The 110,223-nt window shown below is 40.5% G+C and overlaps 7 protein-coding genes across 12 annotated transcripts; 3 read left to right on the top strand and 4 right to left on the bottom strand.

Moving 5' to 3' along the window:
- The first annotated feature begins 2,743 nt into the window (after window positions 1–2,743).
- On the top strand, window positions 2,744–4,971 carry CALHM4 (calcium homeostasis modulator family member 4). The gene is made up of 2 exons (XM_063331092.1): window positions 2,744–3,301; window positions 4,567–4,971. Exons 1-2 carry the CDS (start codon window positions 2,744–2,746, stop codon window positions 4,969–4,971), a joined length of 963 nt encoding a protein of 320 aa, XP_063187162.1.
- A 3,629-nt stretch (window positions 4,972–8,600) lies between these two features.
- On the top strand, window positions 8,601–19,275 carry RWDD1 (RWD domain containing 1). 3 transcript variants are annotated; one of them, XM_063329742.1, is made up of 8 exons: window positions 8,609–8,762; window positions 9,249–9,391; window positions 10,321–10,386; window positions 11,701–11,754; window positions 12,754–12,897; window positions 13,919–14,051; window positions 15,740–15,802; window positions 17,437–19,275. In XM_063329742.1, exons 3-8 carry the CDS (start codon window positions 10,378–10,380, stop codon window positions 17,547–17,549), a joined length of 516 nt encoding a protein of 171 aa, XP_063185812.1. In that variant the 5' UTR covers window positions 8,609–8,762; window positions 9,249–9,391; window positions 10,321–10,377; the 3' UTR covers window positions 17,550–19,275. The 3 variants fall into 3 exon arrangements, with proteins under 3 accessions (XP_063185810.1, XP_063185812.1, XP_063185811.1); XM_063329740.1 differs by lacking the exon at window positions 9,249–9,391 and having other exon boundaries at window positions 8,601–8,762; window positions 11,624–11,754; XM_063329741.1 differs by lacking the exon at window positions 9,249–9,391 and having other exon boundaries at window positions 8,680–8,762.
- A 3,194-nt stretch (window positions 19,276–22,469) lies between these two features.
- Window positions 22,470–33,426, bottom strand: LOC134513287 (amine sulfotransferase-like). The gene is made up of 7 exons (XM_063329739.1): window positions 33,280–33,426; window positions 30,462–30,631; window positions 28,246–28,454; window positions 26,888–27,014; window positions 25,639–25,733; window positions 24,536–24,716; window positions 22,470–23,743 (listed from the first exon to the last, which is right to left on the bottom strand). The coding sequence occupies exons 2-7, from the start codon at window positions 30,598–30,600 to the stop codon at window positions 23,619–23,621; spliced, it is 876 nt and encodes a 291-aa protein (XP_063185809.1). The 5' UTR covers window positions 30,601–30,631; window positions 33,280–33,426; the 3' UTR covers window positions 22,470–23,618.
- Window positions 33,427–45,256: 11,830 nt separating this feature from the next.
- Window positions 45,257–55,577, bottom strand: ZUP1 (zinc finger containing ubiquitin peptidase 1). The gene is made up of 9 exons (XM_063329737.1): window positions 55,178–55,577; window positions 52,940–53,056; window positions 51,893–52,002; window positions 50,940–51,108; window positions 49,148–49,336; window positions 48,649–48,817; window positions 47,841–47,992; window positions 47,282–47,502; window positions 45,257–46,049 (listed from the first exon to the last, which is right to left on the bottom strand). The coding sequence occupies exons 1-9, from the start codon at window positions 55,425–55,427 to the stop codon at window positions 46,002–46,004; spliced, it is 1,425 nt and encodes a 474-aa protein (XP_063185807.1). The 5' UTR covers window positions 55,428–55,577; the 3' UTR covers window positions 45,257–46,001.
- A 59-nt stretch (window positions 55,578–55,636) lies between these two features.
- Window positions 55,637–77,159, top strand: KPNA5 (karyopherin subunit alpha 5). 2 transcript variants are annotated; one of them, XM_063329735.1, is made up of 14 exons: window positions 55,637–55,796; window positions 57,923–58,056; window positions 60,426–60,527; window positions 60,610–60,709; window positions 61,507–61,601; window positions 62,453–62,584; window positions 63,481–63,569; window positions 64,690–64,789; window positions 66,448–66,611; window positions 67,674–67,752; window positions 68,727–68,852; window positions 69,760–69,887; window positions 71,571–71,749; window positions 73,453–77,159. In XM_063329735.1, exons 1-14 carry the CDS (start codon window positions 55,793–55,795, stop codon window positions 73,638–73,640), a joined length of 1,620 nt encoding a protein of 539 aa, XP_063185805.1. In that variant the 5' UTR covers window positions 55,637–55,792; the 3' UTR covers window positions 73,641–77,159. The 2 variants fall into 2 exon arrangements, with proteins under 2 accessions (XP_063185805.1, XP_063185806.1); XM_063329736.1 differs by lacking the exon at window positions 55,637–55,796 and adding an exon at window positions 58,706–58,819 and having other exon boundaries at window positions 57,919–58,056.
- A 131-nt stretch (window positions 77,160–77,290) lies between these two features.
- FAM162B (family with sequence similarity 162 member B) lies at window positions 77,291–82,653 on the bottom strand. Its single transcript, XM_063329738.1, has 4 exons — window positions 82,427–82,653; window positions 81,915–82,026; window positions 78,315–78,423; window positions 77,291–78,106 (listed from the first exon to the last, which is right to left on the bottom strand). The coding sequence occupies exons 1-4, from the start codon at window positions 82,536–82,538 to the stop codon at window positions 78,008–78,010; spliced, it is 432 nt and encodes a 143-aa protein (XP_063185808.1). The 5' UTR covers window positions 82,539–82,653; the 3' UTR covers window positions 77,291–78,007.
- Window positions 82,654–85,183: 2,530 nt separating this feature from the next.
- Window positions 85,184–99,665, bottom strand: GPRC6A (G protein-coupled receptor class C group 6 member A). 3 transcript variants are annotated; one of them, XM_063331089.1, is made up of 7 exons: window positions 99,538–99,665; window positions 99,218–99,345; window positions 97,323–97,626; window positions 94,603–95,430; window positions 91,504–91,716; window positions 89,883–90,006; window positions 85,184–88,463 (listed from the first exon to the last, which is right to left on the bottom strand). In XM_063331089.1, exons 1-7 carry the CDS (start codon window positions 99,616–99,618, stop codon window positions 87,343–87,345), a joined length of 2,799 nt encoding a protein of 932 aa, XP_063187159.1. In that variant the 5' UTR covers window positions 99,619–99,665; the 3' UTR covers window positions 85,184–87,342. The 3 variants fall into 3 exon arrangements, with proteins under 3 accessions (XP_063187159.1, XP_063187160.1, XP_063187161.1); XM_063331090.1 differs by lacking the exon at window positions 99,538–99,665 and having other exon boundaries at window positions 99,218–99,518; XM_063331091.1 differs by lacking the exon at window positions 99,538–99,665 and having other exon boundaries at window positions 97,323–97,601; window positions 99,218–99,324.
- Between the last annotated feature and the right edge of the window lie 10,558 nt (window positions 99,666–110,223).

The following is a 110,223-nucleotide window of genomic DNA, read 5'->3' as shown; positions in this document are numbered from 1 at the left end:
CATCACTAATAATAATTGAGCTCTTAGAAGAATGAGATGAGTGAGTGAGTTTTGACTAGATCAGTTGGAGGAGGAACTGAAACCAATCTCTCCCTTCTGCCATTGGCTGCTTTATTTCAATAAAAAGCAAACAAGAGAATAAAAACTGTTTGCTTGTGTATGGGAGGATAGGGAAGTGCAATATGTCTTCCAATAACCACGTTTTAAAAGCACATGACAAACCATTCTCAGTTCTTAAAAAAAAAATAAAATAAAATCACTTATTCTTGTAAGTGAGGTTCCTGGCAGTGAATTCAAGCTGACAGAGCCCTGCAAAACAACAGGCAAAACTAGGGCTAAGGTTTGCCCACGTATCCTGTTTGCCTCAGACATCAGCTATAAGCACCTCTTTGCCTCAGAGGCAATCTGGCTGTCACCTCAGGTAGTGGTATTTTGGATTACATTCAATCCTAACTCTTCCTGGGCATCAGATAAAGAGCCTAAATGTCTACTTCAGGACTCCAGGTTCCTCTGCAAAGGCGAGTACCTAAAGGTTTGATGTGCCGCCCAAGCTCTTAATTGGATCCAACTCTGCAATTTGTTCCATAATAGCATGACCCAGCAGGTTTATTTACAGCACAGCATAAAAGCAAATGCCAAAGAAGTGACAATGCAGCAGTACAAAGTTGTTGTATTGATTGTATAAATTGCCTCATTCAACAGCCTTAGGCTGACTATGAATATTTCAGTGTTGTACACCTCTTCAGTTTCACATCTAATGTATTTCTTGAGTAAACAAGTGATGCTTGGGAAAGCCTTCCTCCCTTATAAACAAAGGCAGACATGGGTTCACAAAGAAAGTTCAGCAGCAATCAATAGGAGATTTTAAAATGAACTGAGGCATAATGGAAGACTCTTATAAAACACATCTTCAAAATAATTCTGCAATAGTCTGATGGGTTTATTCCACTGAATTTAAATGAGGTAAATTTTTTCAAAATTATTGAAAATCCTGTGATACTGAAAGAAAATGGAGCTTCAAAATAGCAGTGTTCAGACAGCACAGGGATTTTGTTGTGCTACTAGCCTGCCCAAACAACCAAAAACTTAACAACAGGTTCCAGAAAAGCTCTGGCAAAGTGCTGCTCGATGTTTCAGCATGTTTCTCTATCATTTTTAATTTTGTGCAATGGTGTCACACAGTTTTGAAAGCCAATTACCAGCAAGGACCTCGTTCACAGATTGTGACTGGGGATGAGACAAGCAGGTGTCCACCCCAACAGCGCACTGGAGGAACAAGGTCTTGCCTAGTAAACAGGCATGACGTATAACGTGCCATCCGTGTGTATAACAGCTGTGAGAGCGTCTTTGCCATCCAAGCAGAAACCATGGGTGCTAAAACTACTTTTTGAGCTGAAAGTTATTATTAGCAACCCTCTCTGCAAGGGGAGAGAAGAGGCTGTGCAGTCAGACACTACTATAGCACACAACCAAGTCTATGCATGCTGGAGATGGGAAGCTCTGTAATGGGAAGACAATTTTCCTCATAGACTTCCTGGCTCATTTTTTTTCTATTCTTGGTAAAAATGTTTACATTACAGGCAGTTAGACCTCTCAGAACTTAAATACAACTGCTTGCATATTCAGATGAGCCTGGAGTATGCAATGTACCCAACTACTGAATAGCATGACCAAAGACAAAGTGTGACACGGAGAAAATCATCAGGAGTGAAATGTTTTAAATTAACATGTATTTAAGGTTTGATTTGTGAGAGATGCTGAGAGCCCAGATTATACCTCCCAATATTCAGAAACCAGCTCTGGAAATGTTTAACTGAAAAAATTCTATTTACCTCTGTCCACAGTATGGGATTGACGATACATACAGGAAAGTTTTAAAACTTTGGATCATGAGCATGCTATATAAATGCCAGGTATTATCACGAGCACGTCTGAAGTTGGCTTGACCCTGTGTGAATAGCAGATTACACGTTATCCAAAAAAACCCAACAACTCTTACAAAGGAAACATTCAACATGGTCAGGAAGAGAGACATGCTAGCTTCTTGCCACCTACAGGTGAAACACTAAAATCTTCATGCCTCAGAACAACAACTGACATTAAACATGAACAGAATTGGGATTCCAAACTTTGTGCAACTTATGGAATCTTTCCCGATTTTATTTTAATGTTGAAGCATTTTAAATGCTTCATTTTTTTATAATCAGTCCAATTGACAAGGCTTGCTTTGCTTGCTTTTTTTTTCTCTTTTTTTTTTTTTTTCCCCCCCTAGCCACACGCCATACCTCTGCTAATTACAATTGATTAGGAAACAGCTTGCCAATTAACCCTGACAGGGTAATCATCAGTTTGATAGCATTGCATGTCACCCAAAAGGTAGGGAGAATTTATTGTTACTTTCAGACAATTAGTAAGGGGGTGGCAGAGCTCACAATTGCCTAAAAGCTAAATGTTCCAGAACGGCTGTGATAAATTATTGAATCAATTAAAACACATGACTGGATGTTTGTAAGTATATTTAAAGCTAGCAAACAAGCTTTTAGCTGTTGTGGAGTAGAATCAAAAATTAGTGGAAGGAGAAAGACTAGTGTGTGGGGGAGGTGTTTCTGTTTGTGGATTTCTTTGGGTTTTCTTTAAGCTTTGGGAGTTTTTCTGTTCTACTCTGCCATTAGCATTAGTTAAATATAACTAAAAGCTAATAGTGACTTAAAGCAAAAGCATCTGATAAAGAGTAAGACCTAACATGACTTTGCTTCCAAAGTGGTTTACTTTTCTAAAAGGCAAAGAGGTTATTATTGCTAATGCTATAATTGCAATATTGACAATTGGTGGGCAGCAGCTATTCTCTTTTTTTACATTCAGCTGTCCCTGTCATGTTGGACAGAACCTTATCTATGGGCTGGCTTTCCTAGGAGTTCCTGCACTGATCCTTCTGGTTGTTGGCTATGCCTTGAATAACCAGACTTGGAGGCTGGTTACTGGCAAAAGGTCTCCTCTTCAGAAAGAGACTACGCCAAACCGGTTACTGCATTGCAAACTGATTTGCTTTGTCTTGTGCAGCATCACTGGGAGAGCCCTGGTTGCTCCAATAACGTGGCTAGCAGTCACCCTGATAAATGGCTCCTATTATGTCTGTGCCATGAGTGAGTATGTCTCTGTGCATTATTATGGAGCTGATCCTAATGTTACTGCTAGTGAACGCAGAAGGATACTGGCTGCATTTCCGTGCAGTCAGTTAGTTCCTCCAGAGCTGACCCGGGCAAGAGATGAAGTGATTCTCCTACTCCGATACCAGTCACAAGTGAGTAACTCGTTGCTTCTGTTGCCGGTGGGTCTAATGATGAGAACTAGTGTTAATTCAGCAGGCAGCGTTAGGATAAAACAGGGTCAGTATCTTCTGCCTTGAGTGCCAAATCTCTGTGTTTTGAAGCCTGCCTTGTTCCTGTAAGTGGAAGTGAGCTTTACGTATATGAATTACTATGTGTGGTTGTCCTGTTTGTTACCTGTTACTGGAGGATATATTCTTCCTTGCTCAGTATCTTGAAAAGTACCATCAAGTAAGACAAATGGAAGCTCAAGAGCCAGGGAGCGTATGAAATTTCTTCATTCAAGCATAAGAAATATGTGACTAATGGGCCCAGGCTGCAAGAGCTCTGCATGAACCAAATTAAAATCTTGGGTTTAGATCAGATTCAATTCTAAAAGCTTACATACTGGGTAAATAATAGGGGGAACGTTAAGTTGTCACTTCAGAGAAAATTGTTTTTAAACAGGCTGTAACCTACACTAGGCTTCTCTTCTCACAATAATAGTTGTGGAGGCAAAATCCTTAACAAATTATACAAATTATACAACATAACTTCCTTAAACTTGACAGAAAGAAGCGACTTTGCTACATGGCTACCTCCAGTAGTGTCGTGGTTTAACCCCAGATGGCAGCTAGGACCACGCAGCTGCTCGTGCAGTTCTTCCCCTTCCTCCCCCCCCCAGATAGGGAGAAGAGGCAGCAAAAGAGGGGAAAGGGAAAGGAAAAAAACCCGTGGGTTGATATCAAGACAGTTTAATAGAACAATAACAGAAGAGGAAAAATAATAATAATGATGATACAAGTCACTCTCACCACCTTCCCGAGCAGTTATTGTAGATTCCCCACCCCCTTGGCCAACCCCCAATTATATATTGAGGATGACATCTATTCAATATGGAATATTCCATTAGCCATTCTGTTGTTCTGTCTAGGCTCCTTCTCAGTTTCTACGGGAAGCTAAAAAGAGTCCTTGAAAAGTATAAACATTGCTTAGCAACAACTAAACCAACACACATTACTGACATTCCTTTCACAGCAATCACTAGAAAGACAATTAACTCTTTCCCAGCAGAAACCAGGACAAGTAAGCAGGGACTGGGTTTGATAGCAACAGACCCTTATCAGTGTTATACCTTGTTAACCTTATTCAGGAAAAGTAAGTAAAGATTGTCTTACGGATTTTCTGATGCTCAGAAGTTACCACTGTCAGTATATTCAGCTGCAACAGGTTTGGTTTTTTCTTTTCTTTCTCTTTGAAGGTGGCTGGCTGGCTTCTGATTGCTGTGGTAGTCATCACTGTCTTCCTGTCTTACTGCCTGGCAAGCTGTTTCTCCCCACTCAGCTTTCTACATTTCAGATATTGGAGCAGCTATGTCCATAATGAGCAGGAGCTCTTTGACGAAGCAACAGACCAGCACTCCAGGCTCTATGCCATGCAGCACGTAAGGAAGTTCTTTGGCTTTGTCCCAGGGAGTGAAAATGTAAAGGAAATCCGTATCCCATCTCTCAGAGAGTGGCAAGCTATTTCTGGACTGGCCTTTCTAAAACGAGTGGATGAGGAGCACTACGACTACAGCCTCCTCCATGACTGGGCACTCAAGGAGTCTGTAAATGGAAAATTCCTGAAGACCGATGAAGACCCTGTGATTAGAACGCAGCTCTGAGGGCCCAAGCCAACACCAACACCTTGCAGAAAAGCAGGAATGCATCTAGCTCCACATCAGATCTGAGCTGCTCTGGAACTTTCTGATGCCTTACTACATTGATATAAAAGTACATGAGCAAGTACATCTTGTTAATGTAGTCCTTTACCACACACTTACAGACACCTTTCCTGATGGCATCTGACTCCTGTGCGATGTGATGGTCTACGTCTGGATTAGGGTGGGCTGTTTCAAGCTGCAGCCCTCTGCTTTCTAATAATTGTGCAAAAAGGATGAGTATGTACCAGGAGATAAAGTTATTCCCAAACGCTTTTTCTTTCCTCCCATTAAAAACTTTAAAAATTAACAGCTAGAGTTTGATTGGATCCTATGGGTCAGTCTGTTCTATGCAGAGCAAGAGCAGATGTCCAGCTTTCTCTCAGTGACCCCTAGCAGAAATGCCTTATTTTTCTTCTTCCATATCTTCTATTATGTGACTAAAATATACTAAGCTAACTATAGGCTAAATCTGTGGCTACAGCAGTGCAGAAGAGACATATGGGGAAACTTCACCAACAAAGGCTAAGTCTAGATACAGTGATGAGAGAACTTTCAGTTCTGCTAAAGAGATAACATGCCCACTGAGTGGCACAGGATGGCGGGTGCAACATGTAGCAGCTGCATGAACAAACACTTGTGGAAACTTGAATTCAAAAGTATTCTGTCTGAAAGCAATAGCAACATTAGTCTCCTATTCCTTTTAGAAAAAATGCATAGCATAGTTTTTCCTAATGCTTCCTGTATTGCCTTGCCATGTACACATGTATGTGTGCATGCTACAAAGCCATATGCTAGATTATAGGATCTGCTTTTAATAAATAACCCCAGAGTGTTGATGTGGAAAAATGTAATTATTTAGTACATATTACTAGAAAATGCAGGTGCCAGAAGTAAGATCTCATTAAATGTGTTTTGTCTTGAACATTTAAACTTCTAAACAAAAGCAAGCACTTTAGCAAATGCAAATGATGTATATGCTGAATAACTGGAGAATGAGTGCATGTTTTATACCACTAAACAAATTCTTACAAATTCCCACATATGTATGTCATCTGAATGCTAACCTTTCAGTTAATACAACTGCACTGTTTATATGCGCTCCTTGAGAAGCGAACTATCTCTATTAGTAGATACAAGCTCTAAAAATCTTTGTGGGTTGTTTTGGCTTTTTTATTTAATTAAGATGAACACTATGTGTAATCTGGAATACATGCCACTGATTTGTGTATCTGAAAGTTTTGGGAAAAACCTCCTATGTTGATGCCTGGATCCAAATGACAAAAAAAATAGCTGCTGTTTATTCTGTGTGGGTTCTTTCTACTTCTTCCCTTGTTTTACAGCACCACTACAAAAATGATGCAATATTTGCAGTTAAGAGCTGTCAAATTCTTTTAACTTCTTGCTAAACTAACTTTTAAATCAAACTTTGTTTTCCAATTTTGTCCCAATTACTATTTGTCCTTCTTTTTTTATATATATATATAGTTTATAATTTAAAATACTGAGTGGAAGTACTAGCTATATCTGTCAGTATGAAGTCAGCCCACCACTGTACAAATAAACTATCACCTGCTAGCATACATTAATCTATAATACTAAATACAGCTGTAGCACTATAGGTGATTTATTTCCCTTCACTCCTCTGCTCCCTGAAACACATCATGCATTAGTCGTGAAGGCATAGCTTTCACAAGAATTCATGATTACCGAAAAATCAATGAGTCTGTACTGAACAATTTAACTGTGCCTGCTAAAACCTGAGTCATCTTATCCAAAATCAATTTAGAATTGCAGTTTGCTCACTTGAAGTGAAAATGATTGTCTTTATGGCCACGGTAAAAGTTTTTCTGGAAACTAACTATTAGCTTGTAAAATGCACTTAAGGGAAACGTGCTGGCTGTAAGCCCAGGAAACTGATGCACCTTAAAACTACTCTGTACCAAGTACCCATCAGGGTCTACTGTTGTTTAACCCTCAACAGGTTTAAATCCATTGTTGCAGGTAACCCCCAAGTATGGAGGCTCCCAACATTACTCGCTTTGATGAATCCCAGTCTGCATTTATATAATGAAGCTGCCTATGAGATGGGACTTCTGAAATCACTGCAAACCCTTCCTGAAAAGTCTGCAGGTGCTTTTTTCCATCTGCCTCAAATGAACTTCCAATTTCAGCCTGAAATGGCATTCAGCTGCCTCCATTGCTATTATGCCATCCCTACAGCAACAGTTTTAGGTCCCTTTCGGTTTGCTGATCCCTATAAATTTCCAGTGGAAGATTGACTGAACAGTGAATACCAGCCTGACAGCAAAGCACTTTTTACAGGAACTCTGAAGGCCGCCTCTTTAGATATCTTTATCAATGATCTGGATGAGGGGATTGAGCGCACCCTCAGTAAGTTTGCAGATGACACCAAGCTGGCCGGGAGTGTTGATCTGCTTGAGGGTAGGAAGGCTCTACAGAGGGACCTGGACAGGCTGGATCGATGGGCCAAGGTCAGCTGTATGAGGTTTAATAAGGCCAAGTGCCGGGTCCTGCATTTTGGTCACAACAGCTCCAAGCAATGCTACAGGCTTGGGGAAGAGTGGCTGGAAAGCTGCCCGGCAGAAAAGGACCTGGGGGTGCTGGTGGACGGCCAGCTTAACATGAGCCAGCAGTGTGCCCAGGTGGCCAAGGCGGCCAACAGCATTCTGGCTTGTATCAGGAATAGCGTGGCCAGCAGGAGCAGGGAAGTGATGGTGCCTCAGTACTCGGCACTGGTGAGGCCTCACCTCGAGTCCTGTGTTCAGTTCTGGGCCCCTCTGTACAAGAGGGACATTGAAGTGCTGGAGCGTGTCCAGAGGAGAGCTACCAAGCTGGTGAGGGGTCTGGAGACCAGGTCATATGAGGAGAGGCTGAGGGAGCTGGGCATGTTTAGCTTGGAGAAGAGGAGGCTGAGGGGAGACCTCATTGCCCTCTACAACTACCTGAAAGGAGCTTGTAGAGAGGTGGGTGTTGGCCTCTTCTCCCAGATGAATAACGACAGGACCAGAGGAAATGGTCTGAAGTTGCGGCAGGGGAGGTTTAGGTTAGATATTAGGAGGAATCACTTTACTGAAAGAGTGGTCAGGCACTGGAACAGCCTGCCCAGGGAGGTGGTTGAGTCACCATCCCTAGAGGTGTTTAAGAAATGTCTCTGCAGGTGGGAAGTCAGGAGTCTCGGGAACAGAGGCTGACTACCTCACCTATTCACAACACGGCTATTTCCAGGCTGGGGGGAGAAGCCAGAGATCTGGTGTAGATGATGACGACGGGGGTTTTCTCTCACGTCTGGTACTGGCGGGTAAACACAGCAAGTATTTTCTGCCCAGAGCTGAACGCCAAGCAGTAAGTACTAGCATTAAGTGACCAGAGAGCACCGCGGTTGGCCACTCTTTGCGACGGCAGCCGAAAATCATTAAGGCTAATTACTTGTCCCCTCACAACCTCGCTCTACCTCACGCTGGCCCGCCAGCACCAATGTGGCCACGCACGTTATGGCCGTGCGCTCTTCCTCCCTCTTCAGCCCAAAGGCATCCACCGCCGATCGGGGTGCCAGGCATGCCTAGCCGATGGCGGATGGGGAGCGCGCAGGCGCGGAGCAGGGCGGGCGGCCCATGGCCCTTGGTGGCGGCGGGTCGTGGTGGTGGTGGTGGCGGCGGCGATGACCGACTACAGCGAGGAGCAGCGGAACGAGCTGGAGGCCCTGGAGTCCATCTACCCGGACTCCTTCACGGGTGAGCGGCGGTGGGGCCCGCCGGTGTGAGGGAAGAGGGGGAGGCCCCGCCGGGGCCTGGGCCGCCCGGGCTCCTTCGGGCCTCTCCTTCGGGTTCGTTGGTTTTGGTCATTTTTTTTTCTTGATTTTCCCTCAGGGAAGGCTGTGATGGCCGGTGGGCTGCTGTACCAGGGCGTGAAACACCGCCCAAGACGGCGTTTCACGCCCTGGTACAGCAGCCCAGCGTGGGCTCCCATCCATCCCTGTATCCCAGCTGTGGGCTGCTTAAAGGCAATCTTTAATTCCCAGGTGCGGCGTGTTATTTCGCTAAAGCTTTCATATGGTGGATGTCTTGGTTCATCAGATTTCCAGGAATTCCTAGTTACCATCAAACAATGAAGCGTATTTACTGTACTGGCTGATCCAAGGTGACTTGTGGTGCTCAGTAGCCAAAGAATTTTAATGGTAAAAAAAAAAATATAAATGTGCATTTTCTCTTTCCTGACAGCATGGTATCTACTCTGCCTGAAGTTCCACAGTATCTTACAGATCCCACAGTATCAACTGAAGTTGGCAGCAACTTCATCGCAAAGACATTTGCCCATTGTTTTAATCTGAACATCTTTTAGGCTCTTCAGTTTTATGTTAAAGGTATATGAATTGATCTCTGGTAGCTAGGGATGCTGTATCACTGATACTGATATAGAATTAATATACTTTCATGCAGCCTCTGTTGCTTACTCTGAGTTATTGTTCATTCGCATAATGCTCTTACGCTCAAAAGGAGGAAAAAAGACTATAGTAGAACCTTAGCAATTGGGCAAAATTCAGTTAATACTGTTAGAGCGTATGTACTAATTGGGTATAGGTTATAACCGTGATACAGTGCAGTCTTTATTTGAGGATATGGTCTGTAACCCACAATTGTGCAATGAAGTTTCTAGTCAGTGAAACTTTAGATCACAGGGCTTGCATTTTGTACGTGTCTATAGAGGCGCTTGTTGTCTGTCTTCTAGCTGCCTTGTTCATGCAATTTCATTCTAGTACGTTACTTGGGTAGTACGTTTTTGAAGGAAAGCACTGTGTATTCCTTTTTTCTCTTTTAAAGAAGCATTTGTTATTTTAAGCTGTCCTAAATATAGAAATAGGTGCAGACATCCTGTAAAAATAGTCCAGGGTCAAGAGTGCGCTGGATGCTCGTCACACATACCTAGCGCAATAAAGCAAATTAGCTTTGGGAGCTTTCTGTGTGCATTTAGTGTGCTAACATAAGTCATTTGATGGTAGGTAGGTTTGCACTTTTTGGAAAAGTGAAACTTCCGATCGAGAAAACTTCCCAGAAGAGAAACTTTTTGGTATTGTTGATGTTATATGCTCTCATTCAAAGCACTCTCCAAACATATATGGAAAATAGCTGTTCATTGAAAAGGTTTGTATTAATAGGCTAAAAAAGTCCTTAGCACTGTATCTAGAGCATCCTTGCTTCATTAGTTCTTGAGAAGTTCACTTTTAATGACATGGAGAAGTAGTTGTCTGCTTTAAGGAACATCTGTTTGTCTTTTTTTTTTTTCTTTGAACAGTATTGTCAGAAAAGCCAACGACTTTCACGATCACTGTGACATCTGAAGCAGGAGAAAATGATGAAAGTAAGTGGATCATGTCTTAAACTTATATAGAAGGAGTTTCTGTGTTAGCCTAATTCTATCGCCAACAACTATGTATACTTCCACTTAAGTCCTCTGAGGAGCCTGATCCAGCAAACATTCCTCAGAAAATGTAGTTGAAGGATTCTGGTGCTCTGTGTTTAATTTACAGAAATGTTGCACTCTCACCGTGGCTACTTTCTGACACGCTGAATCTCATATGCTTTGCAGTGTAGCTTCAAAAAGAATGGATTGTTACCGTCCCTGTAGTAGCTTGCAGCCATGTTGTGAGGTGTGTTTTTTCTAGCAACCGTATATATATACCAGCCACATGGGAGAGTTGAATCTCTGTATTGTGAATATGGAGCCCTTAAGGAAAGTTCCAGAACAAAGAGCTGTGGGTCCAAGTCCCTTTGTATTTGTTGGATACCAGTGGTTGAATGGCCTTGTTGTAAGAAAGCCTTGCTCCAAGTAAGTTTGAGAGCTGCTGTTCTAGGTTACTGTATCAGAAGGAAGAAACTGCTGCCGTCTCCTTCGGTTTTAAAGGAGCAAGTCCTGCTCCGAGCTGGTGTCTGTGTTGAAGAGACTGCTGGGATGCCGGAACTGTGAGCCTTGAGGAACAGAAGGAAGGCTTCTCCCTGGTATTCTGGCAGGATGCATGAAGGGATCTCAATTCATTTTTGCCTTGTTTCCATGTTATCCTAGCTCTGGATGGCTTCAGGTGGAGTGCGTTCTCCTTAGGTGGTTTTCTGCTTATTAACTTGCACGGGACGTTTTGTCCTTTTCATCTGATTTATGTGGAGCCCTGGTACCCAACACAGAGGTTGATACTCCAGACAGGCACACAGAATTTAATGCATTAGTATGCTGAGATTCTAGATCTTTTGTTAGGGTGCTTCCTCATTTTCTCCAGCTTTAAGTGGGATATGAGGGAAAAGAGATTACTGCTCTAGTAGCCACCATACCACAGAAGGTTTTCCAGTCTTTCCAAAGACCTTTCAGACATTAATAGCCCATAATAGTTTCTGTAAGGGTAAACTGCATTATCTTAATTTTTCAGAACTCTTGCATTATATTTAAATCTGTTCGTGTAGTTTTACTATCTGTGTAAGATGACTGTTCCTTTGAGACAAGATTTTTTTATATTTTAAAACATTTAGGCTACTAATGCAATCAAAAAGTACACAATTAAAGTTTTATAAAGTTATCACCATAAGAATATGTGGTTTTTATCTTGTAGCTGTCCAAACAACCCTTAAATTTACCTATAGAGAAAAATATCCTGATGAAACTCCACTTTATGAAATTGTCTCACAGGAGAATCTTGACGATAATGATGTTACGGACATAATAAAGCTACTAGAACAACAGGTAAGGAAAATGAAATAAATCAGCTTGATATCACTTTTTAGTGATATTTCACGTTTTAGCCAGAATTTCTCTCTCAAGTCAGTTGTTTTCTGAGGTATGTGCTACTGATTTGAAACATACTCCATACAGCAGAGACTAACTTTGAGGTTTGAGTTTGGTAAATGACATTATTGAGGTAAATTATGTTAATGAGGTAAAATACAGGACTAGTTTAGGGTGCAAAGGTCCAATAAAGAAATGGAAGTGCTGTAGGGCTTCCCCTCTGGCTTAGGGTGAATTTGTTTAACTCATATGTAGTATTTGTGGAAATACATCACTTCAATTTTACTAGGAAAGATTAAAAAATGCTACATTGATTCTTGATTCTTTTCAATAACACAACTATTTGTGGGGGGAGGTGGAATATCTCTTCAGCCTTTGGGATCAGTGAGAGTGCATTGTAAAGGAATGAGAAGGAAACACTTTGATTTCAGGAATTCTTGACGAGTCCTCCCTGTCTTAAAATTGACGTAATATGTTCAGTAGACATTCTTTCTTTTCGGTTTACTTCGTATAACCTTCCTTCCGTCAACTGATGTTTTTTGGTTTTCCTGGGAAGCTGTCCCACTTCAAAGGGGTGTGTAATGAGATTAAGAAATATGCTGTTTCAGGAGAAAGAGGTTCTGAGTGACTGTTGTCTCTTAAGATTTATGATACTCAAATCTTGGTAGTTGTGTTCCTACTGAAGGTTTTGTTTTATTCATGAAAATGCCTTTTTGATGTCTATAGTATGTTGAAAACCTGAAGACAGAGATTATCATTGGTGTTTGCTGCACAACCATTTAACTGGAATAACTGGCTAGTTGACTTGAATTTTACAGTGGGCTTTTGAGACTGGTGCAGAGTGCCTCGGCTGTGTTATCTGCATTTGCACGTAATGCTTTTAAAACATGTTTATGCATTCATCTGCTGAAGGTTTGCGGTTCTCCTTCTATTTGAGGTTGCCTTCTTTTGTTGTAGGCAGAAGAAAATTTAGGAATGGTAATGATCTTCACTCTAGTCTCAGCAGTACAGGAGAAATTAAATGAAATAGTGGATCAAATAAAAACACGAAGAGAAGAGGAAAAGAAACAGAAAGAAAGAGAAGCAGAAGAAGAAGAGAAAGTATGTAAAATAATCTTTTCAACTAAAAATTTCGTGCTTTTTTAAATGTGTGGGGTTGATGCAGGAGCAATTCTCGGTTGCACTGGGAGAGGAACTTCTATCCCAAAGTTGATATAATTAAAACTTAAGGACTAGAAGATTCTTTAGTGCACTAATTTTATTTTTTCCCCTCGTTTTCTAAAGCAGTCTCTCCAGATATGTACTGCACGTTTGCCATCCCTTCTAGCATTACTCCCTAAGGCAGGGGCAGAGATTTTTCTGAAATAAAATCTAAGTTGCTATAGCCAGTTTCTTGTTTGAAGAGGAAAGAGGTGATGGGGAGCAAAAAGGGCTAGAATATGGCATGCTACACAATGGCTGCGTGTTCTGAGAAAGTCCCTCTTCTTTCATAGACTGAGTGGGTAGGGTGGAAGCAGTGAGGCCAGTCTTCAAGACCTGCATTGTCCTTCCTGAACGTGTCCGTTCAACCAGCCACTGTGGAATAGCTTTTCCATTCGTGGAATGTGCTGTGAAAAGTGTAAATACTGGGTCTTCACTTTTCCTCAGAAATAGCTAGAGGGTGGTTAGACTTGGCGGGTTCATTATTTCTGAAAATGGCAGAAAAATAGCTGGAAAAAAATAATCCTTTTTTCTGTCTCAACAAGGTAGAAGGGTTAGTGTATTTTAATGGAAAATATTTCAGTGTAGATTGCACTCAGGAGTTTATAAGAAGTGCTGCCTACTTACAGATAACTTGTGTCAGTGGTGTGTTGCTAACTATTGCACTGTAGGTCCAAAAGTAGTATGCAGGGGTTTTCCATATGAATTTTCACCTTGGTACAGCTCTCTGAAGGGAGAGTCCCATGACAGAAAACAGTAAGAAAGTGTTATTTGTATATTCTCAGGGCTAGGATTAATTTATTGGAGTACTTCACAGCAAGCAGTGCTTCTGGAATGTTGTAATTTAAATAATTAAGAGAATGCTCATCTTCACTCATAGCTTTGCCAGTTGTGTTTGCAGCCTTGTTTTCTGTTCTTGCAGCAACGTTTTCATGGCACTCCTGTTACCATTGAGAATTTCCTAAATTGGAAAGCGAAGTTTGATGCAGAACTCCTAGAAATAAAAAGGAAAAAAATGAAAGAAGAAGAACAAGCGGGCAAAAATAAATTAAGCGGTATGATTTAAAACTGGTCCTGAAGTTTTTACAGTGTTACCAGATTATAATGACAAGCCTAAAAGTAATTTTTACACTGAAAGATGCTTATGTTGGATGAAATACAAAGCTAATAGATTTGAGACTTCTACTGAAATCATTAAGGTTCCAAAACTGCGTGTTTAAGATTCTCGAGTTTTGTGCCAGACAGTATGCGCCTTGGAGCTGCTGCTGACAAGCATTGTTCTGGCAGAAATAGTTGTGGTTTGTTAAGCAACAAAAAGAATCTACATCAGGCAGTTCATTGATTTGGCCTTTACTGCGCTGGATTGTACCGTGACTTCAGGTTACTCAAGCACATGTAGGTGTTTGGGATGCTGTTGCTGGACCAAAGGAATATAGAGGCTGGCTGCTGCATATAACAAGCTTACGATGACTAGTGAGAATGCTCTGATATTTTGGAGAAAAGCTTGGCATAGCAGTGGTCTTGGGCTCTGTGTTTTGCAGATCACAGTTTGTCCAGCACAAAGCAAACTCTGTATCCAGTGGGCAAAATGTGGAGGAAATTACTTTTCTTATGAGAGTTTTTACCTTATGTAGGTAAGAATTAAATCTTTGTCATCCTCCTCTACAGTGTCCATGGCTTAGCTTTGGACTGGTTCTCCTGTGGTTTTGGATGTACTTCTGAGCTGATTACTTGAGAAAGCACAACCAATGTTGTCTTGTCTTCTCTTCTTGATTCTGAAGGCTTTTGAAACTTCTGTCTAGTTTTGATGAAATTTGACAGAGGGATGGAAATTTTAATGGTAGTAAGTTTCATGGAGAGCTGTACAGGGCAGAGGACACACTTGATTCCCCTCAGAAAGGAATGCTTTTTGGAATCTGCAAAGTTGAGATAGTAGAAATCAGGCTTCTAGTTTTCCTGTTCTTAAAATTATTGTTAGCATGCTGTGTCTGTTTTTCTCTATGCAAGTCTAGTTTATAGAAGCTCCTCTTTACAAAACTAAAAACAGGCTTGCTCTCAGGTGTCATGAGTGTAACCTCAATAGAAGTAAAAGGTGTCTTCAAATGTTTTGCTACGAACACTAAGCGCTTGTTTTGGTGGAAACTTGCATAAGCAATGCAAATGTCGATAAGAAGGTGGGTACTTCATGTGGAAAGAGTCCTGAGCTTGTCTTCCCCTGCCTCCTAATTAGAAAAGCTTCACTTTGCCTTGTGTGATATTTCCTTCATGTATATGCGTGTGTAGGAGCTGGCGATTTGTGTGCAGATCCAAGTTGCTTTTCGAATGGGGAGGATATATGGAAAAAGGTGGAGGAGGCAGCTAACTTCCTTTCCAGTTCCCAGAGAGGATTTCTTGTGGAATGCAAGGAGGACGAAAGCAATAATGACTGAGCAAAGGCTGTGGGGCAGTATGATGTAAATTTTCCCACCTTCTATTATTAAAGCCTTAGTAAAATTAAAGCGACTATAAGAAACAGTGTCCCATATCACATGTAAGAGGAGGGAACCTGTTGGCATGGAAGAATCCTGGATGAACAGTCAAAAAATCAGAATGGGGAACTTCTAGAAATGAGCAGCTAAAAAAAAAAAAGCTCAAATTGATTAATTTGAAAGGCCTAAAATACAGATGCTAACTATTGTTGCCTTAGGTTTATAGCTATTTCAGAATTCTACTTGTTTATATATTATTTTTATTTTATTTCTAGGTAAACAACTGTTTGAAATGGATCACAACCTTGACACGTCTGACATCCAGTTCCTGGAGGAAGGTAAATTTCTGTTTGTTTCCTCAACTGTAAGGCAGTGGCTTAAAATAGGTCATAATTCCTAAGCAAAATCTGTATTATACTTCTGACTTAACATCTTACCCCTCAGTATCACTGGTATGTTGGAAGAACTTTCGAAGAGGTACTGTTTTGCAGATTGAACAGAAGTGATTTAAACTTCTTTCAAAAACAAACAGAACATGTTCAAGATAATAAAGCGTTTTTATTTGCGGTTTTGAGCTTGAGTTGATCTTACTTGAACAGAAGCAAGAGAAGTATTTGGACTGGAAGCAAAACAAAAAACAAGCAAAGCAAAAACAAAAAAAAATCCACAACCAAACCCTGATTTTTCTTTTTTTCTAGTAGCCAACCTTCTTACTTACCCCTGATTTCAGGCACAGATCTTGAAGTTCTGTCTCCTCTCTGGACCTCAACACCAATAGTAAACATCTTGCAGGTTAAATTAAATACTCTTTGCCTCTGTGCAGTCCAGTTCCTCCTCATGTTTTTGTGCAGATTTGTCTGTTGCCTTACTGAAAATATCTGGCCTGAAAATTTTGTAAGTCTGTGCCAAAAGACGTTAAACTTGGAAAGTCTGTTGGAGATAAATCAAATAAATGTACAAGTTACAATTTTAAAAAAGTTGTTTATGAACATCAGTGAATATAAACTTGAAGAAGCAGTAATGGGGAAGTTGTGTTTCTTTTAGTTAGAGGACATAATTTAACCTTGTCTTCCTCCAAAATGCCTGAAGGGAAGACGGGTTGTTGATGGAACATTTGGCTGTCTCAAGAGAGTAACAGACCTCTTAATATGGGCTCTGTGCCCAAACGATTTGGGATTAATGTATTAACTTTTAATCCTGTTGCTGATTAAAATCTCCTGTCCTTATTGCTGTTCACGTTCTGTCATAAATGCAACTTCAATTTAATATTACAATACCGTGTGATAAGTAATACTAATTTTCACAGCTTGAACAGGATATTGGCATTTTGTTTTAGATGGAAATGGTTATAAAGGCTCTTCTCAAATCCATTGAAAGACCAGAACCTTGCTCAGTGGCCAGAAGATGTCGCTATTGATACACACAAATAAAATAGCAGTAGTCCTCAAGTTTTGTCCTTAGCTCAGCATTATCTCTTTCAGAAGAAAATGTGAAGCATGCAAAGCTTCATCCTGCTTTTAAAACTTAAATCTGAGAGCAAATGTATGTACATAGGCATATAAATTGTGTGTAGGGGTATTTTTTTATAAATCCTGTGTGTTTCTGTGGCTGTGATAGTTGTAACTATTCCAGCTGTGTGGTCCTGAGCTCCTACTTTGACAGTACCTGAGAGAAAGAATATTTCCTTCTGGGAACTATAAATGTTAACTTCATTCTCCCAATGGATTCTGAGGTCCTGCATGACATTTCTCTTGACTGGGTTTTGGTATGAGGGGAAAAAAGCTTCACTTTAGCTGTAAAAAGGTAAAATGTGGCATTTTCTTTTTCATATCTATTTGATCTATGAAAAGCCAAGTAAGTTAACAGCTGCCTACATTGAAGAATGAATATGGAAAAACTGTTGTGTATTTTGTTGTTCAGGTACTATTTTCCTATTTTGCATTAATATAAATTATTTTTCTGTTCTTTGCAGCTGGAAACAGCGTGGAGGTTGATGAATCTTTATTCCAAGAAATGGACGATTTAGAGTTGGAGGACGAAGAGGATGACCCTGACTACAACCCTGTTAATTTAGATAGTGATTAGACTTTTTTTGAACTGACTCTGTCATCGGTATGGACATATGTAAGGAGAGAGGGGCAGGTGGGAAAGCCACAGCATCTGTGGTTTTAGTAATGTGTATCAGTTTTCTTTTTTTCCTTTTCTTTTTTTTTCCAAAGAAAAAAAACCAAAATATTTTAAATCCAGGAGAGTGGTCTTCTGATGACTTTCATCATAAATAAATTTACTTCGATATTTCAAACAAAAAATTTGAGGAATATTGATGTCTGAAAATGCTATTCTGTTTTCTCTTATTTTTTTCCTTCCTATTTCTGTAACTCTCCTTTGAAGACAGATGACAACGAGCAAGATGGCAAGATGTTATAGTAAGCACTGAACGCATCTGAAGGCTGAACGGCGGTTCTGCTGTCTTCCACCTAGGATATACATGGGCAGCTTGGTGAATAAAAGGGATCACATACTATGCAGTTATTTTTTATTTTTTTATCTTCTGTGGAATTTTATAACACTTTAGTCAGTTCTGGTGCCCCAACCTATCAGCTGTTGATAGGCAGCACTAGTCACCTTTGAATAAGGCATAAGCTTATTGAAGTTTAATGGAAACCATTTCCATACTACTGGAGTAAAATCTTTTGCTATAGTTGAGGTTAATAGTTTCAAAATGACTAGTTCAAGTCTGTAGGAAAAAATTAGAATGAGATTAAGTCCTCCTAAAAAGTCTGGTTGATTTGTTCAGAAAGGTTTGGGGTTTTTTTTTATTTTGAACTTGTACATCAATGAACTCCAATGGCAAAAAAAACCCCAAAACAACCCACCCAAGGAAAATTAGTTTGCTTTTGGCAACAGACTATGTTGAAACACTATCAGTGGAGCACAGAAGACAGTACCAGGATTTATAGAGTGCTCAGAAGTTTCAGTGTAATGGGTGTTATTTTAGAAGTATCTTGGTGGCAGCCCATAAAAGTTAGCACAACAAACAGTAAAGCTCCACCTCAACTCCCGGATGTTAACCATCCTGCAGAGTTGCTTATGGAGCTAACAGCTTGATGTTAGGCTCCTCCTTCCTTCCCACTTCCAAAAAAAACCACACAACACTGTGAGAACTGCAGTGTTTAAAGATGCTGTGTTTAAGACTGTATCAGCTAGAAGGATGACAGTATGGGTGAGGGTTTCAGAAAACAGCTCTCCAAGAAGAGCACCACAAGGCACCTCAATGATTAAACACTGTGTGCTGAATTTTAAGATGCTGTTAGTAGACTGCCTTAACTGTGCCAGCTTCAAGCTTTGAAGAGGATTGCACTAAAGTATCACAGTTCTTAAAGTTTATAAATTGATTATTCCTGTAATATTTAGAAATTCTGTATTGAAACTGAGAAACTTAATTCCAGAAATAATTTAATGGTGTAAAAGATTCTCATATCGCTTGAGAACATCTGTTTGGGATGATCTTTAACGTGTTTCAGTAGTCTTGTCTTTTTGTATTCAAGATGAATGAGTTTCTAGTAGATAGAAATAAATGTTCAAGTACCCTGTAAATACTTTTAGAAATTAATCATGTGCCTTTGTTCCTACTGCCCTCTATTTGTTCTCTTTAATTTTGGCTACTAAGAACTGTAGACAAGCAGCTAGGTTTCAATGATAGTGTTGTATGTTCCAAAGCAATAAGCAGGATCTGTGTTCCAGCAGAGTTACCAAATATATTAAAATAACATGAGCTAATGTGATAATAAATCTGGCTTTTCCAAAGCTACAGTTGGATTGGAAGCTTCATGAGACACTGAATCCAGCTTCCTGTGGAATTGCTAGGATGCTTTAAAATGCTCTTCATCACTGAACTTAATTTACTTCTGGTATGTTTCAATTCAGCTGCATAAAAAAACTTTTAACTCCTAAGGCTTCTTTCCATTCTCTGCTATGTCTGTGTAAAAATGGCATTTTTTCATAAAAGGAGTGAATTAGTTCTCTAGATCTGGACTGAATCCAAGAACGCTGTGTAGTCTGTGCAAAATGTGGTAATCTGAGAAAATTTTCCAGGTGGGTCACTGACAAGAATCATCTACGGATGAAAAACAGTTTCTTGTTAATGGTATTTGTAGGTCATTGACGTTTTTGAGTCTGCATTCACACTAACCTATTTATTGTTTTTCATGCACAGGATGTGTATCTTAAAAATACTGAAAGGATGTCAAACAAGTTAAAATATGAAAATGTGTTTTCACTGTTACATCTTCTCTTTCAAAGCAGAGGAAATAGTAAGGGTTGAAGTGACAAAAAATTGTGTAAAGTCTGTTCCTCCAAGTCTTTGGAACCAGTTTCAGTGACTCAATCTGAACCTCGGATTTGTTTAGCTCTGTTAGCAATTACCACCTGTGAAATAAAAGGGAATTTGACAGCGAGTAAGCTCGTCTATGTTTGCATGTTTTAGTTTGCTGAAACGGACTGAGAGAAAGTTGGTTTTTTTTTTGGTGGTAGAAGTTTAGGTCAGATGTTTAAATTTTACTTACACACTTTGGATTAGATTGAAGTCTAATTCGTATTAATCTAACAAAATTCCATAAATAAACTTTGATGGAATTCTAGTAATTCAAAGTCATAGTGATAACAACCTTCCTGATATCTTTCTTTTAACTCTCTAAGCCCAAAGCGTACACTCTAAAGCACGTAGGGAGATCATTATGAGTTGCAACACTCCACTATGACCGGAGCTAATTTAGTTTTGATCATTTGATGATCAAAAATTTTGAGTAGTTGGTGTCTGAGCTTTATTAAAATTCAGAGGATGGTGCTGCTGTAGGAGTGCAATCTTGGGCTACAAAGCTTATTCAAATTATGAATGCAATACGATCTGCTTTAAAGCAAAAAAAAAAAACAAAAAACCAACAAACCAACCCTAAAGATGGTATACTTTTTTTTTTTTTTTTTTACTTTTTTTCCCCTGTTTTTATCCCGTTTCTGTTAGGGGTCAGTGTATTTTGGCCAAAAGTGGGGAGCTTGAAGTACAATTCCTGTGGGGAGAAACAACTTCAGTCTTTCTCCTAGGAGACTTATAACCATCAGGCTACCTCCAGGTTTTAAACTGTGGTTGCTGAAATAAATTCAAAGCTTGTTGGAGCAGACCGTAGACTGTAACTGGATCGAAGATGTTGATACCCTAGATCCTGAGAGGAGCTGTCGTGCGAGTCCTCTCTCTCGTGCTGCAAAATCTGACAGGGACTGCAATACTATTACTTTTTTTTTTTTTTTAATTAGTCCTGAAGTGCCTTGTAACTTGGCTCGGAGTAGGAGAGAGAGGCTTTTCAGGTTCAATTCTTCAACATCATTGCATTTATTGCCATTAACTCGATTTTCCATTGCACTGCATGTTAATGAAATCTGGAACTGATAGCGTGAGCTGATACCACTGGGCTGTGGTATACAGCATCGTGTGAGATTTAGGTGGCTTTTATTACTCTGCTGGGACTTCCCGTCATTGGGAAAAGAGTAAAGATCAAAGTCCTGCTTGGAAGCAGGACATGTTCTGTTTGTACTTAGGGCAAATTCAGCAAAAGGCCTGTGTTAGGCTTCTGAGTTTGAACTAGTTTTACCTTTTCTCTGGTAAATATGTACAGGTGGAAAAGGTCACTGGTGCCCTTTGGGGAAGTTCACGCTCAGAGGTTAGGGGATGCAGCGGTTACGTAAGTCACGTAAAGTTGTTTTTTTGAGTTTGTTTTTTTTTTTTTGTAACTTATTTGCTTGGTATCAGGGATGCAAAGTTCCAGAAGGAAAGGCGGTCTGGCTGTACCATTGAAGGACATGGAAACCATCTTGTAGGCTAATTATATGACATCACCTTTGCCTAATTGCAGCTAACAGCATGCTGTGCATGAAGTAATTCTGTCCAGTAAAAAGCAGGTAAAATGCATCAGAAGGCTAAAAGGGGTGAACTGAAAATGAGAAGAGCTGGTGCCTTGGGGCACGCGATGGAAATAAACAAAAAAAAGCCATTATGTGAACTGGAAGGATTTTACAATTTTGAAACATTTTATGAGAAAGCAAAGGTTAGATGCTCTTGTTCAAATCAAAATGATTATTTGAAATGTTTTTGAAATTAGAAGTTACATCCTGCTACGGCTACTTGGTAGGACACTGGTTTAATAGCAACCAAAAGCAGTCACCATAGTTCGATCATGTAGACGTCATAGCAGGAAGCAGGGATGAGGATCCAAAACTTGCCTTCCCCACCAGGGAAGTGCGGTTGGTGTCTGAAAAAAAAGTCAGAACAAAATGTTTCCTCCTCAGATCACGTCCTTTCCTTCTGCCCTCCTGCCTGAGGCTCTGCTGAGAGGGACAGAAGGTTGTTGGAGGGGGGTGGGGAAATGCTGGAGATCCGTCAGAGACTTAACAATGCATACATAGGGAGAGGAGGCACTACAGCTCTAGTTTCTGGGTAGTTTCAATGGATAGAGTTGAAAAATATGGGAGAGTTGGACCTCCCTTTGTAAGCAACATAAAAGGCATTACTGTCTACAAAGGTGAATATATTGCAGACCAGATGTGTGTCAGGAGTGGAGTTGTTGGATTTGCAACTATTTTTTGACTTACTGATAGAAAAACATTTTGAGGTATGTCTCTGTACTTATCTTCTCAGGGGAAGCCCATCGACAAGGCACTGTGTGGAGTTGAATCATGGCCAGGTTAAACCATGATAGTGAGTCAATGAATATATAAGGAAGAACATAGTCGTGGATGGCTGGTCAGTTTTTACATCAGTAGGTCTAACAGATCATCGGGTATGATAGAGTGGACATTCACTTGAAAACCGCTATGACTATGGCTTGTGTTTTTTCTCATGTAATTGAAAATTCCTTGAAATATTGTCAAGTTGTCAGACATGACCTTAAGAACCGTAACAGACAATGCAGTGAAGTGTTTCAGTCAATAGGCCACACCAGAGAATGCAACAAAAATGTCACTTTAATAGCAAATGGTTGAGTATCAGTGTTCACGAAGGAAACAGGAACTCAAGCATATCAAAGGTGAGATATTATCTTGCCCAGGTGGCCAAGAAGGCCAACAGCATCCTGGCCTGTATCAGGAACAGAGTGGTGAGTAGGACTTGGGAAGCGGTAGTCCCCATGTACTCGGCACTGGTGAGGCCCCACCTCAAGTACTGTGTCCAGTTTTGGGCCCCTCACCACAAAAAAACCATTGAGATTCTGGAGTGGGTCCAGAGAAGGGCAACAAAGCTGGTGAGGGGTCTGGAGAACAAGTCTTGTGATGAGCAGCTGAAGGAGCTGGAGTTCTTTAGCCTGTAGAAAAGGAGGCTGAGGGGAGACCATATCACTCTCTACAACTACCTGAAAGGAGGTTGTAGTGAGGTGGGGATTGGTCTCTCCTCCCACGCAACAAGTGATAGGACAAGAGGAAATGGCCTCAAGTACTAGGGGAGGTATAGACTGGATATTAGGAAAAATTATTCACAGAAAGGGTATTCAAGCATTGGAACAGGCTGCCCAGGGAAGTGGCAGAATTGTCATCCCTGGAGGTATTTAAAAGAGGGATACAAGCGTTGCTTAGCAACATGGTTTAGTGATGTTTTTTGTCAGTTAGGTTGATGGTTGGACACGATGATCTGAAAGGTCCCTTCCAACCTAGGCAATTCTATGATTCTAAAGCGTAACCATACCACAGCTGGTCAATCTTACTTCCAGTCTGGACATTGAAGGTTCTACCAAAAAAAAGCCTCATGAAAAAGTAAGATATTTTTCAGAAAGATTTTATCGGCACCAATCTATCCTCACTTGGTTGTCTATGACTCTGGTACTATTATAGCCAATGAAAGTAAAAGCAAACATGAAGAACGTAAGTCGGTTTACTAAGAAAGTTAATTAAACTACCTTGTAAAATTGCAAACAGAAACTGGTGGAATTGAGTAGCTTCCACGGACAACTCAATTTTTGCTGACTGAGTTGTCATTGTTATTATTTCTATAACAGAGCTGAAAGTGGATGTATTTTCTTCTTCCAAAACTTCAGATATGTATTTTCTTCTTCCAGAACTTCAGATATGTCCGCCCAGTATAAACACCAAAAGATGATGAAACTCAAAAGCAGCCTACATTTCATCGTTAATATCCCAGATGAATTTGATGGGCAGGATCTTCATTTTCTCTTTCAGAACTTGATCAAACCTTTCACTCTGTGCCACTGTCATGATGTTTTTCCAGTCTCCAACAGTGCCTGGGGAAAAAAACAGCAGCAAAGGGAGGTGAGAAGCAGAATGTGCACCTCTCTGAAGCCCTCAGCAAACAGTGAGTGCTAGTCTTGGGAAGTATTACCGGCTTCCTCAACATCCCCCTGTTGCTGGGCTGCCAAGTGAGGCTCTGTGTGCTCTTTTGAGGACATGCTTCCAAATCTAGGTGCTGTGAATAAAACACAGCATAGGCCTATAATTCTGACTGCTCGTAAAGTCATTCGATTCATTTGTTCTGGTGTTTTACCAGATTCCTTTGAGATTGAAGAGGAAATCATTAAAAACAACACCTCTTGTTTTTTCTGTCAGTGCTTCACTCTTTAATCCTTGGAGGTTTCCTCCTACACGGAGCGTTAGGACATCTTAGCAATGCCCAGGAGCCCAGGGCAGCCGTGTGTGGGCTTGGAGGGTAGTTGATCAAGAAGGTCTACACTCACCCAATTAAGGTGACTCTTGCCTTAAAAAGTAAGAAACAGTTAAAAAAAAGTATCATCTTACCTCTGGCTTGGTACAACCCTGAAATCTTTTCCTGTATCTGACAGGCCTGTTATAACTTGTGTTACAATCAGTAAAACATTACCTTGTATAATCCTCAGGAAAATATGGTAACATCACTGACGACACAGCAATAAAACTGTTCTTATAAATGTAATTTGCCACTAACTTGAACTCTCCCTCTGAAAATGGGGCGTTCCAGCTGAGACCAGAAACCCTAGGATAATCTCATACCAAGAAGTGTTTGATCGAATGGTTGTTGCATTGGACTGCTTCCACTTTACCTTTTCGTAGAAAACTGCCCTTGTCTTTTGCTACAAGGTCATCTGGCAGGTTCTCATAGTTTGCTCTGGGATCTTTTCTCATGTTCTCAAAGGTAGCCTGTCTCACAACGCTGTCCACTTCCTCTTCGCTCAGCTTCTTGCCTAGGAAGTTGCAGATCTTCAGCACAGCACTTCTGAGATCCTGCAATAATGTTACTTTGAAGAGTATGGATGAAGCAAAAGAACTAAATGCATACAGTAGTGGAATACAGGATAATAAAGGACAAGTATTTGGCTGCAAAACTGACCATCATTTTTATGTGAGCATTGCCTTGCTTGCATCAGTTGAGTACTGGAGAGCAGTGATGCTGTAACTCACGGCAGCACCGTGCCCTTGGAAACAGGGAATTCTGGGTTCTGCTCCCCACGCTGCAAACCCAGTTTGCATCTCGCGTTCACTGCCCTGGCAAAGTCACCCCTGGAATCGCTCCTGTCACTGTGAAGGTCCTCAACCCGTGGCCTTCTTGTCAGTTATCTTGTCCTAGCGAGGGACTCGACCTGAGCAAGCCCAGGCTCCAAAGCCCGAGGAACTGGTGTAGCGGCATGTGATGTGGGCTGCGCTGCCATGGCTGGGGGCCTCTGGGCCTTGCCCACGAAGAGAAGGGCAGCCACCTCAGAGAAACAAGGAGTCGCCCAAAGGCATGGGCAGCCACCAAGCAGGAAACTTCTGGTCAGCAACTTGAGAGCTCGACTCAAGTACTTTAAAGCCCTGCCTCTTCAGCGCTTCTTTCCTTTAGTGGAACTGTCCCCAGGAGCACAACATTCCTGTTGAAGATACTTGCAAAAGTCTTGTTCTGTACTATTTCAGGAAGGGGTTTTTGGGGTGGCAGTGAAGATAACTTCTATCATACTGGAAAGTGTTTTACCTAATCATTGTCTAGCAATTGATAAGACCCTGAACGAATGAGACAAATGACTTCCCCTCTCAGAAGTTCCAATTTGAATCTACTTCCACAACGGATTCAGCACTTTCCAATATAAAGTGTAATTATAAAGAGATATCTGAAAATGCATTCAATATAGTAAGAGAATATTTTGAAATCAGTGATACTAATTGATCTCACCTTTTTCATTTCTTCATAGGTAAGGAAGAGTATATTGAAATCCTCTGCATGACTGTACCAGCCTGCAACGTGATCCAGCCATGAACTGCCAAGGACTTAGCAAGGGAAAGTATTGGGGCGGGGGGTGGTCAGGGAAGAAGAGAGAAAAAAGCTATTAACAGCTAGCAGTAAAACAGTAAAATTATCAGTCATTTAGGTCTTTGAAAAAGTTTTTTTTTAAATAATATTTTTTGACAATTGGAGGGCTGCATGCTCACAGTCTTTGTGAGATAATGTGAGGTTCTGGGAGGTGATTCTACCCCTCTACTCTGCTCTCGTGAGACCCCAGCTGGAATACTGTGTCCAGCTTTGGAGTTCTCAGCACAGGAAGGACATGGACCTGTTGGAGCGGGTCCAGAGGAGGGCCACAAAGATGATCAGGAGCACCTCTCCTATGAGGACAGGCTGAGAGAGTTGGGGTTGTTCAGCCTGGAGAAGAGAAGGCTCCGGGGAGACCTTATAGTGGCCTTCCAGTACCTAAAGGGGGCCTACAGGAAAGCTGGGAAGGGACTCTATCAGGGAGTGGAGCAATAGGATGAGGGGTAACAGTTTTAAACTGAAAGAGGGGAGATTTAGATTAGATATTAGGAAGAAATTCTTTCCTGTGAGGGTGGTGAGACACTGGCACAGCTTGCCCAGGGAAGTTGTGGATGCCCCATCCCTGGCAGTGTTCAAGGCCAGGCTGGATGGGGCTTTGAGCAGCCTGGTCTAGTGGGAGGTGTCCCTGCCCGTGGCAGGGGGGTTGGAACCAGATGATCTTTAACGTCCCTTCCAATCCAATTCTATGACTCTATGAGGCAACTCCCCTTTCGTTTCTAGCAATCGGAACCCAAACTGGCAGCAGCAAAAAACTACTTCTCTGTCTTTGCTGTACAGTGTCTGTTCTTATGGGTTCATCTTCACTAACCAAGTGCAGAAAGTGTTAATAGATTTTCAGTCATAATGGTTGTATTCTGAATTAGCATCCAATGTAGGTAAAATAAGCAGCTTGCATGTTGTTGGGGAGCAGCAAAGCCGTGACTACGCTGCTCTCTTTGGACCAGCTTTCATCAGAAGATGGTGTCAAGCTCTGACAGCCTCTGCAGCTTTGGATTCAGGTTACAGCATGGCTGAGGATTCTGATAATTGGTATTTATTGATATAATTAATCTCTATTCAATCTGAGGTCATGGAATAGGATTTGGGCTCCTTAGCAAAAAAGATATCCTACCTTTGCCAGCTAAAAATCTCTCCATGAAAAGGTTAAAATCTGCTACTTCCTCTACTGCGGACATGTATTTGGAGAAGTGGTAGTAAGAAACCATAACATCCTTAGGGTTCCTGGAAACATAAATAACCTGGAAAACAATAAGGAGACTAGTCTCAGAGATATTAAAGGATTCCATTACCCTGACCATCGGTGCAGTTTTCCATACAGGTCCCACTAAAAATGTGTGACAACAGTTTAAAGGTGACAGTCACGTTAAGGAAATTCTGGATAACGTAGTGCTGCCAATTTGTGTATAGGTGGTGGTATTTCTGTAGTTGCAGTCATGCAGTGCCTGCGGCCGACTCCCTTCATGGGATCCACATTGCAGGCTTCGTTGATGCTGGTGACTTGTGCAAGGCAGGCAGGCTGCAATAACAACACCAGAAAACCATTGGGTTGATTCAGCTTCACTTTTCTGGGTACTTTTTGTCACAGTCATGCTGAAATGAAGAACAGTTTCTTGTAAATCGCAGCTTTGGTGGTGCTGACAGCATCGGTACTCTGAGATCTAAAGTCCTGGCCTGTGGTGCTGGTGCCAGAGGCAGCATGCAGGCAGATTTGGAATGGCGTGTAAGAGGAATGGGCCAGGGTTATTTTGGCTCCTGCTGACTCCTGACCACACGAGAGCTGCTGCCTCAGGCACAGACTGGGCACCACCAGCGAGATGGGCAGCCTCCTGCCTCTCATCTGGCAGCATGTGCCAGCTTCTGCTAAGTTTCTGCTCCTTAGCACTTAGTGGCTAATTAGGGAGAGAAAATAGAGCCTGGCACGTCGCCTTTACGAGGCTACAAAATGTTAGCAGGGAGAGACAGAAGAATCATGCTCTCGGATAGCCTTTCTATACTGAGTAAAATGACTACTTTTGATTCCTTCTTAATTGAAAATTCATCTGATTATCTTTAGCAAAACCAAACGCATTACTTCCAATGCATTTAAAATAAGGATTCCTAAATGCATTGCAGGAATACTCGATAAACTGTACTACTAGTACTGTAATACTCATATTTTCAGTGTGGGAGACTTTTTTCCAGACTTATAACTTCTCTGGAATCAGACGTTTTCACAAGGGGAAAATCGGTGCAAGTCTTTGACCCTGGCAGATGCTCCTGAGAGGCACCACCCCTCCCTCTAGTAGTGTTGGGCCTGAGAGATTTGGCAAAAGGAAACAGAAGAAATGATCTCCCCACATACACAAAGCAAGTGATATTTCTACCGAGACATGGGGAACTGAAAGAGGAAAAAGTTAGGATTTAGAGCAATTCACCAAGGCAAATTGGCATGACTGGTTTTAAGGAAATTGTAAAAATAACGTCACTTACACGTGCTCTTTTGTTTCTCAGGTCTCTTGGAACTAAGTAGTAAGGCAGGTGGGTGGCAAAAACACGAGGCAAAGGAAGATCTGCATAATCCTTATTTTTTACATTGTATTCCAGCCATGGGATTCTCTCCATGGTCTCCATATTTTCTGTTCCATTACGGTGGCCTTCATGAATTATTAAGCTCAAAATGTTCTGAGTCCACACAGTTCCTGAGAAGGAAACCTTTTTATTTGAATGCCGCTTGAGGGTTTTTTTAGAATTAAATATAGGATATTGTTGTAAACAGAGCCTCTGCATAGCTAAAATGAGCTTCACTTTGTGAAGATAAGTACAACCTCACACACTGAAGAGAGCAAACCTTGCCTCATGCCTGCTGAGTGCAGAAGGGAAGCGTATTTTTGTTTTGTCCCTGCAGAAAAGCCATGGCCAGTAACTAAACCTTCAGTTCCTTCACCCAGTATACTCAACTTCCACACAAATTATGTCAGTCCTCACCCTCTTGTGGCAACATGAATTGCTGCATCTCTGTGGGCCACACTTGAGAGAATTCAAATCAATGCAGAAGAGCATTGAGTTACTGCCTAAGGTTACCCTGAACAAGCCCAGAGAAAAGAAGGCATCTGAAACTGAAGCCGTGTTGTGAAGACCCCACCCGAGAAGGAAGGTCTTGGTTCTGGAGATTAGACTGTATGCGTGTTGTAGATGTCAAGGCACTGGGCGAGAAAAAGACAGACCCCTAGGTATTCAGAGGCACAATACCCAGTGATTTCACAGCTCTCCTGACTGCCTTGCTCTGCTTGGCATAATCAACTTGGACAATTTTCCTGTGTAGTGGTAGAGATACAACAGAAGGATTGGACGGTACCTTAGATTGATAACTGTTGGGGAAGAAAGAGGATGGTGGTGCAGGGCAGAGGAAAAGGTGTGAATGAGACAGAGGTGACATTCTGTGTGATTCATAACTCAAAATCATCTTCCAACTCCTTCCTGTCCTAGGGTAGCCCATCACTCTGCAACACGAAACTCCTACTTCCAAAGATGTGCTCATCTCAGTGCCATAATATCTTTACCCCTTACTGCCTTCTCATCCTCCCTCTCTGCCTCGCTTGGGCAGCTCACCCCGCTGCTGTCTGATGACAAGCTAGCATCGCTTGCGCTCCCTGTCCCCTCGCTCTGTTGCCCACGACCCCTCCACAGGCTTCTTGTATCGCATCTACCTTCCCCACAACCACACCTGGTGCTCCGTGCCACTCCTTCTGGGCTTCACTCAAGAATGTCTTTCTGCCTCAGCTATTTCACTGAATACCTGAGGGAACAGTGAATTCCAGCAAGATGTTCAGTGACCCTAGGGAAAGGAGGTATGCTGACAAAACACTGGTTATGTTATCTGAAGGCTGCATCTTGAAGGCTGATGAAGACGACCAAAGGAAAATAGCAGAGGTTCTCAAGAGCACAGACAGAGGAGGATAGCAGAGGCCTTGCAAGTACAAGCACATATTGGTACCAGAGGTGTCAAGGCTTTAGTCATAAATCACTGCTTAATTCATCATCAAGCCATTAATTACTAATCACTAAAGAAATGGAGTCCTGAAAAATGCGTAGACCAGTTTTACAGCACATCAAGGCTTTAGATTTCATGTAAGACAACAGTGAAACCAGGTGGTTGCACAGTTGCATTTGCTTCAGAAATAGGAATGCAGAATTCATCACACCAGTGTCCTATATTGCTACGTAGGTAAATAGTACGTCATCATCCTTGAAAGGAGGTATATATCGTGGACTCACATTTGCTCTGGTCTCCTGCTTGGCTGTAATTTGGAGGCAGCAACCCCCAACCCACCTTCCATGTGAGCCCACAAATCATGCCAGATACCCCACAATCATCTCCAACACTCATGCACCCAGCCCTACCACAACTCTGTGTGTGTTTTGTGAGGCACAGGGGGTCAGTTTGGTTTGCGTGTGTAGCTTGCTCTGAGTACACCTACAAGGCTGAGTCCAAGAACGAGTTAAACCAATTTGGCTGGACACGAGCAGGAACCTTTTCTTTGGCCGTTCAGACCATGGCAATGCAGGGTTTGTGCTTAATGCTACACTGCAAATACTCAGAGACGATCTAGGTCTAGAAGCAAAGCTATCAACCCCAGGTACTTTTGCAGTTCGAGAGCTGAATAAAGGCAGACTTTTCGCCCCTCTAGAAACAATTCCATTCTTACCTGATTTGGGGTAAGTAGTTAGAAATATGTCACTATCTTTGATTTCAAAATCCTCTAGGGAAGCTACGTACTCAGGTGAAGTATTTGCACCAAAATAAAACCCTTTGTATTTAAAAACATATTCTTTTGATGGCTCCATTGTTAATCTGTTGTCCTTATAGGCGAATAACCTGCAATAAGAAAATATGAAGCTATATCTTTTTCTTTGATTGTCATCTCACAGAAACAAACAAACAAACAAACAGAGTCATTCAAACAAAGAATCCGGTGCTGGCATATTTTAACAAAATGCATTTCAGCAAAATTTTGGAAATAATCCACCGAAATTTAAGATCCAGATTTTCATAAGAAGATCACTCAAGATACATTTCTAAACAAAGAAAAAAAAATGTGTAGCAATACCCTTTACTCCTATAGAAGTGTATTCTACTTGCATGCAAAAACTAATGTAACCAAAAGCAATGTATGTAGAAATCATTTGTGAATATTCCTCTATGATCTGAGTGACTGTAGAGTTTTCTTTGGGCTGTCAGCAGCTCTTGATCAGAGCTAGCTTAATTACCAAGCTCTCACTCTGAATGTTGTGACTAAAAACATGTTCAGAATGTCTTTATTACAATTTCTGCCTCCTTCTACTTATTCTCTGTCTCATTACTAATGGTTCTCACAGAGTAAGCATAATCTCTGCAACCTGAAATATGTAAGCATGAACGGGTGTTATTTTCTTAAACAGGCCTACTCGTTTTACGAGACTGTTGTCTTGTGTCTCATTAACACCATTGCCGTATATTTGCCAGAAAAAGACATGAATCACCACTGTTGTGGTAGCTAGGGAAGAGCAAACTGTTGGGGAGATACAGGAGTAAGAGAGAGACTGAAGAGGGAGGCTGCCTCTCGTAGCTGAGCCAGAGCCAAATGGAGCATCTAGGTTTGAAGGTTTTGGTCTGTGTGTCTTCTGCAGTCTTTGAGCTGAACGATACATCCGTGGATTTCAGCGAGATTAACATCCAGGTCGCTCCCTCCCTGCTCTGTAGACGAACTATTCATTAGTACCGTCGGACACTGTACAAGCCTTGGCAGAAATGACATAAGCAAGTTCCCTTCCAGACTCAGATATGACAAGCATTGTCTTATGTGGTTAAAATATGTTTGGAAAGAGAGACTTCCCTATCTGGAATTTTGTCTGGGTTTCAGTCCCCTGCCTTCCCCTTGCAATGGGACCGTTCCCATCCCATCTTGGACTTATGCATTTGCCATTGCTTCACCGTTAGGACATCAGCCTTGCTGCACCGTCGGGATAATCAGCATTGCTGCACTGTTGGGATAATCAGCATTGCTGCACCGTCGGGCTATCACCCTCGCTCAGATTTGTTGAATCAGCCAGTTGCGCGAGACGTGCCAGCCAAGCTGGCTGGTTGGTACGGGCTTCTTGGCGGGGCAGGGGGAGGAGCGCAGCGGCTGCTGCCATGACCGGGGACACCCACTGCCCACCCTGCCCCGGGCAGACGGGGCCGGGTAACCTCCAGGTGCGTCCGCAGGAGAATGCATGGACATCCCTCAGACATGGCAAAGACTATGGCAGGCCCTGACCTAGACAACTGCTTGGGCATGCAGTGCTACCAAGTTTTAACACAAACACGTGGCTTTATTTTACAACAGTATTCAGATTTAACGTCTCATCTTAACTCCTTTGTTTGGTACCATTAGATAACAAAAAAATCCTTGGCTTTGGGAGATGCACAAGCTCAGTTCTACTGCAAAGGCCAGCAGCTGAAGAAATGAGGGCAGATGTGTCACCTGCCTGGGAGTACCGATCCCTGTGCTTGCACTCCACCTCCCTCCACCCGGACCAGCAACGTGGGCCATGGCCAGGGCAGGGAGGGCAGCGATGGACAGTGAGGGGGATGAGGGGAGTGAGGGGAGCCGCCACCTGCATCAAAGCCTGTGAGGTGCTTCAGCCTCACGGCAAAGCCCACGTTTCACGGACTGAAACAACCCCCAGTGAATCAGAGCTCTAAACGGAGAAAACCTCACGTTTAGAAGCCAAGGAATTGGTACACTTCTAAATTCAAGTTGTGATCACAAAGCTGGGGGAGTCCAAAGAAGGCAAAGATATGGAGAATGAGTGAAAAATGTTGCTGATACTGGAGAAAGAGCAGGGAATTTGTGGGAAACAAAAAGGAGACACATTCAATGCACAGTATACAGAAACCTTCTTGATCCTCTTCTGCCAAAACCATGAGTTTTTATATCACTTTGGGACAGAGATTATTGCACTGCTTGTTTCTTACAGATGTACGAATACACCATGAAAAAATATACCATGGAAAAAAAATCCTTGCTCTGTTTCCTGGAAAGCCTGTTCATGCTCTAGTGTACATGACGGGATTAAAAATAAACATTCAGGTGTTCTCGTACCAGCCTTGTACACACATCTCAAAAATCTCTCTCCAAATGCAGACACAAAGGTACCTGCCAGTTAATCGCCTACATCCACAGTGACTGCACACTTTTCCTCTGCTTCGTTAACTGTCTCAGAGCTACGACTCCCATTTCTTTGTTCAGTGATACCGAAAAGCCCATGTGAGGCTCCGGCTTCCACCCCAGCACTGGGATAACCCTGCTCTGGACTGCCGTCCTCCTCTCAAGCATGGACCAGCTCTAGCCCCTTGTTCTCTGCAACTCCTTCTGGCAGCGCATGCCAAAATGGTCTACAAAAGAGATCTACGTATGATTAGTATTATTATTTTACTGAGAGGGTAATACAGCATCATTTAACTCACGGATCTGCCGTTCTAATAACTTCAGGCACACTTACCTCCTCTGCTCTCCGTTCAGTGCCCACGGAGATGTGTGTTACTGCTTCCCAGCTCAGTGGACGTGAGTCGTTCTAGAGCTGTGTGAGCCAACAGGTTTCCTTTTTAACTGAGATGTGAAATGTGAACCTGTGGACACTGTGCTGGTTGGCTTGCTTTCAATATTTGCTTATCTTTAACGCAGAGAGAGATTAGAGAACCAATATAACTCATGAAACAGTGAATGCAGACCAGAAAGATTTTTGAAATTATTTACATGATTTTTTTGATTTCTGTTCCTTCTTTTATTTATCAAGACCAATATTGAGGAAGCTTGCAGGGCAGCAGAAGTGAATAAAATCTTTTGCTTTTCGCTAGTTTGGGGTTTTTTTTCTCAGCTTTCACTGAACTGTTGTCCAAATTGGTTTTTATCTCCAAGCTATGTGTGACAGTAGTCCCAAAGAATCCACTACTCCACTGAAGTGGTTCACCAGACCTGTCCGACCTGGTCTCGGCCGTGAGCCTGGAATGAGCTACTTAGGTTAATCACATGTAAGCGTTCATGTTAAGTTTTCCTGTGAGGTATTTTATAACTGAAATAAAATAATGCCTGAGACTCACTGAAACCTGGACTCCAACAGTATTACAAAGAAGAACGTTTTGTTCCCAAGCTCTGTGTTGTGTTTTGTATAGGATTACTTTTTAACTTGGATCAATTCCCCAGGTAATCCCCGAACTTCGACAACCAATCAGTCAGGTTGGTAAGCATGTGAATGAGCCAGAAAGAGGAGTCGGGCTGAGGTTTATTTCACCACAGAGGAAACCCTTTCGGTGAAAGATTAAGCTTGTTCTGCTTTGCTTTCTGCTGCAATCAGTCACATCTCTAGCATTTTGTAACTGCAATTTCTATTCTAAGTGTTTAATAATGCTGAAAGACAGCATCTGTTGATCCCAAAACTAGATGGGGAGGTGCTCCATGAGATGTTCCAGCCCCTGGCACATCGCTCTGAAGAATACAAAGAGTAACAGCTATGGTCCCACATCAGTTTTGTGAGCTAGCTGGAGAGCCAACAAGGTGTGAGTGAGGGCAAGAAGTGATATTTTCCAGTGAAAAGAAATTGCATGTAAAGCTATTTGGCCTTTGGACAGATAGTGAGTCAGGAAAGCATAACAACCCCAAGGATATTCTAAAACATCAGTTCCCTAAAGTTAGGATTTGTCCTGGCTTGTCAGTAACGCTGAATTGCAGTCTATCTGCTGTTAATTGAACATAGGTGTCACGTATATTAACTTTATTTGGGACAAATAGTCCATTGCAATATTAATAATTAATCTGGGGATCCAAATACCTAGCATATAGAGTAGGTGCAGTTGCACAAAGTTCAATTTGATACTGGGAAAGGAAAAATATGGCTGCTTGTATAATTTAAGCAAAACCAGTGTTCTCAGTGCTATTAACATCTTATGTCCTTCTCTGATTGCTTCCTCTGGTACTTTGCACCAATACGTTTCTGCACATACTAATCATAGTTCTCCTTTCACAGGCATCTACAGTGACAGCAAACTGGTGTAGCTCTGAAGTTCCCTATAGTGACAACAGACAAAGAGAGGTTTCCTGCCTACCTTTTCTGTAAAACTAAAATTTATAGCAAATGCTTAAATTAGGCACATGGAATCCCCCAAATAAGTTTTATTTGTTACCACAAAAATACACTCAACATGTCACAGCAAAAAAGGGCAAACTCAATTAGACCACTTCAGTGCTCGTTTTTGGTATCTGCATAGGAACAGATTGTTACCCATCAACTGAGGGAAAAAAATAATGGTTTGTATGGCATTCCTTTATTTTAGACATGCCTCAGGTATTAGGTAATAACCTATACTAATAACAGATACTATTACATACCAGTATCATCTAGTGTTGACCATTATTGCACAAAATCCATACCAAATATACACGATGCCTGAGTTACTAAGGAAACTCCTCCTAAGTCAGTATTACCTGAGGGCCGCAGTCAGCGTGGGAGAGTGAATGTAGCCATTTCTCATGATTCCCGTGTCTGCTCTCTCCTGCAGGACTGCTCTCACCCGCATACTCTGTCTCCCTCTTTCTTTCAATCCTGTAATTCACAAGTGAATATGTTATACCTGTGTGTCTTGTATCTAAGTTCCCAAGTTCAGCGACCTGGTATGAGGATTTTAGGTTGCCACAAGTATTCTAAATCGCTGTGAAACAGATTTGTCTTTGGGAAATGAGGTATTTGGGCAGTTTTGTTTGTGTATTCCCATTAATGCACAAGAGCAGGATTCCAGCAGAGATGCTTAAACAAGTGCTGTGAATTTGGGAATACATTTTTTCTGTCTTTGAGAGACTATTTTCTCTCTAATACCCATTAGTTTGTGTTTTGTCCCCAAAAGCAGCTAGAAAGAGGGGAGAGTTTGGTGCATTTTACACTGCAGAAAAATGAACAGGGTGAAACTGAGGCCTGAGAAGTTTTGGAAAGAGTTATAGGGATGGTGTCAAAGCCAAACAACCCCAAACGTATATGCTGCACAGTGTGAATAACATGCTTTCACATGAGTCGTATGTGAAAAGGAGATGTTGCCAGGGCAAAGTGTATAGGCAGCCACAAGGAGGATTATACTAATTTTCCTCAGCAAAGGATATGGAATTTGAACCAAATTTGGCGAAACAAATGCTGTTTTTTCTACTATTATGTGTATTATTTGCATGTTTTAATTTTCATGTATCTGTTACTTTTCTTCTTGGAAAGCAAAGAATAATGAACCAGAAATTTCAGTGACTTAGCCATGGGCTACCTGCAAGTGCTTGCTCCTTGGCTCATACGTTCCAGAGGGTATGTCCGTAAATATGAATTTCCATGCTGCTTTCAAACGGATCAAAAAATCCTAGAAAACAAACTAGTTCAGCTAAAAAAAAAAAAAGGGTTTTGATCGCCCTAGTATTTTTCAGTCTTTAGATACAAAGTCATTTTTCCAAAGTTAAGCTCACAGGGAATGGGATGTATCTGGAGGAAAACCTTGGTAAGGGAAGTGTGAGAACCAGGACAGAAGGTAGTCTAGAAAAGATCATTTTTGTGATACCTTTTACTTGATTTTTTACTAGACCCTGACCCCTTGCTTCAGTACATTACTAGTCGATGAACATCAGAGTTCTCAAGAGAGATAAAATGAAGAATAATATCAGGTATTTAAGCAAAGCAGTTTTAACAGTCTGAGCATAGGATTCCTCCATTCTAGTTTCAAAGATAGCATCTTCCTTTTGACTATGAGGATTTGACTAGTGCTGCATTATAAGCCATTTTTCATAGGTTCTGCTTTTACTGGGAGATCAAAATAATCACCAAAATAAAAGATGAGTGATGTTCAAGAGTGTGTAAAATTTTGAATGGAGAATCTGAGGACACAATGCCCATGAAACCAACTGCCAAATGGAAAACAGCTTTTTTTAAAATCCTAATGACTTTTTTTTCAATAATTTTAAACATTAAAATCCACTAGGGTAAGAGGAAAATGAGAGGAATGTTGAAAATTATAAGCATTAAATGTTGTGAAATGTGCTGGGCCAAGGAAATGTGAACGAAACCAATGATATGACAATAAGATCACTTTTGAATTAGGCCTAAAACTCTCATTTAACAAACTCTACCCACGTACTTTGGCTAAAGCTGAGCATTGAACTCTCCATTTCACACACGGAGTGTGGAGCCATCTCCTTGCACTTCCTACCTTACAGTAAAACATGCCTGCAGTGACAGTTATCCATGTATTTAATTTACGTGTGTGTCTATATGCACATTTTAACAGAAATTTTAAAAAGATTTGAAAAGGCCAGGGCTGGAAGAACATGATTTTCTTTCTCTCAGTTGGAGTAAAGACCTCAAATCCTTCCAAGTGCTTTGCATGATCCGTAGCTCAAAAGCATTACAACATCTAAATAGTCTTTCTGTATGCATAGCAAAAATTATCAACCAGCCATCTTACTACTTCTGTCTGGGCTGTTCCCCTCTAAAAATTCTGGTAAGTGAGAAGAAAGCTGCAGTGAAAGCATGGTACGAAATTATATCCCTGTGAGGAAAATTACTGCCTGAAAAGCTCACACAAACGGAAGTTGCAAACTGCAGAGAGTGGAATTCACTCCGTAGCCCTGCTTCTGAGGATAGCAAGGGAAGAGATTGGAAAGATGGCAAAAATTCTTACTTGTTTGCTTGTTCATTGTGTCACTACCCTGTCTTCTCTACAAGCCTCCACCTTCTCAAGAACTTTTTAAAGTGCTGCTGGCTTATGCCGTTGTAATGTTTTTTGCTTAACCCTGCTACACTTTCTCATAGATAAGGTATTTACAAGCACTTGCCTTTTACAGCTCTGCTTTTCTCCCTTTAGCCTGATTCAACTTGCGATTTATCAGACTGACGCTCTTGTTTGCCATTTGAGTAACAACTTCTCAGTCTGTTTGGAAAGACGTCATAGTTCGCCTTGGGATCATTTTTCATGTCTTCAGATGTCATCTGTTCCCACCGCGGTCTCTAATTCATGTTTTAGTCAGATAGATAGATTGTTGTCTTCAGAGCTGTAGATTTTCAACACAGCATCTCTCAGATCCTGCAAAGGAAGGAGTAGGTGGGGGCTGGAGGAGTATACCATGACATACTCCATTATACTCCATTCGAGACCAGGTTTATCAAGGCACCTTGACATTTTACCTCTCAGTGCCAGTTTGAACAAAGTTAAGTGCCAAAAGCTATATTTTGGAAAAAGGAACTCTCTGTGTCTCTGGATTAGAACCAATGAATGGAAAAATCTTTCTTCACTTAATGTGTCTGCCTTGAGACTATTCCTCTCAAAGTGAGGTGATGGGATCACGCTGATTCTGGACTTTAAAATCTTCAGTCTCTTTCTCAAAATTCTACAGACTCTCCAGTTGGTTAAACCACTTGAAGGGACACAGGCTTTTTTTTTTTTTCTGTGGAATTTAAGCCAAGATGCCACGAACTATATTATAGATGGCATAACACAAAAACCCAGATCTGTAATCCCGTGGCCACAAGATTACTCCCCTGTTCATAGGGGAGTGAAAAATATTACCCCATTGTAAACTGCTGAACAAGCAGCCAAGAACAAGGACAAGACTCTGCATGTTTTTCACTGATAAGTCTTGTACGCTGTGATCTCACTTAGAACACGATTTGTCCTAGGTTATCATGTAGCCGACAGCCCAGTTAAAGGTGCAGCTCATTGCCTACATTGCACTCTAAGTTTCAGGTGAAAGGTAAGTGAGAAGAAAGCTGCAGTGAAAGCATGGTACGAAATTATACCCCTGTGAGGAAGATTACTGCCTGAAAAATGCACACAAAAGGAAGTTGCAAACTGTAGAGAGTGGAATTCACTCCATAGCCCTGCTTCTGAGGATAGCAAGGGAAGAGATTGGAAAGACGGCAAAAATCCTTACTCGTTTGCTTGTTTCTTTATTCTGTCACTACCATGCAATTATTTTTATGGATTATAGCTTATTTATTTATTCTTCTGTTACAGATGATTCACGTCTTTTAACAAATATATTCCCTCATCAATACTGCCTAGTTCATGGATGGATCATATCGTGGATCTGAGGATGATACAGCCATAGGTATGACTTCAAATATCCTCTTCCTTGCACACAATGAGATTAAGAACAGGAAGACAATGAATATCACTGCACTTAACATATTGTACCTATTTTTAATTTGCTCACACAACATAGTGTACAAGAGACTGAAATATATGAAACTCGAGTAAATAAGAGCTATTGATCCCATTTGCATAAATTCTGGGTTTTTCAAAGTTTTGGGGAAAAAACAAAGGTGAGCAACAGTACCAAATTAAGAACCAGGTAGTGACATTTGCAGAAAAATTTTCTGTGGTATTTAGATGCAGACTCCTCCTCACGCTCCAACACTTCCACAAGAAGGAGGAGGTTGTGAGATCATTCCTCACCACATCTTGCAACCTACAATCCTCCCTTCTTGTCGGTGCAAAACTGTGGGCATGATGCACCCAGTATGTAGGTACCATTTTACATTTACATAGCTATATGAGTGGCAAACACGAACTCTTTGTGATTTATAGTATGCTGACAAACAACTAAACCCTCTGTCAAAAACAGTTTCTTTATCAGACCATGTTCAAAGGAACAGTTCCTTGAGCTGAAACTTTTATTTGTCCGTTTTATTTTTGTCTTTTTTTCTTTTGGCAGGCCTGGAAGAATGGAAAAGGCACAGGGAAGAAGCAAGGTTTCAAAAGCTCCTAAATCCACCATTCACATGGAGGAGGAGAAGTTTTGCTGGAAACATGTTAAGGACAAGGGCTGATAATGTGTTATCTCTAAACGAGTAAAGAAATAACATTCTCTCCTACCTCCCTGTTCTTTCCTTTCCTGGAGCTAAATGTTAAAGTGCATAGCAAACAAATGAGGTGATGGTCCATGTTATTTAAGATAATCCCCCGCCATAGATTCCTTGCCCTTATTTCCATACCTTCTGTTCTCCATAAAATGTTAAGATCAAAATATTCTGAGCTCACATAGGCTCCTGAAAGAAAATAAAGATCCCTGGAAGGCTATTTTATGATCACATCACTTACTCAGGTGCAACAGTACCTCATAAACACGTATCTTAACAGCTACCTTTGGTTTCTGATTACTAAGTCAAAGTACACAATTAAAGGTAAAACAGTTATAAACTCTTGGAATTCATCTGTGCAGCTGGGAAGTATATTTTGGTCAACTGCAGATCAGCCACGGCCTCACCTATCATCTGAAAAGCACTATGTTGCCAGCCTCTACGACATGGCAAGAGTGACAAAGAACTGAGTTTTCTCCCCGATTCCTCAGTATGCAGAGGTAGCTCTGTACATGGTACATGGAACAGGTCACCAATACATACAATGTCTTCTGCTGTAAAGCATTTGAAAATCCTACTTGATTTAAAGGAGCCTGAAAATAGCCTGAAAACAAGTCCCAGCTGGTGGGACTTGTAGGATCACTTGGCACAGCCCTTGAGACAGCCAAGGCAGGTTTGTATCTAGAGAATACTACTATTTTATGATGTTCCTCTCACTGTTGACTGGGAGGTTGCGCCCTTGTAAAAGATTGAAAAATACACTAATTCTTTAGGAATAAGTTGAATCCGAAACTCAACAGAGGACAGAATTAATTTTTCAATAACTCCTCTGACTTCTTCCTAGCAGAAACTGATGTCCTGGCAAGAGAACATGTAACAATGGAACAACGCTATTTATAAAATCCTCATGGAGGAAGAGGGAAAATAAAACAATCTTTGCTTTTCATGGAAATCTGAGCTCACCCTTGTTGTGGCTTGTGAGAGGGAGCCCATGTGCTCTTGGGATGGCAGCTGCTGTTATGGCCCTGCCTGCTGTTCTCCCGTCTCCTGGGAAGCTGCCATCACATGCTAGAGGCTGAACTCTTCCAACTCTTCCTGCTTTATAGCACCGAGGTGACTCAGGAGGGCAGAGGCATGGGCACTAGGCGCCTTTCCTGGTGAGGCACAGCGTATACAAGCAGAGCAAATCACAACAAGTGGCAGGCAGGTGCTGTTCTTCGTGGTGGGAGAGGTGGGACCTCGATGAACGGTCCTCCCTCCTCCTGTGAAGGGTCTGCTGCAGTGTTCCATTTGACCTCCACAGTAACTCCTTTTTCCCCATCTACAGACACATATTAGGCCTTATCAGAATAGTTCTATTTGGCAAGACAACGAAACCATCCTAGTTTCAGGTCACTTCGTCCCAGTTCCATATCAAAGTGCTCCTATCAGCAGCAGTCTCATTTCAACAAGCTAGAAATATACTTAAAGGTCCTACATATCAGCAAAAGATTCGTCACAGATGCAACTAACCAGCAAAACAAAGTGGTTACCAGTTTAAAAGGGTATACTGAAAACAGGTAAGCGATGAAGAAGTCTATGCATCTGGCTATGCTACTGCATAGGATTGCATCAGGCTAAGCGAGCCCATGGGAAGACCTCTGGCAGTGTTACAGCTGCTTCTGGTTTTAGCTGTGATATGAACATTGTATTATAGTAACAAGGTCCAAAAGAGTTGTCTTCGATCTTTGACAAAATTCGAAGAAGGAATTAGGAAATGAAGCTGCTTGTGCATGTTTGATGGAACAGAATGAGTAGAAATAGACACTAAGGCAAAACAAATAGATGCTCTATGTTTCCTAGTTACTTTTTGTAAAAGAAGCTCCAAAACTGATCATTTGTTAGTCATCTGAAACTGTGACCTTCCAGTTTTTGGTCTTTTAAGTAACAGTCACTACTAAAAAAGAGCAGGGAGGAACAAATTCCAAAGAGTCCACCAACGTAGAGCCATCAATTAATGTACATACCAGTTGATATAAATGTCTTTTACGCGTCTGCAAGAACATGATCAATGTGTTTGGCTTCTTGTCCCTTAAACTGTGAAGCAAATACCCTTTGCCTGTCCAAGTCCCACTTTTTCAGCAGAAGGAAGAGGGAAGTTTGCCTGCACTTTTGAGATTTAGACAGTTTACTTCCTGCTACCTCTTTTCTCCCATTCAGCATGAAGGACCTTTCAGTGACCTATGTGCCATCTTCTATCACCTTCTTAGGATATTCTTCATCGTGCCTAAGACAAATTCCTTCTAAACACCTACAAAACAAGATAATTTTCCTTCTTTAAATCTTCTTCAAATGACCCTGTGCTGTAATATATATGTAAATATATATGTAAATATATATGTATATATATGTACATATATATGTAAAAATACCTGTAAACCACTTGCCAGCAGATGGACAGTCACTGCTGTGATCATTGTCTACCACACCGACTAATTCTGTCTCCTTATTTCTATTTTCTCTGGGACATGGCTATCTCCATTTGTCGTTCGTTGTCTTATTTTTAGATTGTAAATGCATTAATCTTCTGTGTGTGCGCCTGTTAGCATTCTAGATTCGTGAAGGTATTTGGGCTTTTAGGCACTACTTCAGTATAAATTCATGAAGTTTTTTATAATGAATTGATAAGTGAAATGACAGTGGTAAATGTTAATAAAACAATGTGAATTTTGGGACGATCTTCCATCTATCATAATACAGGCAAAACAAATGCATACACCCAACTACGCCGGCCACAGGTGAAAGCAACAACATACACGATAACATTGTGATCTCAAGAGAGAAGAATGAAATTCACTGCCATATGATCCAAAAGAATAATTAGAAATTGTTTTTGTGAGAAAAACCTAGGGGTCACTAAAATCCACATTTTTCACTGGAATCTTCAATTAGGGATATTTCATCTGAAAATGCCTATCTATAAAGCAACGTGAATTAGAATTAAAAACTAGGATTACTAGAATATTACTAGCATACTAGAATTAAATGACGTGATTTTTTCCTTCAAAATAACATTCACATTAAAGTCTCTATAAATTCTTAATATTATAGTATATAAAAAAGTATTTGGGTAAGTCATATATAAGATAAATTGAATATAAATAGACCAAAAAAAAGAATGAAACATTTTGCCCCCCAAAATTTTGAATTTAAGGAGAATTTTGACATTGTTCCCAAGGAGAAATGAACACATTTTCAAAATGATGGTAAAACAATTAACAGCTTCTGACGAACCCAAGTGACAATTTTCATGACAATCACCTGAAGCTTTTCTGAGTTAGTTCACTCCACGTAAAGAATAAACTGCTTCAGCACTCGATGTATGGCAGACTTGGGAGGCCTTTCAGTAATCAGTTTGTGCTTTCCCTTAAGTACACTCGCGGACACTCCTTCACCATTTTTCAGAAAATACAGGTTGCAGCTGAACACAAGCAGCGATGCTCCCAGCAATGGCAAGGCTCTTTGATTTACTTCTGATCACAGAAGTGAACTACTGCTTCTGTTGCCCTCCTGCCTAGGAAGAGAAAAGCGGATCAAAGTCCTTCTTGGAATTTCAGGGACACGCCGTTAGTTTCTTCACCCAAGTGGTTAACCAGATATTCAGGGTCTTGTGAATAGGTCCAAACAGGATCCTGAGGCAACTATCTGCAAAGAAGATAAAAAGTTCAGTTTCTGTGAACCCAGGAGAGTCTGACAAAAAGAGACAATATCCCTTAAGTTGTTTTAGTTAGCATTGAGCCCAAAGGCACTCATTCTCTCTCACAGGGCAAACTTTTGGTAGCGATTCAGGATGCAGATCCTGGGTCTCATTACGGTTATTTAAATGTTCTGTTAACCCACTGATTTCTTTGCCATAGTTTCCCCAAGTTCCCATGTTTGGAAGTGACCCCCTTATCCTGCCCCAGCTACCATTCCCTGAAAAGACTATTGTTTGTTGTGCCACGATTACCTTGGTTGGTCCGACCTTTCACATGGCATTCCTGGGGTGACAAGGATGCAACAAGGTGCAGGGTGACTTTCTGCAACAAGCGAGACACCAGGAACTTGACCTTAATAAACCTGTAATTAGGCCTGTGTTGCTCTGACACTCCTAGAGTACTTGTTACAAAAAACAGTCAAACAAAAAAATCCCACAACAAACCAAAACAAAAACCACACACAACAACATTCGTTGGGATCTTGGCATGAGGTCATGCTTATACAAGGAATCGAGTACCTTAGATAGTTGGTTGCTGCCCAGGTGGTGCCAGCAATCGCTATTGCAAGGGCCCTTCCAGAGTCATCTGCAGCTGGATCAAACGAGACTCCCACTCTTCTGCTCCCTTGGAATCGAGCTGCCCTATGGTGGTTATGGAGGAATCAAACAGCATTCACAAGCTAGTACAAAGAGATATTTCAAATTTGGCACATTACAGCATTTCACTGAAACACCGGCTTCATCCCAGTGGCAGTTTGAACACATAAGTGAAGAGCTGGGGCTGAGCTGCAATTCCTGCTTCTTAGGCTTAATCCTGGGCACAGTGTCACACTGGTAAGGAACATGGTTGATCTGGAATCAGCAGAGCTTTAGCCAGGAACAGACATCCCCAGCCACAGGGGAGGTGAGGGAACAGTGCAGAAGAGACCGAAGTGGATCCGTGAGAGGTCAAACGATTGCATGGCTGCAAAACCTCACATGGCGTAAGAACATGTGCTATTCGGATCAGGGCTAATATGGGAGTTGATGGTCCCTCAATTCCCAGAACTAAATGTTTAACCATTTTACAGGTTGTAGGCCACTTCTACACACCTACTGAAATTAACATATTTGCATAATTCGAATTTTTTTTAGAATCATAGGGTTGGAAGAGACCTCTGGAGACCATCTAGTCCAACCCCCCTGCCAGAGCAGGGTCATCTTAGAGCAGGCTGCACAGGAACACACCCAGGCGGGTTTTGAACGTCTCCAGAGACAGAGACTCCACCACCTCCCTGGGCAGCCTGTTCCAGCGCTCTTTACTTTCACGCACATTTCAGAAAAATTACTGATCTATGGGTTGTAATATCTTTACAGGTTCATGTGTTTCACTGCTTCCAAAAATTACTAGTTCTTATTGCCAGACCATATTAAACATGAGAGAAACAGGTTAATGGTAAGACACCTACATCTAGATAGATGTCAACAGGTAAGAGAGCTAAATTAAAAGGAAGTATCTAAGCTCTACTTACAGTAAATGGATGCTCTGGCACGATTCGGTTGCTTAAGCAAAGGCATCTAGTGCTATCTGCAACACACTCGACCATCCCTCCCAGCCACCAGCTGCCCTGCTAGAGAGTCACAACTCCTACATTCAGCCAAAGCAGCACATCTTAGATATTGCAGGGTGCCTCAAAGGCCCAAGATACTCATTTCAGCAGATAGCTCCAGTCCCTTAAACGACATTAACCCTGCACAATAGGGCCTCTAATCAACAGTCAGTTCAAATGTCCCTTTGAGATACCCCCGAGACCTAGGGGATATACCTTATAGAACATACATAAAAATAGAAATAAAAAAGGATCAAATAAAGATTTTTTAAAAAAAATTAAATTTTATTTATTCATGATACAAAAGAAATATTTCCTTCCTAATCCCAGTGGATTGTCTTGTGCAGCCCCTAAAGCACACGCAACCCACTTTGGACCCCACAGCCAACGCTAACACTGATCCATCTCATAAGCACACATGTTCGTGTTTACAAGGGATACCCCTAGAGAAGCCAGCTAACTGAAAAGAAGTGCAGTAGTAAACTAAGCCCCGGTGGAACACCCAGTATTGTGACATCACTGCACTGTCTCTGTACTTGGCAAATAGTTGCAGGAGAATTTGCTGAGGCATAATAGATATTTGTTGATCAAATCTGGTAAGAAATAGAGCACTGGCCACAGAGGCAGCATAAACATATTTACAGAGGTAAACCATGACCAGGCACTCCAATAAAGAAGTTCCATAGTAACTTTATCCACCACTTATTGACAGTTAACTATGGTGCATAGTTTGCTATGGGATGGTAGGTGTTGCTTGGTAATCTAAGCAACTAAGAAAATACCAAGTTTTCTAGTAAGACAAGGACTGTAATGCTTCAGAGTTACAAACTCATCAGGAGAGCAGTTCTGATTGAAGACTGAAGATCAAAACTACAGGTTTACTCCAGTGTTGTGCTTCTCCACAGCCCGAAGCATTTATGGAGACATGGTTTATGTTTAGAAATTGTTGAGTTAGGGTCACAGTCCAGGACTTTGATGTTTTGCATCCAGCAAATTCCAGAAAGAGGTAATAAAGGCATCCTTTAAGGAATCTTCTCTGATGTTAAGACCCGAGAAGCATGGCAGCGAGCCTAAAAAAAGGTGGAGAGGGGAATGTGAATAGTTCAATGGACAAAACCACCACTTTTAAAGAGCATTTTCCGAATTAGTAGTTTGGTAAGCTTAACAAGTGTAAGGGGTTATAACTCATCTTAATTAAATGGGAGTTTCCAAGACAAAATTCTAAACAACTACTATTTTTAAATATGAATCAAATCTTTGAAGAGGAAGAAAAACCAAAACCAAACAAAACCCCACACACAGATCCCATACAACACACTTCTATTTACTGTGTCCTGAATTTTAAATCTTTTGCCAGTAGGAGGAAGAGAGGATGCCTGTGTTTCACTGATATTTCTGACGTGTTCAGGACCAGAGAATACTTAAGACTATAGCTCATTTCAATACATAGACGTTAAATACAGTTGAGTAGGTGATTCAGTCACCAGTTATTCCACAGTTTAAACCAAAGTCTGTCCTGAAGCTTGAACATGCTAAACAGTGATGATAAGACACCACAGATTCAGAACATGGGTCCTCAGAATCAATTTGTTAGTGCAGGAAAGACAAAGCTTAAGAAACAAAAATTATATCTAACATTCAGCTGAAAACTCCTAAGGTCTTAAAAACTTACAATGCCCAAAGTGAAACGTGGATAGGATTTATAAAAATGCCAACAGCTCAAACATTAAGTTACTCAGAGATGCGTTCTGAATATATGAAGTTCTAAGTACTTTCAGAAAGCAGAATGCACTGTTTCTCGTGTCAAAGCTAAGGAGACATTGGCTGGTTAGGCCTCAGAATCTGTGCGCCTTGTTCTTCAACAATCAAAGGCTGACAGACTCCACACAGCTTTACAAAATTGCAATAAAACCCCCTGAATGTAATTTCAGACTACAAATGCTTTGTAAGTAGCTTATATGCCCACAAGAATTTACTTAGGAGAAAACATTGTAAGAAAACTCTGAGGAAAAAAAAAGCCTAATTTACATGTGCGAACAGCTGCAAGTGTCATAAAAGATGCAGAAGTTGTCAGTTACATCAAGGTGACATGCATTTATGCACAAAACCTTTTTGGTCTTGATATCCTGTGATTACTCAATTCACAGAGAATAAGCAGAAAGTAGCAAGAAGAACAAGGAAAGTGAGGACCTGAAAAAAATTCACCATGCAACCACATATGCATGTGCATTTTGAGTATTAAGGAAGAGACGCAAATTCTCTTAAGTTTTCTTAGACAGAAACTACTTTCCGAAATACTTACAGCTTTCTCTTCCAATGAGAGTATACCATCCACAGCCACTATCTGGTACTGCTTTTCTTTTAAGCTACCCACAAATTTCCGAAGTAGTCTGAGACTAGTACCATCACTGTTTTGTTTCAGCAGTTTCTGCATTTCTTGGGAAGGACACCCCGGGTCAAACAGTAGCAAACATAAGGTTTTATTCTTCTTCTCTTCTATTCCAACAATGGTACGACTATGACCTAATTTTAAAATAGAGTTTCAGTAATTTAAAAACACATAAATCCCACTCTTTGTAGCACACTACTTATTTTCAGATCAAGGAAGATATTACTTGAAACTGAATGAGGTAGTTACAAGTAAAGAGCAGATGTCACAAAGTTGAGATCCAAGTCACACCTAGCTCTTCCATCCAACAAAAATACAAACTTTAGTGTTGCTCTTACTAAATAAAAAAATAACAGGAAATAAAGCCATGCCTTCAATTAAATGCAGAAGGAATGTAAAATGCTGCTCTGAATTGCAGCACATGTGAAGAAAGACAGAGAACAGAATGAAACCAGCTTACTGTGATACTGACCTTGATGTTGCAAGTAGATAGGTGGTTTGGAAGTACACACCACCTTTGCACCACCTTCGTTATCTGTAGAATAATAACGCAAAACCCACTCAAATAAACGAGGGTGTGTACCCATAGGGCCAGTTGGTTTGTGAAAGTCAATGATTTGACACCTACAGAACATTTAGAATGAAAACAACAATAAATTTTCAAGCAGGTTGTTTGTTAAAACAACTTCTTCAACTCAGTCCTTTCGGCCTGCACCAAGCATGTTTTGTAAACACAGCAATTCCAGGCATCAAGTGGTCATTACCACTTTTTTCCTTTTTTTTTTAAATATAGGAATAGGGGACGCATAATTACAAAGCAATGGTATATATACTGTTCAAAACTGCAAGATTTATTCTGTAACAAAGAAACACTGCTCTTCAGTCTAACAAGAACTTGCGACGCTTGCAAAAATTAACGTTTGATTTTTTTGTATAAGTGATACACGTACACTACAGAATCCAATTAACAGCTTTCAGAATTATGTAACTGAGCTGAAATTCAGATTCTTGAGAAGAAACTCCTAAAGAAATGAAGTTTTTAATCAATGTTTGGTTTTATGCATATGTGGCACAATTCTTCACCAAGTCTCAATGATCTAATTAGTTTTTCAATCTGTGTACCTGCACAAGTAGTTATGCAGCTTTGCGCTGTGCAAAATCAGATCTGTTCATAGGTTGCTTAATTTAAAGCCACTAAGGTGGCTTTATCATCACACACTGGCAATTCTGGCCTTTAAATGTACAGCACTTAAAAATAACAACAACAAAGTAATATTTACTTTATCCTGAGACTGGTTAACAGTGAATAAATTTCACATGCTCCTATCCATGCTTTGGAACCATGTAATCTGTTGCTGAAGTGAGATGCCCCATGAGGATCAAAGCCTTCTCTCCAGGCATCTTCAATCATAGACTGAATCTTTGGTATACTAGGAATTAGCATAGTATCTGGAACAGAAAAGGTTTTGAATTATGGTTACAGTTACTGCAATAGCCTATTAATTAAAAATATTCAACTTCTTTTATAAGCAGCAGTTGATGATACAAAGATGCACCAAAAAAACCCTAAAGCTAAAACTTCAACCACATCATGCCTTGCCATTATTCACCCCTCTGATTCTTTCCACAATAAGCTGCAGTGGTATAACAAGCATTTAATAGGTATCATTGACCTAGTAAGCCTTGCTGTGGAAATGAAAAGGTAAAACATCCATCAGTTGTCATCATCAGTTGTCATTCGAGGTATGTGAAACAAGTAAGCAGCGTTTTGTTTAATACCTCTCAAGCAGTCATCATAGGAGCTGTTTTGCAATAGTGAAGAAAGGAGCATCTGGAAATTCCTGTAACCGCAACCCCAGCCTCTGTCGCCCAAAGATGAGTGGAAGTGATCTACTCCTGTTGAAAGCCATACATGCCTCACATCTTTGTTTTCATTCTCATAGTACTTACACAATGCTTCAATGACTCCTAAAAGAAGACCAAACATGAAGACAAAAATTAAGAGTCATTTAGATGTGGTGTTAGGGGATATGGTGTAGGAGAGAACTTTGTAGAGTGGGGTTGATGGTTGGACTCAATGACCCCAAGGGTCTTTTCTAACCTAAATGATTCTATAATTCTATGAAGTTTATCTGTAAAATGAACTACAAAACTTACCAGAAAAAGATTCTTTCCCCAGATACAGATTAAGACAGCTTTTTGTAAAACTTCTAAGTGATTCTACGTTAAGAACCCAAACCACAAAACCAGTGTTCATTGCACCTATTTCATTTCAATGGTCTTTACTTTGATGAATTTATGTGCCATGAAGCTTTCAGAATTTAAGATATTTTTTCACTGCTGCTACACAATGAATATTTTAAATTTAACAGCTTCGACTACATTATAAACTGCACAGGAACTATTACGATGAAACAGGAAAAGTAACATCACCAATAAAGCATTTGTATGCCATTGCCACCTCCAGTACAACATCCCCTTAAAAACATGGCGATACTTATGCATATTATGTAGCCCTTTTATTCCTTCCCCCCTCCCCCCCACCCACCACCTAGTTATTTTTCCTGGAGAAACTAAGACACAGAAAGGAACGGCATAAAATTTGAGCATTACTGTAAATATTTTTTTAAAAAATCCGCTTGCAGCATACTCCAAATCCTTCTTTTTTACATGAAAGAACATGCTTAGGAATGCTCTCTACAATTTGTATATGTAAATTCTCAAAGGCTCTTTATTGACATGCAATTGTGAAGACAATCATTCCACAGCCATGACAGATTATTTTGTGAATTCCTCTCTGAAGTCCAAATCATTACCAAGAATGAAAAACATTAAGTGAATTATTTCCACTCAATATATCTTATAGAAAAAAATTGCATTTCACCTGTCAAGAATCAAGTGGATATTTTGTAAGCCAGAACCACTAACAATAAGCTAAAAGACCTTTGAACTGTGGTCTTGGCAAGTAAAGGCAAGGAAGCCTTTTGAAAGGGACACAGATTGTGCACTGGCACTGTATTTTTGTATCAATTATAAAACATTTCAAAGAAGATGTATCAAGTAGATGTCTACTCCTCCCAGTCCTGTCTTGGACTTTGTAATCAGATGAACACTGTGCTTACCTGGGACCAGCCTATGTGATACTACAACTAACCGAAACATAAGATACAGAGTTACTGTAAATTTTGACAGCTACACTAGGTTAGGAACCAATGACTACTACATAGTAAACAAGCATACACTCAAGGACAACTGACTTGTAATAAGACATTTGCATCTTTTATACATATCATATTTGGACCTTTACCCAGACAACCTGGTTCCAAGGTTCCGTAGAAAAAAAGAAAAATAAAAAAGAAGAAAAAGAATAAAGGTTAGAAACATATCAAGCTTTAATTTTTTTATTACTTTAGGACTAAAATGGTACAGATTGATCTAGACAATAAAGACTAGAATTAGGATGCAGCTAATACTAAAATTTAATTATATGCTTTGTTAAAGACAGGTTTGATCACTACAGGCAAGGTCTAAAAAGTACAGTCTTAGTTGTATATAATTTCAGCATTTTTACCTGAGGTCTTTGTTTTCCCATCATCTATGCCAAAAGCCAAACATTCCATCATGTCAGCTTTTCTCTTGTGATATTCAAAAGGCTGCATCTTTCCTCTGTCAACTTCCTTTTCCATACTCTTTAGGAATTGCTGCTTGTAGCCTCCAGAATTATCCAAGCCATACTGTCTCTGTTAGGGATGGAGTGTGCATGATTTAAATCATGTTCTTTTAAAATTCACATATAGTGATTTCCAGAAGCTGCATATACAAGTAACTTTGAAAAATAATGAACAATGAGACACAAAAACTTCAGATTTATGATATTTTAGAGCTGAAGGCCAAGCTTCACTCCTGAATAGGAATATGGGACTTGGAAAGCCACACCTGGAAGAGCAGGTGCATGCCTCTGCTCCCTCTTGGGCAGACAGCCATTGGCACAGAGGCAGTCCATGGCCAGAAGGTAGGGACAGCGGGAAATGAGCTATGAGGGCTGTTAGATGGGAGGGAGAGGGAAGCAGGACCTAGCAGGGGAGCGGTCACTGAAGCAGGTGATGGTACCCAGGAAGAGGACAGCCAGGATGCTCAGGGCCTTCGGCACTCTGCCAGGGAATATGCTCCAGGCTGTGCTGCAAGGCAGGGCACTGGAGCTGGGTGGAGCACAGTACAAGGCAGCAGGCAGAGGGGCCCAGTGACAGCAGGATGGCATGCACAGGGAGCACCCGGCTCCATCCTGAGGCAGCACCACTCTGCGCAGTAAAGCCAAGTAGCTCAAGGCAGGCATGCCCAGCACCAGTGGGTTGCCGAGAGCATACATTTGCCTGCAACCCACTCCTGTACCACCACCTCAACACAGCCTGTCTGACTGCACAGGTCTGACCTGGTTTGGCCATTCCAGGTCATTACAGTTCCAAGATACTGAGCTTCTAATGGCACAACTGTTCAAAATTTTACCATTCAGAAATATTACTGTACCTGCAGCTTTTTAAATTCTTCTCTCTCTCGCTTCTCCTCTTCTGATCTCTGCCGATTATCTTCTTCAGTTTGGAGCCATTGAGCCAGTTCTAGATCTCTTATGTTTCCACCTACCCAGAAACAACATTCCAGAGACAGAAGACTTGATCAGGAGGTTAACAATGCTTTGATGGATCACTGATTTAATTTTTAAAGATTCTTTTCTAAGCAGACAAGCATAAACACAACCGAGCATTAACTTCAGGAGATGCACCCCATGCTATTTTGAGCTATTAGCAACAAACAGTAAACAGGACTGACTACATTCAGTCTACCAAGACTCAGACTCTTGACTTGGACAAAGTTTATACTGAGTTACAGGACCAATTACTGGCCAAATAATGCATGTACGTCTACTACTAAGAAAACAGCTTTTGTTTACTACATTTCACTTCATTGTTAGCAAGAAGTCCCAGTTTCTTGAGCACCACACAATTATGAGCTTCTAGGATCACTGCCAGCACTCTCATAACAAAGCGAGAAAAGCAAATTTAGAATCAAAGAACTCGATAGGGAATCTCTAGGATTTTATTAGCCATGCTAATAAACAAAATTAATTTTGTTTCCTTTACTTTATTGCTATGACTAACGAATCAGCACAAACACTTAGAGAAAAGAATTGAGGGAAAAAATGAAGTTTTCATAAGTTATAAATTTTCAGCTCATCACACTGGAATTTGAGACTCTAAATTCAGTGTATGCAAGTCTTCTATAGAGCTAGAAAAAATAATATATAATGCAGCTGTCTTCTAAATATTGTTGACTAACATACTACATTCTACATACATACATGCATTTACTTAATAAGGATGCATAGACAAGTATTTCTTTTAGCATGCGTAATTAAGTAGAGCACTTGGGCAAGTGACAGGATTGCTATTAACTATGTTCACTTAATTATGTATGTGTGCAAGAAATAGTTTAAATTTTGTCTGAGATTCTATACTGCAACATGCAAATACTTGTAAATGCTTTCAAGTATTATCAAGCCTGTATGCTTTCATGTACCTTCCGAAAAGCTGTGTTCCTCTAAGTGTAAATCCACATGTTCTTGAAGAATCTGAATGTTTGTACAGGTAAGACTGCACATGGGACATTCATATAGCTGTTCATCATTCCCTATGTCTGAAAAAGAAATGCAGTTTCTTAATTAATGCAATTCCTGGTTTTCATGAGAACCACCCCCCTTAACTGATACACAGCCTAAGATAAATACACAGTAATGAATTTTGTGTTGCCATTGAAACTCCCCAGTGAAAGGCAGCCAATTTTAAACAGCTGTTACTCTCCTCTAACCATTTAAGAATTTGTATCAAAATACCTGACAATTTTAAGACATATTTTCCTTCTTTCTATTAATCAAATTTTGCCCCATTTAACTTATAGATCACAATTTGCTATGGTAATATTTGTATTAAGAAACACTTGGTCTAAAATATCAAACCATTAATGAAAAGATCTGTCCTGCTAACAGAAGAACACTTGCTTACAAAACTTTAATATTTGGGTGGTAACAGAGCAGTTGGTGGGCAGAAAGAATAGTAAATGTGCTGTCATTATTACTTTGTTGGTCTTCCTACATCAGATATTTATCAGATTATCTTATTTATCAGATAAATATTCTTTCTGCAGTTTTGGTATTATTACTGATTTAGTATTATTATTATTTTAGTATTATTATTATTACCATACACAATAGGTAAGGTTCAAAGTGACTTCTGGAGATTATCTAGTCCCTCAAAGCAGGGTCAAGTTAAACAGGTTAAGTTACACAGAGCCTTTTCCAGTCAGTTTTTGAATAACTCCAAGGAAAGGCACTCCACAAGCTTCCCAGACAACTTATTCCAGTGTTTGACCACTTTCACAGTAAAAAACCAAAACCCAAACTGCTCTTGCATTTAAATGGCATTTCCTGTATTTCAGCTTGCACCCACTGCCTGTTGTCCTGTCACTGGGCACCACAGAGAAGAGCCTGACTCCATCTTTACTGAGATTACTTCCACCTTCTGAGTCCCTAGATTTCACTTGCACCTTCCTGTGTTCACAAACATAGAAATGAATATGCTATGTTAGTTGTTTCTGGAAAGCATTTGCCCAAGCTAAAAGCTGGTGACTGGCTGGAGGGAAACTTGATGGTATAATAATCAAAATTCACTGGCAACATTTTGCATAGCACTGCGAACATATAGTTTCTTGAAACACACTACGTACATAAAAAAAAAAAACAAAACACCTTTAATGCAACTATATTTAAAATAGAAAATCGCATACGGGCAAGTAAGTTATTTATTCAAGCTCTGCATTATTTGCACACGTATAAGTAAGATATTATTCATGGCTAAGATCTATTTTGGGTTTTTTTGTTGTTACTGTTTTTAAGAGAAACCTATTTTTAACCACAGGCTATGCAGTGTGGTTAATTATACTGCCACATCCTGCACCCTCACCATCATTTCTTTTTCTTGTCAGTATACATAGCTTGTTACACCAAGAATGCTAGTCTTCTAACAGAATCACCCACTAGCAGAGATGCCATTACTAAGTTTCTGAAATAACTACCAGCGACCTTGGGCAATTAGTCAGAATAAAATTCTGAGCACGCTTAAAATAAATATACAGTATTCAAATAAATAACTGCTTTCCTTACTCAAACTTCATCCCCCAAAATATCCTTGTGGTCTCCAAATAAACATTTAGTAGTTCAGAATACTTTGGTGTTAGATCTTTCCTAAGTTCCTACTTCAAGCTGAAAACTGCCTTTCCCTAACGAGGACTGCAACTGCTCTACAGGACCCTGCCCGAGATGAGACTTCAAGAGGCGAAGTCGAACCTTTGCGACCAAACATAGGCCCATTAGGTAAAAAGCCCCTCCCTATCACAGGAAAGCTTTACGATTTGCTTTCACTGATACGGACGGTGTATTTTGGGCACGCAGAACATTGCCGGTTCGCCTCCGTGAGTGTTTTTAGGCCTTCTCTGGAGAAGATTTTTCCAGCGACGCGCCCATCATCTTCGCTCGCTGTCCCTTTCTAAGTGACCTCCTTCTACCGCCTTCCCTCACCGCCCCCGCTTCGCTCCTACCAGCGGTCTCGGAGCTCTCCATCGGGGATGAAAACAGCCCGCACCGCGCAGCCCGGCCGCGCCCCCCCCCCCCCGGCAAAGCTCACCCGGGCCCGGGGGACCACGGCCACCCACAACCTCGGCGGGGCTCTGCCACGACACGCCCCCCCCCCCGCCCCAGCTCACCTCCGCCCGGGGCGCCCAGCAGCTGCCCGTGCCGCGCCCAGACGTGGGCCTCTAGCTCCCGCCCCGCCGCCTCCCCGCACAGGGGACAGCGGGGAAGCCCTTCGGCCAGCTCGGGGCGGCGGGCGGCCGGCGGCCCCGCCTCGACGTGCCGCCGCATCTCGTCGCAGCAGGGCTGTCGGCCCAGCTGCAGGGGCCGCCGCGCCGCCGGCTCTGAGGAGAGCGCCTTCCCGCAGCCCTCACACACCAACATGGCGGAACCGCCGCCGCTGCCCGCCTCCCCCGGGAAACGAAACCGTCGCGCCACTTCCTAACGGCCGCCGCCAGTGCTCGTTCGTCACATCACGTCACACGTCACGTCACGTCAGCGCTGCCTGCTAGGAAGTGTCGTTTCTTGGCCTAGGGCGCGGGGGGGGAGGTGGTGGTGTGTGTGTGTGCCTGCGCGCGCACAGCCTGCTGGGAACGGAGGGGCCCGGCCAGTGCGGCGCGCGGCGGGGCGGCGGCAGCCATCTTGAACTGCGATCGGGCGCCGGCGCCGCGCTCCGCGGTGGAGCGGAGCGGAGCGGAGCGGGGTTTTCCTCGCTTGAGGGGCGGCGGGCGCCGCGCGGCTGCGCTTCGATGGGTAAGAGCCGGGAGAACGCTGAGAAGCCGGCGGGTAGGGGCAGGGAGGAGCCGTGTCCCCCGTCCGGGGCGGTGTGCGTTGCGGTGCCCCTTGCTGTGACGCTCCCCGGCGCAGGCCGGTCTCCAGCCTGCTCGGCGGCGGCTGGCAGCAGCGGGGCGTTGCCGCGCACGGCAGCTCGGTTCCCCGCCAGGCTGGTGCTGGGACGGGGGTCTTCCCGCGCTGTTCTCCGGCATCTGGTCCCCTCAGCTGGAGGGCAGCCGTCCTCCCGCTTCCCTGCCCTGCGCTGGTGGAGGGGGTTTTTCTGGGGACATAGGTGGAGAGCTTCGGTGGTCCCTCTGTGCGGCCGCCCTGGGTGTCCTCTCAGACAAGGGGACTTGCGGTCTGGCCCGGCCCTGCGCCAGGGTCTCGGCCGGCGCGAAGCCCGCGGGGAGCGTCCGGCCGCCCCCGGCGCTGGCAGGCGGGGGCGTGGCGGGGGTGGCACATCGCGGCGCGGTGTTTAGGGAGCCTTGTGTAGGCAGGGAGAAGAGGGACCACGAGTAGGAGAGGTCTTAGTCTAGGCACAGCAACTGGGCGAGATGCAGGATGTGGTGGGTGGAGGGATTTAGTGTTAAAAAGCGTGTAGTTTCACAGGGCAGAAGCGCAAGCTTCCTTGGATCTAGATGAAGAAGTCATGAAGCCTGAATAGATCAGGGGCTGCCGGTCTTTTTGCCCTTATGATGTCTATACCAAAACTCTTTTGGGGGGGAATGAAGCTATAAATTCATAAGCTTTCCTTTTGAAGACACTTTTGATAAGACCTTTCTCCTAGATGTGTTTCTTTAACTCTTCAAAGAGCTGGCGACCTAAACTGGGTTACTTTGAATGCACGCGTCTCTTGTTGGGTACCTTGCTTGGCCTGACAGTTTTATTGGCACAACTAAATTAGCAAGGCATGAATGATTAAGGAAGTGATGATGTTCTAGGAGTAGTTAAGCCAGTAGTGTTGTAAAAATGATCTTCTTAAATTGTACCTCAGAAGTTACATGACAATTACTAGAAAATTGCTTTAGATGGTGGCACACTTAGCATTGTGGTCCAGAGATGACAGTAGTTTACTAAGGCTCTTATGAAGCAAATGTGTTTGGTTAAAACATGCTGCTGAGTCCTTGGAATGTCTTCTTGATGTCTGCCTAAGTCTTCACACTGTTTTCCTCCCATGGCTTGTGTTTATTGCTCAGCAGTCCTTGGTACTGTTGATATAAAAAAAATAAATAGTTCAAGCATGGAAGTTGATAGAGAATTGTACACAGCTCAAGAGCTGTGGTTTAGATGTTTTCTTGTCATGGAAAAATTCCAGACAAGTGAGAGTTTGTGTAGATTCTTAAATCATATTTTTGACAGTTATTTCTCAGAAGAAGGCTACAGTTTTAGCTTCAAAAACCAGCACCGTGCTCTTAACAACCTTTGTCAGTCAGTCAGTTTGATCATTTCAGTGACAGAATCATGTTTTATCACTTTTATCTTTTCTTAACTGGTATGCCTGAAATGACAGTCAGATTCTAATTCTCTAATCCATCAAAAGAGCTGTTAATTAGAATGAATCAATGATTTTGTTAGTTTAAAATGGAAGAGAGTATGCCTGTCTGGGTGCTACTGATCCTTAATTTGTTTTTCTGCAGTTTTTTCTGCATACAGTTTAGAGGGGAAAAAAAAAAAGAACAAATGCAGTAAGATATTAAACAAAGCAGTAATTACTGCAGGTTTTCTTCTTGTATTTGTCCTTATTTTTTAGTACATTTAATATCTCCTTTATGAGAGGAGGAAGCAAATTCCTTTACTTTCTGACAGAATCAAAATTTAACAACATAATGGGTTTGCTTTTTGTTTCTCAGTTTGCTCACAAGACCCATGATTTCTTTATGCAGCAGCTTATGCCCTTTAATGAAGTATCTGATCCCAGAGATGAACTGTAGTTTCATCTACAGCTTAGAAATGCCCATCTAGGCAAAGATTTCCCTCTGATTTCTACCTTAAAGATTTTTCTTGATGAACTGGGTATTGCAAGCAGCTACAGGAATATATAGCTGCTGCTCTAGTATAAGAGATGTCAAGTTTGCCTTTTGGAGTAATTTTTCTTTTTTTCATAGACAACATGGCGAGCCCGGGTAAAGATAACTTCAGGATGAAAAGCTACAAGAATAATGCACTTAATCCCCAAGAAATGCGCAGGCGAAGAGAGGAGGAAGGGATACAGCTTCGGAAACAGAAAAGGGAAGAACAGGTAAGTATCTTGGTGAGCTGTTAACTGTTGTGCTTGTGAAGCTAAATTCAGATATGTGAAAGGACTTGAGCAGACTCCTCCTGTGGAGCAGAATCCAGAGCACAAGGCTGAATGTCTGTTTTCTCTGAAGTCTTGGGGAGCACCAGGCACCTGTTGATAGGATCATAAAACAAAAAAGTGAACAGAAGCCCTCTTAAGTCACTAGGGCACAGATAGGAGGGACCTGTGTCTTAAATATAATCTTTAGTCTAGGTTTAAACATGTAAGACTGGGCTGAAAGGATACTCTTATTTCCAGTAAGGATTAGAAACCATGCATCCTCTTCCAGAGTTTAGGCCAAAGTTGTACTGTTAGAAGGGAGAAGGGTTGTTTTAATCTTTGAAGCCATATTTCAAATTGCCGAAGAGCTTTTCTACAGTAGCTTAGTAAAGTGGCTGCCAATTAGTGTACCCTGAACTATTGTATATAGCACTTTCAGTCATCTTCATTGAATTTTTAGTGATCAGAGTACACAGAGCATTGTATAATTTCATGGTTTGTGGTAGTTCCTTTTCCCAAAATGCTTAGTAGTTTCTTGCCGGGAAAGTAAGGAATGTGGTTTGTTTTTCTGCTTGGTCTAAAGTGGCTGAATTTGTCTCCCACACCCTAGAGAGTGTCCCAGGCACTGATCTACAGTCTTCTCTGAGGTGGGAGTGCTTACCCTTCTCCTGGGAAAGCGGTGCTACTGCATGGAAAAAGAATTTAAATTAGTTGGGCCAGAGAGGTAAGAGTAAGAAGTAGCATAATGCTGGAGCATTTACCTGTGAATGGGTAACTGCTTTGCAGTTCCTGCCGAAAGTTTTGTTTGTATATTTTGTAGTAAATACTCCCTAGATAAATTATGAAAATAATGGGTGTTTCCTCTCCCATGCTGACTGTTGTAACAATGAGAATACTGTTACGTTTTCCTTGATCTTAATTTGTTGGACTGGTGTTTGGCAGCTGCGCTTGAACTGGGGAGAATAAGTTTATGTAGGGAGATGAGACTGATTTTGCTCCAGAAGAAATTATAACTGGTAGATAAACCGTAATCCTAAACAATAACAGTTTATGCATTTCAACCAAGAGCTTCTGTGTCCTTGTTGAGTGATAGAAAGAATGGCTGATCTTCCAAAAGAGGAATGTTGTTTCTTCTTCCTTTGTGGGTTTAGATGGAATTAAACCTTGTTTACGTCCAGGATTCTGTAGTTGTTTTGTGTCCAGGATTTTGCCCAATCCAGAAGTGTACTGAAGAAGGGAGAGAATGCCTTGTTTGAGGTTCCTGTTTGAGATATGGGTAGCTGTGCACATGGAGTTCTTCTGCAGTGTAAGGCATGTATAGTAGCAGAAATCTACGTGTCTACAGATACCTAGAGGACAAAACCTTCAGGATTTAGTAGGAGGTTTCATTGCTGTGCTTACAGGTGAAATCTTAGGCAATGGGTTGAGAGGCTAAGATTTATTTTTAAAGATACCAACATAATATTCTTAGAATTGTTAAATTACAGTAGTTGTAAGTGTAGTACTGGATTAAAGATAAAAATTTAGGTTTAGTTCCTTGAAGAAAACAGGCTAATGTGAATGTTTTGCTTGCATGCCAGAAAATGAAGAGGCATTCATTAAAGATAGCTTACTAAATAGTACAGTGTAGGTATGTATTTTGAGCACAGGAAGTGTATGTAGGCAATTATAAAGCGATTTTTGGACATAGAGGATGTTTAATGTTATATAAATCGATATATAATTATTGTTATATTGTTAAATTGTTATATAAATATATAAATTCCTCCAACTATATTAAAATAATGCTGCTGTTTTAATCTTTCTGCGATTGTATATGAAATATAGGTGCTGTTTAATTGTCATGCAAAAAAAATATATCTTAGACCTTCTGTTGAAGGGAGGAATGCAGTGTGCTGAAACAAATGTTGGCTCTGTGTTGATGATACTAGCCTATAAACTATAAAAGGAGAAAGTAACTTGTAGAGTACTATTTACTGCTTAAAAATAAATGCTAATTTTGAGGGATAAAAGACTAAAAGTAAAAAGATTTGTATCTTCTTTTTCTTACATGTGGAAAAGTGTATGGATCTTTGCTAATTAAAAAGAACTTCAGTTTTTAAGTGTCTGAAGTGTTGGAGTGCAGTTTATCAAGATACAGATATAGTAGTGTTTTTCTCCTTTATGTTCTTTAAACTTTCACGTAGAATTCCGTTTGCATGGATGAGTAGGAAGGTGAGTAGTTGAAATACTTTGACTGGTATTGGTGAAAGCATTTCTTCAAGTATATGTCATCAGTACCCACTCTATGGTAAGTTCTGATGCCTCCCAAAATTTTCTTCTTTGCTTAGCTGTTTAAACGCCGAAACGTTTCTCTCCCGGGAAATGAAGAATCTATGGTAGAAAGTCCAATTCAGGATCCTGATGTCAGCTCTACCGTACCTATTCCAGAGGTAATTACTTGAGAGAGTGTTTAGAATGTTACCTGTTAATGTGCATGGTACTAGACATAAGAAATCCTTCTTTCATTTTTAGGAAGAAGTTATTACAGTAGATATGGTTCAGATGATTTTCTCAGATGATCCTGATCAGCAACTCACAGCAACTCAGAAATTCAGAAAATTGCTATCTAAAGGTACCTAAATGTGGCCTGATTTTTTTCGTTCCTTCTGCGTTATTGTGAATTTTAGTGATACTCACTTAACCTTTAGTATTGTTTTGCTTTAAAATAGAGCTTGCTGAAACCTCTAGTTCTGTTTATAGAGAAACCATGCCAAATCTCTTCCGACCAAATGGCTAAATACAGAAAGCTTTGTTATTCTCATGTTAAGTCTTTCAGACAAAGTAACAAAAGCAAGGATATTTTGATGGAAGTGTCTAGGACAGTAACTAACTGCACACTAACATTACTTACAGTACTTGTTGCAGTAATTCAATTTCTGTTTCTCATTCTGTAATTGAGGGAGAAAAATTAATGTCTGCCAAAGAACAGTTGTAACTTGTTTTTGTTGAGACTGTAAGACATGCAGTCTTAAATTAATGCCAGTATTTGTATAGCATGATGGGCAAAGGTGTGCTTGCTCATTTAAAATAGTATCTAATCATAATTGCTCTGCCACTGACTTGAACTACTGATTGAGGGAACAGTGTTTTGTAATGTGTTACTAACATGCCAATGGATAATAGTATGTGTTACTATTATTACACATAATAGGGTGTTTACTAAATTGTAGCACTTTATGGAGGTGATCCTGCAGTCTTCTAAAGTCAAAAGTTTAGCTCCTTCATTTGACATTAGCAAATGGCAAAATGAATGGCAAAAATTATGGTGAGAACTGAGAATCATATTCATGTTTTATGTCATATTGAAGGAGTAATTTATTTGTTTTTTTATGTTAGACTTACATAAATATGTTTGTTTTTATTTCCTAGAGCCTAATCCGCCTATAGATGAGGTCATACAAAAACCAGGAGTAGTACAGAGATTTGTGAAATTTCTAGAGAGGAATGAGAATTACACTCTGCAAGTGAGTTTGGCTGGTACTGGCTGGGAGTTTGGAGTGGGATTAGAAACCCCCTAGAAGAGCGTTGGAAAGCATGTGATTTTATTTATTTTTTAAAAATATAAATATATATAACCGAATTTAATTATTTTTAACCACTGAGGCTCTAAATTTTAGTTGGCAGTTTAGTTACCACCAATGAAATTGTGTCTTGACTCTTGTGAATTTCGTAGTAGTCTTTAGGGTTATGTATTCAGCTGATCAAATACTTGGGTGTTGAAAGCAGAATGTATTCAAGAGGGTTTCCAGAATGGTATATGAAGATCATCAGCACTGATGTGTGAGCAAAACCTGTTTTGTTTGTGTTGAGTATATTGTAGTACTTTTTAGTTGAAATCTTAAAAAAGAATAAAAAAAATACAGGAAACTGAAAGGCTTGTGAGAAATCCTTTTAGAAAATCTTTGAAAAATATATAATTAACGATAGGAGTAACTAGTTCTGTCTACTTGTAGCAGCCCATGGAATGACACTTAGGCCTTGTGTGCATTCATACTAGAAGAATTAACTTAATGTAGAGGAAACAGAAGGGATTCATGCTAGTTAATAGAGATTTGAAATCTTCCCTATGATTACTGCTGCAAGCCAAAATCTAAAAATAATTTACATGCTGAAGATTCTTATTAAATGGAGATTTTGTCAAAGTCAATTATTTTATTGTATAGAATGTACAATAATAGTAATAATTGCAATTCAATAGAAAGGGAAAAAAAATTTGGAAAATTAACCTCTGCAACTCTCATGTCAAACTGTTTTTCATGAATTAAAGTTTTATTACTGAGTGGTTTAATGTGGTCTTCTTGGTGCTCTTTAACAGTTTGAAGCAGCTTGGGCTTTGACAAACATAGCATCTGGAACTTTTCTACACACCAAAGTTGTAATTGAAACTGGAGCTGTTCCAATTTTTATTAAGTTGCTTAGTTCAGAACATGAAGATGTACAAGAGCAGGTAACTGTTTTCTTGGGGTATTTTATAACTTAAAATTAATTTATGAATGGGTATTTTTGGGGTGTGTAGTCAGAAGGGTTTTGAGCCCCATTTGCCTACTAGCCCATTGATCTGGCTCCAGGAAGATTAAAATTTGCCTTCAGTGTATTTTTTCTGTCATGTTTTTTTTTTTCCCCCTCTGATTCTTTTAGGTTTCTTTGAACTTGTTTTTTTATTTCGTGTTATTGAGTAATTTGAAGAAAGAACCTAACTTCTATTGTGGCATTTACAGGTGGACAGGAATTGAAACACCATAATAGAAATAATATAGTAGAAAACAATGTGGATTTTTTCCCTAAGTTATCTTGCATCTTTATTTCCTGTATCCTTCTGCTCTTCCATCTTAATATGTTACAGTCTTCACTAACATTTTCCTGAACTTTGGTGGTTTTTGTTTGGTTTGGGGTTTGTTGTTTATGTTTTAAGACAGGCTGTAATTTACTGGCTTTTATTTAGCATGTTTGAAAGTTTGTGTAGTGAAGGTTCATGATTTAAGTTTTTTATTCCTTATACGTTTTTTGCAACTTTGAGACAGTTTTATTAAATCTATTACACATAGTGAGGAAATGTAACTATTGAAAAAAATGCTTGCATCCTTCTTATTGAAAAGCACGTGAATCAACATACTTTCATAGCAGAAGACTATTTCTTTGAAAGGATGACATCAAGTGTAGGTAGTTGACTTTGTGTGAGTTCATAAGAAATGTAATACAGAAATGAGTAGTCTTCTGAAATTTTATATTTGGAATGATACTGCTTTTTTTTATTCTGTAATATTTGCTGTAAAAAAATGTATAGATCTGTAAACATTGATTTACAAGCATGTATAAATTCACTTGAATGCTTTGCTTTTTAAGGCTGTGTGGGCTCTTGGTAATATTGCTGGTGATAACGCAGAATGCAGAGACTTTGTTTTAAACTGTGGAATATTACCACCCCTCTTGGAGTAAGTATTGTAAATTAATACCATAACTGTAGTTGACAGGTATAGATAACTTTAAACTTCAACTTGAAATTCATTTGAAAAGAATATAAGCTTTTTGCTAAATTCAGAATGTTTCTTTTTTTATTATATTGCTATGAATCTAATGTTTTGGATTACCTGAGCTTCATGTGTATCTTTAATTAATTAGTCCATGACTGCAAGTTTTCCAATGTTTACAAAAGGAGTGTCATTTCACAGGTATAAAATTTCTGTATTGTGCAGAATTCTGTGTTGCCAGAGTTCTGGATACATAGGGTGAGAGAGCTGGTTTAATTGACACTTCCAAGTGGCTGGGCAGTAGACTGCTTTCCCCACCTTTGTTGAGTAGCTCTGAGCTCTGGTCTTGCTGTCTATCCATTTACTTGTTGAGTTGAGCTAGAAGAGTAGTGATTATATGAGCTGTGTTCCACCAGAAGATTTCACTTGGAATATCATTCCAGCATTTAATATACACTTACATAAGAGTGTAAGGTACATTCATCACAGAGAAAAAATTTACACAACAGAAATTTTATTCAATTTATTATTGCTTAAAATAATAAAATGCTTTAAAGGAGAATGTGATTGCCTTACTCGAGAATTTAAAGGATTAACAGTTTTAGACATTTTGGTATGTGTTGGAAAGTGAACCTGATTTTTCAGGTGTTTAGTCGATCTCATTTTATTCAGCAAAAGTAGTAAAGCATTAATTTTTTCACAGTTATAACTTTTTATAGAACTATTTTTATTATTAATGGCATTCTCTGACTGTAAACATCAACATTAATTCAAGGGATTTCCTAGCCCCTTCTGAAGACCATCAGAAAAGATTAGTTGAATGATTTGTCATATGAGCAATGGTTTACTTTATATGCATATGCTTGATTTGGGAATGAGATGTCCATGCAAAGTAATCTATTCAGATTCAGTTGATTCTAAGAAAATATTTGCAGCGTGTAAACTATGAAGGTAAATAAATCCTTGGGCACTTGTTTCAATTTCTTTTCCTGATTTGAGGAACTGTTCGTGATAATAAACATAAAAAGACTTACCTTTTAAATAAGAAATGATTATTTTTTTAATTGTTGTCTCACTTTGACAGACTGTTAACAAATTCAAATCGTCTTACAACAACTAGAAATGCAGTTTGGGCTCTCTCAAATCTCTGTAGAGGAAAGAACCCACCTCCAGACTTCAGTAAGGTATAATAAAGTATTCATTTTGAGAAATCAGAAAGCTGAAGATGACTTATGTTTGTAATATGCTATAACAGACAGAATCTTTGAATCTGGAGATGGACTCGATTGTGTCTTTTTAATGTAATCACACAGTCTTGTCCATCTGTCGTATCTACACAAAATCATCTCCTTTGACACACCTATCTGCAATAAAATTAAATTACTTAAAACCCTGAGATCGTAGTTAGTCAGATGCAAATAGTCATTCAATGGCATGAAATGATGGACAAATAATACATTCATCACTAAAACCTTTGGGACTGTATTTTCTCCAGATTTGTTTTAGAGGATGTGAGTTATGATTGAAGTTTTTTAAAAATAATTATTTTTTGATTTTTATTTTACGATTGTGAGTGCATGGTGCAAGAATAAAATTTTGTGAGTTTTCTGCTCTGTCAGATGCAGTTAAATCAGACTATGATGACAGAGGTGATCTGCCTGTATGCTCTCCCCTTCACTTCCTTCTCTCTCCAGTATGTGGTTGTAATGACAGTAAGACTGTAGAGGCTAGTAGGAGTATTAATTCCTTATTTTCAGTATGAAATAAATTTCTGGTAAGGTTAATGATATTAAAAGATGGAACTGAACATTTTGTATTCTGGTAAAAGAGACTGGATTTAAATTACCATTAAAGATAATCTGGAGAGAATTTACATGTCTTGAAGCTTACCTCATGGAGTGGTAATTACTGTCATTGCTCCTTAATAATTCTTGGAGAGATGTTAACAAAAAAGGGGGATTTCTGATGTCAATTAATTGATCACCTTACAATTGCTCTGCCTAAGTTATATCCTTCAGTAGTGTTTTGGTCTGGTAGTAAAAGAACAGCAAGATTTCTTGCTGCTTAAGCACTTTTAACTTCAGTGGAAAAGGATGCCCTGTAGGCAGCTGCAAATAAGAATAGCTCCTTTCTTTTTGCTCTTTGCAATAGCTTCAGTTAGACACATAAAGGAGGCTGAAATTCACAACTGATGCAAGATAAAGAATTAAGTTCTACAAAGAATATGAAATTCCCAAGCTGTACAGCTGAAACCTGTCAGGTTTCAGGTGGTGGTAAAGTGGTCTAGTTCATTTGGCTTTGTATGTGTGGAACTTGTAGGAGATTAAGGTCAGAGGCTACAGTTGCAGTGAGAAACAAAGTCAGCCGTTGCTTGTTAGATTTGGTTCAGTGAACATTGAGTCCTCTGTGAATTACTCTGAGTTTCTTTGGGTAAAGCAATTGTAAATTGGTTATTACAAATAACCACCAGTACTTTATGAAGACAGCCATATAAAAAAAATATTATTACTGTGAAACTATGTTCCCTGAATGATTCAAAAAAGCGTCAGGAATTCATGATTATCTGGTTACCTGTAAAAGCAGATTGTTTTGTTTAAGCTGAACAATTATATATCTAATATAGTATCTCTAAATAAACAATAGAATCAGAATTTATCCGATTTTCCAGTTTGACTTGGATATCTAGTTTAATCAGGAAGTGTTCCACCTAGGTCCTGATTCATTAATGAGCGCGTATGCTTTGGCAGTAAATAGTTTTGCACCTTATGCCTTTGCAGAATGTTGTCTGAAACTTGAAAAATATGAGACACCTAATTCTATGCAATATTTTTCTTTAACCTAGGTTGCTCCTTGCTTAAATGTTTTATCAAGACTGTTATTTAGCAGTGACCCGGATGTATTAGCAGATGCTTGCTGGGCCCTCTCTTACCTTTCAGATGGTCCCAATGATAAAATTCAAGCTGTTATTGATTCTGGAGTGTGTCGAAGATTGGTAGAGCTGCTGATGTAAGTCTTCCCCAAATAAATGTCTTGCAGTACTGTTAATATTAATGAATTCAGATTGACTTGTTTTTTCTCACCTCAAGTCTGAATTTATTTTGTGAGGAGTGATGAATATAAATTCAATCTGAAACCTTTTAAGTTGCTTGCTAGGTTGCTTGGCTCCTGGGATTTTTGCTGAGATTGACAGTGAAAAAAGTTGTGTCCAAAGTATTCCTTTATATTCTTTAAAATTTAATGTAGGATTTAATTTACATGGAGGAATAGAAAGGTGAAGACTGAAGAGCAAAGTTAGTTGAATTTTAAATCAATTTCTCAGCTTTTATTTATTTATGTCACTGTTGTATTTTGTTACCTTTCTATGAGACATAGTTGCAATACAGACAGTTTTTGGACTCACAAAGTCCAGAGACAGGCTTGTGCCACTTTTGAACTGTTCCAGTATATTTCATTTATGGTTCGTCATTTTCCTAGAAAGAGAGCCTAATCCCTGTGTTTACATGGGGACTGCAGAGTAGGTCAGGGATAGTAGTTCTCAGCGCTGACAGCTCAGCACAGTTCCCTGTGAGAAGTTCATTTGTATAGCTGTGCCGAGAGGGTGAAGTTGCTTTGTCTTCCGTAGAAACTTTAGGACAACTGAGTAGACATCTTTCCCCCACACCTCAGGCAGTTGAATATGGGAATATTGGCTTCATGTACTGGCTTCTAGGGTTATTGACTTACAAAAGGGGGACTTCACTTACAAAGCGGGGCTGTTGTGATTTAGTATACAGCTAATAACACCCTTTTTGTTTCTGTGGCTATTGAACGAGGCAGGTTCCAGTATTGTATTCAATAATACCTGAGCTGGTGGACAGATAGATTGCTCTAAATTGTGTTGTTCCATAGGGATGCACTTTCCTTGAATCAGCAATTCAGTTGTGGGCTTGCAGTTGTCAAAATAGGGGGAAAGTATAAGAAGTAGTACAGTGTTTTCTATAACCAAAAATTTAGCACCTGAAGTAAGCTGAAAATGCGAAATTATCCTTTAACACTTGGTAATACTGACTGGTTTAATGTTGTTCTCAGGCATAACGATTACAAGGTGGTATCCCCTGCACTAAGAGCAGTTGGAAATATTGTGACTGGGGATGATATCCAAACACAGGTAAGGCTATTTAAGAAAAATGAACTGGCAGGACAGAATTTTGTAAAAATTGTGACAAAGTACGTGCCCAGTACAGGTAGTTGCATATGTCAGTGAAAGAGGCTCTGTACAAATCTGTATTGGTAATTTGACAGTTTAGGCTGCTATTTTAAACATTAAATTACTGTAAGAATGAACTTTTTTTTTTTTTACAGCTCTGTATGTAGTGGATTGCTTCATTCTTGTGTGGACTGTTGCTTCCCCCCCGCCTCCCCTCCTCCCATCTTTTTTCCCCTCTGTAGTGAGGGTTCAGTTATTTATTACCATTCCCTTTTTTAAGTCTTCAAATGCAGTCAAAGTTTTTACTTGTAAGCAACAGTTAGATGTCATTTATCTGTGAATTTGTATGTGATAGTCTTACTGATGCAATTAGTTCTGAAGATTAATTTTTTAATTTTAGGCAATGGAATTGAGTTTGAAGCAATGCAGGAAATGCTAAGACAAGTCTTGCTTTAAAGAAAATTGTGTCTAAAAGGCTGACAGAAGTAGTGTAAAGGGAAAATAAGGAAATAAGTTAATTACATGATTTGTTGTGAGCTCTGTAGGAGAGGATTTTGCTAAGGAATTAAATAGAAATCATCTGTCTCTTTAAAAACCAAATGAACAAATAACTATACAGATTAGATTTACACTTCTCAGTTATTCTCAGTTATTCAGTTTCTAGCCTTAAGCAGCCTTAATTTAGTCTTACTGTTGCTGGTCTACTGGTCTGAACTTAATTGAGGGCAGATTCTTTCAAATTGTTGGATTGTCTGTTCACACAGTACAGCGTTGAATGCTAATTTTGCAAGATGTTATGTATGAAACTTTGTATAGTATAAATGTGTTGCAAAATCTTCCTTTGAAGTCATCTGTAAAATGCTTTTATATATATGTATAATGCACAAGACAGTATCTATAAATGTATCTAATTTTCAATTCTCACATTATTTTAGGTGATTCTAAACTGCTCTGCATTACCCTGTCTCTTGCACTTGCTTAGTAGTCCCAAGGAATCTATTCGAAAAGAAGCATGCTGGACTGTTTCTAATATTACTGCAGGAAACAGAGCTCAGATTCAGGTAAAGCCTGTATATTTGTTATTTGGTTGGTTTTGTTTTCATTTTACCAGTTCACTTGGTTTTCCATCACAAGGAGAAATAAGTCAATATCAACAGTTGTTATTTTTCCCTGTGGGAGCTTCATCTGCTGGTATATTCTCTTGTAATTTTGTTTTGCATTGCAATATACATGTTAAAGTAATAAGCAATTTTTCTTTCCTAAAAGTTGAAACAAAACATTTTGCACAAATTAGTCAGTGGACTAATTCTATAGATTTGCAAATGTAGAACATTTTGCTTGAATAAAAAACCTGCATGGTGTCATCAATACTAAGTTGTATTCTTGTGGGAACTACTAAATCCTGACTGCTGCTCCAGGTGTCTGGGTTTACTTGAAAAAGGTTCTGGTTGATAGAAATGAGAATTCTGAATCAGAGTACATGTTTCAATACGATTTTTTTTTCCCCCCCCTCTACTTCAATAAAAGGTGAAAGTGCTACTTCTTGATGCCATTTAAAATATATAATATAGTCTCCAATTATAGACATAGTCTTTCCATGGAGACTGCAAACCTGAATAAAATGGACAAAGTGAAGTTTTGTTCTGAGGCTTGATCTCCAGTTCAAAAACTCGGGTTTAGTGCTTATGTCATGTGATTTTTAAGTGGACCTATCCAGTAAGTAGCATTCTGTCCACCAGAGACAGAGAAATCAAAAAAGAAGATACTCTGATGGCTGCTGCAGTGCACTGTTGGAATAGTTCTGAATTTCAGTTTAGAGTTTCTAGTTAGTGTGCTGCCTTCTAACAAAACATTGTTTGCTTTGATATCAGCAGGCATCACTGACTCTTGTAGTGAAGGGTATTAATGTTCTTTGTGTATACTAAATCTTTATTAATGATGGTAAAATATTACAATTTCATCTCTTAGGCTGTTATAGATGCAAATATTTTTCCAATATTGATTGAAATTCTTCAAAAAGCTGAATTTCGCACCAGAAAAGAAGCAGCATGGGCCATAACTAATGCAACATCAGGAGGAACCCCCGAGCAGATTAGGTAAGTTTGTATGTGTTACTAGTTTCTCTGCCTAAGTATCTTCTCTAAGGCATTTGAATATTCTGTGCGTATTTCTAAGGCATTTGAATCTTGAGAAACATAGCAACAAAATCTTAGACGCAACTTTCTTGAAACTGTCTGTACAGGGACAAAGCATGTAAAAAATCAGGAAAACGAGTGAAATATGCGCAGTAGACTTAATAATAAATTGACCGATGCTGCTTTGTTTCAGTGGTATTACACCAAAAGCTTTCACAGGGTTATGTTCCAAAATTGATATTGTATTGTCAAACACAGTTGGAACAGTTAATGAACAGCTTCAGTGTGTAAAAATTGAAAAATTTAGGAGAGTTGTTTAGAAAACCTGTGCAATGGGATTGTATCTTTGTATCTTTGTGGAGAGACTTCAGGAATTTTACTGATTTCTTAATGTATTTTAAACTCACTATCAGTGTTTTTTTAAAGCAGATATCTAAATCACTTTTTCAAAATTCAGTTTGATTAAAATTTTACTGTCAGCAGCTATTTATGTGCTGCAAAGATTGGACTTCTTGAATGATTAGAATAAAATACTCCCCAGTTTCTCTGAATACTGTCAGCATAGTGATCAGTTTGAGTCAGTAGTTGACAAATGGATTTATAAATGACAGAGTATTATTTGGAAGCCAGAACTGAAAGTGATATGATAACTCTTCCAGCACATTTAGGAGATCTGTTGCAGTAAGTCCAGGCTTAGTTATTTAAAATTTAAACTGTGCTGGTTTCCTTATAATCACTAAATGTTATCAGAGGTAAGGAAAGTTGTTTGGTGGTTTTTTGCTATTATTTTGGTTGCTTGCATAATGTAACATCTTAAATTTTAGCTTGTTTTAAATGTATATTAATTCAGGATAGTAAATGTGCGTGTAATGTGATAAACATAGCTTCTTGTCACGAAATACAGATATATTATCTGTGTTTAGTTTTAGCCCTTTTAATGTCCTCAATGTACTACTGTCTAACTGCAGGGTAATTTAAAACCACTAAGTAAACTATATTTAAGCAACCTTTTGATGCGGGCAAACATTACTGTCTTCATTTTACTTACACAGTAGAAACAAGGACACAGGTTCTGACTTCCAAAAGTTCATACACAATTTTTTGCAAAATTGGAAAAAGGAATAGGATATACTCAGAATCCAAATATTTTTTTATATTTACAATTATGTCCTTCCCTTTATAGTAGGTAATGCTAATATCTTAATGGCCTACTAGTGTGGACTATGTTAGCACAGAGCTGTGTCCGATCTTATCTGTCGCTGACGTATTTACTAGATATTTTTGCTACTACGAAATTTCAAGTGCCTGGGAAAAGAAGTTACTGCTAAAACTAACCTTTTCTCTTACATTCAGTTAGACCCATCTGAAGATCACAAGTGAAAAGGAGTTGAAAAGACTACAGATTCCACACTCTAGTTAGGAATATGAACATTAAATTTTCTCATTAGGATAAATTAAAATAGTTATTCAATTTCAGACTGAGCTTATCTTTGTGTTGTTGCATGTTTTAGAAATTTTTCTGTTTCAATCACTTTAGCAAAATTAAGGACCAGTAGTCATAGACTGGCATGTCAGAAAAAATGTGCTGGATTATCAGTCCTTCTTTTTCCTCCCACCCCCTTCTGTGTCTCTGCTGTTACAAAGGTATTTGGTAGCACTGGGTTGTACCAAGCCTCTTTGTGACCTCCTGACTGTGATGGATTCAAAAATAGTACAGGTGGCTTTAAATGGACTTGAAAATATTCTGCGTCTTGGAGAACAAGAGTCTAAGCAAAATGGAATGGGCATTAATCCTTATTGTGCCCTTATAGAGGAAGCATATGGTAAGAAATTACTTCTTGTAAAACTACATACCTGAACTTCCTTATTTCAGGCTGTCAAAACAAAACCATTGCAAACCATTTTGAAATCTGTAGGTAAGTTTAATATAAGAATTACTTCAAGCATAAGTGGGTATTAAAGTAGCATAAATTAAGTAATGTAACATGTTGGGAAAAGGGATTAAATGCAGAAAACCTGTGGATGTTTGTCTGTGGTCAGTTTATGAAATGTTTCTCTAGAGAAACAATCTCGGAAATATTTAACGCACAGGTGTCCTAGTCTATTGAAGCCATGGTTTGCATAAGTTTATCAGCCAATCCTAAATGCAGTTTTATTACTTTAATATATAGTCCTGTCTGGTTCAGTTTCATTACCAACAGGGATGTGAGATCAGAGTTTATTTTACTTATTCCCAAAGTCAGATCACTTTTTAGCATAGTAAATATCAGTAATAGCAAAATCAACTTCAGATCATAAAATTAAATAAGTTTGAATCTAATTTGTTGAAGTATTTTCTCTGTTTCTTAAGATTTGTTTAATTAAACCACATTTTAAAGGCAGAGTATCAAACCTAAAATGACTATTTCTGAAATTTCCTGACTAGATGCTTTTGATTTAACAAAATTAATGTTAAAATGAATATTGCATTATTTATGGAGGGTTATATTTTTGTAGCTCTGACAAAACAAAATTGGCAGACATTTGTGTTTCAGAAACTGCTAATAACAATTCTAGTTGACCACATTATATCCGAATAGATGGTACTAACTTTTCTGTAAAGCAGCCTTTAAATCTGAGTTCCGTGTTACAGGAGTTTCATTTCTAAAATCAAGTGCATACTTGGAGAACTTCCTTAATGTGTAAGAGGAATAAGTACTGAATACTTCAGTGAAATTTATTCTGTTGCAGATTTTGAGTCCTTTCATAATTTCAACTATTGAATGTCAAGGTGGTTTTTTTTTCCTTTACCAGTTAAGTGTAGGCTGCTAAAGCTGTAGAGTATAAGTAGGGGAAACAGCTGATTATATCACCCTCATTGCTTTGGCCTCTTCAGTCACCAGAAGGGTTCATACGAGCTCTTCCTAATCCAACTTAAGTGAAAACTGAATTATCTTAAATACCTAAAAAAGAGTTATGAATCAACTGACCGCCAAACAGTTAATTCTGCAGAGGTTATGTCCTCTCACTTGCAAATGATAAGCCTTTGGAAAGATACTATCTTCAAGTCTTAAAATTAAATTTAAAAAAAAATAACAGACTGTGCCCAGTGATGACTCCATAATAGGGGATAGAATTTAGAGTTAAAGTTTTCCTTTACTGAAGAGTAAAGGAAAAGAAATGGGGATATTGGAAATTGCTACAGCAAACAGTTCTGTGCTATCCTAATTCTACACAAATTCCATTTCTTTGTAGACATCACATATTTCTTTGTAGATACTACAGCCTCCTCCTCCGCCCTAGTTCAGTTGATACCTTTTTAACATAGTTTTAAAATTAGTTTGGACAGCAGAAAACGAAGACTAGCAACATGGATTAGGAAATTAAGAATCGGTGATATCAAATGAATTGAGATGATTTGGGATTGCGTGTTTGTTGTTTTTTTTTTTTTAATCTAAGTACCACTGCTATACTACAAGCTGTTTTGCTTTGAATTCATCACTCATTTAAGCAACTAGATTTTGAAAATGTTTTGTTTTGAATTTAGGACTTGATAAAATTGAATTTCTTCAGAGGCATGAAAACCAAGAGATCTACCAAAAGGCTTTTGAACTCATAGAACATTACTTTGGTGTCGAAGAGGAGGACTCCAGTATTGCACCTCAGGTGGATGAAAGTCAGCAGCAGTTTGTGTTTCAACAGCAGGAGGCTCCAATGGAAGGGTTTCAGCTGTAAACTATTGAAGTGAAGAAAGCATAAAATGTAAACACTTGGGGTTTGGTTTGTTTTTCTTTTTTCCCCAGAGGTCTTTTCTTTATGGCCAAAGTTAGAGGAAACCATTGAATATGTTTTGCAGAAATAGATGAAGCAGCAGCTCATGCACTTTTATATATTGTGTTAGATACAACTGTTCTTTGTTTTGTATTTGTGTTTTTCATTATCTCTTAAGTACAGAAAACAACTGTGAGTAATCATGTCTAAAGCATTACATGTGATTTAACAAGAACTGTTAAGACTTAGTAGGATTTTAGGCAGTGGTTCTGAATTTTTCATGTAGTCTCAAACTGCATATCAGCAATACAGTTACTGACAGTTGCATTTTTGGCAGTAGGCTTGACTTGCCCAGTCTCTATCAAATCTACCTCTTGTATTGAAGCAAAAACGTTGCTTCAGAACTAAGGCATGAAATAAAGATGAGCTTGTAAGAAGCTGAATTGGAATGTGAAAAATATTTATTTAAATTGTGAAACTTTTATGCATTACTTACTTTACAACACACTGTTGGAATTTATTTATAAAATGTATTTAAAGACATAATAGATATACATATATAATGCTAATTACCTAATATGGAATATATGAAAAAGCTTTTTCTGAATTATGTGGGAAGAGGACTATTTCAGAGGTTTTCAAATTGGAATCAGCAGAGAGCTTGCTGGTCGTTTGTTGTTGGCTCTGAAATTAAAGCTGCTAAATGGCATTAAAAGTCAGCCGCAAATACAGTTACTTTGCAGTGGAGGCAGTTGCTGTAGTTACCACAAGAATGCTGCCATTATCAATGACAGAGATGGTGATTTGCACAAATCGCCAAGCACATGCTTTACAGCTGTCTCCTGTCACAATGTGGTAACACTTTAGTTTGAGAAACATTTGCAATGTTCGCCTTTCTAGTACAGTAGCTTCTTAAAAGTTTAGACAGTAGGTGTTATTTTTTTGACCAAATACGCTACCGCCACTCGATTTGTTCTTTAAGTTCACTAACTCTGATTTCTTTTGGTAAGAGAATAGAAATACTGCAGTGAAGAATGAATGGTGAATCACTCCTTTCCAGTTGAAGGAGAAGTTCGTTGTACTGTAAATAGCATTAAGTACGTGGACACCGAAACTAACTAGAAGTTATCGTCATCTAAATATTTAGGCTCTACAATATACAGTGTTTGCTGTTAAACACTAAAAGAAATAGAATTCTGATATTTACACTAACAATTTTGAATACAGAAAAATGTATGTTCTGCTTCGACTTGCATATAAGTAGTGTTTCTGGTCTGTTAGTAGTATATCTCATTTGGAGAAGCTAATACTTTGGGTTACCTCTGAAGTATGATTATTTTTTATTACCTGTACTTAATGTATTAACGTCAAACTCTTGGGTTAAGTGAAATCCTTGACATATGAGAGCATTTCATGCTTCATAAAAAGCTGCAATTTAAATTACAAATTACTTACCCCATGGCACTGTGCTTGTCAGTAAACAAGATTTTAATGCACTGAAAAATACAGGTTAAAGGTGGTATCATTTACAGTACCATTTTATATTTAGAATTTTTTTTACATGCAAGTTAAGATTCTTAGATGTTTCACTTTGATGTTACAGCAATATATACTATATTGTAATTGAATGTGGGACTTGAAGTGGATTTTCTAAGATTAATGGTCAATTTTGACTAAGATGTAACTGGGAGGGAAGAAACCTCTTTTTGAAGTCTTTTTAGTGGAAGATAGAAGTGTAAGAAGTGTATATAGGAGTGCTGTTACTTTATGAACTCTGAATAATGAAGGTATTTTAGCAAATGACACTTTAAACCTAGATTTGTACAGCACAACAGTTTTGAATAGTGTGATAATATTGATTACAGCTGCCAAATTTTCATATAATGTTAGATGATTGTATTTGTGCCCTTTTTACTCTCATAGTTTTAGGTTTTCATATACTGACCTTCCTTCTTTCCCCGCCCACCCCATCTGTTCAAAGTACAGGGTAACAATCATGGAAATCTACCAGGATTACTAGTAAATGCTGAATTTCAATGTAGTTCTAGCGTAAGAAAATTATTCAGGTAACAGGGTATTCCATTGTTTCTAACAATCTTGTTTTGATACCATAACCAGCTGTGCCTGCTTTTTATTTGGAGAACCCTGTAAAAACTGCGTTTATAAGCCTCTCTAATTTAAACCAAATCTGAACTACAAAATATCTTAATTAAAAGACTTGAAAATGAAGAAAAGAGGGGACATTTAAAGTATTATATTTGTTTTGAAAGAATGTCTTCAGTTTTGTGGATATATTATTCTATATGTATGAACAGTTAGTGACTGCACTTTATGCATTTAGATAAACTATATTTCATGCTTCTGGTAACATTTAAATGTAACAGTTTAGAAGGGAACTAAAATTGATGGACTTTAGCTAATGGAAGTCATTATTTAAACTCAACATTTGGTTTACCCTAAAGATGTTACAAAATTATAATGAAAATTCTTCTTTAAAGGATGAACGTCCAGCATGGCCTCTCCTGCGTTATCACTGGGTTTACATCACACTTTATTAAAAGCACGTAAATGAGCAATATAAAACCAGAGATGATGACTTAAGGTCAGCTCTGGTGTGGTCATTTGCAGGTAGGGGTGTGAATATGATGATGTTGCCTAAACAGATGAAACCAGCGTGGAGAAAATCAAACAACAATCACAAAAAGAACTGAGAGAAGAAAATCTCTTTTAAGTTTGGTATTTTATATGGAATCTGAAGTGCCCCATCAGTTACAAAATCTGTTTAAAAATACTGGCTTTTGGGTTTTGGTTATAATTAAAAGGGTACCATTTGTTCTGCTTAAATGTGAATACTAACTAGCTAATTTATGCAACTATGCAAAGCATAAGATTTTTTTTTTCAGTTCCCTACTCTTGATACACTGAATCATATCTAATTTTTTCATCGTTGCACTTTTGTCTGAGGACTGGTTCATACAGCTTTTTCATTTTCTAGTGTTTGTTTTAAACACCATTGCTAGCAGCAATCGGAAAATAGTAATAATGTTGGCACAGAAGTAAGTTAGCTGTAGAACAAGTTTGCAACTGGAAAATATTTATTGTCGGGTCTGTCTTTAAAAATAAAATAAAAAAAAAGATGCACTATTGTCTTTTCTTCACAGTTCTCAGTTGATTTAAATTTATTAAATTGTACAACTGAGGATTTTTGTAATAGGTCTGCCAATTGATATGTGAAGCTTTAACTGTGACCTCAAGAGTTCACTGAAATCTGGACTTGAGAAATTTTAGTTACTTACGGCACAATATCTTCATATAATGTGTGGAAACGAAAATACCTACACTAACTTCAGCTAGTAATAGTGCATCTTTAACTCCAGGCCAAAGGCCCATTACTGTAACAGAACACATATGAGTAGTATGCAATATTATGGAATGTTAAATCTCCAAATACCATACAGAAACCAATAAAACCTATTTTACAGATGTTGATTGTATTTATTTAGTGGTTCAATAAGCGTGGCTTCTTAAACTAGGAAAACACAAACGCCATTTTGAATACGGCAGTGAGGCAAATGAATTCAAACTGGCTGATGTGTGCGCTGTAAAACTATGCACTGGCACCATACAGAAGACTTTGGGGGTTTAAATATGTTTTGTAAATACCTAACCGAACATATACTTGTAGGGTAATCATCGCAGTCCTGTCTTTGCCTGCAGAACTGATCACTTTCGGAATTCCCATGAAGCTTACAAGCACTTGAGAATTTGTGGGATTATCAGGCCGTTTCCCCTCCTCTCACTTCTCCAAACCTTCTCATTGTCCTAATATTCAGGCGGAGTACAGCTTGTCCTTTATGTAGAAGCATAAAAGTGAATTGTATAATGTATTTTTGCAGTTTTCATCCTTTGACTTCACTACTGCCTGGTCTTTGCTGTATTTCACCTTTCATTGAAAAATTCAACTAGTTTTTCCGTAAGGAACTTCTGTGTAACAGCTCAAGATCAAGCCTGAAAGGAAAGTTTCAAGGTAGTGGAAACTTGGCTCCCCCCATACCTGGCATTCTTAGGAAACTACCTCATCTCCTCTGAAAGTAATTACTGCTTTTAATCATGTGCAAAACATTCTAACTAAATTTAATTATATGCAACAAGTACATTCGGTATCCCTCTAACAAAAGAGACCCTCCACTTCTTTCCATGGCCATGTGACTACCCTTGTTGGCTCCAGTCTCAGCAACGCTACAGTTACCCATTTATCAGTGAAATTCACTCATCGCTCTCGGCAACACTTAATTTTGCTCCTACAAGGACGTGCGGCGTTTCGTGTGAAGTTACTTTGCCTTGGACTCGGCCGCTAGCGCGGCCTCTCTCCGCCACCGGGCCTTCTTTGCCAAGTTCCAGCTCGTCAAGGACTCGTGACGCGCAGCAGCCTGCGGACATAACGTGTCTGGTTAAGATCAGCGTAGCAGGAGTGACCGCGCGCCTTGGGGAAAGCCACCCAGTCCTGGGAACAGCCAGCAACTGCTTAACGGAGCATGGGTTGGGTAAAACTAGGGTTTGTTCAGGTTTGTCTGCTTTTCGCAGAATTCCGTCGTTTTTAAGCACGCTCCACGCTAACCGGCTAGCGCTTGCGCTCACCTTCTTGGCGGAGGCGATCACTGCAAAGCAGGCAACAACGGAGAGGCCGATCATGATGTAACAAGCTTTGACTCGAGCTTTGTTTCTTGCCCTGTCCAGCATCTCTGGCCTGCAATTAAAAGTTACTGAATTGAATCGTTAGAAAACTGTGAAGGCTCTCTTCTTCAGAGCGTCGCAGGCATAACGCCACTGTTGAAAAATGAAAACAGAATTAGCTCCTAAAACAAAAGCGCCTTCAGATTGCCATGACTGGTTTTGTACCGCCCAAGAGCTTTGCATTTTCTGACCCTCATCCATTTCCAGTGGAAAAGCAACACGTAGTGAATTTAAATGGATTTTTTTTTTTTTCTAAGCTGGAGAAAAAAAAAATTGCTTGTGCAATAAATATTTGCACTTAAATACTTGAGGTAAATACACCAGAAGTCATACCTTAAGCTCTATTTCAAAATAGTGAAATTGAAGGGATTTTATCTATTAAAGAGATGGAGAAGTGTATGCAGTGTTAACCAGATGTGGTGAAAGCGAGTTCCTCTTACTCAGTTGCTGTCACAGAATCACAGAATGGTTTGGGTTGGAAGGGACCTTAAAGATCACGCAGTTCCAGCCCCCCTGCCATGGGCAGGGACACCTCCCACTAGACCAGGCTGCTCAAAGCCCCATCCAGCCTGGCCTTGAACACCTCCAGGGATGGGGCAGCCACGACTTCTCTGGGCAACCTGTTCCAGTGTCTCACCACCCTCACAGTAAAGAATTTCTTCCTCATATCTAGTCTAAATCTCCTCTCTTTCATTTTAAAACCATTACCCCTCATCCTATCGCTGCACTCCCTGATAGAGTCCCTCCCCATCTCTCCTGTAAGCACCCTACATAAGGTCTCCCTGGAGCCTTCTCTTCTCCAGGCTGAACAGCCCCAACTCTCTCAGCCTGTCCTCACAGGAGAGGAGGGGCACTCCAGCTGTATCTAACCTGTTTAGATGGCGTCCTGTGTACTGTAGGCCAGGGACTTCACATACTGGGTAGGTGATTGAAACAGATTTTGTATTGCTATGAGTTTTTAATTCTCTAGAAAAGCAGCAGCTTTATTTATAAAGTGGGCAGCTGATGTCAGCCTTCTCTGTTACAGGAACACACACCTAAACGACGACAATCTATGTGATTATTTTTGCCAGTCGTCAAAGGCAAAAGTAATGAAACTTCTGCCCCACGTTTGGCAGCAGCTGCTGCAAGAGAAGCGCTGCACGGCCCAGCAGCTCCCTCCGTTCCACTCCCATGTCCGCCCTCCTCCGCTCTGAGCAGCAGCATCAGGCTGCCTGCACCCGAGAACCAGCACAGGCAATCTCCCTATCGCTAAAATTGTCTCAAAACCTTCCACTAAGTCATTTTCTGAGTTAGACATTATACGTGGGAATACTGTTTTTAAGATCTTCGTTATAATGCTGGCTGTACGCTTAATTTCCTTTCATAAATCACATGGGAATGCTTTATATGTATAAACATATATTCATAAGGTACAGAATATAAATACACATTAATACACAGTTATGTTTTTATACGTAATATATATAAGTAAAAAGGATAGCTGCATAAAGAATTGATTTTACGTTGTGAATAAAGATCTTGCGATCATCTCATTCCCCCAGAACACCTTTGGCTTTACTTTAAAGAGGGTGAGCGGCGGGATGGGGCAGAGCTGGAGTTTTTACGGTGGAAGTTGTGCCCGTGGGCGCGCGTACCAAGGCTGAGGGCGGCAGCGCTGCTCCCGAAGGCCTGATGCAAGAGAAGAGGGCAGGTCTGAGGAGCGGCCGTGCCATGTACCCCTGTCCCTGCCAACACACAGAGGCACATGTTGTACCTGACACGTTTCTTGCCAATGGCTGAGAGTGCCAGCCGATGGCTGAGAGTGACAGTGGCTGAGAGTGCTTCTGTCCAATGGCAAACATCATCTTTAAATCAAACCACACATTAGACTGGCACATAAAGTCATTAATCCACTAATCCATTTGTAGCAACAGAAGCAAAACCATAAATGCTATTAGTCTGGCTGATTAGCCTAATCGTATTCCACGATGCACTAATTGAAACTCTTCTGAAGCAGATTTTCACTTTCTTCTTGCTTTCTGACTCTGCTTTAAGGAGAACAGACCTGATTATGTTCCTCCCTAATTGCACATTAGGGCCTTTGCTACTCAACCCTTCATCAAGACGCCGGGTAAACCTCTGCTGAACTCAGTAACAGCTGTGTGGGTTTTTTTAAAAAACAAAACAAAACACACACCACCAACAACAAAACAACAAAAACCAAACCACAACAAGCCAACAACCTTGAATAAGGACTGCAGACTTCACCCTAAATACAAACTATCTTCAGCAGCTAGGTTCTGTTCACAGGTAACAATATCTTGCAAGTTTGGTTGTTTTTTTAAATAGTTAAAGCATTGACACGGTTCAGCTTCAATGTCTCACAATTCATTTCCTCTAGTATGTTACTATTTATGATCTTACAGTTCTAAAAAGACTTTGCCCACCCTGAAAGCCCAAAGTGGTGACACGCGCTTGGCAGGCCAACTACTGCAGAGGAACAAGCCGTGTGTGTGTGTGTCCGTGCGTGCGTGCGTGTATGTGTATGGACTGGCAAACGTCTGTGTCCTTATGAACACCTCCCGATGACTTGAACAGCTTTCAGAGCTTCTGAGACCCATCTGACCCGTTCTCTAGGGGAAGATGGTGGGACTAGCACAGTGCAAGAGAGGTGGGACCCTTTAGAAAGCCGCTGCCCAGCTCAGCAAATGCCAGTCAGGAACCAACAGGAACAGGCGGAGGATGTATCTGTTTCTTGGCAGAACTCTGCACGCTGCTTACACGCAACGTACCACCCCAGACAGGGGCATGCTGTGATGATAAAAAGTAGTGTCCTGCAGAGAGACATCTAACACACTATTGAACATCCTAAGAAAAAGGCAGCAATTTGGCATTAGAGGGGTTTCACATGCTCCATGACCGACTCCCCTGGGAGATGCTAACTTTCAGCAAGCCAGAGAACCACAGAAGCAGTGTGGTTTTGGGTGGGAAGGGACCTTCAAAGATGATCTAGTCCAGTGGGTCAACAAAAACGGGAGGCTAAGGCTATGCCAAGTACCCGGTTTTCCTTGGTGGGGGATGTTTCTCTCATAACCTCCTTCTCTATTTTTCCTCAAATTCTATAATAGATCATAATTTGTTGGATGTAATCATTCAGTGACAGTCACCTCCCTTAGAATGGTTTATGGGAGCTATTAACAGAAGATACTGTTTACCAATGACATCCTTCTCTGATTGCACATTAGGAATAAACAAAATAAACAACCCAGTATATAAATGTAACTGAGGCTGTCTACTCAGATGGATCCAGCTCTTAATCCCAGACTCTGGGGACTCCAGTATGGAACATTTTTTCTTCTTAACCTCTAACCAGGACAGGAAATTCTCTTGCCCTCTAATTTGTTTCCAAGATTTCAGTGATGAAAAACTGGTTCAATCTCTGTGTAAAAGCTTTAGATCGGGATCACGCCACCACTTTCCCTTCAACTCCACATTCCCTTTGGACAAGAGCCGCGCACTTACGGGATCCTGGGAGGAATTTCTTCTTCGGTCTTGAAACGTCCAGTCCAGAGGAGGATTTTTTTGTCAAACTTCGAAGGTTTGTAACTTGCAACCACCTTGTGAGGCTGCTCAGCTTAAAGATGAGGAAAAAACCACTTCGTCAAACCATGCACTAAGAGTCAATGAATGATGGGTAGCGGGGGAAGGGGAAAATCCGTGCCCACCCCTGTCGCTGGAAGAGCAACTCGGGGATCAAACTCCCAGCTCTCCGCTGCGCGCAGTTACCTCCACGCAGCCTCCGCAATACCCCCGCATGCACTGACTGTGCACCGGCGGGTCCGGTTCGACAACCCCCTCACACACACACGCCGCAGCCTGGGGTGTGGGTACCCAAACCGGCACAACAACGCTTGGGACCACCCGAGCCGCCGTGTCCCCCGCGGGCGGCGGTGCGCACCCGGCCCCAGCCCCGCTCCGCCGCCTCGACCCCCCGCCCGCCGCCAAACCTCCCCGCCATCCCCGCAGCCCCTTACCGCGGGGGGTGCCCGGGCTCCGGGGGGGCTCCCCGCCGGCTCCCCGCGGGGCGGGCAGGCGGAGCGGCCCGGCGGACAGGAGCCGCCCCGGGCGGAGGCGCGCCGGCAGCATGGCGAGGAGCGGCGGGACCCTCTGCCTCGGCAGGAGCGGCCCGGTCCCGGTCCCTGTCCCGGTCCCCGTCCCCGTCCCTGTCCCCGTCCCTGTCCCGGTCCCAGCACCGCCCGCCCCGCCGACCCCCTCCGTCGCGCTCGGAGGCGAGGCGGGGCGGGGCGGGGCGGGGCGGGGCGGGGCGGTCGCCGGCCAGCGGCGGGGGATGGTCCTCCCGAGAAGCCATCCTGCCCACCTAGCGCATCTCTGGCCTCGGAACTTCAACGTTCAAGTCAAAATTGGGTCAAAGGAAGAGCCGCCGCGGTTCAGCCGCACGGCTCGGCGCCAGGCGGGCTCAAGTCCCGTAACACCGACCTGCCCGCATCCCTGTTCCTGTCCTTTCACCACTTCCAGAAGGTTCAAACGTACCAACGCTCATCACACGCTTTTCTGTTTGCTTGAGTTGAAAAGCTTTTTTTTTTTTCCCTTTTACATCTTGGACAGAGTAAACTCTTATTAAAAAAAAAAATTCAGTACAAAACATATCCTTGAAAAAAATATTTCAGAAACAGCACAGAATCCGTATTTAGTGAGCAACAGCCCGTGCCAGCATGATCCCAGTGCCAGTGCAACACAGTGTCTCAACAGAACTGTGTCTGATGCACCGAACAACGGAGGATTTTACATCCACCAAGCAGCGCCAGAACGCCTGCAGATGAAGGGAGGAAGCCCCGCTCCCCATGGATGGACCATTGCCCGGCAGCAGCTAAAGCCCTGTGCTTGATGTGACGGCACGGACAAGGAGTCTTGAACCATTTGTAGCCAAAACCTCCAGTTATCTCTTTTCAGGAGCAGAGCCAGAGGTAAGCAGCTTTTTCTGAAAGCAAATTGTTGAGTAAAGGAGATCAGAAATTTGTCACCAAAGTGAGTTCTAGTGTCCTTGATACTAAAAGTTTGGGGTTTTTTTAAATGCTGTTTCGACAACATTTTATTCTGGAAAGATATTCAAAAAAGCACTTTCTTTTCAGTAAGTAGTCCCATGTTGGTATTTTCTTATTCACATGTGTACAGTTTCCATTCCAAAATCATTAATGTAACAAAATATCCTTATAATTGGTAAAACACGAAAGCCATTCCAACTCATTTAAGTCATACCGACTTAAAAAAAAAAATAAAATCTTCCCACATTCTATTTCATAACAAAATTTCTGTTTGCAAACGAGCCATTCCCTAAACAGAAGAACCCAGCTCTCTGAATCAAAGCTCCACACCAACCTTCTCATGTCCTTCTAAAAATAATGAAGAGTATGCACCTCTTTGCACACACACACTCCCCGGCCGGCTCTGCTCTATTTCAGAATGTTGTTGGGGAGATGAAGACACATCAATAGAAATGACCTAAAGGGTGATACTGGGGTTACAGTCTGCCCGTAACCCCTTCGCCTTCACCTTCTTCCTGCTCAAAGAGAGCGGGGTGGTGTCAAGCAGTGCTCCTCATTTCTGGAGACACAGCTGGGAAGGGTAGGAAGAGGCAGCAAAGCTGGGCTGGGCTGCTCGGCATCGCTCGTTAGGAGCAGCATCCCAAACACTGCCATTTGTCGCTAGTCATGCTGGTAACCTGCACATTTTGAGTCATTGTAGCTCCAAGGGCCGTCTGCAGAGCTGCTGGGAGGAAGCCTGGGGCTCACATAAATAGTCCTCGGCACCCGCCAAAGAACTGCTCTAAAGATTATGGGCAGCTGGAAGGCATCTGCAGAGATAGAGCTACTGTAATCTTGAGGGAATTATGCCCTGGAAGAGGGGACTTGAAAAAACTTGGTGGCCTTCATAGTCTTTGTTCTCCCCAGAGATATTGCACACTGTGTGATAGTGGCTTCAGAATGTGTCATTTAGCAATATTAACAAGGAATGACATAAACCCCCAAAAAGTTAAATAGTGGTTACATCCAGAACAGCCTCCTGTTGAGCTCCACAAATGAGATTTTCATGCTTGACTTCTCTGTGGACAGCAGAGTACTTGGGAACATTTGTACTCTCTGTGGCTCTCAGAGATGGAAAATGTGCAGGTGGGCACATACGGAGGTTAGCATTTTGAGAAGCAGGGATCTTTCCAAAGTAAGTGAGCAGGGTGGGCTCTAACCCCTTCGTGCCCGCATGGTCTGACCTACAGGTTGTGGCTCCAGGGTGGTCATGATGAGACTTCTCTGTGCCTCAGGAAGGTGATTCCTGTTCTGTGCTCCAAGGATGGAAATCTGTTTCAGGCTCATTAATGTCCCTGTGCCTGGTAACAGGAATAGTTAGATTGCTGGAATACTTACTGTTCTGGGCAGGGCAATGTGCACAAATGCTCCCTCTAGCATCATGAACCCCGATTTTCAGCTTTTTTTGTCTTCTGCATAGGGTAGGACAATCCCTTTATGTTCTACCTACTTCTTGCAGACAAGGCATTTAAAAACAGATGTCTCACAGCTTGATACAGCATCGCTTTTTTCTGCCAAGTCTGCCTAGGAAATCTGTTACATCCTCTCAGCTCCACCATTGACTGTGCTTTACGCAGAAGACCTGAGTAGCTGGAGAGGCAGATGTAGCATGTAGGACTCCTTTGAAATTCTGCCATGTGTGATGTCTGTTCTTAAAGATACTTCCGTAGAGACCTTCACAATGCTGTCACCATGTCCTGTTCCTCAAGACACTTTCCCCATTGTCCTGTAGGGAGGAATGCCCTACCATACTTAGCTTTCAACCTAAAGGGGGTTTGTAAGAAGCAGCTTGAGATCTACTGGGTGGAAACGTTGCACAGGTGTGTGCATTGCTGCTCTTCATGGCCAAACCAAAGTTCATGGGGAAAGGTAAGGAAATTAAGTAATCAAACTCAGTTTTAAATAACTATATGGCTTTAATCATCCCTTTTCCTTATATCTTCAAGACATGACATGCTCAACACTTTTGAAAACAGCAAATAGAGGTACGACGTTCGAGTCAAATTGATTTTTCTAACCAGCTGAGTGCTGGCAGTCACTGTGCAATGGAAGCTTTGCTTCTCTCTTTTGCAGAGACACTTCTTGCTGCATTGACAGCCAACCTGCAGGACTTTTAACCTTATCATACATAACGTCATATTCAGAACAGTATTCACAACAACTGATATATGAAGAGCATTCATCATATAAATACACATGCGTAAACCTTCATTCTTCTGATCAGCTATAGAACTTATGTAATTACTCAAATATGTATATAAATTGCACCCTTGCCATTCAAATTACTTTACAAATGTCTCATAGGTATGTATTACATATATGGCCTACATGTCACAGTGATTTCATTTCCTGCTTCCATTGTTGAAATGTGATTTATAGGTATTTTTAACAAAATATGAGTAGAAAAATCATATGGCTATGGGTTAGAACATATAAATAGAAATGATAGAAAAATAGATATAGCGTACATAACAATAATACAATATGTCTGTGTAACACCAAATTTACTAAAATTTATTTTGGCCTGCCACAACATCCAGTTATTCCAGTTCTAAATAGAAGCATGGACAAAACTCAAGGAATTTAGCATAACTTGACAGTAACATGGCACAGAAATTAAAATAGCAATGTCTCTGTGGTCTGGGCCGCGGGCTTTAGGAACACAGAAAAGTATTCGTCACAGTCCTGGCCTGACAGCACAGCTCTGCTGTTTAGAGCTTGAAAACGTTCTGTGGTACCATTGTCCCAAAAGAAAAATTCCTCCTCTGAACGTGCCTTTTGCCTCTAGTATGGAAGGCACGGCATAGCTACGTTCACGGGGCTACAGAGCAGAGACCCATCCAGTGCAGCTCATACAGGTTCATTCTGCTGTTACTTCTGCCTACCAGAATGGTGCATTGTCATTTTCTTGTTGAAAATCAGATTTTTTTAAATATGTATCAAAAAAGCGAAAATTCCCAGGATGCGCTCATGCTGATCACGGTCACATTATTTATGCGAATGAGAGGAACCAATTGGTGTATAAGTTTTGACATTACACATTGACATTACACCCTCAAGTAAGAGGAATTGGAGGAGATGCGTGAGGTGAATCACTGTATTTCCTCTGAGTATGGAAAAAAAGTAGCTGACCATATGAATAACTACAGAGCTCCAGAGAAATTATTTAATTTTTATATGGGCTTGACTCGAGTTCATTATTGTCCTGGTAATTACAAGGAACTTTAAAAGTTACTGCAGCACTTGTCTGGAATAAGGTGTGCGATTTTGGGGGAAAAAAGAAAAAAAAGGATTCACTGATACCAGGTGAAAAGGGTTGGATGTTCAGGAGAATGGAAAGCCTATCTTAAAAGTGGAGACTAGAGGACTCAGCTTGTTTATCCTAGCAAACAAAGGCTGGGAGAGGGTTCTGTTTGATCTGTAAAACAGATCCTGGCGAGACGAGGAGCTCCTTAAACAATTGGGCATCAAAGAGGCAAAAAAAAAGTGGGGCAAACCCATATATTCCCACTTACATATCTGCAAGAAATTATAATTTCCTGGTGTTTCTGCCACACCTGGGGCAGTGAGATTGCGGAAGAGGTTCCCACGGGTCTACGTGAGCGGGGCAGGGAGGGGAGGGAGCTGCTGAAGGGGACCACACCTCATGGTGCCCTCAGGAGCAGGGGCTGGGCCCTGTGAGCGAGGAGAGCCTTGCAGATCTGGTAATGGATAACTGCTTAAGTACCAGAGGAGAAGGCATTTCACGTGGCCTGCTCTCTTTGGGGATGCTGAAAAGGAAAGAGACCTGAAAGAGAAATGGCTCCCTAATATGGCTTTTCATCTTCTAGGACTTTAATGCTGGCCAGTCATATGCTGGAGAGTCTTTTCCTGGCCATAGTCCTTGCAGTATTTTTAGGAAGAACTTTCCCTTTTATTAGTCTCTGCCCCGGCACTTGGAAATGGCAGTTTCCATTCACAGAGTTTTTCTCAGGTTTACACGAGTCTGAGACAGTGGCTCGGGAGCTGGAAGACTTTGAATCCAAAGAAATCTGACTAACAGCAACGCTGCCTGCGCTCTTGGAGGAATATGTGGAAATCATTTTGAGAAAGGCAGATTTTGTGTTTGTTTCTTGCTTGTAAATGATGATATAGCACTTTGGAAGGAAAGTGCAGCAGAGGATTCCATAATTGGATATTAAAACAACGATGATTTCCACTGCTGGCAGGTATTTGCCAAATGTAGTTGCATAGACAGGGATAAATACAATCCACGCTATAAAGTAAATCAGCATGCCAAAGGTGATGAATTTAGCTTCGTTGTAGTTCTCTGGTAACTTCCTACCTTTAAAGGCAAATATGAAGCAAATGAAGGCTAGGGCAGCGATGTAGCCCAGCATAATCCCAAAAGCCACAATAGAGCCCTCATTGCACTCCAGAATTATTGCCCTTGGGATTGAGAAATTCTGCTTTACAAAAGGCGTCCTAAATATTAGCCAGAAGGTGCAAATTATAACTTGAATTCCAGTGCAGGTGACCACAGTGGGAACAGGTTTATACAGGCATTTCAGGAAATTCTGCAGTTTGGGGTCAAAGCTGAAGGCTAGTAAAATTTTTAGTGACTTTATTAAAATACATGAAATGCAGAGTGCAAAACTTACGCCGAAGAGGGCTTGCCTAGTTTTACACTTGAATTCTGTGGGTTCATCTATGAAGAAGACGGTGCTTAAAAAAATCAAGAAGTGGCTGAAGAGGATAATATAGCAGACAGTTAGACCTCCGGATGCCTTTACGACCGGTGTGTTCAAGTTTTTAGTAAATATTACACTAATTGACAAAATCAACACAACCCCAAAAGCGGAGAGGAGGAGGAGGAAAATAGCAAACCAGTCACTCCAGGCGAGGAAATGGATTGTCTTTCTGTAGCATGTGGTACTGTTGATGGGAGCCCAGTAGGTTTTGTTGTTACACCGGTAGCAGTAATCCATATCTGAAAGCAGAAAACAAGGAAGATAGCTTGGAAACCTGGAGTAAATAAACGGCGGAGTGGATTATCGAGGCTTGAGATACAAGAGGAATGTGGGAAGGGATGCTAAGGGGAGCAGAAGGGACTGAGGATTGCTTCCCACTATTGCTGCCGCCGTCCAGGCGGAGGAGCTGCGGGGCTGCGGTGGCAGAGGTGGCTGCGGTGGCAGGGGTGGCTGCGGTGGCGGCGGCACAGCGGTGGCAGTGGCGGAAGGAGCAAAGGATGAGTACCTGCCAGCTGGGAGCAGGGGTTGCCAGCAGCGAGGAGCAGGGAGGGGACAGGGAGCATGAGCAGGGTCCTACGATGCCTTGGTCTTCACGGAGTGCTGATAAATGAGCAAAGCTCAGGACAGGCAAACTTTAACTGAAACCTGAACGATGACTTGAGATTAAACCAATTATCTTACAGAAACTGGAACTGCATTTCTTTCTTTTACCTATTTCGATCAGAAAAAAAGCACCTAACTTTCTCTTTACAAACAGCTTTTGGAATACACCAGTGAGAATAAACATTGCTTTAGATTATGCTTTGAAAGGTTACTTTTGCTGTAAAACTCCTATTCTCTGATATGGAGAAATTTCACAATTATTTAAATTAAAAAGATAGAATTTAATTTCCTTCTGCTCTCAGGATATTAAAAGTACACTGTGTCCCAAATTTCTTAATTCCATCTTCTCCATATTTAATTTTCCCCTTTAAAAAACCCCTCTCAAACCTATAAATGACGCAGTATGCATCAGATTTGATACCAGAAAATATTACTGTACATCTATATCAAACTTCGCAGTGCTCCCCAGTAAGACAAAAAGTATGCTGGTAAGCAAAATACAAACCCCTTGAACTTCACAGACTCACAGAATGGTTTGAGTTGGAAGTGACCTTCAAAGATTATCTAGTTCCAACCCCCCTGCCCTGGGCAGGGACACCTCCCACTAGACCAGGCTGCTCAAAGCCCCATCCAGCCTGGCCTTGAACACTGCCAGGGATGGGGCATCCACAGCTTCCCTGGGCAGCCTGTTCCAGTGCCTCACCACCCTCACAGTAAAAAAAATCTTCCTTATTGGACTGTGTGTACTGCAGAAAGACAGGAAAGGAAGGCTACTTTAATGAGAGTCAGTCTCACCGATAAATCAGACAGACTTTCCATCCTGACAAAGAATAATGCTAGTCACATGGAAAATCTAATTGCTTTACGTTTGGTCTTCTAAAAAGCGTTTCAACCAAGTTTTATAGGCCAAACACTCATATTTGGGAAACTGAGCATAAACAAATATTTTAATCCCATTCCAAAGTTATATCCAAGGTTGCCGAGGCACATTATATCCAAACAAAACAATTGTATTGCTGTCTAAATAAACCTTTATTTGGATCACAGTTCCTTACCTGTTTGATTGCTGTAATGGTTTTCTGGGCAGTGAACACACTCGTAACAGCATGTGTGGGGACTTTCTGTAACCTTTTTCATCTGCCCTGGCCTGCAGTGCTGGGAGCAAGTTGACTGAACCTTCTGCAGTGTACAGAGAACAAAAAAAAAAAATCAGCTCAGGCCCAATTAATTACTGAGAGCCATTAAAATAAACCTCCAGTCACTCTGCAATTTGCACTTTCTTTTTGTACCTAACATATTTCAAGGGAATCTGAAAATAATGTTGAAAAAAGGCATTGTAGGCTCCGTGTTTCTTGTATTTTCTCCACACATTCAACAAGTATCAGGACGGGGCGTTATCCACCTGATAATTTTAATTTTTGGCCCTGAATGCCAATCAGTGGAACTGTCTGTACGTTTAAGCGTGAGATCAAAGCGCCCCATACAGCTTTGAAAGTGGGATTTAGACTGCTGAGGATCAGCTCCAAAGAAAGCCTAGAAGCATCTGACAGGGGATTCGAGCAGACTGCTTCACAGATGGGATCCTGAAATCAGCTCAGCTGCTCTAAGCCCGGGGGAGACACCTCAGCTTGGGGGAGACACTTCAGCTCCATTGGGACACCTTGTTGGGTGCTCTGCACTGTGGCTCCAGCGTTCCTGACCCTTGGCAGCTCATCCCTGAAGCATGAAGCACCACTCTGGGGAAGGGCGATCGGGGCCTTCTCTTGAGGTCTGAGTTCAGGTCCCCTTTCCAAAGACAATTTTTTGTAAAATGGAGAAGCAGTCCTGAGGGGCTTGGCTATTTCTTTTCCCTCCAGGATGGTGCTCACAAGGAAGTGGAGTTATTTCCTTGCCATCCTGGACAGCGCCACAAAGAGGGGGGGGATTTGAGGTTTTCTTCTGCCCTCAGCCTTTTCTGTCAGCTGAGTCCACACGCTGAGACTCAAATTCAGCCCACCTAGGGAGCAGCCTCTCCCTGTCTTGTTAGTGGTGAATACTTTGCAGTACAGAGCTGCACGATGAACCAAGAGCTCCAGCCATTCACAGGCAACAGATTACCCAGCTGGAACTAGCCCAGGCCACCCACTAGTCCACCAGTGGCACCCCCAGTGCCAGGGCTCCAGGTGGTGCCACCTACCTCGGACTCCACAACAGACTGTAGTTGTGCCAACCTCAGCTCTAACAGGAGCAAATAATCAACACTTTTTTCTTTTTTTTTTTTAAGCAGTAAAGTCAACAGATATGAGTCTTCACGTACAAAATAAATGGTGGTGTTACAGAAGAGAGGGAGCTTTTATACATGGTCATTTTTTATTTTAAAACCCCTTTTCAAGATTCTGGAATAGCATCCTTAGGATAGACATAACTTCTGATTTGCTCCTCTTAGGAAACTTTCTAGGAGCATTCTGGAGAAATAACTCAATTTCAAATCACTGAGCCTGCTTACAGGCTAACGTGCTTCTCTGGGTGCTTGAAGGTGGTCAGATAAACCCAGAGAGGACTCTTTGCTCTGAAAGGAGAACATGAAACCGCAAAAGAGATTTCTATCTATCTGACACGTTTCAGTTGCAAATGCTGAAGGAAGAAGAAAACATATGAAGCAAATTTCACATGTTATGTCAACAAATTAAAAGTTACCTTTAAATCCAGAAATTCTTTTTTTTTCTCTTCATCCTCAAAGATAAAGTCACCTTTCTCTGGGTCATATTCTGCCATAGTGGTGATTTCCATGTGGCCATCAATTTCTTTCCAAAGAAGTACATCGTAACTGGTTCTCATATCTCCATTGGGGTCAAACTTGATTTCTTTACCATCATCAATGACTGTAACTTTTTTAAGTTCTTCAAGCAGCTGAACATAAATATAAGGAACAATAACATACATCAGTATCATGTCGGTGTGATAAATTCAATAGTTTAACAGCTGTATGATAATATCAAGTTAAAAAGAAATACTGCTTTTTAGGAGTAAAAGAAATCTTAATATTAAAAGTATCTTTATAACTGTTTAATTTCACATCCTACACAGAATTACATTATTCAGACAATCCTGTTGACCATAAAAATCTGTTAATAAGAAAAATCATAATTTCTTAACTCCTTAACGTAATTTTCTTAACAATGTGTACAAATACTCATGTCAATATTTTTTTCCAGCCTTGGAAATTTTGGTACAATCATGGGAAAGGAAAAGATTTTTTGCTTGCAAGAAATAATGGCATTTTGGAACTCTTTTGTAACTTTTGGAACCTCTTGTTCTTTACAAGCATGAATGATGATGCTGTTGTTACTTTACTGTAACCAGAGTCAATCTGGGCAGCTTTTGCTTTCAAAGTAACCTCCCCCAACATGCCTGGAATTATCTACTCTAACGTTGTTCTCAGCTTAGGCTCTGACTGATACTGTGTGTTGCAAGGTGAGACTCAGAACTGTTAAATGAACAGTATGTGCTCATTTGCTCAAATGAAGTGGTCAGTGGCACAGTGGCAATAAACAGCCAGGCCATATTTGATAGATCGTAGGAAATATCATAACAAGCATGCTTTGATAAGGCAACTATCAACTTTCCTACCGCAAGCCATTCTGTTCAACAGAGCAAGATGTCTCGCTCCCTCATCTCAAACTGCCAGATCAAAAAGTTCTGCATCGCTCTAGAAAAGGACAGTTTAAGGCACATATAACCCACTCTCAATTCATGGGGAAACCACGGAAGGACTTTCCTTAGTTACTGTGGTTCTTAGTTGAAGTAAAGGCTTTATCCCTTTGCAGCTCTAACAAATTTTGGCAACAGGGATCAGGTAACAAGAAAAAACCCCAAGGTTTTGGTGAATTTAAAAGCCCTTTGAAAAGCACACTCTTACAGGGATCCTTTTGTGATATTTGTAGCATTTAATGAACATAATGACTTATTACTTCAAAAGGCTCTGGCATATATACGTGTGTATATAATACATATGGCGTATATAGAATGCAATTTTTTCATGTATAATGTGTCTTTTTTCTCAGACTTCATCATAAACTCTCGCTGCATCTCTACCAATTATGAACAACCAAAGTATGCTTCTAACCAACATTTCATCTGATTTGGATATTGCAGTCTTGTGAAACCGAACAGGAATTTTTTTATTGTATATAACCAAGCTAGTCATTTAATCTGTCCCTTCTCCACTTTCCAATTTCTCTAACAATATGGGAACAACAGAGCTTTTGGAACACATCTTCAGCTTCAGACAGAAGGGGCTAATAATTACCAACATTTTGATTTAATTGATTGCTATTTTTGCAAAGGCTGTAACACGAATGCCTCTGTCTTTTCTCCGTATGTGGAGATGTGTGATATGGATTAGTTGCCCCCTAAGCTTTATGTATATATATCAATTTCTGGAGGGTTTAAATTCAGTGTTGAGGAAAAGTATTGTGAAAACAGCACAGGGGGAATAACTATCTCTTCTGGCTTTCTTCACGAGTTCTTAGCCTCTTAATGTGACTTTTAATTAGGGTCATTTGGGATTTAATTCAGCAATGATGTAAATGCAGCTCCATAAAGTTGCAGTAGAGCAGTCCTGAATTTTTCTCATTTGCATTAACAAATGCATGTATGAGTTTGATTGTTATTGGGTTTTTTTTTTCAAATCCCCTATCTTGGTTTGACCTGCCCTGACCTAGCATAAGGGGTCAGAGCAAGTCAGAGTGCTTCAGTGGTTGTTTGACTTTTAAATGAACTTTGTTTAATCCTCTGAGTAAAAGTGTGTAAAAGTGAATACTCCTGAGCAGATTCCTGGGTAAAAGGTCAGGTCAGGTTTACTTGTGTGATTTTTCCTCTTCTTTTCCCACCCAGTATAGTTTGATAACAAGTACCTCACCCATCTTAAAGATTGTGTCTAATTTTCCTACCAGTCACTTGAGTATAAATCAAGATCAGAGAGAGGAACGGTCTGTTGCATTTTCACTTTCAAGTAAAGATTCATTATAGAGGAAAATACCTGAATTCACACAAAACAGAGACAATGGTGAGAGAGAGAGAAGAAAATTAAAACTCTGGTGAATGCTCCTATCCTGCAATTTCCCCATCTCTTAAGAGCGCTCATTGCTGTGTATTACGGTGGTTTGCAGCAATAGGACCAACCACTAGTAGCTGAATAGCCGATAAGTCAACTGCCAATTGACTATACATTTTGTTCTATCCCACATGAGAAGCTAACAAGACGTTCCAGCAAGGAGCCTACAGGCTGGAGCCTTCATCCAAGCTGGAGTCTAGTCTATGTGCTCTTTGAAGGTGATGGGGGAAGTGTTAGGGTAGCTAATGAAGCTCAGCAGCTAAAGGTCCCTTCTGCACCTCTGGAGCCATGTGTTTACAGCCATTGCTATTGTACCCCTGAAGGAGGAGATGGTGGGTATGCAGTTAACTCACGATCAGCTAGCTATCTATGCGTGAAATGCAATAATCATTCTATATCTACAGCAGAACATAGCCATGGCTTAGCACCAGGAGCTTCTGTGTCTACATGAGCCAAAAAAAAAAGGGGCAGTAAAACTGGATTCTGGTTCTCAGCACTGCAATGGTTAGGTACTGCTGCTCTAGCACATAGTCTGTGATTTCAGTTGGTGAAGAAAGGCAGGAACAGGAGTAGAAAGTCATTTAGTAAAAGGACCAAGCTGGTAAATCCAGGAATGTGGGAGGAAAAATAAGGTGAAAGTTTTGCAGAGAGAATGAGAAGTGAAAGAATTAACATCATACCTCCCAGGGAGTGAAGGCAGAGGGATCCTTGCAGTTTCTGTCTTTGCATTGCCCTTTAATGGCGTGAGCAATGGCATAGACTGCAAGTATGGTATTACGGATAAATCCTGGTTCAATGTTAGCATTCAAAAAATCATCTCTCCAGATCAGATGATTATTTTCAACATTTTGCAATAGATCATCCTGGGACTGGTTTGCAATGCACATTTGAAAATCGTGGTACTCCAAGTGTGCACAGACTGACAAAAGCATAATATATTCCTGTAAAAACTTGTTGTTGTCAGTGCGCTTTTCATGAAGCTTTCTCAGAAAATCTTGGAATGTGGAGATATCTCCACTTTTAAATCCAAATCCCACAATGGTCCCCAGCTGTCTGATATTGGGAATTGTACTGATTTTGACTGCAGCCGCCCAATTATCACTTGCAATCCAAATTTTATTTACATTCCTCTCAGTTGCCTTCTTAAATAGTTTGAGCACATGGAATTGTCTCATAAAGACAACAATAACATTTACTCGGGTTTCCTTGACAATCTTCTCAATTGCACGATCAACTTTGGCGTGAAAGGTGTTGTCAGAGAGATAGGCAGGCAGCATTTCTTTAAAAGCTATGCAAACGTTGTTTGCCATGGCCTGGACCCCAAAGCTCTCCAGAGCGAACCTCCCATTGTCATCATCAGTGGCTATTACTCCAATCCAGTTCCACCCAGACTCACAGATCAAGTGGGTCATTGCTCTTGTCTGATGGAAATCACTGGGGATAGTCCTGAAGAAAGAAGGAAACCGGATTTTGTCACTGAGGATTTCAGCTGATGACGCAGGACTGACCTAGGAAGAGCGAACAATTCAGTTATGGAAGCGATCTCCTCCAAAGGACACCAAGAGATCCAAAGCTGCCATGATTGCTCTTTCATCCAGCCTGACCCAGGGCTCCCTCCTCCTGTGAGTGAACATCAGCAAGGTGCAGCCAAATGGGGCAGGTTCCCTCACCGTGCTATTCGGATGCAGACTCATGCCCAGGACCGGTTCTGCTATTTTCATCCTCATACCATAATTACTTCAGTGAAGGCAGAGAATAAAACCTTTCAAAATGGTTATGACAGTTATGCTGGTATAAGATTCTTGGTCTACTCTGTTCAGATACCATCAACATGCCATTCAAAACAATATTTAAAACATTGGAAGCATTAAACATTGTTTGAGTGGTTATCCAAATTGCTAGTACCCTTACATTTTTCAGTATTTTTCTATCACTGTGTATATTAGTATCGTTCACCCACATACATATTTTCTCTGCAAGGTTTAATTACTATATTTTTAAAGGACCATTAAGTCTGTTAGGAGAACCTCCTAGAAAAACAAACAGTAACCAATGCTACAGAATGCTATAATTCTTTCATATAAAATATTTATTACCCTTTCCTTGTGACTGTAGCTAGAAAAACATAAAGGGAACATTGTTATTTAAATCTCTCTAGTTTTAATCCTTTTCTATTTGTTTGTAGGAGCTTTTTTTCCCTACACTTACATTTCCTACATTGCTTGACGGTTCTTAAAAAATAAATCTAAGCTTTCCAAAATGAGAGTCACTTGTCCGGAGGGGCTACCAAATCTCACCGATGTCAGAAGATTGCAGACGCTATTGAAGAGAAAAATTTGCTGGGTCACCTTTTCCATTTCTACGTTCCAATGCAGATTTGTTTAATTATGTTCAAATGTGGCATTTTAATTTTCATACTTACTACAGCTTCTGTGGTGGAGCTGGAAGTCATAATTACTTCCTACTGTTGCGGAGGAGAAGACTCAGTTAGAAGTTTCAATTAGTTCAGATTTTATGTCTTTTCGACATTTTTGGTTACTATGTTGCTTTGCAGTGAAGTAGTGAAGTGAATTTATGTCAAATTGCTAAACCCAATGTGCAACACAGGGTGGTGGGGAAGCAGATTTCCTTTTTTTCAATTGGTCCTGGCCTTGACCCCAGCTCTTTTAAAATGATGAAAGTAGAAATGGAAGCACTGGCCTAAGTGCAAGTGTGGGACTGTACTAGTCCTAGTGGGGTCAGAAATAGAGAAGGATGCTTTGGGAAGGACCAGTGCAGATCTAGAGAGTTGTATTCCCTCTTTTCTACAACTGCTTGAAGAATGGCGCAGTAAAACTGTGTTTTAGAGCAACATTCCTCACTTCCCTCCCCACAGTTACAACAGACTCCAACATCTAATCTCTCCCAGGCAGGAGAGATTTTCCAAATTTCTGGCCAAATTCGATTTTGTCTTTTTTTAAATTTTTTTTTTCCACTTTGAGATTGAGTATTCACCACCATATTGACCACCAGCCAGACTTAAACATGGCAGGTGTAACTTTGTTGCCTGAACAAAGTCCTCGAGAGTCACCCCAGGTACACTGGAGTAACTGGCACAGCCATGCAGGACTGACTGCTGGCGCCACCAGGCTGACAAGAGCACGGCATCATCCTGAAATAGCACTTAGAAGCATGTGCCTCAGGCATATAAACTAGCCCTTACTGCCTTTGTTTTGGCAAGTGAATCAAGCCTTACGTTGGGAATTGAATCCCACCCCTCCTCATGTTCTTCGATTGAGACAAATCCTGCTCTGTAGCAAGCGTGTGGCTTTTGCAATCCCTGTGATCAGAGCTGCACCTTTAACCTAACTGCGGCAGATTTGACCCACTGTCCAAAATGACATAATTCCCTCAAACCTACCTGCGGGATTAGTTGCAAAGCCAACAGCCTTGAAACTGCCATCGACACCTCCGAGTAGCTGGCTCCAACGACTGCCTTGATTCTCGGGATGTAGTCTGAGTAGTTACACCTGAACTCTACAACATCCTCAGAAGAATTGAATTTGGACAGAAACCTCAGAGCAGACGCCATGGCTTTTGTAACTTCTGCACACGTGTCATAGATCTCGTAGCCCAGAGTAACTCCAGACAACAGCGTTGAATTGTTGATTGTTTCAATAGCGTGTATCATTGCAAGCGTCTGAAGAAAAATTTGAATTTCAAAGCTGTCAGGAAACACAGAAACTTTACTTTAGAAAAACATTGCAGGGAACAAGGCCAAAGCAAAGTCTGTTTTGAGCATATCCCTTAGGACTTGACAACTACTGAAAAGAAATGATGCATAGCATATTTTGTGTGATTTGCTTGGGTTTTAATGTACAAAAGATTAGAAAATGCACATTTTTGCCTCACCTAAGTCGGAGACTAAGCAAAATAAACACAAAATTTAAATTACACCCAAATAAAAATGATTTTCTGAAAAAACAGGTACTCAACCCCAAATTTTCGTGGCACATGAAAAATTGAAAGCATCTGTCAAAGTCAGTGGGGCTGTTTCAGTTAACTCCATCTGTCCAGTAAGCATTTTCAAAATGTATTTACTTTCACCAAAAGCATTGAAACAGAGGAAAGAAAGAACTAAATATTTCAGAACAGAAGAAAACATTTCAGGGGTTGAGGTCTTCTAGTGGTTGCATCGACGTTCCTAAAACACTCTCTAGACCTGATGAAGTCAGGTCTAGACTTAGTACAGCTATTCCCCTGATCTCCAGTGGATGTCATATCAGATGTTTAATCAGAACTGTGCTAGCACAAAATGTCTGCAATTCAACCTCCTCTCAGGCAAGCTTCTCTAAAGTTTACAAATCTTGCAAACTAAATTAAATTTCAAATGGGCTACTAAATTTTCTACTCCGTAGAAAAAGAATGGAAGACCAACAAAATTATCAACTTCATCATCATTTTGAAAGAAATCCAGATGGATACCTGCATGTCCAGCTAATTATTAGGTTCAGATGTGGGATTAAGTTGCATGTAAAAGTCAAATAAAATTTGAGGATTTGCACCTGTATTAAAATTAAAGAAAATGCATATTTGGAATTCCTGGGCTTAGGAAGGCTTTATTATATACTTAAAATGAAGTTCTCCACCAGGTTTCCTTTGCATTCTTTCCAGAAAATTGGATGTTTCAAGCACAGGAGGATTTGGAGCCAACGAAATAAATATTCTCATGCACACTCTGAAGCTGAATGCATACATTACACGGTGCTTATATATAGTTTCTCCTATAACATAATGCCACAATTATAACACAAAGTGTAATAATTACAGTAATTATAACAATAATTACAATCTAGTCAGCAAGGTACTATCATAGATTACAACTGAGCTGCCCTGTGAGGCGGGGGTCGTACTTTAATATGTGCTTGGGTAAAATGGAACAGTCTGCCTGTCTTCAAATCACGTAGGTGCAACTTCATAATAAATCATGAACAACTGCACAGCAGAGTACTTCAGATATATAGCAACAAATTAGCATTTATATGGAAATTAAATGATTGTTCAGCACAAACCTCCAAGGGTATTTGATTATATATGAAGACTGAAATAGGATCAAATGCTCATTCCCTTCCTCAGGCAGCCACAGAATTTTTACTGTAACTTTGCCATATTTTATCATCCTGTGTTAATTTACTTGCAATTTATGTGATGCCAAAAGTCTTTTTAAAGACTACGAAATGCAAGAGAAATAGATTTGTACATGCCCGGAGTCAGTGATCTCTTCTTTGCTATAGATGTATTTCCAGTATTACTCACCCAGCGCAATTCTGAATTACCGGCTTGATGGGATATTCTTCTGGACGCAGCATTTCGCTATGAACTGCAAACAGGCCTCCAATAACAATGTCCCCCGGAGAACTGGCACCCACGAAGTCGTCAGTATTCTGGCAAGAGAAAGCGATATCAGTGCCGATCACAAAGCAGGGGATCAAAAAGGTAACGAATGCCATGTTTCCGTTTCGCTTGCTCACTACCAGCTTTAAGTCAATTAAGCGAGCGGCAGGGCCAACCAGGGCTCCTATGTCATCTGTAAACAGCAGCAAAGGAAAAGGGCTGTGCTCAGAAGTCAGTCACACCTCACAAGGTGCTCGTGTTTGCTTCACTGGCTGAGGTTTATTTTGCTGAAGGTCCCACAGCAACGCTGTCACATAAAACATGAGGGTGCAGGGGTGTGAGAAGGAAAAGGGAGGGAGAAAGATGAAGGCGTTTCAAAGGGAATGTTGGACATAAAATCTGTTCTGCCTTGTTCAAAGTTTATTATACCTTATCTGAAACACATGGCAAATATTTTGGTATAAATCTGGGCTTGGCTTGAATACCTTCCAACTGCATGCAGGGTGAGAAGAGGCAATCATGTAATATGGTGGTGATACTGCTGCAACCGTATTTTAAGGGTCTGGTCCAAAGAGTATTGAAAACTGACCCCCTTCTCACAAGGTGCTTTAGATCAGACCGTGGCCCAAAAACCCCACGGCAAAACTATCAAAAGACTGCTTTTCTCTCAACTCTTTTCTTTTAATTTTTAAAATATTTGTATAAAAGTAGTTTGGATGAGCTAATATTCATGATTCTGATGCACAACAGGATCAGGTTCTGTATTTACCAGCCAGGCTACCTTTGCTAAACACAGAACAGTGGGAAAAGATCCTAGTTTTTTGACAGGAGGGAAGCGTGCTCTCTCCTGCCTCTGACTGAGGACAGCAGCACATGAGCTCCTGTGCTGTGGGAGGACCGGGAAGTAGCTGTTCTCAGTGCCATCATTCCCCTTGGATTCGCAGGAATCGGATGCTGCGCCAGAAGGGAGCTGGGGGAAAAGAAAAGCAGCGTCTGGACTCTCAGCTTTCATAAACTCCAACCGTAAACACCAAAGTGAACCTCTTTAGAACAGAAACATGCCTGGTGCTACTAAATGATACCAATTTACGTAAGAGAGACAAATTTGACAATAATCCCTTTCTGTTCTTGACATTGGCTTGTTTCTCTATTTTCTTATAATGGCTTCTTCAGATTTTGCTTCTTTTGGTAGTATGCCAAAAGATTCTCAGAGGAATGGGGTCAGTCATAGTGTTTATTGTCTATGATTGTACTATAAAAAAGGCTGGGTTTTACACAGAAAATTTGAATCAAGCCTTGTTTTCTGGCAAGAAAAAAGAGAAATGGGATATCTGTTACATATTCTTTCTGATAAGCATAATGCGTACCATATAAATTATTTGAATTATTATATTTTACTCTTTTTCTCACTAGTCTCTTCGTAGTTAGAGTATCCATTTACAACAGAGATATTTCTTGCAAATGCAAATGTAACAGGCATATTACTTGCAAATGCAAATATTAATTCCCAATTAAGTCACCCTTCAGCCTCTTCATTGTTATAATATAACAGCTTGTTTTCTGTGTGGCATTCTCACATATAGCAAACAGCTGCCTGCACTTTCGTTAATGTATCTGGTCACATGCATTTATGGGCAGATGATGACACCAGTTTATTCTGCTTCTGTATTGATTTGCAAAAATTCCTGTTATTCCAAAGGCTTTCCTCTTGACTTACAGCAGCGTTAAGGGTAGTCAGACTCTGGCCCTGAGTTATAAGACATTCAATTGCAGATATTCATGTACTCATTTCTTTCCATCCAGGTACTGTACCCTAAAGCCTGGCTCTGTATACTCTGGTGATTCCTTTTTCCTGATGTTGCATGCAACTTTGTGTGCAAACATTGTGTATACTTTATGTAGTTAAAGCGTAAGGTTGGAGCTAGACAAGCCACAAGAAATATTCACCCATATGCCTCTAATACAAAATGTAAATTTTAAGGACCCAACACCAAGTACTGCATTAAGGATTCAATGAAAATACAGTACTGATAATTTGAAACTTCAAATTTTGTTATAGTTTATGATTAGAAGCAGAAAAGAAACTTTACTCTGGCCAGTCTCTGAAAAGTTATTGATTTCTATAGAAGAGGATTTTACCCACAAACAAAAATCCTTACTTGGTCACTTTGGAAAGTGGAAGTTGGCAAAATAAACACCACATATAAATGGTGCATAATTTCGTGTTATTTATAAAAACACCACGACATGAGGTGTGCTTCAAATTCAAGTATATTGAGTTTACATCACAGTGTAGAGTATTTTCACAGTGAAGGGTTTTTATTGTTGTTGTTTGTTTTCAAGACCTATATCTCATAATTACTGCTAGTGACGAGAAGTACTTAGAAGCATTACCGAGATAGCTCAGCCTCACCTAGTACTGCAGAATTAACTGTTTGCAAATACCCTTTTTCATTGACACTTAAGTACCAACAGAAATAAGTGTACAGTACAAAATATTCTTTCCTTAAAATTTAGTGACGTATTATTGTAACATCCCTAGACTTTCACATTTGTCTGCATTGGAGCATTTCCTGCATAGGAATCAAGCATAAGATCCAGGGGAATTCTTGACTCTAGAAAGTAGCATTTAATGGACTGTGAAAAGGCAGAAAACAGGACCTACCAAACCTGAGGCTACTCTGAGAGCCACAGATGAATTCTAAGAAGCTTTGGAGGATCTGGTGGGAGACAAAGATATGCTCTTAGTATCTCTGCAAGCCCCAAAGTTGCCTGCTGCCATGCCAAAATGACTGCTTCTTACACCTGGGCTTCAGCTTCCCTTTGAGAAGGATCAGAATAGGCGGGTTTTGGAAGACCTCCCTGTCAAGCTCAGCACTAATCCTGCAGGTGACTTCTTGTAAATTTAAAGTTAACAGATTTTTGGCAACAGTGCATTCCTATTGAAAGGATCAACAATCCAAAATGTGAAAGAGAAACCAGGGGGACTTGAGTATGAGGCCGGCTGAGTGTACCCTCGGAGCAGTGGATACCTGTAAACGGACCACCTGCCTCTCCCATCTTTGTAGCCTCTAGACCTGGACAGGTTATGGCCTTTGTGCATAAGGAAGTCTTGCAACTGTCAGTAGCTTGGTCAGGCAAAAAGAAACTATATCTTGCAGGAAACAAACACCAGGATTTTGTCTGAACTTCTTTGTCCTAGCTGTTTTTCATGGACAAATTAGATTCCAACAGGAATACCTATTCTCTGAGGCCGATGCAGTCAGATGCTGTTAAAGGAGAAAGACATTTTTCATCACTTTCTAGTTTGAACTGCTTTTAATTGTGCTGTTTCCAAACCAACCTACAGCAGAGAGCTAAATCCTCTGCTAGGCATGTGCAAAAGTTAAAGAAAGAAAGAAGAAATTTGGATATTCTCACTGCTATTCAAAAGAGTAGGATAACCCCTCCTCACTCAGACAGGACCTATCTTGACACAAGGCAGACTGCCCTGTTTGGAGAACCCAGCAGCATTCAAATAAAACCGCATCATTTGCAGGGCAGCTGATGCTTGTGTAAGCTAAGCGTGACCACCCCTTCTTGGATTGTTCCTGGGGACGACGAGAGCCACAAAGAAAAGACAAGCCAGAATTTTGAACTGAGTGGTTTGTTCCCAGTTCTGCCACTGATTTTTTGTGCATGACCTTCCCAACCATAGTCAGGCATTCACAGACAGGTTTCTGAAAGGCTCCATCACTCTCTCAAATGAAGTAGTGCCAAATGCTTTGAAACTCTAGACTGTAAAACAGAGCAATATTGCCTCTCCATTCAGGTTGCAAACTCTTTAGAATAACCACTGTCCTTCACTTATGGTGACCTCACAGATTATGTAGGGTATTTTGATACAAGTAATAAGTAACATAACAACCAGGCAAGAGAAAACAAGGTAAACTAAGCAAAGTCTCAGTATAAATCAGTGCTGCAATAAAGGAACGTACTTTGTGTGAGGTGTCTATTTAAAAAGGTATTACTTTTCACATAACTCTAATTGAGCCCAGCGATACTGTAAATGCTGTGGTTGTAGGAAGCCTTAACCCACCAGGGGGCTGTTTAGTAGAAATGCCTGTGTCTGCTGCCATCTCCCATCTACTTGAGAGCCGACACGGTATCCCATTGCTTTGGCCAGCAAGCCACCTCTGGGTTTGCCTTTGTTTTGGGGCAGTAATCAGAATGCTTGGAAGGCTCCCAGGTAGCCCAGCTGCTCCCTCATGGTCTTACTGAAGTCCAGGATAGCCGGTGCACGCCACAACCAAGGCTGAAAGGTCAGTTGAAGGCTGATATCGTGAAAAGGAAACCAGAGAGTCGAAGTGTGAAGCTTGGTATGTATTGACTATGAGCAGAATTTGGGAACACTTCAAAAACCAGAAATACCAAGAAAAAACATGTGTGGAACTGCTCTATAAAATCACAAAAAAAACCTGTGCAGTTGGAAGCAACCATTGTTTCCAGCAGGAAAGCCATTACAAATGAGTACGTTAACACCTTCCAGGCCAGTAAGAAGGAACTGTCCTTTGTGAAATCATTTTCTTTTCCATGCAATCAGTTTATGGAGCCATTTCCTTTCAATATGATAGACTACATTTATACTAATTAAGACAGTAAACAGTGTTGAGGTCAAAACATTAAGAGTAAATATTGGTTAGGATTGACAGCTTTCTAGACCAATAGAACCATTGTATTTAACCCAATGACTTTGGATTAATGAGTTTCTTTTAAGGAAATTTAAGCAATGGAGCAAAACCAAAAGAAGCAGGTATTGCATTACTTAATTTTAATTATCTTTTAAAAATTCTTCTATTTACTGGGACCCTACATAGCTTAATATTGAATATTGAAATTAAAGGATGGGAAGGAGAATCTCCTTTATTTTGATTTGTGGTCCGTTATTAAAAAAAAAAACAAACACTTTAAAATTAAAAACACATCAACAGTGAAATGGAATTTGGATGGAAGCCAAGCGGTCACATTAATTCCTGAGAGAAAAACTAACTCAATTTTCAAGTTCATTGGGTTTGTCCTCTAGAGCGTGTCAGCTGAGCTGCATGATGGGGAGGACGAGTCCTGTTTTACTTTATCAGGTCACAATATTATAATGTGCCTCCTTATGTTCTCTGAAAGTTAAATTTTCCCCAGCGCAAATGGCCGCGTTGGAGTAATTCTGGTGGAAAACTGAGATGCTGGAATGTCTGCCCAGAAGAGGGCTGTGACAGTGCCTTCAGCCTCCTGCCTGGACTGTCAGGGCAGTCCTGGGCAGCACCACAGTAATTTCTGTTTGAGAAACTCTTTTAGTCAATAGTCAGTGTTGTGCATATTCAGTGCACCTCTGCTCTTTAAGCTGCAGTAGAGCTATAAGAAATTAAAGCAGAGTTGTGAAGGGGGGTATACAACTAGTTTCTACTTTTTTTTTTTTAGTTCAGAGCAGAGACGTTTGTTTCACTTAGTTTCTTTCACTGATATTTTAATATACTTAGATTAAATTTCAAGTCAAATACAATTTTGACATGAAAACTCGTGTATTTGACTTTTCTGCTGCTGAGGACAAATATTTTTAGCCATTCCAAAGTTGAATTTCTCTCTGCAAATTAACTGTTTTTTCAAAAAAAAATCTAGTAAGGCTGCTCCTGTCCCACCCAGCCAAGGAGACAGTCAGCTGCATAGGTTTTATGCAGGACAATTTTTCATAAAAGCCAACATGGTAGGTATGACCCAGTTGATTGAGACGCCAGCTTCAGAATTCTTCATCAGGTTTTATTTCTCTCCTTTGTTCCATCTCCTCCTCTCTTAATTGGAAAACAAGAAAGCAAAAATGTGACTCAACTATTGACAATGTGAACAATTGGGCCCAGCCTGTAGCGAAAGGGCCACCCAGAAGGAAAGAAAATTTCTAGCTTACATGTTTCTGCCAATGACTGTTCACGATCCTATAGTGAGACCTTTGCTATATAAAGGAGGGGACTCAAATCTTTCTGCTCCCAGTGCCCTCTACTCACTGGAGTGTCATTCACGATGAGGGCTGGAGCACCTCTCCTATGAGGACAGGCTGAGAGAGTTGGGGTGGTTCAGCCTGAAGAAGAGAAGGTTCTGGGAAGCCTTTATAGCGGCCTGCCAGTACTTAAAGGGGGACTACAGGAAAGATGGGGAGGGACTCTTTATGAGGGGTAATGTTTTTAAACTGAAAGAGAGGAGATACAGATTAGATATTGGGAAGAAATTCTTTACTGTGAGGGTGGTGAGGCACTGGAACAGGTTGCCCAGGGAAGTTGTGGATGCTCCATCCCTGGCAGTGTTCAAGGCCAGGCTGGATGGGGCTTTGAGCAGCCTGGTCTAGTGGGAGGTGTCCCTGCCCATGGCAGAGGGGTTGGAACTAGACGATCTCTAAGGTCCCTTCCAACTCTAACCGTTCTATGATTCTATGATTTGTTTGAGAAAACCCTTCTAGCCTGAGCATTACGAACTGTCCTCAGAGAGTCAGTGTACTCAGAAATTCCCAGGCATGTATTGCCTAGTATATTTGGCACATTCTGAAAATGCCTATCTGCAAGAAAGTCAGGCTGGAGATCATCTCACATGAAAATCCTGATGGCAAGCAGGTATGAAGTTGATGTCAAACCTCTCAGCATTATTAACACTGAACACACCTTAAAATAAAACTAAGTTTACAGGGATTTAAAAATATAAGGGGTTACAGTTTTTTGACATCTCCAAAGGAATTGACCATGGGGGATCTGAGGAAGTTAACTTTAGATGTAGGCTGTTAAAGGGACAGATAGATAACTAAATCCAAATAGCCATCTTGGTGACCTTGTACTTATTCTCATTAAAGCACTTTTGCAAATAATACTTAGTGATTTTTTAACTCTTACAGTACTTGTCCCACATAAATTCCTTTAAAAATATGAGCACTTTTCTTCAGTCATTTTGGAGCTGAAACAGAACTGGTAGTATTAAGCAGTAATTTGAATAAGAGAAATGAAAAAAGGTTCAGTTTTGGGAGCAGGGACTGAAAGTCAGGTGGACCCTACTTTTAAGGGAATACCTTAATCACTAAAAGATATAGAAATATTCACTTTCTTTCTGGCCCAAGCCTTCAATTATTCTGTGCAAATGTCAGTATAGGAAAGAATGAGAATTCATTTGCTTCCCTCCCTGAGCACAGTATATCAAGAACACTTTTGGAAAACATGGGTTTAAACCTCTTCAGATAGAACAGAAAATTGAGTCCATATCTCCCAAATGTGCTGGCTGACAGGGCACACCAGGGAAAGGGCTGGTTTTCACTTGCTCTGATTTCATACAAGTCCCCATCTTATCACTGTCTTGAAACCATATATCTGAGCAAGTACCTATCTGTTTTACCTTCTCCCTGAACACTGAGTTATTGGACACAGAGAAAGATAATTTGGGATTAGACTAGATGGTCTCCTCCAACCTCAACTACTGCGTCATTCTGTGATAATGCTACTTCCAGTGGTGTTTTGTTGGGAAGGGCTGTTGTTCATAGGTGCCAGACTGTAGAAGAGCTGAGTGGGATTTGAGGCTCCTCTCAGTACAGGCTACTGTAGACAGTCCTGAGCTCAGCCAGCTGGTCTCGGGAGGCTCTGTTTTTGAGAACCTCAATCTCCTTATGTTTGTACAGGAGATGAGCTGTTAGCAGCTCCTTACTCAGCTGTAAGGAGCTCTGCAGGCAAGGGCCAAGATTCCTGAAGGTAGACAGGTTTTATGCCTTAGTTAACTCAGTTCAATTTTGATGCTTAAAGACATTTAAAATTGACTCTAAAACTTTTAGGACCCTAGAACTTCAGCTCTCGACTTCGGGGGTTTTTTTTTGGTTTTGTTTTTGTTTTTTTGAGAATTGACTCAAGGTTGTCATTGCCACCCTTATTCTGGACTTTTTTATTTATTTTGGTTTTCTTTTGAGATCTTAAAAGATCTCAGCTCACCTTACAAGATTTAACTGATTGTGTTACAAAAGTAAACATACATCTGCAAAGAGAGTACAGGCAGAACAGGTGACACTCATAAAAATTCCTTTCAGATAAGGAAAAGAACCCCAAACAGCAAACCTGCAGGAGTCACTCTGGAGGCTGACTTCAATCTTCAGAGTTAAAGACAGAGAAAAAAAATAATTCACAAATTAAAACCATTGAGAAAGTTTTCTGCTAAAAAGTTTGCTCTTAAAATCTCGTAGAACAACTTATCACTCAACACACTTCCTACAGAATATTGTGCACTGTTGGTTAAGGAGAGCTCACATAGAAAGAATTACTGCATTACTAACTTCAGATAATGAGAAAATAGGAAACAAGACTTCGTTTTAAGTCATTTCTGCTTCCTGACAAGAAATTGTCTTTGAAGACATACCGCAAGAATGGATAAAATCATTAATCTGCAGTTACTTCCCTGAGCATTCTGCTTATCCACATCTTTTAGAAATACAATACAGAGCAGTTAACAATACATAAAACCATGATTGATCTTAAGTGTGGTATTAAATCTCTTTGAAACAACCCAGCCTTTAAAGCTGAGGGTGGTTGAAAAACTATCATTACCTTCATTAATTGGAAGAAGACACAAGTTATGTCAGCAGCTATCCAAAAGACAGTGAGAGTTGACTGGAATCAATGAAGGACAGAAAGAAAAAGCCACTAGCTGTGTGAATTTTTCAGCTTTTTATTTTACACCTCTCCAGTGTAGATTTTCAGGCATTAAATTTCCTGCGATTTTCTGGTACTCCCGTTGTGATGACTCATCATCCCTATGTTGATGAAATGGTTAGTGCCCCACTGCAAGAGAGAAATTGCATGAATTCATAGAAAAGCAAGGGAGCTTTATTTGAAAAAGAAAAAAAAAAAGCTAGCATTTTCCTAGAGGTATATAGGGGTCTGAAGACCAAGTCATATGAGGAGAGGCTGAGGGAGCTGGGCATGTTTAGCTTGGAGAAGGGGCGGCTGAGGGGAGACCTCATTGCCCTCTACAGCTACCTGAAAGGAGGTTATAGAGAGGTGGGTGTTGGCCTCTTCTCCCAGGTGAATAATGCCAGGACCAGAGGAAATGGTCTGAAGTTGCGGCAGAGGAGGTTTAGGTTAGATATTCGGAAGAATTACTTTACTGAAAGAGTGGTCAGGCACTGGAACAGCCTGCCCAGGAAGACGGTCGAGTCACCATCCCTAGAGGTATTTAAGAAACATCTAAATTTGGCACTTCAGGGCATGCTCTAGTGGCAGTGATTGTAGGGGTTTGGGGGTTTTTTTTGTGTGTATGGTTGGACTCAAGGATCTCAAAGGTTCTTTCCAACCATGAAGATTCTATGATTCTATGATTTAAATGTCTGTATTTTTAAAAGGTTGCTTCATTTACCAGTGTTTTCTGTTAGATGGACCCACTTTAAAATCTGAAAGTATAAGCATAAACCCGTGTGCTACCTGTTGCTCTAAAGATTTCCCTTCCTTCAACAGCAAAAGGGTATTATATCAACTTTATAATCCAGAGGGGCAGAGAAAAAAAAGGAGTTTGAGGCCAGTGCATGTAGTGTTTTCCTATCTTTTTTGTTGTGTTTTTTTTTTTTTTTAAATCAGTATGGTTTCCTTCTTTTCACACATCAACTTGTTTACATAGATTTTCATCACTCATCAGGGAACTTCTGTTTTCACTTTATTCCTACTGATAAGAGAAATTGTATTTGTAAGGCCCCTCAGAAAGCCAAAACATAAACTTAAAAATAGTCTTGATTTTAAGGAAACTGCATCTGTGATTTCACAACCAATGGCTGCAAAAGTTGTACAATGAACTACTAATAACTTTAAACTTGTTAAAATCCTTCATCTACCTCAAATACATTGAAATGCAGATAGTACTTTCTCAAAACTATAGAATAAATGTTCTTATTTAAATTGATGCAGAATTCTTTAACATATATTGGTCTAAGAAGTTGTATGTGGGTAGCAAATTCTTAGATTCATAGAATGGTTCGGGTTGGAAGGGACCTTAAAGATCATCTAGTTCCAACCCCCTTGCCATGGGCAGGGACACCTCCCACTAGACCAGGCTGCTCAAAGCCCCATCCAACCTGGCCTTGAACACTCCCAGGGATGGGGCATCCACAGCTCCTCTGGGCAGCCTGTTCCAGTGCCTCACCACCCTCACAGTAAAGAATTTCTTCCTAATATCTAATCTAAATCTCCTTTCTTTCAGTTTAAAACCATTACCCCTTGTCCTGTCACTACAGGCCTTGGTACAAAGTCTTTCTTTGTCTTTCTTGTAAGACCCCTTTATATGTTGAAAGGTCACAAAAAATGTTCTCATTGTTCTTGAGACAATGTTTTATTTTTAAAAGAAAATGTCATTATTTCCCCATACAAGCATTCATAAATCATCAACCAGACACAATAAAAACATGATGATAATAATGATGATGATGATGATGATGGTAGGTAGCATTTTCATTAGTTTCCATTAGAGTCGTGAATACATCTACAGGTTAATGAAAGGTAATTCATAATTACATGATTCGAAGAAGTGAGGCAGTAAGAAAGGTCTCTGCACAGGTACTACATCTAGTCCTATCTCATGAATGAGAAATTAGGAAACAGAAAACTAAATTTTCTGAATTACACCAGAGTGATTCACAGCTTAAATCCGCAGAGGTGTTTTGGCTGCACTAGACTGATCTGTACCCTCCAGGACTGAACCACGACAGACTGACAGATTAACTGTGAGACTATCATGTTTAGGAATGCACCAACATACCTTTAAATTCAAAACACAATGCAATCTGTTAACTACTAAGGTCTTTGAAGACAGCATTTTTAATATATGGCAATGTAACATATGCATTGTATTATTAAGATATAAATGTTAACGGAAGAATGAAAGAAAATAAATGGAAATGG

This window comes from Chroicocephalus ridibundus, chromosome 3 (assembly GCF_963924245.1).
Source record: "Chroicocephalus ridibundus chromosome 3, bChrRid1.1, whole genome shotgun sequence".
NCBI lineage: Eukaryota > Metazoa > Chordata > Aves > Charadriiformes > Laridae > Chroicocephalus > Chroicocephalus ridibundus.
This window is presented reverse-complemented; position numbering and strand designations above follow the sequence as displayed.

Coding starts and splice junctions, on each gene's coding strand:
- CALHM4 (XM_063331092.1), top strand. CDS start 2,744: ATGACTTTGCTTCCAAAGTGGTTTACTTTTCTAAAAGGCAAAGAGGTT. Junction 3,302..4,566: donor TACTCCGATACCAGTCACAA/GTGAGTAACTCG, acceptor TTCTCTTTGAAG/GTGGCTGGCTGGCTTCTGAT.
- RWDD1 (XM_063329740.1), top strand. CDS start 8,690: ATGACCGACTACAGCGAGGAGCAGCGGAACGAGCTGGAGGCCCTGGAG. Junction 8,763..10,320: donor CTACCCGGACTCCTTCACGG/GTGAGCGGCGGT, acceptor TTCTTTGAACAG/TATTGTCAGAAAAGCCAACG. Junction 12,898..13,918: donor AAGCAGAAGAAGAAGAGAAA/GTATGTAAAATA, acceptor CTGTTCTTGCAG/CAACGTTTTCATGGCACTCC.
- LOC134513287 (XM_063329739.1), bottom strand. CDS start 30,600: ATGGAGCCATCAAAAGAATATGTTTTTAAATACAAAGGGTTTTATTTT. Junction 28,455..30,461: donor AACTACTTACCCCAAATCAG/GTAAGAATGGAA, acceptor TTTCCTTCTCAG/GAACTGTGTGGACTCAGAAC. Junction 23,744..24,535: donor GGGCAGTTTTCTACGAAAAG/GTAAAGTGGAAG, acceptor TTTTTTCCCCAG/GCACTGTTGGAGACTGGAAA.
- ZUP1 (XM_063329737.1), bottom strand. CDS start 55,427: ATGTTGGTGTGTGAGGGCTGCGGGAAGGCGCTCTCCTCAGAGCCGGCG. Junction 49,337..50,939: donor TGGGAAAACAAAGACCTCAG/GTAAAAATGCTG, acceptor GTCTTCTTTTAG/GAGTCATTGAAGCATTGTGT. Junction 46,050..47,281: donor TCTCATTGGAAGAGAAAGCT/GTAAGTATTTCG, acceptor ACCTTTTTTTAG/GCTCGCTGCCATGCTTCTCG.
- KPNA5 (XM_063329735.1), top strand. Junction 63,570..64,689: donor ATATTACCACCCCTCTTGGA/GTAAGTATTGTA, acceptor TCACTTTGACAG/ACTGTTAACAAATTCAAATC. Junction 67,753..68,726: donor GGGATGATATCCAAACACAG/GTAAGGCTATTT, acceptor ACATTATTTTAG/GTGATTCTAAACTGCTCTGC.
- FAM162B (XM_063329738.1), bottom strand. CDS start 82,538: ATGCTGCCGGCGCGCCTCCGCCCGGGGCGGCTCCTGTCCGCCGGGCCG. Junction 82,027..82,426: donor GAGCCCGGGCACCCCCCGCG/GTAAGGGGCTGC, acceptor CTCATCTTTAAG/CTGAGCAGCCTCACAAGGTG. Junction 78,107..78,314: donor TGATCGCCTCCGCCAAGAAG/GTGAGCGCAAGC, acceptor TTATGTCCGCAG/GCTGCTGCGCGTCACGAGTC.
- GPRC6A (XM_063331089.1), bottom strand. CDS start 99,618: ATGTTTTATGTGACAGCGTTGCTGTGGGACCTTCAGCAAAATAAACCT. Junction 97,627..99,217: donor GTAATTCAGAATTGCGCTGG/GTGAGTAATACT, acceptor GTTTCCTGACAG/CTTTGAAATTCAAATTTTTC. Junction 88,464..89,882: donor CCATTACAGCAATCAAACAG/GTAAGGAACTGT, acceptor TTCTGCTTTCAG/ATATGGATTACTGCTACCGG.